This window comes from Tauraco erythrolophus, chromosome 25 (genome assembly GCF_009769465.1).
Source record: "Tauraco erythrolophus isolate bTauEry1 chromosome 25, bTauEry1.pri, whole genome shotgun sequence".
In the NCBI taxonomy this organism is placed as follows: Eukaryota; Metazoa; Chordata; class Aves; order Musophagiformes; family Musophagidae; genus Tauraco; species Tauraco erythrolophus.
The window spans coordinates 1,011,538-1,146,772 of NC_141489.1; the positions used below are offsets into that span (position 1 = coordinate 1,011,538).

At 60.5% G+C, this 135,235-nt stretch overlaps 9 protein-coding genes across 12 annotated transcripts in view; 5 read left to right on the plus strand and 4 right to left on the minus strand.

Annotated features, from left to right (window-relative positions):
• Positions 1-6,677: 6,677 nt before the first annotated feature.
• Positions 6,678-16,202, plus strand: CCR7 (C-C motif chemokine receptor 7). The gene is made up of 3 exons (XM_009989236.2): positions 6,678-6,756; positions 12,906-12,955; positions 14,566-16,202. Exons 1-3 carry the CDS (start codon positions 6,747-6,749, stop codon positions 15,628-15,630), a joined length of 1,125 nt encoding a protein of 374 aa, XP_009987538.2. The 5' UTR covers positions 6,678-6,746; the 3' UTR covers positions 15,631-16,202.
• Positions 16,203-43,130: 26,928 nt separating this feature from the next.
• TNS4 (tensin 4) lies at positions 43,131-54,581 on the plus strand. The gene is made up of 12 exons (XM_086626621.1): positions 43,131-43,647; positions 47,669-48,113; positions 48,480-48,910; positions 49,732-49,818; positions 50,310-50,429; positions 50,689-50,781; positions 51,137-51,214; positions 51,676-51,747; positions 52,823-52,991; positions 53,533-53,601; positions 53,859-53,885; positions 54,452-54,581. Exons 1-12 carry the CDS (start codon positions 43,131-43,133, stop codon positions 54,579-54,581), a joined length of 2,238 nt encoding a protein of 745 aa, XP_086482747.1.
• A 5,834-nt stretch (positions 54,582-60,415) lies between these two features.
• Positions 60,416-73,688, minus strand: IGFBP4 (insulin like growth factor binding protein 4). 2 transcript variants are annotated; one of them, XM_086626367.1, is made up of 6 exons: positions 73,658-73,688; positions 69,685-69,702; positions 67,089-67,418; positions 61,145-61,299; positions 60,824-60,958; positions 60,416-60,544 (listed from the first exon to the last, which is right to left on the minus strand). In XM_086626367.1, the coding sequence occupies exons 1-6, from the start codon at positions 73,671-73,673 to the stop codon at positions 60,416-60,418; spliced, it is 783 nt and encodes a 260-aa protein (XP_086482493.1). In that variant the 5' UTR covers positions 73,674-73,688. The 2 variants fall into 2 exon arrangements, with proteins under 2 accessions (XP_086482493.1, XP_086482492.1); XM_086626366.1 differs by lacking the exons at positions 69,685-69,702; positions 73,658-73,688 and having other exon boundaries at positions 67,089-67,476.
• On the plus strand, positions 71,054-77,758 carry LOC147526912 (uncharacterized). The gene is made up of 23 exons (XM_086626364.1): positions 71,054-71,216; positions 71,505-71,641; positions 71,930-71,998; positions 72,148-72,198; positions 72,282-72,338; positions 72,607-72,822; positions 73,043-73,405; positions 73,642-73,761; positions 73,844-73,897; positions 74,115-74,141; positions 74,503-74,604; positions 74,865-74,909; positions 75,082-75,162; positions 75,269-75,310; positions 75,419-75,446; positions 75,687-75,736; positions 75,820-75,954; positions 76,119-76,181; positions 76,298-76,366; positions 76,554-76,622; positions 76,814-77,008; positions 77,244-77,356; positions 77,548-77,758. The coding sequence occupies exons 1-23, from the start codon at positions 71,054-71,056 to the stop codon at positions 77,756-77,758; spliced, it is 2,460 nt and encodes an 819-aa protein (XP_086482490.1).
• Positions 77,759-78,673: 915 nt separating this feature from the next.
• On the plus strand, positions 78,674-97,504 carry TOP2A (DNA topoisomerase II alpha). The gene is made up of 35 exons (XM_086626363.1): positions 78,674-78,706; positions 79,041-79,187; positions 79,352-79,442; positions 79,904-79,967; positions 80,465-80,610; positions 81,029-81,126; positions 81,446-81,658; positions 81,862-82,035; positions 82,243-82,344; positions 82,827-82,964; positions 83,124-83,262; positions 83,539-83,696; positions 84,109-84,234; positions 84,707-84,817; positions 84,911-85,016; positions 85,655-85,764; positions 86,515-86,607; positions 87,059-87,173; positions 87,476-87,597; positions 88,171-88,319; positions 88,545-88,776; positions 88,907-89,041; positions 89,145-89,345; positions 89,930-90,125; positions 91,434-91,525; positions 91,978-92,118; positions 92,223-92,306; positions 92,939-93,136; positions 94,064-94,169; positions 94,481-94,621; positions 95,048-95,198; positions 95,340-95,401; positions 95,710-95,835; positions 96,867-97,093; positions 97,367-97,504. The coding sequence occupies exons 1-35, from the start codon at positions 78,674-78,676 to the stop codon at positions 97,502-97,504; spliced, it is 4,665 nt and encodes a 1,554-aa protein (XP_086482489.1).
• A 3,110-nt stretch (positions 97,505-100,614) lies between these two features.
• Positions 100,615-101,343, plus strand: GJD3 (gap junction protein delta 3). Its single transcript, XM_086626657.1, has one exon. The coding sequence runs from the start codon at positions 100,615-100,617 to the stop codon at positions 101,341-101,343; it is 729 nt and encodes a 242-aa protein (XP_086482783.1).
• Positions 101,344-102,718: 1,375 nt separating this feature from the next.
• RARA (retinoic acid receptor alpha) lies at positions 102,719-116,110 on the minus strand. Of its 3 annotated transcripts, none has more exons than XM_086626728.1 (8): positions 115,933-116,110; positions 105,425-105,573; positions 105,183-105,324; positions 104,159-104,319; positions 103,899-104,075; positions 103,604-103,808; positions 103,229-103,387; positions 102,719-102,909 (listed from the first exon to the last, which is right to left on the minus strand). In XM_086626728.1, exons 1-8 carry the CDS (start codon positions 116,108-116,110, stop codon positions 102,719-102,721), a joined length of 1,362 nt encoding a protein of 453 aa, XP_086482854.1. The 3 variants fall into 3 exon arrangements, with proteins under 3 accessions (XP_086482854.1, XP_086482855.1, XP_086482856.1); XM_086626729.1 differs by lacking the exon at positions 115,933-116,110 and adding an exon at positions 110,208-110,242; XM_086626730.1 differs by lacking the exons at positions 105,183-105,324; positions 105,425-105,573.
• Positions 116,111-127,303: 11,193 nt separating this feature from the next.
• On the minus strand, positions 127,304-130,354 carry CDC6 (cell division cycle 6). Its single transcript, XM_086626540.1, is given in 14 exon segments — positions 127,304-127,393; positions 127,488-127,628; positions 127,735-127,937; positions 128,104-128,168; positions 128,280-128,380; positions 128,466-128,605; positions 128,732-128,838; positions 128,981-129,056; positions 129,059-129,143; positions 129,296-129,352; positions 129,354-129,496; positions 129,574-129,838; positions 130,089-130,235; positions 130,238-130,354. Coding segments are annotated over 14 exon segments (1,737 nt in total).
• A 1,615-nt stretch (positions 130,355-131,969) lies between these two features.
• WIPF2 (WAS/WASL interacting protein family member 2) overlaps positions 131,970-135,235 on the minus strand; it is a 4,989-nt gene continuing 1,723 nt past the window's right edge. Inside the window, 5 exon segments of the mRNA XM_086626635.1 lie at positions 131,970-132,453; positions 133,122-133,223; positions 133,360-133,569; positions 134,839-134,994; positions 134,997-135,235. The exon segment at positions 134,997-135,235 is cut by the window's right edge and continues 199 nt beyond it. Of these exon segments, the coding sequence (XP_086482761.1) occupies positions 132,413-132,453; positions 133,122-133,223; positions 133,360-133,569; positions 134,839-134,994; positions 134,997-135,235 (748 nt within the window). The 3' untranslated portion in view covers positions 131,970-132,412.

The following is a 135,235-nucleotide window of genomic DNA, read 5'->3' on the forward strand; positions in this document are numbered from 1 at the left end:
ATCCTGTGCAGAGGCACCGAGAAAGGCTCTTTCCAGATGGATACCTTGGGATGGGGAGAAGCCCTTCACTGGAGCGTGGGCGAAGCTTTAGGTGGTGTCTGCCCCGGGGAACGCTCAGGCTTCCAGCACTGCCTTCAGAAACGCCGGATGGTGGTTGGAGTCTCTCGGTGTCCCGTACCAGAACATGGAACCACTCTGAAGCTGCGTCCCTGCACAAATGGCAGAAATTCAAATATTAGCCCTAGATTTGATTTTTCAATTTCTCTTGGATAAACGTGACCGCAGAGAAGAGGGCGGACCCAGTTCTGCACCAGCGAAAGGTCTGTACGGGCTGATGGCAGGAAAAGCTCCGTTAGGAATCTCCCGGCCCGGCACGCGCTCTCTGCCGCCTGGACACGGAAAGAAGCCACGTCTGGCTCTGCACCTGGGACTTGTTTTCCCAGGGAAACCCATGGAATCTCCACTTTGCTCCTGGATAACTCGACCGACCCTGCTCAGCAATGCTGCCACAGCCATTCCGTCAGTCGATAAAGGTCATTAACAGTTACACTAATTTAACTGTCAGTGTGAATTAAGCGAAATTGAATTAAGATCACGTTAATTCTGAACAGGATTGTCTCTGTGTGGGCTTAATGCACTTCAACTCACCCACTTTAGTCTGTGCATGTAACTTTATCAGTACATCCTTGCACACTTGAGGAAAAAAAAATCAATCTGGAATGCAAAGTGTGTTAGTAACAATTTCTGGGATTTTTGAGTGCAAGGGTTAAATAACTTTCACTTACTGTCAATGTTTTGTACCACAAACTGTCTCCTCTGCTTAATCCAGCACCTGGAGCCCTGGATTTGAAGTCTCCTCTACGTAGGCAGAGTTACTGACAGCCATCCGTGCAAATCTCTTCCCAGTGGGATCTGGACTGACCAGCAGTGCTTGAAAGCAGGGATCCTGCTCCGGTCTGGGGCTGTGCCTCGCTGTTTTTGTTCTCAGTTCCCTTCTTTCGCTTTGACACATTTTTTCACAGTCTTCAAGGGGTTTTTTGAAGTGGTTTTGCAGTTATCGGGCTGATGTCTTATTTTGTTGTAAATTATCACGTACAGCTTCACTTGCGAGTTATAAAAGTCTGTAATTTCTGTAAACAGGTAGTTTCAATTTGCTTTTTTTCCACTCGATTCTATTAAAAAGGAAAAAAAAAAAAAAAGGCACTTTAATCCTGGCACCAACTCCCGAGTGTCAAAAAAAAAAAAAGCCAAACCAGGAGGAGTGACAGTAAAAACAGAAACCAAGTGAAAAATCACAATATGATTTTTTTTCATTATTATTTGTTAAGCCCAGGGATGAAGTATGTCAGCTCTGTGATGGAGAAGACTGGATGAGCTCTTCCTGGAGAACCCACTGATGGGATGATTCTCTGTTTCTCTCTCCAGTCTTGTTTCGAAGACCGCAGGGGACTGGTGTCCCATCTCACACCAGTAACACGGTACCACAGGCTTGCAGGAAGGACGTTTGCCGCACGGCCCGCGGGCACTTCAGCCCTCGAGCCTTTTAGGAGACACAACGCTCTCTCTTTTCCTCCCCAACCAACTCACTGCTCACTAATGTTTGACATCCTGTGGGACCTTCCCGGCAGTTGGCCCACCTGTGTGGGAACGGGGTACAGCGAAGGCTTCAAGACCCTCTCTAGACCCAACTGGTGGTTGTGCACCCTCCCCAGCGCAGTACCCATAGCATCCCAGGAGTTTTTCTTCCTATTTTGTCTCTCCTATCCTTTCCCCATGTGTCATTCTGCGGTGACCACAGTCTCTTTCACGCTAGTTCAGGCCAGAAAGATGCTTTTGTTCATCACAGGCCCCCCCGTATACGACCGGACCCGGTGGCGTGGGCAGCCAACCTGACCCCTCCCCACTGGCACCTCCGGGTCCGTGTCCCTCGGCACAGCTCAATTCCTGGACTGCAGGGGCAGGAAGTTGCTTTAGCGCAGAGCAGATGCCAATCTGGTAAAACTGGGGGTTTTTCTCTCCAAAAAAGAACTGGAGAGAAAGGCCACGGTCCATGCCATGACGCAGGCACGAAGCCGGTGAATTCCCAGTGATACCATGCGTGTGCCCTTCCCTCCTGTGGCTGACCAACAGCCAACACGGGCAACGGCACGTCCCCGACAGCAGCCTGCGGGCTGCGCGGAGCACATCCACTCTCGGGAGGATAAGGATCTTTTAATAACCTCATGGTGAGATCATAATCATGAGATTTTTATTTCAGGGCATCCCCTACAACCACTCTAAGAACTCCTCTCCCAGCTCGGTGCCGCTCTTAATGTCAGGAATTTACTCACAATTTCATTTCTGCATTTCGTTTGCTTGAGGAACGACTGTGTCAAAGCCCGTCCCGCACGAACCTACTGACTTCACGCCACGGCTGTCCCTGGGTGCCCCCCAAACCCAGCTCAGCAGCTCCAGAGCGGAGAGGGGTGCCAGAACCGGAGGTGGGAGATCCCGAGCGTCTCGGTGTGGCATTGCCCGGCAAAGCAAAACAGCAGAGGAGACGTCAGGGCCCCTCCCTGGCGTCAGAGAAGGGACGTTACTGGGAAGTGGGCAGGGGAGGAAGGCTCACCCTTAACTCACCAGTGCTTCTGTCGGGGTGACTCTGGCTTCCCACGGCCAAGGGGAGAACACCTTCCTGGTGGCTTCGGTCAGTGAGCTGAGAGCAGCGGGACGTGGTCGGTGTTTCCTCGGGTGCCCCACGCTGTCCTGCCCTGCGTGGGGTGCGGGGAAGGACAGGTCAGCAGCTTGCCAGGGACCCACGACAGCCGGGTTTGACCTGTGCTGGTGTTATTGCGTGCGAAATCGTCAGAGCTCGGCCCAAAGCCGGGCTGCAGCAGTGTCAGTGTGCTTACCTGAAACCGCTCGTGCCGCGCGAGCCAATGCCTGACGCGGTGCGGGGGGCTCCTGTGCAGCCACGGGCACAGCTGCCCGCAGCTGTGGCACTCTCCACCTGCTGAGAAACGGATATTTGAAAGTCTGTTTCCGTCTCAATTCACTTAAAGCAAAAATTAGTGGAAAATGCAGGAAGGCTGCGAATTCAGGATGTAAAAGCATCTTGCGCTGTGCTTTTCTCACCGCCAATTACGCCTTGCTCAAGTGTGGTGGAGCCTCACGAGTTCAGCTTCCTAAGATCACACCCCTGTTACCCCCTACAGCCTGTGCGTGCTGGCCAGCACCAGCCCCTGCCAGGCACTGGCACCCCCTCTGTCTTGGGATGCCCATGTCACTCGCTGGAAGGAGAGGCTGCAAGAATTCCAATTTTGCATAAAGGACATGGATGTGAAATGCAGGAACTGAATTCCTCTGAGCTATTTCATTGCTGAATGAGTTGCAATGTACTGTCAGATCAATTCAAGATCACACGTTTCAACTCAGTTCAGCAAATTCAATGTTTCAGTTGAAGTGGAACCCATCTGAACTGAAATCTTTCTTTCTGAGCAAACTTCCTGTGGAATTTATTAGGACCTGCATTTTCTTTTCAGAAGTCATATCGATGAACAACTGCCATCTCACTCTAGCACTGCGACCTGAGCAACAAATTTTAATCACTGGTTTCCACTCTTCTTGCAGCAGAGTAACCTAGGTTCTAACACGAGACTGAAAATACCTCGCAACTTCATTTATTTTTTTTTATAATTAATTTAACTTTAGGGTAACAACTGTGTTCTAGCGAGCAAACAGCACAGTTGGCATCGATCAGGCCTGGCACTGTTGAGAAGTGCGGAACGTTTGTTCATGTAGGACACATTTTTGTGAAAGATGGCTCAGGGAGCACGCACGTTACAGGGAACATGTCAAAGAGACTGAATCACTAAGGCATGAAATAGAATGCAAATACACACAGTCGAATTAAGCAAAGCTTTAATAAATGTTTGGGGAACTCCCCAGGTACAAAACATGACTGTACAAGAAGATTCGGTGTTGTAAAGACAGAGCAAACTGTTTGTTTTATAGTATTCCCATTCTTTTTTAAGGAAAACAATTTGTTTGAATCGGCTCCAACAACACAGGACTTGGCAAGTACCAAAACTTTGAAGTCAAAGCTTGGGAGTAAGTGCAGAAAACAAACCACAACCCATCTGCCTCCTTGCTCTCATCTTTGCCTTCAGCCACCACGGGTCCGGGGACGGACGTGCCGGGACGCTCCTCCAGCCCCTTCCCCGCTCCCTGGTCGCGGTGGGAGCGCAGAGCACACCGAGGCCATGGTGCCTGTCTCCGTACCCACCCCCCCCCAGGCAGCACCGTGACTGCGTTTAAAGGCTTTTTACACCCACCATTTCTCAGTACGCTGCCTGTACCTGAGAGAAGCCTTTCATCTCTAGTCCTCCCTAGCGGAAGCGGTTAAAAGATAAACCTCTCACAGGCAGCGTCCCTGCTTGGATAATGGATGAACAAAAGCAAAACAGAGCAATAAATAGAGTCGCAGAGATGCGAACTGCACCTGCCCGCCGAGCTCGGGCGCAAGCGAGCGCGCTGAGAGCCGGCGGTGTGCGCCTGGGGAGCCGCCGGGTGAGGACGGGGGGATCCCGCATCCCAAGTGCCCCGCTGCGGGGTGAGGGTCTCGGTGGCACTGGCCGACAGAGAGGGAAACACCCAGAAGGTCTTTAAGTGAGAGATGGGCTGGCAACACATCTAAGGAGGGTCTGAAACTGTGCACGGGTGTTCACGCAGGATGTGAGTCCATCCACAGGATCCTCGACTCCAGACACGTTTAATTGGGGCTCGCGAGGGCCGGGGGGTGACACATCCGGCTGCGCGTCGCCGCAGTCGGTGTTAACGGCAGGGCAGCAAGTGGTCAGTAGTTTTGGGATCAGACTCTTGCATGTGCTCAAACTCTACCGAAGTCTTGCTTTGGCTGTGGTTAACCACTACCTTACGTTACAATAATTTTAATAGAAACATCTCACCGTAACGTTCTTTTCTTTTTTTAACAACACAAAATCTTCAGATCTTCCAGTGCTAAACTACGCCGGAGGGAAACAAGTCAGCTCTCCCTGAGCAAAAGGTGTTTGTGTTTCCCAAGCGCCACGGGCTGTCGCACACTCAGCGGTGATGCTGCTTCAACGCTTCGGAAAGGCATCGCTCAGCACACGATTTCTGCCCCGCCGCTGGCTGCGGTGCTGGTGCTGACACAACTGATCAACCCACCGAACGCAGCTTCTCCGCTCCTGCAATTCCTGTCCCATGGAGTGGTCGGGTAACTGAGTGAGACACTGATCACCCTGAAAAGACAGTGATCCATGAGAGCCAGCGGCTGCCTGGCACGGCTGCCTTTTGTAGCAGCTCTTCAATTGGTTACTCATCGGGTGCAGAGCAAATGTATTGTCTCTAAATCAGCCTAAATGCAAGGCAGGTAGGATGGGCTTTCCTCGATTTCAATTTGCTGGAGCAGAATAGTGCCTTTTTCCATGTCTCCCAGCCACACCAACATTGCCTGAGTTGCATTCTCTCTCTCTTCCACGAGACGGGTCTTTCTGGCTGGTTTTGGAAGTTCCCTGATGGGTGAACTGGCTCGTGTGGGTCCATCCTGAGCTGCTTCACCCTCCTCCAGCACCGCACAGGTTACCTGCACGCAGAACTCCAGGGGAAGCCCCGAAGTGCCAGGTGCTTTAGAACCCGTGAGAGGCTGTGAGCTCTGTCGGGATCCATCCTGGGATGCTTCGCTCTCCCATCTGCCCTGGCTGCAGTAACAGCATCGACGTCTTGTAAGAAGATGCAGGGGACGATGCCAAAGTGAACACTTTGAGTCACCCTGGAAGGAAAGTGAGTTCATGAGGAGCTGGTGATGCTTCCACCTGTTAGAGGGGCCTGTTCCAAGAGCGGGGGTCTGTCTTGGAGAGCTGCAAAGCTAAAGCCTCTGATTTGTATTGAATCTGATCCATTTAGGAGCAGGGTCGGGTGAAGCGACTCCCCGAGAGGGCAGGGACCGGAGCTGACAGTGCTGCTGGTCCTCCCCGTCTGTGCCCTGAGGTCTGACACTTCTGCAGCAACGTGATGGTGGGGAAGGCGCGGGACCACAAAAGTGCAAAACCTTTTGAGGAAGATGGTGCACGCTGATATTCAGCAGATGGTAACACAAAAACACCCAAAAGCAGAAAGAGGGGGGGAAGTCCATTTACCCACTTGAGTTGCTGACAATCCAGAGGATGCTGCCAGCGTGTGGGAGGGCAAAGGGATGCCAGCTGCTGGCAGTCTTGCCTGCACACCGAGATTTTATTTCACATGGTAGCTGAACACCTTCCCCAGAAAGGATCTGGTGGAGGAGATGGGGATCCTCCCTGTTTCCTACAGCACTGGGTGCTGGTGGATGCTCCGGCAGACGAAGCAGGATCTGCTGTGCAGAGGAGAGGTGACAAGAAAGGAGACTGTCTCCTCTTGTCCCACCACCACAGACAATTTCTCATGTGTCAGTGCAAAAGCAGAACCCGCTTCACCTCACCGAGTCTCAGCAAAAAGCGCGGCACAGAGCACGGCTTTCCTGTACTGGTGAACGCGGGAGGAGGAGGAGGAGGAGGAGGAGGAGGAGGAGGGTCTACTAAATGTCAGTGACACCAGGGTGTGTCATGAGCTTCTTGCAGAGGTGCAGGAAGTATAAAAGCCAGTTTCCCAAAGAGGGTCTCTGGCAGGAGCCGCGGCGCGTTGAGGCTGCGCTGACCGGACGATGCTCTTGCTGACCTTGTGACTTCGGCTCTGTCTGAAACCAGACCATGGATGGTGGTGAGTACCTGTTGTGCAGCCGCTGGCTTTGTCTGCAGCTTCGTTAACAATGCCCAAGTTCATGCCCTGTGACACAGGGATGAAGCACTGTCTCCTTGGCAATATTTTAATTCAGAGAATAATCCAAGGAATTAGGAGCAAATGTATCTGAGTTTATTCTTGGCTAAGTCTGTCCAGCCTTATGCAAACTGTTTCTATTAACAAGTATCTTCACTGCAGCAACAGAACTTTGCTGCCAAAATTTTATGGGTTTGTGTTTGATGCTCAGAGCTGGAATAGCCCTGAGCCAGTGCACTTGTACAGCTCTGCGCCCCCAGGGATTACCCCACCACGAAGCACGCAGAGAAGAGCAAGTAACCGAGAGAAGCCTCTTCTCTTTGGCACATGACATCTCAGGAGGCACAAGACAGAGTTTGTTTCTATTTCTTGCCGAAAGTTTCCAACTTTCTTTCCCATTTGTTATTGTTCTTTCACACCCAGTGCTCTGTAGGCACCAGCTTTCAGGAGCTTGAGCAGGTGGGTGGCTGTAGGAGGGGAATGGCACTGTGGGTCAGAGATGCGGCAGATAAGATGCTCTTCTTTCCTCTAAGATCGTATGACTTATTCCTTTTCACTTGTTTTTATTTTTTTATTGCTCAAATATTTGCAAGCACTAATCCCAGTGTGACTGAGGGAGGTGCAGGGAAGAGGGACAAATGCAACAGCTCAAGTGGGTAAATTAGTTTATAACCAGATTAACGAGGCTGGGTTTACATCACAACCGCTCCCTCTGCGCCAGAGCGGGTGGTCAGAGCTGTAGGAAGGATGGTGAGAGGGATGGGACAGTTCATCCCAGTACAGCCTTGTTCCAGGTGTAAGGAATTAAGGTTTGTAACTGGATGAAATGGGAGGTGTCACTGCCTTTTCTCTGGGACACTCTCAAATCAGAGCTTTAATTTAAACTGGGACACGAGAGGCTTCGCTGGGCTGGGAGGCGCAGCCGTCCCGCGCGCGGTGCCGCGGGCAGAGCCAGCCCCTGCGAACGCACTGGGATTTCAGCGCCCAGTGCCCTCCACGTGCCTCAGACTGCAGCACAACAACGGGCACTATTGCCCTCTCCTTTCTGAAGAAGTTAAGATGCAAAAACTTAAAGTGATTCATGCAAAACCACACCGAGATCCAGCCCGGTACTGCTGGGAAAATAACTGCTTCTTCCTGCAGCCCCCGAACTAGTCCTCATTTTCCATTCCTGGGGAGGTCTGCAGTGATTTCTGGGTTAAGCAGAGGGGCATTCCACGTGCAGCTGTGTCCAGTGCAGCTGTGCTGAGCCCTGTGCTGAGTCGGGGGGGTGGGGGGGACCCAGGGTTTCCCAGCCTCGTCAGTGACACCGGGGAAAAGCAGCCGGGGGATGCAGAACGCTCCGGCGGTGCAAACTGGAGGTACTGGCTCCAGTGGGACCCCCCAGGCAGAAGCAGGGCTGGGGCAGAGGGAACGTTCTCACGGATGCATCCTCAGCTTCCAGCAATGGCTTCGGAAATCCCTGAGTTTTGGAATCCCTGCAAACCTGCATCATAACCCAGCTGGACCTGCTCACCACACAGCACGTATTTAAACTGTCAGCCCCCACAGCACCGTGCAGGTGCTTTGTAGGGTTCTGGTGTTAGGGGGTTCAGTATTTGGGGCAACAGAGTAACAGCCGTTACTCTGACTTCAGCTAATTGGTAAAGGTTGATTATAACAGGGAAAAGAAAGAACTAGTGAGAACCTGACGAGAACAGGATGACCATTTTCTTGCCTTGGGTTTTTTGTCCTACTATTGTAGTTCAGAGGAATGTTACAAAAGAAATATTTCACAGCACTGGAAGATGCACAGCATTACTGCCTTTTTTTTAAAAAAAAAAAAAAATATGTAGGAAGCACAATTGGCTCACTTAAGAATGAATTTTTTAACTTGCTTATCTCTGCTTATCTTGTCTTTTGATTCACAATTTCCTAAAAGGGGTGGAGGCAGACAATTATTAACTTTCTTCTGTAAGAGATCTATGAACACCAGATAAGAGCACGACTGCGTTTCACCGGGTCTGTTGGCTTCTGAAGCGGCGGTGCCTGCCCTCTGCCAGTTGTGAGAAGCAGAGGGGAAAGAGTGGGGGAGAGCAGGCACCGAGCTGTTAACGGCCAATAGTCATTGTATCTTTTAAGAATGATTAATTTTTCTCAGAAATACTCGGTTCTTTCCCCAAAAGCCTACTACACCGACGGGGAAGAGGCACCAGAAACCAATACCTGTTTAAAGCTATAAACAGTACGTTACTCACTGCCTACACACGTGCTGAGGTGCTCGAGACTGAAACTTTTGCTTTGCAGTTCTGGCCAACAGAAAAATACTTTTTCACCGCGGGGGTTTAGCCAGAGCAGGTTCGCTTCGGCTTTGCCAATACTCCCTCCAGCATTCCCAGCTCCTGCTTTCGCTCCGTGTGCTCCCCAGCAGCCGCAGGCGTGAGCAGCTGCCCCGCGCAGAGCCCGACCTGCACGGGCAGGAGCTGCCCTGGTCCTTCGTTCCGCAGGATTCTGTCCGTCCCGTCCGTTTTCACCACCCCACGTGGTGGTGGTTCTGCTCCTCTGGGGAGACTTTCTGCTGCCAAATATTTCTCGCTGTCAGAAGCTTCTCTGGGCACACCTGGGGGGTTCACTGCTACTACAGCTGCTGTTATCTGGCTCAAGATCGGATGCTGAGGGAGATTCAGATAAATTGGATGGGATTCACCCGTCCAAACTCACCAACCCTTCTGCCATAGCATGGCATGAGCCGTGCCCCAGATGCCATCCCACGGCAGATGTACCTCACCTTAAAAACACCCGTTTCTTTCCCTTTGCTATCGAGGGAGCACAAACAACTAACCAGATGTCAAGGGCGAGAGTTCAGCGGGATGCTGAGCAGAACCCTCCTCTCTTCCCTTCGTGTGGAGCAATTCTCCTTCCCACCTTTGCCCAGGCCCTGCAGGACCGGAGCGTGCTTTTGGGAAGCGCAGCGAAGGGGCACAGGGGCTGACACGGGGCTTTATAACACGTCTGACTCATTTGCTGTAATGAGTTTTTGGTGTCTTTTTGTAAATGAAGTTTCTAGCTCAACTGTTAGTGGGGACTTTTGAGAAGGGGGTTTTTCTTAATGTTTTGAGGAACAAAACTTTAGGAAAATACCCACAGCACAGAACCGCCAAAGGAAAAAAAAAAAAAAAAAAGAAAGAAAAAGTAAAGCAAGCTACCTAAAATTGCCTGTTAAGCTCCAGAGTATGTCTCATTTCCTCTCTGCAACTCATTTGCTTCTGCTCCCCCCGCCGCTGCCCCGGACCCCTAAGAGCGCCGCAGGGAGCCGTGAGTTCCGTGTGGTCCGTCTGAAACTGGTGGCACAGGGACTGGCTCAGCAAACTGGTGCCGGACGACCATGAGGCCTCCCCGGTGATTTCTTTGCAAATGCGTAAGCTGGGGGGGGGGGGACAGAAGGAGAGGAAGAAACAGGGCAAGCTCGTTCTGTATTGAAAAATCATTTGACATTTAAGACACTTGAAACAGCAACTGAGAGGGGGGAAAAAAAAAAAAAGCGTGAAGATCTTCAAAGGAATGACACCCAGCTGAACTGTTTCAGGATCATCAGTTGAGTCACCTCATCGGCCCTGTGCCGTTACACACCTCGCGGTGCGCTAAGAAAATAGAGAACAGCAGCTCCCCAGGGCTGCACTCCTGACTTCTCAGACCAAGCAAGGGCTGGGCTGGTCCAGGGGCTTGAAGGGGAGATGGTGCCATGCTTAGGGGGCAGGTGCCCGGGGCTGCCCACGCCGGTGTGCCAGCCTGGCACCCGGCAGCACGGCATCCTTCCCTGAGACCACCGAAAAGTGCCAACCAGGCAATGCTGAGAGCAACGTGCTGATGGAGGGGGGTTTAGGTTGGTGCCTTTCCTCTGCGGGAGGCTCTTCTCTGCCTCCCGACAGCCCTGGGAGGTTAATCGCCTTTGGGGCCGCAGCCCCTGCCCAGTGTGGCTGAGGTGGGGCAGCAGAGGGAATTATTACCCATCAACAGGCACAGGCAGACACAGCACCAACTCCAGGAGTCCCCTGTATTAAGAAGGTGGGAAAGAAAACTAATGGTTGGGGTTTTTTTTTCCGATGTCAAGGACTCTGTGCCTGTGCGCCAGGCAGGGAGGGCGATTGCAGCCTCGGCTTGCTTAAATTCACTAAGGAGGTTTAAGTGGTTTGGGCTTTCAGTGTATTTCCTGTGTGTGATATGCAAAAGTTCGATGAGCAGCCTGAGGGGAGAGATGGCTACACCAGATGCTCACCAAAGCTCACCAAACCTCTTCCTGCAGTCTGGGACTGGGCAGAGTGAAAGCCATCGGACACAGAAAATACAGGCAGAAGCATTTAGCCAAGTTTCCCCATTATGCCTCCAGCCCAACCCCACACACCCCATTTCCTGGCTGCGAACTGCCCTGACGATGCGCTCGGACACCCTTCAGACTCCCCCAGGAGGATTCAGAGGAGGTGAGGGGTGCACGAACGTAACTAAGCAGTCAGCTGCCTGAGGGTGAAAGATGGAAACAAGGGAGGAAGGAAAAGCACAAATCTCCACGTGATATGGGCTCTGGGGATGAGAAGTACGAGGGTTTCTTTTCACACGTGGCTGAGGATCTCTCTCCCACATGCCACCACTCACAGACAAACAAGTATCTCCAGTCACAGATACCAAAGTAGCTATTTCTGTTATTAATGATGCTATTGCATGTGCCAAAGTGGGGATACTGGCAGTGAAGTCCATCACCCTGGTCCAGTGCAACACCTGAACAGGAGACTGGCAGAGCAGGGAAGGGGACAAAGGAGCTCTGCAAAGAAAGAGAACTGAGCTGCGTACAACAGACTGCTAAGCACGGGAGGGGCAAAGGAATCAGACAAGTTTTTGAACAAACAGGCTTATCCACAGGGAGAAAGCCATACTCCCGAGAAGGAACAGGCAGCTGAAGCCAAAGGCATCTCCTGCCTCTGCCCTGGCCTCGCTCAGTGACCCTGGACCAGACAATCAGCAGGGAAGTGAGGGGCTGCGGCACGGGGAACTGGCCAGTGCCTGGAGAGACATCCCAGGATGAGCAGCACGACGCTCAGAACAGCTGGTGCCAGCTCTCCCTCGAGGCAGGACACATCTGCTGGTGCCAGAGCAGGGGTGAGGGCTTCCTCACAGCTGCCAGGTCACCCTCTGGCTCGAGCAACTTGCAGTCGTGACTGCCCGCGGTAGGTGCTGGTACGTGCTTTAAATAGAGCAAGGAGAAAGCTTTCACCAGCCTCGATGCTCTGCTAACCACAGCAGGAAGGACTGTTTGTCTGAGATTGCTCTCACCATTATCACAGCTGGCTCTGAACTTCATTTTTCCTCCCAGCTGTCAGGATCCTGTATCTCCACATCCAAAGGCAGCAGAAGCCAACTCTGACGTTTAGAGACAAGCAATAAATTTCAGCCAGCTCCAGTTATGTCTGTCCTACAGGGAGCAGAGCTTTCCTGTTCTGCAGTCCAGTCACCGCACTGCCAGCAAACAGCTGGGCCAAATTTACTGCGCTCACAGCTGTAAGTTTTCACATGGGTTGAGCGTGCTACACCCTCACTGCTCAGAACATGGCACAGAAGACACACTGCTGTCTGTAGGGAAAACAAATAATCACAGAACGGTTTGGGTTGGAAGGGATCTTCAGATCATCTAGTTCAACCCCCTGCCACGGGCAGGGACACCTTCCACTGGATCAGGTTGCCCAAAGCCTCATCCAACCTGGCCTTGAACACTTCCAGGGATGGGCTTCTCTGGGCAACATAACATAGAAACAAAAAATGAGTACAGTGTGCGGGATTTAACCGTCCTTAGCTTAAGTCTAAGGGATTAAACCTTAAGGGATTTAACCAGTCTTCAGAGGAAACCAAGGGGCCAGACTCCCGAGACAATCTGTGCTCTGACAGTAACTTTTTATGTGACCCGGGGTTATCCTATTAGTGTCTTCATTGGGTTTTCATTCACCCAGCTGTGGGGAGCTCTGCAGGGTTCAGAATGCCATGGTCACGTATCCTACCACTGCTTCTTCAAAGCGAGCATCGTGTCGAAGCTGCTCGCACTAACACAATGTCTCCTTCTTCTCCAGGCAAGCAGCTAAAGGTCACCCTTGTTTTCGGCCTTCCTCTAATTTTTCAGGTAAGACGTTAAAACCGACATTGTTGAAATCCAGCTGCGTTTGTGTTGCGGGTAAGGAGAGATCTCCAAAGCTTTGGGAGGCAGAAAGCCACCACCCACCGCCCCGCAGAGACACACGGGGACGCGGCTGCTCGCACCAAGGACCCAGCCTGGAGGTGGGGGGTGAGACAGGGGAGGGGGGCTGGAAGCCAGAGGGAAAACAAACCAGGGGAATGAAAACAAAGAGAGAACAGAAACAATGACACAGTGCGACTCTGAGATGGCCTGGACCGTTAGAACCAAGTCCCCTCCCAGCACCAAAACGAGCACGTTCAGGAAAGACGAGAGCACCCTGCGCCGAGTGCCTGCGGGAAACGCCTGGTCCCAGCGCCAGACCGGAGCTGAGGTCAGTGCTGAGGAGCTGGCATGTCCCAGGAGGAAGAGCTCAGCATCTTCCTCCGTCGGTTCCTGCTCAGAGTAAGCCTGATGCGGGAAGGAGAGCCCAAAGCACCGAGCCGTGCCCCGCTCCTGCGCCACGGCACGCACGCTCGCCCCCGCAGGAGCAGCCCCCAGCCCGGGCTCTCCGAGAGGCTCCGCGGAGCAGGAGAGTTTTGCAGCCTGCTGCTTTTCCCTTTCACTTCTGGCGGCATGGCTCCAGGCAGCAGGCAGGATGTGGTGAAAGCCAGGCCTGCTGCGATGGAGAGCGCGCTAAGATAGTCAGCGATAACCGGCAGAGGTATCCAGGGGAAACCTTTCATCTCTGCGCAATGGAGAGAAGGTACTGGAGAGTAATAAGTCACAAAAAAGCAGGGCACAGGTACCGCAAGCTCACTCTGCCCTGTAGGTTACAGCAACGTAGGAAGATGAAACAAGAATAATCAGAATTTAAATCAGGGCAGGGGCCTGAATGAGACACCGGCAACGTGCCCGCGCCAGAGCGGTAACAGTTTCCTGCTCTACGCGCTGCGTTTCCTCCCGCTCCCATTGACACCTCTGCGAATTCGGCAGAGCAAACAGCCCGGGGAGGCTCCGGCTCCGCGCTCCCACGGAGCCCTTTGCCCGCAGGCTCACCCTCGCCGGGGGACAGCAGCACTGGCACAAGCGAGATGGGACGTGAGCAACGGGACTATCTCAGAGGGGAGCAGGGAGGGAATGCTGACCTCAGAAAACGTCTAACGAGTAGAGTCAGTCCAGAGGAAACGTTGGCCCCTGCCGAGAGGAGGAGATGGCTGAAGGATGTGTTACTCTTCCCATTTTATCCGACAGCTGACTATACACATACAGCTGCACGCGGGTCCTGAAGCGTTCTGGAAAGCAGCCACACGATTGAGAGTTTGCAGGTGTTGCTTTGGCTGAGCACTGAACGTTTCTGGTGGAATTCCCACTTTGAGCCCCAGAAAACCCCCAAACCTCACACACTTATGAGAAACATTTTCAGCCATGAGGCCTTGCCAACTCTGCTCATGATGTTGGTGTGAGCCAACGCTTGGGAACTCCCTGGGACTTCTCTGCAGTCCATGGCTGGGCTCTCCTGCCTGCCTTACCGATGAGCGCCAGGCTCCCTGCCCAACACGGCCACGGAGGGGCACGGCGTCTGTCCCAACACACTCTTCTTTTCTTCTCTGTTCTAGTTCTGCGCTGGGAACAACGTCACCGATGACTATGACTCCAACACCACCATCGACTACACCCTGTTCGAGATCCTGTGCGAGAAGGAAGAAGTCCGCAACTTCCGCGCTGCCTTCCTCCCAGCCATGTACTCTCTCATCTGCTTCACGGGGCTGCTGGGGAACGGGCTGGTGATGCTCACCTACATCTACTTCAAGAGGCTCAAGACCATGACAGACATCTACTTGCTGAACCTGGCTCTGGCAGACATCCTCTTCCTGCTGACCCTCCCCTTTTGGGCCACCAGCGCAGCCATGCACTGGCTTTTTGGGGAGTTTGCCTGCAAAGCCGTCTACTGCATCTGCAAAATGAGTTTCTTCAGCGGGATGCTGCTCCTCCTCTCCATCAGCATCGACAGGTACTTTGCCATCGTTCAGGCTGCCTCAGCTCACCGCTTCCGTCCCCGGATGATGTTCATTAGCAAAGTCTCATGCCTCGTCATTTGGCTCCTGGCCTTCATCCTCTCAATCCCTGAGCTGGTTCACAGTGGTGTAAATAACTTGGACAACCATCCCCGCTGTTCCATCATCGCTAATGACTTGCAGACCTTCAACACTGGCATCAAAGTGTCCCAAATGATTTTTGGCTTCTTATTTCCCCTGCTGGTCATGTCTGTCTGCTACCTCATCATCATCAAAACATTACTCCAGGCCCGCAACTTTGAGAAGAATAAAGCCATCAAGGTCATCATCGCCGTGGTAATTGTCTTCATTGTCTTCCAGCTGCCCTACAACGGCGTCATGCTCGCCAAGACCATCTCAGCCTTCAACCACACCAGCTCGTGTGAGGAGAGCAAGCAGCTTGACGTGGCAGACGACGTGACCTACACTCTGGCCTGCTTCCGATGCTGCCTCAATCCTTTCCTCTACGCCTTCATCGGCGTCAAATTCCGCAACGACCTCTTCAAGCTTCTGAAGGAGCTGGGCTGCCTGAGCCAGGAGCGCCTCTGGCAGCTGTCCACCTGCCGCGAGAGCAAGAGGTTTTCCTTTGCCATGGAGACAGAGACAACCACCACCTTCTCCCCATGAGATGAACACCAGCCGGGCTTTGACCAAGCTGAAGGCTGGACTGGTTTTGTACACTTCCTCTATTCCGAGTTACTGGTAGAGTGAGACCTGCCACTACTGTAGGAACAGCGGCTGTAAGATGGAAACTCAGAAGCCCCTCATGTTTCAGGCAACAATCACGGCAAGCCAATACTCCCACGATGGAGAGACTTCAATAAAGCTGTGACTAACAGCAAAGCAAGGGAGAGGGAGCGCAGCCAGTCCAGCATTTATCATACCAGTTCACCATTATTTTAGTCTTTCCTAGTTAAAACAAGAAACGCTTAGAACAGGACGTTTTCCCTAAAAGTGACAAATAGCAAGAGAAACAGACATTTGTGCAACAGAACTGCTTGTTTTAGAGCTGAACTTCCAAGAGCATCATCCTTGCTTTTAACAAGACTGCCTACTGCTCTTCCCACCCACAAAACCAAGCCCTGCTGCACTGACTCGGTCCTCAAGACTAAACGGCACCAGCAGCCCCAGGCTCCAAGGTTAATCCAATACACGTTTCTCCAGGCAAAACGCTCAAATTCAGGATACAGTTGTGCCCACGGTCCCGTCTGCCAGCACCTGAAGCTCGCTGTGCCGGCTGCTGAGGACACAGCCCGCCGATGTCCACCTACGCGCGGGGGGCCTTCTGCGTTACTGCTTGCTGACCTCAAGAGATAAACAAGAACGTGGGTTTTCTTCTCCCTTCCCAATCAACGTGTCTTTCTAGGAGGACTTCAGCAGCTGGCTTTTGAGTCAGACACGTATTTCACTTATAAGCTATTGAAAATGTGGTTTGCAGCCACACTGCCAGCGCTCATAAAGATGCCACTCGCTGCGCTTGACTCAAAGGCGAAGGATGGTCACGTGTTGGAGGTTACTGCCAGGGTCACGTACTTGAAAGGAGCTGAACAACAGATTATTGTCGTGTAAAATGAGACCTTGAAAAGAAGCCCAGAACGTAATGCCAGTTGGAGCATTTACTCGAAGAGCGGAGATTCCTACCGACGGATGAATACCCTGGGAACGGCTGTCGTGGGACATCGGAATGTCAGCTGGGGAGGAGCTGCTCCAATTGTTTGTGCATCTGTTCCTGACTCGCACGCTCTGGTCCCCACAGCGCACAGCTCTCCCCAGAGCCAGGCATCGATGGAGAAAGGTCTCGGGCAGGAAGCGCTCCGGGCGCAGGGCAGGAGCGGAGGAGATGCGCAGCCTCACCTCCCGGACAGCAGCTGAACAGTTTCGTGGAAACTGTAAGGTGCATTCCAGTGGACACACAGAGCAAAACACACCAAAAAGACATTTATGCTTATTTCAGTACCACACACGGATCCATTGGGAGCGACACAGGGAACTCTCTGGATCGTAGGTCGAAAAACTTTGCTTTAGAGACATGAGAAATAAACTCAACCTTCCAAGGAAAGCATTCAATTAGCTGGTTTTGAGACAGTGTTGCCAGCTACATAGCTGGCTGCCATCATAATCAAATAAATTCTTCTTCACAAATCATTTGGCTCTGGGGTACGGGATTTTTCCAAGAGCTGGGATTGAGGGAGAAGGCACGGTGTGTTCTGCGTTCCCTGTCCCACCCAACCGTTTCCTTTTCTCGTGCCCACGTCACCTGTACAAAGTGCTGCTTCTGTCGTGTGAAACGGGGGTTACAACTGACACTGACAGTCGTTTGTTCCTATAGTCCTTACACTCGGTGAACCAGAACTCTGCCAGGGCAAGGAACACCCATATCCAGGGTCTTTTTAGTCTTCTCCATCAGTAGCAACATATTCGTAATGTATATTCATATATGTAAAGCTGCTTTACACAGAAAAAAAGTAAACATGTACATGAAAGTACCTCGAAAACACACTGCTTTCACTAAAACTTCTTATGCAAAATACATTCACCTAACTCATTCTAGCAGGGAAAATTGTTTCACCAAAACACACAATTGTACTTGTCTCCTGTCTGATAAAAGCCATTCCCCTTCTACAAACTGAGAAGTCTTCAGGTGTCTATCGACGAGAGGCGTTCTGAATAGGAAAACATGCAGCTGCTGCTGTACAAAGGAGATACTAAAAGCATCATCTGGGACAGCTGCATCTGGTGCCTCAACAAGACAGCAGTGACTTCAGATTGTATGGCTTTAAAAAAAAAAAAAAATCAATGTACTGAGTAAATCTGCTACTTACTTAGATGAATCATGTTAACATTGGCCTAAGATTCCAACTCGAGGTTCCCTACCGAGGTCTGAAAATGGACTGTATTTTGCCATTTGTGGAAAATAAATTATAACAATGTAAAAAAAAATACCTTTGTTTTTCCATTGCATTTCCTCCATAGGATGTATCTTGGATGTATCATAATAGTTCGTCTCATGTTCTTCTGGTCCTGCCAAGAGCTGTTTGTTGATCAGCGTAGCTGCGTGTAAGTACTGCCCTGCAGGAAAAACAGCATGGAAAAAAATGGAAAGAAATGGAAAAAAAAGCAGGTTTGGTGAATTATACAGTAAACAAGTCATTGACAGATTAAATAGCAGTCTTTATTTTAACTCTTAACCCACCGCCGCAGCACGGCTGGACTACTGGGTGTACCTGACGGCTCTTATCAATGTCAGTGTGAAAAGCCTTTCTGTCATCACACTTTATTGTGCACTTTTCACGTTAAAAAGTCAACAACAAAATACCATACTACTGTGCAAATTGCTCAAGGGAGAGGCAGTGACCACAGCTCCGGTGGCTCAAACACCTACAAGAAGGCAAGAGCAGTGACTGCCACGCCAGCTGAGCTGAGCTCTCTAATCCAGCTCTGCAACTCCAACGTGGCACGATCAACGTGCACAGAATGTCTCTTCCTGACCTCCTCACTGATTTATGCCTCAAGGCACACAGGGATGATCAACATCCTCTACAAAAAGCATCTTACAATCGCGACCATGGAATTCGAGAGGAAGGAACCTCAAAGAGAACCAGAGCACACGAAGCTTGACGTTTGAGCGCCAAAACCAAGGCCCGTTTCTGCTTTCACTAAAGGACGTGTCTGTCTCTCAGGGTTTCTCCCTGCAGAGAAAGTATTAGGCCAGTTTCAGCATCCGGCCCAGAGGTTGAAGCAACAATAAAGAGCATCTCAAAACCGCGGCGCCACAACACAACTCCAGATAACAACAGGCTGAACCCAAGGCTCCTTAAATAAACACCGGGTCTCGCTTACCACAACCAGGTCAGGAGCCTCCACTGCCCCACGTCCAGGGAGCTGAGCTGTGCAGGAGGAGCCCACCGCCACGGGGGCTCCGAACCGGAGCACAAAACACGCACCACGACTCGGGCTTTGCAGAAAGCTGCCGCGGTTCTAGCGATTCCCTACACTTCTCAGGGATGACTGCGAACCAAGCTTTGAAACAGGGAAGCTCCTGAGTTTTGAGAAAACAGATGATCCAACTTACAACCTTGATTTAAACCAGTAAAACTCAGCCCACCGAGCAAGCACCCAAGGTCACACCTCAGGCCATAAATGTCCCAGCCATATCACACAGCTTCTAGTACAGAAAAAAGGATGGATTAGAACCCATTTTAGTATCTTTCACCAGCAGGACAGAGAAACAAGTTTCCTTTTACAGCTCCCTGTGGGACTGGGACCAATCTCAGTTTGAAATCTTCTTTAAAAAGGCAATTAAAAGTCAATTAATAAAGCCTGGCTCTCATTACGGAAAGGGGCCACTGGTCTGCAACAAACTACACCAAAAGCAGGAGACATCCACCACCCAGTCACAGCCATGTGGGCTCCAGGTGTCTCCTCCAACCCCTTCTCCAAGTCATTGTGGGAAACCACCTCATCACTCAGCAGCCCTGGACCCCTCATTGCTCCAAATAAAGTATCGCTGCTAATTATTTCTCCTTCCCTGCCAGTTCTTTATCTACGCACGTGTGCTAGTGTGTATTTTTAAGTTACGGTTTAAAAGCCCTCAGTGCCAAACAGATCCAGGCTGGGTGGGAGGTAAACTGGAATTAGGGGGAGGTGAACTGGAATGAGGCCTCACTAACTGCAGTCGCTCCCATCCATCTCGGAGCAGGCACTGGTTTGTCCTCTCCCTTTTCGTGCTGTCCCGGGCACTGCCTCCCGTCACCTGCTGGTGAATGAACTGCTTAATACGACGGTGAAAGGGAAGGTTCTCCAGGCACAGCTGTGGTTTCTGACGTGCCACCCGGGTAGCTGCAGGAGGGAAGTCCTTGTCACCCTAAGAAAGAATGAGCTGAGTTAAGCGAAACAAACAAACCCTAAAAATAATGCACGGGGGTGATAAGGAAGGGTGGTGCCACACTGCAACAATCAGAATAGCTGAGAGTGGGCTATGGTTTCCTCTCCCCACATCTTCTTTTATATGGAAAAATAACCCAAACTCCTGCTCTGGGGGTGGAGGTGTCAGATCTTGGGGGAGAACTTCTTGCATGGCCAACGATCTTCCTCTTCAGCTCATCAGCAGAGCTGCCTTGCCAGGGGCCACCTCCCACAGGGGCATCGACCGACCCCAAAGGGGCCAGTGGTGGGTTTACTGTCCACACCAGGAGACTTCTGCCCTCCTACCTGAGCCACTGTAAGATGGATCTGGGGAAAATTAAATCTGGGGAAACTTCAGCCAGCTGAGACCTCAGCTGCCCCTTGTTCATACCGTCACAAGCAGCTTCGTGACCTCAAAGTGAGCAGATCACAGGGCATGGCCTGGACTGAAAAGCAGAAAATTTTGATGGATTAGAGGAAGGCAGGCCCGGCTCAGACCATACTGTTGGCACAGAGGAGGGGACAAGAACATGGAGTTGGAACATAAGGAAAAATAAGTAGATAAACAGCATCACGCTGCATTGAGTGACAGCAGCACAACCACTGCCAGAGCAGCTCCCCCTCCTTAGAGCCCCCGGAGCGGTGAGGGTATGGAAAAGAGACCGGACGTGTAACACAACGAGTAACTCTCCAGCTTTGGATGTAGCTGACCATAAAAACAGAAGATACACAAAGGGATGGGATCTCGGCACGGTTTTGCTGCGTTCTTCTGAAACACGCTTGCCAAAGCGGACAGGTCGTTCCCTGCGGTGGTCTGTATCAACAGCCGGATGCACAGTGCAAAAGGGTACGGATGGGAAAGATGGAGAAGATGTAAAAAAGAAGGTGGCTGACTAGAGAAAATAAAGGTGACCTAGCAATGTTCACTCGCCACCAAGCCTTCTCCTGCTTGAATGCCCCTTTGTGCTGGCATGAACCTCTGGGCTGGCACTGAGCGATGCCACCCAAGGGAGCTCCAACGTCTGCGTGTTTCCAGCAGCGGTGCAGTAAGGAGAAGGGAAGCTCAGTCTGACCCAACGGTTAAAGCTTTGGGCAAGACTCAGAGAACAGGGCTCGTATCCCTCGCTCTGCTCCTCAGCGACCCGAGTCAATCCTGCACTGCTTCCCCAGCACCAAACCAGGTACAAAATGTCACTGTGTGAAAGCAGCAACAGGAGCACCCGCTCTGCCACTAGCACCACGGGTGGGAGCCCTCCCGCTGAAACAAAAAAGGCCTCACGTCTGCAGCTTTTGCAGAAATTGCAAGTTCTGAAGCGCGCCCATGCCACGGCCGCAGCTCGTTACCAAAATCTTCTTCAGGTCTTAACAAGTCCGGAGACTGGCGGTTCGCCGTCGCCGCACGCGTGGCAGATGCAGGGCCGATCGAGGCATGAGCTCATCTATTTGCCATTGCTGAACCCATGCAAATCTTCAGCGTGCAGGAACCGAAACCAACTTCCCTTCCTGCTGCTTTGGTTTTTTTTAATTCTATTGTCTAAAATAAGATAGCAAGCAGATGTTTATTTTCCTTTCTTTGCTGATGAGTACTGTTGCACAAAACCCTAATTCTTGAGTGATTAAGTGCTTTACTGGGAGATTTCTGTGACTGAAGGTCAATTCTATTCTCTAGAATCACCATCCAGGAGAGGAAAAGACCAAATAATTTCCAGTGCAACAAGTAGTCCCAAAGGCCTTCCCGGATTCAGAGTCTGCCCTCACCACCCTGTACCAAAATCAGAACTTCTCCCATCAATTCTAGTTCCTTCTTCGTTAACGAGGAGCGTGGTCAAAAAGTCACTGAAAGCAACAGGAACTTTCACGAAAAGCCTCCGCGTTACATCGGGAGTTGGTGAGAACTTGTCACAGAGAGGAGAGGAGGTGAAACGCCAGCGGCGATACGCACACAACGAAGGGTACTTCTGACAAAACACAGGAAGGAGAAACCACTCGGTATGTTCTCGAGGTGCTGAGAGTTTTATTGACCTTGCAAGAAGAGCAGATGGATTTTGTGGAGGTGCCTGTTGAGGCTGGAAGAACCCCAAAACTGCGGCAGAAGCGCCGTGCAGTGGCAGGACGGTGACAAACGCCGCCGCTTCTCCGTCCCCACCGGTCCCGAAGGCGACGCAGCAGCACACGACTCCAAAGCTGCGCTCCTCTGGGACGATGTCCTGGTCCGTGCTCACATAACGACCAAACTCCAAGCGGCTGAATGCTCCAGAAAAGGAAGAAGGTGTTCTGAAAAGGCTCTTAACTACAGGTCATAAAAAATACAATCTTCGCAAGAAGAAGTGACGCAGGAGTCAAAGTGCCTTTTCCAAAGACTCCTTCAAACTTTCATTTCCAAGAGACGCTGGAGTTTTCACATTGCACACACCCAGCAAGGGCAGCCTATTTCCCACCCAACTGAAAAAGGAAGGCATTGAGTTGGACATCCAAAAAAACCTTTGTCTGACCCAGGTATCGCTGGTGCCTTCCTCAGATTCTGATCCCGGGGGCCGCCTTGTGCTCTAGAAATTTAGGCATTCTGGTTCACCCATTTTAATTACAAGAAAAGTAAAGTAATCGTTCCCCTCTGCAGCAGGAGCACACTGCCCCACCGCAGATAGTGCCTGGTGGGCACAAAGGCCTCGGCTCCCTCTGGTTTGTTGGTGTAACTGGCACAGGGAGTCAGTGCAACCCTGCAAGTTTCCGTAGTCCGCTCGCTGCTTTGCATCTTATTATCAGAGAATCACTTGTCTATACGTGAACGTTACTGCGGAAGGAGGTGTGAACACACACACACACACACACACACACGTGTTCACGTTTGCATACATCTCCCAGCAGAACTGGTTCCAGACTCCAGGGGCTATCGCAGCAAAATTCAACACCACCGGAGCAAAATGTCACCGCTGGAGCCGCACAAACAGAAGCTCAAGTTTTCAGGGGAGAGTTGACTGATTCCCTTGGAGATAACACATCTCTTCTTCTAAGTTTTGGTCACACCAAGCAGTGAGAAAGAATCTCTCCCCCTGTGCTGGGTGGGGAGGGGGAGAAGGAAAAACAAGTCTCTTTCTGGATGACTAACACAGCCAGCAGCAATCGCCACCCTGCAGCTCAGCCTTGCTCTTCAACCAGGAGTTGCACAATGCTCCTTTGAAGAGGTTAACACCTTCGCAGCCCATTCTCCTCCGCCGTGCCAGAGGGTCACAGGTAGCTACAACGCTTCTTCTCAAACTTCACGACCCGACCACACGCAGAGGGTGAGAGTCACTGAACGTCACAGAGCTGTGCCCAACTGACACGGCTCCTGCCAGGCTTTGGGTGGGATGCAGCAGACCTGGCAAGCAACCGGATCCTTACGAGACTCACCAAAACATCTTTGCTGCCAGCAGCTCCTGGCAGGCCTCCACACCCACCTACAAGCAAGCAACCCTCACGTGCCAGCGCTGCCTGCACAACCCAACTCACAGCCCAGAGGCGTGCAGCCGGAGACGTGGAGACTGTTTTGAAGCACGCTGCAGATAAACAACAGCGAAGGTCTTCACGCCATCACAGGCGAGACCTGAAATGCTGCCAGAGCCTGTCTCCTCAGCTGGGCATCCTGTTTGGGGCTTTGTTTGCAGCCGTTGGACGTGCACCCACCACACCAGCTTGCTCTGCACCCGAGAAGATGGTGGAGCATCGTCCTGCAGCACTGCAGCCGTGCCGCACAGCTCTCCTGGCACGCGTGACAGCTGCCCCAGCATCAGGGCCACTGCCGCTCCTGCTCGAGCGGGCACGGAGGTGATGCACTAGCGAGACATCAGTTCTGCAGCAGAGCTGCTCCCCTCTGGGGACTTCGGGTTGCTGGTACGTGCCCACCCCAGCGACGGGCTCCCAAGCTATGGCGGGGAGTGCGCAGGGCATCGCAACCCGGTCTGCACTGGCTCATCCCCAGCAGGCAGCTCCCTGCTCCACAACCCACTGGCTGACATCACGGTGGTAACGTCTCTCTGGGGAGGTTTAGTCTCTCTCCCTCAGGATCCCAGTCTAGCCAGCCCATTAGGAGCAGTCAGAACCCAGCCACGTCTCAGACGTGTTGCTCATGAGTAACTCCACACCATCCCTCCAGCCACGCAGAACCCACGCGGTGGGAGCGCGGCAGGAGGAGCGGAAGCAGAGGGGAGCCTGGATGTGTCTGAGACACTTCAAGGCCCTGACAACTGGCCATGCCTTACAGATCCTGTACGGCCCTCTGGGAAGGAGAGAGGTATTTCAATGCCAAGCAGTAACGGTGATCCTCAGCTTGGAAATGAACTCCCTTTGCAATCAGTGATACCAAAGGAGTCTCTCCTCACAAGGCATTTCCTCCTCCAGACACGCATCGGGTCTGTCGGTCATGGCACACGGCCTGAAACACTCTACAAGATGAAGCTTTGGTGACCAGTGACCAAGACGAACACACTTCCTTCTCCTTCCTGCAAAGGGAAGCTATCTGAAGACAAAAAAAATACAAATTACATGCAAAGACAGGTACCAGAAGGCACTGTCACAACACACTGGCAACCTCCCCAGGCCCTGGGGAATACCCTCTGGGAAGACACAACAGCCCGGCCGGGCTCCAGGTGGCCCACGGCGCATCCAGAACAGTCTGTGGTCACAGTCCCCATTTGGCTGCGGTCATCGCACAGCACCAGTAACCAGCGAAGAGTGGAGACAGAAAGCTGTGGTATCCTAAGAGAGCAGAGCCACGATCTCCTCCACATCCTTCCCTCCGAGCTGCTCTCCTCTCCTCTTGCCTTCAGTCACCGGGAGATGACAAAGCACCCTCTGCTCGGGAGAGGCTCCCAGCCCAAGCCCTGGTCTCTGGCCACAGCCCGGTGAAGCCTCCGGCGAGCGGGCCCCACGGCAGCCCTCGCCTTGAGAGATGCTGACACCGTGTGGGAACGGCTGCGAAATGCTCCACCGAGCCGCGGCTCCGGGGAAAACTCCGGAAAACACCCCTGAAATAAAGGCGTGGGTTCAAATAGTATTAGTTGAATAATATTCAAGTCCTCTGTGGGCAACCAGGCTAAAAAGTAGAGTCATTTCAGTTTGCTTTAATTTAAATATACTGGAAGTTATTCTAAAACGCCTTTGATTGACTTTGCTTTTACTTCCGAATCACCCATTTCCGTGTGATTTCAATAACCCACTTCAAATGCTGAATTTCACAGTGTTTCCCACATCTTCCCATAAAAATGACATGTTCTGCCTATCACCTTCCACTAGCTTGGTACACGAACGTCCCAGACAACTCCGAAAGACATCAACGGCCTTTTCCAGTCGCCTCCGGCCACTGCCGACCCCGCAGGAAATGGTGCTGCGGCACCCACGGGTGCAGCTGTGCCAGCGGCGCGCGGCAGCCGTGATTTTTCAGGCAGCTGAAGAAAGCAGCTTTCTCAAAGTGAACTTTACCCAGGCACGTTTTCCCCACGAGGCCTCGTTCCGATTTCTAATCGCTCCCCGATCGAACCCATGGAGAGCTCAATTTCTGCTGGCACGCGCGGCGCCGGACCCTGCCCCTCGGCAGCAGCCCCGTGTTGCCCCCCCAGGCTGCTTGAGCATCACCGCAGCTTCTACAAAACCCCACCAGGAGCCAAATTCCTCGAGCCCCGTGCTGCTCCCCGGTCGCTACGAAATGACGGACACTCTTCGCTCCCGAGCGGATGAACCAAGAAAAGCTCCTGTCACTGCAGCCACAGCCTCGCTCGGTGACTCAGAGACGTAGTCATCGTCACGCAGGTGAGAACGAACCCAGCAGAGGTGTAAATTCTGCACCGTAGGACTGGCAGAAGTGAGAACAGAAGTTTCCGCAGCAGACGGTACGTGCGCTAACTGCGAGAGCTGCTGTGCCCCTGGCACCCCACCGAACCCCCCCCCACTAACAAACTGGCCTTACGTTATGGAGCAATTCCTGCGTTTGTCAGCAAAAACGCACATGAAAACTTACAGAACCAGACTATTTCTCACATAGGTACCTGCTTACTTCAGCCACCTGTTTAAGGGGGGGTGACCAAACCCCTTAGATGCTCTTCCCATAAACCCTACGCTATTTGTGCTCCTCCAATACGCGTGAGACATGATTGATCGTTGTATGCTTTGGTTTTTTAATGGTGGCTAGCACTGGGGCAATTGCTGCTTTCAACGCATACTTCAAAACTCCTCCACCTGACACGCTTCCAGCGCTCGCTCCCAGATGAGGCCCTGCAATATGCCATCCTTCTCACCCATGGAGGGGCTCCATCAGCCAAACAATCCAGAGGGTGCATCGCAGGGCTCCGAAATGTCTGGCAGCAGAAGTCGCTGCCTCCATTTCACCTTCAAGCGTGCTTACTGCGAACTGAAACCTCCCGGGCTCCATGTGGGTTAGCTCTGGTAATGCCTCTTTCCCCTGTTTGCATAGAAAAGAAGTCCCTTCTTTGTGGCTTTCTGCAGAAGTTAAATGAACAAAAACAACAAAGATTGCTCCACCTATACAGATGGCTTCTACCTGAAAGGGATACAGCCCACAGCCCACACTCCACCCACCCAAACCTTAACGAAATAAACATACAGTGACATAAAATCTGTTATCAAGGAAAGTTTCCTCACACCTCTTTAACAAAAACATTTCAATATTTTGCTCTCCGAGATGCTGCCAACTCACTACTCCCCCGCAAACCAGAATGTGTGCAACAGATAAGGAATCAGACATCCCTTTCTGGCCTTAAAGATGTTTCACTAGATATTCTCCGAAGACCATTAAAACCAGGATAGGTGCAAGAGGCAAGGAAGTCCTGTTGTTTTCTGGAAAATGTCCAAGCAGACCTCCGAAAAATTAGTGATGCAATGACAAACAGAATGATAGCTTGTTTGTGCACCAGGCTCTGCTACGGTAGGACAGACCCGCGCCGTCCTCTGAGGGTTGCACTGGATCTACCCGGAGAGCAGCCAAGGTCACGTTCTGAGCGTGGGTCCTACCACGGCTCAGGAAACGTGGATTTTATCACCGACGTCAGCCGAGCACCCAGGTGCCGGCCCAGGTGCTGCAAGGTGAGACAACGGGACTGCAGCGGGGAGCGGCGTGACCCTGTTTGTCTCTGCTCTGCTCTGCCTCCAGCTGCAGAGGGACTCTCCCCTGCTCCCACAGCTTTCATTTCAGTAAGGGCAATCCTCACACAGCTCCTGACGCTGTCAGCAAGCGCAGAGACGCTGAAGGATTTGAGCACAAGGTCGTCCCGTCCCTTACCTGCCACGCTCCCCTTTTCTGGAGTCCCCTCTCCCTGGTGAAGGACTCTTCACTGCTGTGGTGCTTCTGGAGAACGTGCATCTGCCAGCTTTCTCTGCAAAGCAAACATTTAAAAGCACTGGTTTCAGGTTTGAGGCTCTGGATGGCAGCACAGAGCCAACCCGTGCCATGGCTTCTGTCAACCACCTCTGGCCTGCCACCAGCTTTCCAGTCACTTTGGTGCATTCCTACCCCGTGCTCTGCCTCCATCCTTGGCGCTCGCTCTCCTGAGCGGAGCACTTGTTATGGTGTGGCTCTGTGAACCGATTCCTCCCCATTTCAATGAGTCCTCATCACTTCTTCATCACAGGCTCTGAAGAAACAGCAGCCTGAATGCTTCAGCACAGAGACAAGCTCGGGATCTGGTTCCCTTCCCAGCTTCCCTACACGTTCCCCCCATGATCCTAGACCAAACCCTGAGGAACAGCAGGTCTCAATTCCCAAGCAGGGCCATTAGCACTTAATTTCTCTCATCCATTGTCTGCCCAGATTGTAAACTCAGTAGGAAAGACTGTGTGTTTGCACAGACCCTCGCAAGAAAGAGCCTCCAGACACAGATGAGACATAAAATAATAAAAATAATTTCAAATCCGCAGCAGGCAGTTGCAGAACCAGCAGGACAGAAGACAAAACACGTGCTTGTCTTTTAATGACCAAAATAAACACCCTCCAGGCAGCGAGGAGAGCGCTGCGCTCCGCGCTGCCAGGTTCTCACTGCTTTCCCGGGAAGGGCTCACAAAGCCACCGCTCGGGATGCCACCCCAAGCACCGCCGGGCAGGTCGAGATCCCGCCAACACCCCAGCAGCACCGGGGAACGGCCGCCGTGCCCGGGCCCCGCCGGTGCGGGCAGCGGGGCCACCGCCAGCCGCTGGAGGGCAACAGGAGACCGCGGCGGTTCTCGCCGCGCTCAGCCCGCGGTAGCCCAAAACGGGCACGAACGAGCCCCATCCGCTGCCGCAGAACGGTCCGCCGGGAAGCCGATCCCGGGAGGAAGATGAGGGAGCTGCAGCGTGCCGGGGAGAGCAAGCCCTAACCAGCCTTTTACGGATTTTATTCCCTGTATCATTTCCCAAAAAAGTTTCTAAATCTTTCTCCGAGCTGCGTGTGATATTATTCTGTTTGAGTGGAACAGCGTGGCGCCCTTCATTATTTTTGTAAAGGGTGTAAAAGCTCAGTTTGATGCTTGAATGCCCTCACGCCTGCCAAGCGGGCGCTGTCAGAGCCTCCCCTGTCGCTGCTGCTGCGGGGAGGCAGGCAATGCCCGAGAAACCCAGGAACAACACGTCCTGGCAGCAGCCGGTGTCTTCCCTTTCAAACACAGACTTGCACCGTGTAAATCCTGGCTCCCTGTGCCCTGCCCGTGGCCGCTGAGGCATGATTTCCATCCCCGCAAACGGTGAACGGCGCGGTGGGTGAGCCACGCTTCGCGTTCCTCTGATCCCTTCCGAGGATCTCAAGGCCCTCTGGAAAGGAGAGCCAAGCTCCAAGCGTGTGCTGCAGAGGGAGAGAAATGCGTCCAAGGTGATGCTTGGAAGTGTGAGCAGAGCCTGGAGCTGGGCACGTATTTCCCATGCCGTGAGCTCATTCTCGTGCCTGTTCTGCTGGCACAGAACTGCGGTGCAGAACCGTGGCGCTGGAGTTCGCAGGGCAGGAAGCAGCAATGCAGCACTTCTGCTATTGGAACGAATCAATAAATAGACCCTGACCTACGTGCAGCGCACTGGAAGGGCACTGCAGTTTGAGCCGCTCGTTTCTCGGCCGAGGTCAGGGAGCTGATCCGTTCCTCGTGCTGCGGCTGGGGAGCTGTAACGCCACGGGTCACCCGCAGTCAGGGGCAGGAGGCAGAGGGAGAACACAGCAAAGCACATGCTAATTCACAAGCATGCAGGGAAACAAAACCAAACCAGAGGCAAGCCGTCTTGTTCTTGTAAATGCCGAGCATCTCGTTTTGGTTTGTTCTGTTTTCCCATGGCACATTTTTGTCAGTGGCGTGAGAAAAGCATTGAAAAGTCCTAATGGCAAAACAAAAATTAAAGATGCCGGCGTGTCATGCCTGACGTGTGGGCCAGGCCCATCCCTGCTGCCAGGATCCATCTCCAGCAAAGCCTCTGGCCAACGAGCTGGTGTTATCTGGCAGAATTGGGCTACTGGAGAAGCAAAACGTGAGATACCCCAAGTCCTCCAAAGTGGTGGCACTGACACCCGGATTTCCCATCCTGCCTGCCGTGATGGTCATGCCCGGAGCTGCAAATCTTCCCCTGTTAGAATTTGTTGAAGCTGTGACCCCCAGGGAATGTCTGAGAGTGACAGCCAGACCAACCGTGGAAGTGCTACTGATCTCCTCGCCGCTTTTTCTCTCTTCAGGACAGCTTGTCTGCCTCCCAGGAGAATCACCTCAACTCCATTAGAGCCCATTAGCAGCTTCCTTCCCTTTAGCCTTGAAGTGAATTTAGCACTGGTGAAAGGCGTCGTGGTGGCAGTCCCAGGGGCTGGAGCCCGCTGGCAGAACAGCTCCGGCGTGGAGCGGAGCCGGGCACACGCAGAGCCGCCCCACCGTGCCTGCCCCATCCGCGGGCAGCCCCGGCCCCGTGCAGGAAGGAACCAGGGGGGCCTCTTCTCCTTCCTTTTCCTGCAGACTTCAACAATAGCAGAGGCACGGACTGGAAAGAGAAGGAGCGATGGGTTTCCCCACATCAAAACTAAAAGTTTTTTAATAAAGTGGTGTCTGACGGGCATTTGCTTGCCCTGCATAGGAGGTTTCAGGGGCACTAGTGCTTTGCTGTGAGCTGTCTGTGCTCTGGGTTGTTACTGCCATGGCTTGGCCATCCCAGTCGGAGCCCTTTGCATCCCTGAGCCAAGGGCAAAGCCTGAAAAATATTGCAGGACCGTGTGGGACAGGAATGGACAGGACTTGTGCTGAGGGCTTTGTCCAGGACAAAGAGATGCCTCTTTCACTGAGAAACGGCCCAGCCTGGAGCCCCTGGTGGGACCATGGGCAGAGCGGGGCAGGTGCCAGTGCAGTCCGGGAGCCCTGCCGCCCCGGGCAGCCCGGGCCACTGCAGGCCAGGGCTGGGGCATGCAGAAAGCACGCAGAGCATTTGGCCCTGCCGTACCCTGCGCTGCGGATGCAAACAGCCTTCCATAAATATCAAAATGCTTTCAGCGTGACAAGTGTCAGCAGCTGTGAGTCAGCCCTTTGCAATGCTCCCAGTCGGACAAACCATGGCTTCATTGTCTCCGGGTCCCCTGGAATGTGAGCCGCACAGAAGCCCACCCGGCAGCCCGGCTGCTTCCCTGGGCTGCTGACAAAGGCGAAGCAAGCACCTTGGGGAGTTCTGACACAGTGATGCATGCCCAGGCTACAAGGGATCCGAGGGCAAGCATCCAGGTAGCACTGGAGCACTTTGTGCGTGGCCAGTGTGTGGCTCAGTGTGGAAAACAGTTCCCGAGAGCACATCCCGACTTTTCTGCCAGGGGAGAGCTGGAGATCTGGGAACAGCTGCAGAGGGAGTGTTTGATCCTCAGCCCCTCAAATGCTGCTGCAGGTTTTGGTGGATTTTAGCCATTGTGAGATGGAAACGTACATCTGCCTCTCGCTGCACAGCTGCAGAGAGGTGGCTGCACACCCTCAGCACAGCCCTGGCCCCTCTCACAGCCCTGGCAGCCCTCCAGCAGCAAATGATTCTCACCTATGTTGCCATCCTTGCCCACTTTATCCCAGTAAACCCACAATAATCAGCCTATTCTTCTCCAACCCTTTGCTGCTGCACCCATCCGGAGGCCCTCAATACCCTTTGGCTCTACCTTTCCCCTTCCTGTGCCGTCCCTTCTTTCATCCCTGCTCGCCCCTGCTATTAGCAACGAGAGCTGTAATTAACCTCGCTGGCGGTGCCCGCAATCCTCCCCCTGCCCCCGTTGCAGTGGGGTTTGCAGGTTTTTCCGTTGAACAAATACGGGTGCAATTCACCTAAATTGCCAGTCCCTACCAGTGGCTGGCGCGGGGCACTGCGGCATGAGCAAACAGTGCTGATTACGGAGAGGAAAAGCAAGTGTGGAAACAATTGTTCTCGTTGACTTCACCTTGATAACAAAGACGCCAGCTCCAAGACAAAAGCTGTTTCACAGTTCCGCGCCCTGGGGTTGCAGGAGTCTCATTCCTGGAAACGGGAAACTTGGTGATACTGGTTTAAAATGCAGCTCTGAGGTGGGAAGGATACTCCACTGGTCGGGCAGAGTGGCGAGAGCTGGGTGTCATGTCCTTTTCTTCTTCCACCCACCATGAAACCTCAGGCATCTCTCTTACCCTGGAGAAGAAAACTCCAGGCAAGTGATTATTTAGTCGAAAGCTGTCAACAGCTACAGCTCAGAGGTTCATGTCTCTCCCCTTGCAGTGCTGTCAGTGGGTGCAGAAATGCATCCTCTGAGAGGCCGCTGGAGCGCAAACAAGCGTGCACGCAGACAGGTGTGATGCCTTCATCTCAGCTCCGTGCATCGTCTGCAGGCTTTGTGCACAGCGCACGCGTGCCGCGGGCTCAGCTGCCGCCTGGGTTATGGGGACCATGTGAGGTTTCCTCACTAAAATGGTCAGTTAAAAGCTGCCTCAGGAAGAGGGCTTGCTGTTGAGACAGGAAGAATCCAGTCTCTAAGTCTTTGCAATTTTAAGAGCAAAACGCAAGCCGCGGATGCGTGCTGCAGAGAGCTGTGCTCTTTGGCTGGCTTTGATGTCCCCAACCCCTGAGAAAACACCCCAAAGATGTGTGTCCCGGGTGGCAGCGGCTTGGGAGACTCCGTTACATGCTGAGCAACATCTGTACAACATCCTCGGTGCCCTTTGGGGCAGGGAGCCTCTAGATGCCAGTCATCTTCTGGGCTCGTCTGTAGCTCGTTTGCACATGGTAAACTGCCAGTGGCACGCAGGACTGGCCAAAAAAGGGTTTTTCTCCGTGCTCCACCTCCACAGCGAGGTAATTCCTTGGGGGAGGCTGTAGGAGCCACCCGGTGCTGCCACCTCAGCTTTGCCCACGCAGGGCAGCAGCAGGACCTCATCCTATTTCATTGACGTCAGTGGTTTTCCCCTCGCCGGCTGCCGAAGACCTCACACCACCTGGCATGTGCGGGCACGCACCGGGCGCTCTGCCGCAGCCCAGCCCGCGCCGCCGGCGTGCTCCGGGCCGCGGCAGTTGCTTTTCCATTCCCTCCTGCACAGACACATCTGTCGGCTCGGGGCACCCCGGCCAGCCCTCGCCGTGGCACGGAGGGAGCTGCTCCTTCCCTTGCCCAGCTCGTGGCCGGCCCTGACTCTCCCCGATGCCCCCGGGCACGGCGTGGCGGAGGCTTGTGCTTTCAGTCCACGAAAATCTTAACTGGAAGGTCTAGAAAACAAAAGGTCCTTTTTCAGTAAGAGGCTGATTAACGTTCCCTGGGGGAACCCAAGGGGCTCGTCACTCTTCTGAGTAAACGTGGTTTGTTGTTCCAAGAAGGGTGACTCACCTGGCCCAGGCTTCGGAAGCGGCGAGGTCCCAGCAGCACCCACGTGGCTGTTGAAGGGAGCCCTGCGGTGCCAGGGTTCGGTGGTGGTGCGGCGGGCTGCCTGCTGCCCCGGCACGTGCCCAGCGTCGCTCCATCGCCCCCTGCGCCGGGCAGCGCCCACCATCACGAGTGCTGCTGGGTGCTTCGGGCTCGGCGTTGCCCAGCAGCGCTGGACGCTGTGCCCGCGTGCTCCCACGCCCAAAGAAGGGGCTGGCTGGGCTCGGGGTGTCTCTGGGGGTGTTTGGAGGTGGCAGCAGGACCTAGTTCCAGACCTTGGTGGGTACTCGTGGTCCTCCCCGCTGCCCTGTGCCACTTGGCAGCCTGGTGAGGTCCAATCCAGCACAAGGCAGGTCAGGCATCCCTCCAAGGTTTCCCTGGGAGCTGCCTGGACTTGCTCTGTTCGCACCAGTTGTGCCGTCAATCCCAAGGAAGGTCATTGCCCTCGGTGGTGATTCCAGGTGTGTATTGCAGTGCCTGCCATGTTTTCTTCCTTTTTGAAGGCCCCAGAGGAGGGAGGAAGGCTGGAGGGGTGAGGAGGAGGAGGAGGGAGGAAGATAGCAGCAGGCTGCTTCCTGCCCAGATTTACTGCATGGCCGGCTGCCCGCATCACTCCTGGTGTGCCAGGCGTGCTGCCACCCTGCTTCTCCTGGGTCAGCCTCCTGCGAGGCTTTCTGGAGCCGGGGGTGGGAGGGAGGGGGTCTCAGCGCAGGACACGGGGCAGAACATTCCCAAAGAACGACCAGGCAGAGCAGCTGCTCGGGACAGCTCACGGGTTGTATTTGTTCGTTTTCAGCTGTCAAATGAATACTTTGTCTTTCATGAGCACATCCTGGGTAGGGCTGTGCTCGGAGAAGTTGGCTCTGCACAGACAGGTCCGTGTTAGTGAAGAAGAGGCAGAGGAGCCACCGGCAGAGGGTTCTGCCACCGACGCTGCCAAGGGCCATCCCAGGAGGAAGCAGGACCTGGGGGACAGTCCCTTGTTCCAGCCCTCCCATCACCTGAAGGTCTCAGCCCGAGGCCTCTCCCACCTCACCCCTGCCCCAGCGCCCGCAGAGACACTCTGCGCTTCCCTCAAGCAACAGATCTTCTGTTCCAAGCAGAGGTGACAAATAAGAGGGATTTTTTAACCTTTTCTCCTCGTTTGCACAGGTGCATTCCCGGGAAGCACTCCCAGGTCTTATTCATAACCAATATTTGTTCCTCCGAAAATGCTGTTTCATACTGGCTCAGCTCATCGATATCTCTGTGTTTATTTTGCTCAATTCCAGAAACAAGTAACCACGCATTTACGAAACCTACATCATCCTGACCACATGGCTATCTGCCTCTCTTGTTCTTGAAATAAATTTTCGTTCTCTATTTTTGCAGCCTGCTTCTGTTGGGAAGGTCCATTCTGTTCTGCAGGCAGCCGCTGCACCCCACCCCATCTCATCCCATCTCGTCCCATCCCATCCTATCCCATCCCATCCCATCCCATCCCATCCCATCCCACCCCATCCCACCCCATCCCATCCCATCCCACCCCATCCCATCCCATCCCATCCCATCCCACCTTGGAGGAGCTGCAGTACCACGGCTTCACCCACCTGCCCGACTGCGTACCTGTGTACGGTGCCCGGGGCCGTGCTGTTTGCTGGAGGACAGCGCTGTGTCGTCTGCGAATAACGTTTGGGGCCTTCAGGGTGGGACAATCAGGATGACTCAGAGGCTGGTTCGTGGGGGGATTTTTCACTTCGGTGTAAGAACACCCGCACGGCTGAGTGGCGCGTGGTTCCCACAGGTGTTGCTGCTTAAATACAAAACATCCTCAGTAAATTCGGCTTAACCCCGGTTGTAACTGGGATGACAGAGCCCTGATGCAAGGACATTTTTACACCTGTGCAGCGGGTTAGTGATCCCTCGGGGCCGTGCAAAGTGCCCTGCTCTGGTGACAAGCCCTCTGTCCACCTCATTAATTTTTTCCCGTTTCTCTTCCACGCATACGGAGAGCACAAAGAAGATGTAATGGCTCGGCCAAAGAGACACTGAACATCTTGGCTTCACTGCAAAACCAGCGAAGTCAAAGCCAAAGGAAAACGGTGTTTTTTTTCTGAGGGGTCTCGCAATATCTCTGCGCTCGTGTTCGCTTCAGCGTTCGGGGAGGAGTTTGACAGTGCTGCAACAAACAACCCTTTTTCTATAGCAACTGGCCCCTCCAGGACATCTCCGGGTGCCTCACACAATGCAAATGGAAAAGCACTGAGACGTGAACGTCTGTGCTGCAGATTGAAAGCGAAGTTCAAAAAGCAAGGCAGGGTTTCAGTTCGGCTTTGTAAGTGCCAATAGCAGCCACAACCCGATCCCCTCGAAAGCATCGCGTCTCCGTGGGCCAGGGAGGCCTCTGCGAGCCGGGGGCGAATGGGCCGGGACGTGAACACACAGCAAACAGCTTTGCATTTATTTATGTATTTATTTATTGCATTTATTTATGCATATATTTATTTATTTACTGCTGAGCGAGTTAACGCGGGTGCAAGGTGTCGGTGCGATGGAAGCACCTTCTTTTGCGGACACCAGCCCAGCGCTGCAGTCCCGTTTCGTCTGGCCACCACCTTTCAAACGAGGCACAAACCAGCAGTGGGCTGGGGCCGGGGCTGGGGCGGTGGGCCGGAGCTGTCTGGGACAGGGTCCCTCTTGGACGTGCGCGCCCGCCGCGTGCCGTTCACCCAAAGGAGATGCTGGGCCCTGACCAACGTGTTTAACCTGCTGACAAAGCGCCGAGCTTACAGGGCTGCAAACCCCGTAGAAGAACATCATCGGAGCTGGGTGTGCTCTGAGTCCAGGCTGCTCAGGAGGGGACCAGAGCGTAAAGGCACCTTTTCTACTGCCAAAACCCCCCCAGTCCTGGCGCTTCCCCCTCCTACGCCGTGTGTATCTGCAGTCCCCTATACCTGCCCGAGCATCCCGCCAGAGACGAGGTGCTCGGCTTGAGGGACCCCACGCGGATCGTGGTTCCCCAACACCACCCCCCCGTCTGCTCCCTCCAGCACTGGTGCTGTGTGCACAGTGACAGCGGCGCTGAGCATCCTCAGCTTACAGATGCCATCTGTCGGGTACCACGTCAGTGGTGAATTTTGCCAGCCAGGAAAGGGAAAAGTGCCGGAGATCAGTCCCCACCGCGATCCCGCAGCCGTTACAGCGGGAAAGGGGCTGTGCTGGCGGCGTGAAACGGGGGTGTGCGGGAAGGAAAGAACAACCGCCGGTAATAAATAAACCGTTGGAAAGATAGCAAAGTGAGATCAAGGAATTCAAAGGAAGGGAATTTATATGGTGTATTTCCTGATAAAATCGGACGTTTCAAAGGGTCCCTTAGCGGTGTGGCAATGCTGCGGTAAGCCGAAGGCGTTTATGGGCAGCAGAATAGGCAGTTCCCTTGAAAAAGGGCATTTCAGGTAGGGGATTGTAAAGGTTGCTGTGTGGCGCCGTGCCCACTGGAACTGGAAGAAACCCTTGAGCCAAAATGTACAGTGATACAAAAAGGTGTTTGAGGATTATTGATTATCACCCCTTCCCAAGGGGCAAAGCCAAACGCAGCAGTCAGCCCGGCCGCCCCGGGCTGGGCACCGTGCGAACACGGCTTAGAGGAGACACAGCTGCCTCTAAATAGATTTTTTACCCAGCTCCCTGTAACACACCAGTGGGATAATCGTGCTGAGGGTGTGGGCAGACCCGGGTCTTTCTTTAGATCAGGCCAGAGCAGCCTGGGAATTCTACAGCCGCCCTTTAGCCTGACGTGATGGGAGATGGTGCCTTTCCCCTTGCACCGAGTTGGACCCGTCTCACCCAGCCAGCACCTTTGCCACGAGGCAGTGCCAAAGGGCCGGGCTGCGACCTCTTAAACTGCTGCCTGGTGCAGAGGGCACCGACAGACCCAGTGCTGGGAGGAGCAGACAGAAACCACCGCTACGACGCTCCGGCTGGGGAGCGGTCCTGAGCTTTTGTTCCCTCTTCGTTTATTTTCACAGCCTTCAGCCGACGGTGGGAGAGCGAGGCCGAAGCACGGTCCCTGCCCGTTCTCCCTCCGCGAGGTGCAAGGGGGCCGGTGCCAGGGCTGAGCACGGGGTTTGGGCTCCTGCTGACCCACGTGGGACGGCCAGGGCAGAGCACGGTCCCATAGCATCAAATCCTCAGCTGCTCCAGGCAGAGTTACCTGCTCTGCACCAGCTAAAAGTCCTCCTGAGCAGCTTGGGCAGATCCCTGCCTTCGGCCATCCCGTGCCAGCGTGCTCTGCAGTCAGCCCAGCCTCCCACCAGCGCTGCTCCGGGTTGTATCCCTGTATCCCGGCGTCTGGGTCTCCCCTCTTGCATCACACCTGGCCTGAGGAGGGCTGCACCCAGCAAAGCTCAGCCCAGGTGGGAGGGACTGGGCTCCCGTTAAATCCAAGGCTCCCGGAGGACAGAGCTTTGCACAGACTCACCCTTGTGCTGATTTAAGAGCTGAGGTGCTGTCGGAGGCGTTGCAGCGGGACAGGGGACGAGCAGCCGCAGCGCAGGTACCTGCCCAGGGCTGATTCCAAGGGCCGTCTCTGCCTTTTCCCTGTCTCTCTCAAGTCCTCTCTTCCCTTCGATCCTCCACGCCACTGTTATCTGCAGTTTGTACCAGTTCCTCTCTTCCATCACTTCTTTTCCTTCTGCTGCTCCTCTGCATTGAGCTGGGAATTGTTCTTGTGCCTTGGGAGGAATCTGCTCAGAGATGCCGAATGAGCCCAGACACGGTTGCTCCTGCCCGCGCACCGCGGCCGGCTGGCAGGGACACCCGGCGCTGGTGAGCCGGGGTGGGGAGGCTGCTGCATGGCCTGGGAGAAATGGCACGGGATCACGCATATCGCTCAGGCTAAGTCAGTTCTGGGCTCTTCTTAGGAGCCCATGGGGCTTATTTCATCGGCAATTACCTTTGCTACTTACCCAGAGCCTGGAGCCTGCTTAAGATTTCCAGTGGTGTTGGGTGAGGGTGTCTGAGCAAGTGGTGTGAGATGCTTCGTTCCCTCTGCCTGGAGTGAACCCAGCCTGCAGAAACGAGGTCGCGATGGGGGGTGCGCACCCCGCTTTTCAGTGGGAGGCTGCGGTGCGGCCAAGTGTTGAGAGTTCACGGCAATAAAAATAACACGTGGTAGCACCAAGTGTGACGGGCTGGAGGCACTGGTTTGCGTAGGGCTGGGGAGGAAAACCAGCTGGCTGTGTGTTCGCCGGGGTTGTTTGGGACCCCTGCGCTCGCTGAAGCCGCTGACAGTCAGCCAGGTCCAAGCGTCGCGGCTCAGGTCAGCACCAAGAGATGCTGCAGAACCAAACCCCAGGTCCTGAGGATCCACCCTTGCGTCGGAGGGGAGCAGAGCCCATGTATTGGCAGGGGTATGGAGGTCTGAGGAGGGGAGGAAGGGTATCAAGGAGGGGAGGAAGAGTATCTAGTCCCACTTTGTGCTGTTTGTCCCTTGGACCCAAGAGAGGAGCACGGAGCACGGTCTGCGGCTTCGCAAGGTTTCAAGCCCTGGGGTGCAGTGCTGCACACTCAAGGGCACGTGGACCTGGCAGCGTGGATGTACAGTGTCCTTCTGAAATGCTCAGAGTCTGCAGAGCCCTCTGTGCAGCAGCTCCCACCCTCTGCCTTCCCTCGGTGCCCCTGAAATGCAGGGAAACAGCCTCCCTCATGCTGCAGCTTCCGTTGTAATAATACTGCCGAGCCCAGTTCCACCAGGAGATGGAGGTGAGACGTGCATGTGGTCTCAGAAAGGAAAAATCCTGGCTGGTGCTCCATGGAGCTTCTCAGTGTGTCTAGAAAGTCTCCCCTTCCTGTAATTTGTCTCAAACATTCCTAGGATTAGCCAATTTAGTCTATTTTTGGACAGATACCCTCTTACAAAGATGCTCTTCTTGCTGCCCCCTCCCCGAGCTTCCCATGCCCACGGCTCGTGCTACAAAGAGCTGGAGGGAAAACCCTCCTGGCTGCACTGGGACCTCTCCTGGGAATGGGGCACGAGGCTCTGCGGCTCCTCTTGTACCCAGAGAAGCTCTTGCCAAAGGGGAAAGAGCCATCCTGGGAGGGGGAAAGGGCACATGGCACTGGGAGAGGGAGTTATTTGAGCAGCAATTTGGACATTACTAATGGCCCTCCTGGTCCAAAACCCTGCAGAGCCCTGCAGAAATCTGGGATGTTGCTAAACAAGCGACATGACGCGTTGGGGCTGCTGGCAGGGGGTCGCTGCGGAGGATGGCTACTGCTGCCCCCTCCCCGGGCACCAGCTGCCTCCGGCTCCAGGAGCCAGACCCCCCCGGAGCTGGGGGTATATTCATATTTGCTATGTGATACCGCGGGGCTCCCTGCTCTGCAGGCAAAACACGGCACAACCATGGCAACTTTTTTCCTCAACCTCATCAGCACGCCCTGCTAATCTGGGCAGGTCACCCCGCAGCCCTCACGGTCATTAAACCGGGTGTAACGAGCTCGGTAAATCCCGGGTGTCCCAGTTCCGTCTGCTCTTCCCGGTGAGGGGATGTCTCACCGCCTTGTCAGCGGGAGGCTGCCCGGGCTCACGTTGCACGGAAAAACAACCCGGACTTGGCAGCTGGCTCGGCTGTTTTGGGGTGTCTGCGCGGGCGGCGGACGAGCCCGTGTCCCAGCTCGGGTGTCTCCGCTCCAAATAACCGCGCTGGGACAGCCGGGGCTGGGCAGCTGCCCGGCGAAGCTGAGACGCAGCGTTTTCGGCACCGCCGTGGCCTCCTCTGACCTGCCGGAGCCCGGGCGAGCACCGCGGAGGTGGAGCTGGGGGTCGGCGCTGAGCTCGCCGTGCTCCGGCGGACGGAGCCGGGACGGGGCCGAGCATGGAGGGACTTTGCTCCGTGCAGGATCCACGGGCTCGGTCCACGTGGCCGTTGCAGCCTGGCTGGGCTGCGCTGTGCCTGGCGGGTTCGGGCAGGGCGGTTATCCAACAGCTGGGTGTGCCTGGCACAGCCCTGGCCCACGGGCACCCCGCTTCTCCCGCCGCCGCCCAGGAGGCACCCCGTGGCCCCCCAGACCCAGCACCCTACCTCCTGCCGGGGCTCTCCCCATGGGTGCTCCGGCTCTGGCCCCCAGCCCCGACCCCCCCAGCCCGGCTCCTTTGCACGTCGTTGCTTTGTGTTTTCACGTCAAGGGGCCGCCCGCCGTGGGGCTGGAGGTGGGGGGCAGGACTGGGGCTACGGGGCTGAACTGCGACTCCTGCCTCACCGCGCCGGCTCTCTGAGTGCAGTGGCCTCACCAAGAGCCCTGCAAGTGTGTCCGTCTGCATCTGAAATCTGGGACTCGTCCCCGTCACCGCGGGGGGAATTCTGTTGCACAGTCTGTTGCCGGAAGCAGAAATTCTGTAATTTCCAGTCCTAGATGGGTTTGTGGCCAGTTTATTTCCATCCCTTCTGCGCTGGCCTTGCCTCAGCTGTAGGAGCAGTGCTCCTTCCCCCGGTGTTTCTGTGCGGCCAGGAAACCCTCCCGGGCTCGGCGGCAGCACCTGGGCTAGCCCTGCCAGGGCTGCCACGCTTCTGCCAACTCACTCCGCTGCCAACGCCGGAGCGAAGGGCATCGCACCCCGTGGCACGGCACGGATGTGCCATCAGCTTTGCTGCGCAATATGGGCTCCCTGCCTGCACATTGTGTTCCAGCCTCATCCCTCTTGTCCGGCCAGGGGCACAGCTGGACGCTGCCCAGCCCTCGCCGGGGCGGTACGCGAGGGCACTGCTCTTTCCCATGGCTCTTGGCAAGTCCTGATGTCTGTGGGCAGCATTTGCCTTTCTTGTGGCTGCACCATGCTGGTGGGTAACAGTCACCTGTGATTAGCCTCCTTCACCAGAACCCTCCTCCTCCTCTGCTGCTCCGGCAGGAGAGCCTCAGCCGAGGCTGGAGATCCTGGTGAGGAGCCTGGGACACCTCTCACTGGAAGCTGGAGAGAGGAAGGGAGGAGAAATGAGGTTTGGAGGCTGATTCTGGCAGCATCAGGCATGAGAAAGATCAAACACTCGGGGCAGGAGTACAAGAGGGGAGGGAAGCTGTTGCGTGCATGCTCCTGGAAGCCCCGGCAGTCCTGCTTCATGCAGACTGCACGTTATTTCTGTACCTACTTAAATTAAAACCAGCCTTGTCTTGCGGACGCTGGCTGGAGCCAGGCAGTTCTTCTCCCCAGGGGAGAATCCAATTTTCACTCCATCTAACTTGTGTTTTTGACCTGGAATGACTCTTCTTTTTATATTTAACAAATGCTCCCTCGGAGCCTTGTACCGTGCCGTGCTCCTCCCGGCGCTGCCCACGGCGTCACGGCACATACGTGCTCCGAGGCAGGAAACCAGTATCAGGCAGGTCGCTTACCTGGGACCTGACCGAGTGCACGGCAGAGCCGCGCTGCGACCGGATCAGAGGCGGCACAAGCTCCATGGGCAGAGCCCTGGCACAGCCAGCCCGGCTGCCCGGTGGGAAAGGGGAACTCGGGTCCCAGCCCACTTCTGCATCCTCTGGGCCTTGGCGTTTGCACCCAGGAGCACCAAGGAAGAGCAAGGCGCAGGTGCTGGCCCTGGCACGGCTGCTGGGCTGGCAGCACCTCACCCACCTGCCCCCCCAGCCTGGGGAGCACCTTCCCTTAGATCCAGCTCTTCCCACTCATTTTCGGATAGATCCCTTCACAACCAGCCCTCCGTAGGGACAATCTACTCTGGACTCGGTCTGTCTCCCACCAGCACCAGGACGAAGCTGCCTGGCCGAGCGCAGCCCCGATGCCCAGAGGTGCTGCTGGAGCTGCAAGTCTTTCCCTCCGGGGGGTCGGTCACAGCTCGGGGGTGCCACGTGCCTGTCCCGTTTCAACTCAAGGCACAACAGCTGCCTTGTCACGGTGCTTCCCCTTCCACGGCACAGGTCATGGTGCTGGACACGTCCTTTCCTGAGCCTTTCTTACGGACCAGCCTGTGAATAAAATCTGTCAGGGGCTCAGGAGGCACAGCGGGATCGGACTGGGAGGGCACTAAATGGGTTTGAAGTATCTATTCACTTCTGCAGTCCTTAAAAACCTCTCCTCGCTCTCTTGAGAGCGTTCACTGGTGTGACTCATGATCCGAAGCCGCCCCGCGTGCCGTACGCTGGGAGCAGCCGCGGGCAGCAGCGATGTTTGGCTTCTAACTGGCGAGCCTCCATCAGGCTGGGCGGTTCTGGGCACCGCTCTCCACGGCAGGAGGCTTCTTCAGGGTTCCCGAATTCGTGGAGGGCAAAGCCGCCCGTTCTGAGCCACCTCCGGAACCGCTCTCAGCACCCGGCGCGGCGATTAGTCACCGCTCGCCAGACGTGACGTACGGCGCCGGCCCGCGCTCCCGCCCTCGCCCACGGCGCGCTGCGGGCTCCCCTGCCCGGGAGCAACGGGTCTCGTTCCTAATCCCGTGACTCCGTGGTTAATCAATCCGAGACAGGGGAGGAAATAAGTCAGTAAATAAGACCGACGCAGGAAAGGACGAATGTTTTAATAAGTGTTTAATCAGCCCAGTGTTCGTGTGCGTTACGCACCGGAGCCACACCGGGTACGGAGCGGGGCGCCCCGAGCTGTAGGATTAGCTCCGGTCAGTGAGCCGTTGGCTCCCGACATCCCGTGGTCCCCACCAGAGCTGCCCGGAGAGGACAGGCCCGGGGAACTTGTGTGTGGCAGTACAGGCACGGGGAACGTGTGTGGCTTTTGTGCCCCTGGGCACGGAGACCTTGGGGTTTGGCTGCCACAGAGGGCACGGAGGGGTGGGCTTGTTCTCCTCCTCCCCAGACAACACAGCGAGGTGCCCTTGGCACATTTGGGGGCATCGAGTTTTGTGGAATGGCAGCTCCCATGGATGAGCACGTGGGAGGGCAGCAGCTGGGGGGTCCCCACACGTTCCTGGTGCAGTTGGATCCCACACAAAAGTTGTCCGGCCGACGCTTCGTTTCGGTCCTGCCCTGTGCAAACGAAGCGGGATGGAGTTTCTCGGCTTTTGAATCCCGAAAAGCTGTTGCAAATTAATCCTCCGCGCGCTTGCCCAGATGCGCTGTGGCACTGGGAGCAGAGGCTGGAGGGGGTGGAAAAGTGATACTGGGTGACTTGTTTCTTAGGAGCTGAATTCCAGCTTTGCACTCCAAATCCCCGTTTTTGCAGTCTTTTCCGCTGAAGTCTGCTCCTGCCCTGGGCACGCCTGTGTAACCGCTCCTCTCTCTGCATTCCTTAGATTCTTCTTCCGCCTGAGACGCTGGATTGAAGAAGGGTCCTGAGGTCCCCGGTGCAGAAAGAGAGGCGAGGAGGAGGAGGAGGAGGAGGAAGAGGAGGAGGAGGAGGAGGTGGTTTCCCTTGGACTCTGAGGCATCAAACCAGAAAACCAAACCATGTCACAGGTCATACAGAACCACGTGTTGCGCGTTGGACAGACCGTGTGTGTTTCCTCACCGGAGGAAGGCAAGAGCTTGCGCCCGGCGGGGTACCCGGGCTGCTCCGCGCTCCCGGTGCAGTACGCCTACTACTCCACGGAGGGCTGGGCTGACCCGTCGGCGATGGTGCACGCCAGCGCACGCCTGCGTCCCGGCGCGGGGCGGTACGGAGCCCACCCCGTGCTCGAGCACGTGGCTGCCCACGCGCAGGGGAAGGGGCAGCGGGAGACCTCTCTGGGGAGACCCACTGCCCCGTATCAGCCACGGGAGGAGGAGGAGGAGGACACCAGCCCGGATCCTGAGGCTCAGCTGGTGTCTCCTACCTTGGACATATCAATAGAGAGTCTCAACCAGCTGATCCTAGAAATCGATCCGACCTTTCAGCCGCTGGCGTGCAAGCCGGCGAAGGACGCAGTCCAACCTGCTTCTCAGGGCGACGCTGCCGCCACCAAGGAACACGATCCGGAGGCAATAGGTGAGGCGAAAGGTGCCGGCGGTGCGCTGGAGCCAGCGCGGCTCAGACCCAGCGAAAACCATCTGCAAGAGGCAGAGCGAGAGGCCGGGGCAGAGGGGTTGGCCCCGCGCAGCCCCGCCGGGCAGGATGAGGCCCTGGGCTCCTGCGGAGGGCTGGACACGGGCATCGGTGACATCCCCATGGTCCCAGCGGGATCAGCGTGGGATGCTGTCTCCCGACATGGGGGCTGCCTGTGAAGGAGCAGGAGAACAGAGCGTGTGTCCGGGCTCCCTGCCCGACTCGCGTGCGTGGTGACCTGGTCTGGGCGCTTCTGAAAGCTCCGTGTCCAGCCAGCTCAACGGGATCCCAAAGAAAACAGGGAGAACAGCCTTAATTCAACCTCATGTTTGTTTCCCTGTGTTTGGGGAAAACATTTCTGTTAGAAACGGGGCTTGTAGCTCCCAGAAAACGCCCGATCCAAGTTATCAGGGTGAGTGACGAGGGACAGGCGCTGACCTCTGGCGCGATGCCCGGAGCGCGCCGGCCCCACACAGCCCGGCTCTGCCAAAGGGCAGCGGAGCCGTTCCCAGGGTCGTACTTGACCTGTGGAAGCACAAGGATGCGAAGCCAAATTTCCAAAGCCCTGGGCTAAGGTACCGATGGTTACACAACCATCCCATTTAAATGTTCCCAATCATTTTGCCAGGGAAATTCTTCTTCCAGGGCTTGTGCGCTCCTCCAGCAGCATACCTGGCATACGCCAGGCAGCACATCAGCAGCACATACCACCCCCTCCGTCTGCTCTCATGCCCGGGTGCCTTACGTGAACCCTTTTGCAATGCTTCTCCGTCATCCCCGCGATCCAAAGCTGAGCTGTGTGTGCTGCTTCGGATCCAAGCCCTCTCGCCCGTGGCTCTTCCGTGGCATGTCAGCTGCCCAGCACGCTCTGCGCAGGGTGACACCCGCGGGCAGTGCGTTGCACGCTGCCGCAAGCGCTCTGCTGCGCCGGAGGACGCGTCTGGGGTGTGTTCAGGTGCCTCAAGATGCAGCCTGGCTGCTTCTGAGAGGCCTTATTGACTCTTTGTGTCTTTAGGCACGGAAATACCTTCAAAATCTCTCCCTGGGCCTCTTCCCAGAGGAAGGTCAATGGAGAGGATGTTCAAGGCATGAAAAAAATTCAGTTCTCCCTGAGCCCTCGTGCAAACGTCCGCATGGGGAGCGCGAGGCAGAGGAGGACGAGATGTGTGTCTGCAAGCGCGCGGAGCCACAGCCCCGGCAGGTGTGAGGGTCCTGATGCTCCAACAGGGAAGCAGCTAAGCCGGAGTCAGGGAGCGCAGGAGCCAGGGCAGCACGAGCATGCGGTGGGGCTTGGGCCTTTCTGGAGCAGACAGCATCCCTGCATCCCTGCTTACCCCGGCATCCCTGCATCCCTGCTTCCCCCGGCATCCCTGCATCCCTGCTTCCCCCCGGCATCCCTGCATCCCTGCTTCCCCCGGCATCCCTGCATCCCTGCTTCCCCAGCATCCCTGCATCCCTGCTTCCCCCCAGCATCCCTGCATCCCTGCTTCCCCTGGCATCCCTGCATCCCTGCTTCCCCCGGCATCCCTGCATCCCTGCTTCCCCCCAGCATCCCTGCATCACTCCTCCATCATTCCTCCATCATTCCTCCACCACTGGGATGGCAGGAGGTGGCCTTGGAGGTAGCGTTCTGTGACAAAGTGCAGGTTCAGCTCTTGGCTTCTCAGACCCTTCGGAGGCATTCCCATGCCTCTCCTCCAGCCGTGGCTCCCAGCTGGAGCCCTGCAGCTCAGCAGGTAGCACGCTGGTGGTTTGGAAAACCTGGCTCCAAGCATGGAACTGAATGTCTGGAAATCTGGCCCTGAATTCAGTGGCAAAAGCCTCACTTCAGCTTTCATTTTCTTTTAACAGCTCCTCTTTTTTGTGCTGCTGCACAGAACCCTTGTTCACCCACCACCTCCCAGGCCAGCCTGGTGGGACTGGTGCAGGGACTGCTGCTCCCATCCCATGCCAGCTGGCCCCGTGGAAAGGCTCTGGCCGGGCTCCCGCTGTTGTCCCTCCCCTGGCCGTGCCCACCACCCCACTGCCCTCTCTGAATAACTCCTTCAAGGCTGAAAAACTCAGCAAGGTTTTGAGCAAATACCTGAGGTTTAACCACACCTGATAAGCGGGAGCAAAGGCAGAAAAGCGGGAGGCAAAGGGCCCCCTTAGCGCAGGGCACGGATGCTTCCCAGTTGTTTCTTTAAAGGACAATTAAAATCCCCATTTCTTTTCCCCTTTTGAGGGAGACATTGACAAACAGCATCCGGCCAAGAGCTCGCTGTCAGGGTTTGCACGCCGATAGCAGCACCACGTGGCTCCGGAGCCTTCCCAAGGACGGGCTTCGGAGGAGCTGCCGCGGGGAGGGGGAAGGCTGCGGCTCTGGCTCCTTCCCGGAGCGAGTCCAGCTGCAGCCCCACTGGGACCAGCCCTTCGGGCTTACCCGGCGCCTCGGCGGCGGCTCTCCGCTGGCCGTGCCGATCCGATCCCGCACTGGGAGCGGCAGAGGGAAGGGGCTCAGAGAGCAGCTTTTGAACAGACGTGTGCTTTTCCTGCTCGTTGAGCTTTCCCTCCCAGAGCTCTGGTTGTTCCTTGCAGTACACAGGGTCCGCAGCGCTCGGCACTCTGGAGCCGGCGGCTCCACCGCGGCCGGCCGCCCTCCCCGGCAGCTCCCAGGGCAGGAACGCGGCACGTAACGTCAATGCCAGGGAGCTCAGGGCTGTTAAGAGCAGTTTTTCATCGCTGCAGCAAAAAGGCTTTCCTCTCTCCAAGAAACACCTTCAAGAAGGGGAACTTTCCTGAACCACATGGCGGGGCAAGAACCAGGAGCTGCAAACAAAAACCTGGGCACGTTCAGACTAGCAGGGAGGTGCACGCCGCTGGCAGCGGAGGTGATTAACCACCGGAACAGCTTCCCTGGGGAGGTGATGAATTCGCCATCGCTGCAAGCCTTTAAATCAAGTCTGAGTGTCTCTTGCTAAAAGGCACCTTCTGGCTCAGCCAGAAATTATGGCTTTGTTCACGGAGCCCGGCGACTGCCGCGCATCGGGTGCCAGGGAGCCGGGCACCCCTGTCCTGGCTCTGAGGCTCCACTGAAGGTCTTGGAGCAAGTGGTGCTCCAGCAAGTGTTACCGTATGAACGGTGGCACGCAGAGGGGGTAGGAGATACCCTGTCTGCCCCGAGCATGAGTGGGAGAGCAGGAAAAAACCCCGCAGTGGGGCACAGGCACGGGAACGGCCTTGGAAACTGCCTTGGAAACCACTTCTTTAAAGAGGCTTGTGCAGGATGGGAGGAGGGAAGGGAGCGCAGCCAGCCCCTGCCCTGGGCTCCGCGCGTGCTGCTGGCACGGCCGGTCCCACAGCTGGCACCGAGAGCCTTGTAACCACCCGCATCTCGCACGGCTTCCCGCTGCCTCCCGCTCCGCAGCCACGGTGTGGACGGTGCCAACGTCCAGCCGTGCCTGGGGGCCAAGCGTCATCCCTGGTGCTCCTCCGCCCCGCCAGCTCAGAGGGTGCGCAGGGCCACGCGCCTGCTGCCGTGGGCACCCTCCGAACCTGGCGTCATCCCTGGGGGAGCAGCCAGATGTTTTTCTCTTGAGTCAGGTACAAACAGAGCGGCTGCTGGAGGAAACACCCGCCTCTGGCTGCAGGTCTCGGCACGCTCCGGCTGTGCAACGCTGGCGAGGGGGGTCTGTGCCATCAGACATGACCGCCTGTAACCCCTCCTGCCGGGGCGCCCGCCAGCACTGGGGTGGGTCACTGTGACTTTGCATCCGGCGTGGGGCCGTGGGGGTCTCCCCGCAGTGCCCGGGGGTCCCCGCAGCGCGTGGTGCTGGAGGTGGAGCAGCACCTCCCACCCTGCAGAGCTCGTGAACTGGAGCCAAAATTAACAGCAAGAAGAAGAGACGCGTGTTCTCCCCTGAGCTCAGCTAACGAACCTGACTCGAACGCGGAATCGGTAACGACCTCCTCTTTCTTCCTCCAGACATTAAGTACATAGAGATGACGCCGGGCAGAGCCGCGTGTCCCGAGCTGCTGCAGGGCTCCCCCAGCCCTTCGGGCACCCCCTTCTCCAGGTCCCCCCAGGACAACAGCTTCCTGCCCCAAAAAGGGGCACTCAGAGGCACCTACAGCACCGGTGGCAGCGTGGTTTTCTCCAGCCCCCCTGGGCACATGAGCCCCCGCTTGGGCACCCCGCGCTGCGCTGCCTCCCCGACCCGCAGCAAAGCGTCCGAGTGCGTCGCCGTGCCCCGGCACTGTGCGGCGGGACAGGCGGACAGCATCTCCTACGGCCCCGGGGCTCTCGGCACCTCCCCGGGCTTCGACAGTTTGCTGAAGCCCATGCCCGTGGTGAGGGCCCAGCAGAGCAGCAGCTGGGTCTCCCTGCTCTCCACCAGTCCCGGCTCGGACACCAGTTACATCCTCGGAAGGTAAATGCCGCCTTGTGTCCCAGTCTGGGGCTGGGCATCATGGAATCATGGAATCATAGAATGGTTTGGGTTGGAATTCCAATTAAATTAGATTAAAGATCATCTAGTTCCGACTCCCCTGCCGTGAGCAGAGACACCTTCCCTGAGGTCAGGTCACTCAAAGCCTCATCCAGCCTGGCCATGGGCACTGACCGATGTCTTGGGGACGGAAGGGGTGCGGGGTGGTTGCCCCAAGTCCCGTTGTCCAGGGGACAGGCTGGGGGCCGCTGGCCCGTGGGGCTGGCGTGGTCTCTGGGGTGTGCTGTGTGTCCCATCCTGGCTGAATGACCCCACTGATCCCCTCTGCTCTCTGTCTCCCTCTTCCAGCAGCACCCACTCGCTCCACAACGACCACTCGGACACTCACTCGGCTGCCAGCCGCACCGCTGACTGCCCGTCCCCTGGCAGCTCCCTGGGCAGCCCCTACCTGCCCTCCCCAAGCCTCAGATCCCACTCTGGAGAAGCTTTTGCCCTGAGTGCCCACCAGCCTGGGGCAGCCTGCCACACTGAAGCCAGCAACCCCCCATCCCAGAAGGGCCAGGCCAGCAGCTGCCCTCCCTCCATCCTCAACTCCGCTGCCGACATCCCGGTGCTGCTGGTGAACGGGTGCCTGGAACAAGGAGATACATCTCCCAGGCTGCCCAAAGCCCCCCCAGCCTCTGCCAAGCAGACCCCCCCTCCCAGCCGTGGCCCAGCCGCGGGGCTCGGTGGCCTGAACAACGCGCTGTCGGCACCAGCGCTCTCCTGCGTCTCGGACAGTGAGTACCTCTGCCGCGGGGCAGGTTTTGGGGGAAGGGGCTGCGCAGCCCAAGAGCTGCCAGGGAAGGGGGCAAACACTCTTTTGCACTCCGGTTTATAGCCATGAAGGACAGGAGGTCCTTGCTGGAGATGGAGATCCTGCAGGGTTGCAGGGCTCTGCGGTGACCTTCGGCTCTCTGCTGCTGGCCCTGCTCTAGCCGGGGCGGCACGTTGCCAGCAGGGTCCTGGTCCCCTTGAGGAAATGCAGACACACATCTTTATTGCACCTGAGAATGAGGAAATTAATTCTGTCATTTCATCCTTTTTTGGGCCCAGAGCAGGTTGGGAGGAGGAGTTGGGGTTCCAGTTTGCTCTGGAGAACATCTAAAGATACCCGTGTCTGTAAGGTAGCCCACCCCGGGGTGAACACTGGGGCTATTGTTCTCTGGAGGAGATGAGTGGAGGCAGCTCTCAGGGCAGAGGGTTTTAATTGGGATTCTCATGGGAAAAGCAGGAGAGCTTTGTGGGTCAGATCCTCAGCTGGCGTAAATCCCCACGGTCCAGTGGACTGGGGCAGGGCTGGGCACACGAGCGCTGCTGTGCCATCCCATGTGCTCCTCTCTGTGCTCCGTCACTGCCTGCCAAGAGAGATAATTACGTGGAGAATGAATTATTCTGAGGAGCAGGGAGGAAGCTCTGATCAAAAGGATTGGAAAAAAACTTCAACCTTGGCCAGCTTGAAAGAAAAATGTCTTTGCTAAGGCTCCATCCTGCTCCCTGGTGTCTGCTGTGGTCTTTCAGGTCCCCACCACTGGCCGTGACACCGTAAGGTCTCTTGCAGGTCCCCTCAGGGCTGGGCAGCCGACCATGAAGTTTGTGATGGACACATCGAAATACTGGTTCAAGCCGAGCATCAGCAGGGACCAAGGTAAGGCAGGAAGTGTCTCCGCTGGGATAACCCCCTCTCGGACGCTCCGCAGGGCCCCTGCCCTTTTCCCAGGCTGGAATTTGCCACCTAAGTCCAGCTCTTGCCCACACTGGGGTCCTGTAGGGACTCAGCGATGGCAAATCAAAGTATAGTCAGGGCCGCCGGGCACGGAGGGACCCCCTGGCAGGTCATGGGCTGTGCCACGGACCCTCTGTGCCCCCTCAAGTCCAGCGAAGCTTCTCCTGCTGCTACTCAGCACAGCCGGGGCAGGGGCTGGCTCAGTGCCGGGGACCGCAGGGACCCCCGGGACCGCGCCGGTGCCCTGCGGTGCCCGCACGAGGGATGTGCGCGTCCTCAGCAAACGCTCCGGAGTGTCCCTCGCCGCTGCCAGGGAACGACTCCCCCCGTGAGAGCATCGGCCGGACACTGGGGGCAAAGGGGGGAGGTTCCACCTGTTTTGCTTGGCTGAGCCCCCGCCTGTGCTCTGACAGCAATCCAGCTGCTGACGGACACCGCGCCGGGCACGTTCGTGGTGCGGGACAGCACGTCGTACCGGGGGTCCTTCGGACTGGCGATGAAGGTTCCCGTCTCTCCATCCGGCAGCCAGACAGGTACAGGGAGTCGCTCGGAACGGTGATATTAGTCGAAACCAGTTGACCTAAAGCGAGCTGAGAAGCGCAGGACTCTGGCTGTGCGAGTGGCGCTGGCAGCGGGGTCTGTGCGTGCCCGTCCCCACGCACAGGGGGCTGGCACCGTGCTCGCCACGCAGAGCAGAAGCTCTGCGGGATGCCCTGGGATGGGCAGGGGTGGGCAGGGGGAAAACAACAGTGCTCGTGCCGGTGCTGACGCTGCCTTGGATCCCGCTCGCAGGCGATGAGAGCAGTGACCTCGTCCGGCACTTCCTCATCGAGTCGTCCGCCAAAGGGGTGCAGCTGAAGGGGGCCAGCGAGGAGCCGTACTTCGGTAAGGACGGTGCCACCACCCGCAGCCACCCCGGCAGCCCTGGCAACTGTTCCCAAAAGCCCCTCGAAGCACCGGCCAGGACCGGGGCTGCTCCACAGCCCTGCAGTGAGGGTGTTGGCATGGGGGCCCTCCAGCCCCCACTCCTCTGCCAGCAAGGCTGTGGCAGTGGGGACCGAAACAGGAACGTGGGCTGCGGGTTGGAAAACCCACACTTGTCACTGTGATGCCCCAAATAGTCCAGCTTAGCCCCCTGCACTCCTTCCGAGCTCCCTGGGACGCTGTTGTGGGGCCAGAGGCGTGTGGGTAGGAGGTTTCGGGGACCAGGACCCCCCCAACTCGCAGCTCTGTGTTGCAGGGAGCCTCTCTGCCTTCGTGTACCAGCATGCCATCACGCCGCTGGCACTGCCCTGCGCGCTCAGCATCCCCACCCGCGGTAGGTGTCGGGCAGGGGGTGCGATGCTCCGAGCGGTCTCACCTGCCGGTCCGGGGGGGTGGGCAGGGTCCTGCAGCGGGGAGGGGGCCGAAACACCCGGGTGCCCCTGCAGTGGGGCTGATTGCCCTGGCTGACGGTGGAGCAGGGACCTGCGAGAGCAGACCGGGTAGGGGACGGTGGTGACTCGCTTCTGCCAGGGACGGCGGGCGGTCAGCAGAGCAGCGGGAGCAGGGGACCACGGAGGGTGGGCAGGGAAAGGAGGAGCGGGGAGGTCAGAGATGAACGGAGCCAGGAGAGGGAGATGGAGGACAGTTAAATCAATTATTGCTCTAACCCCCTGCAATTTAAGCAGTCCTGGGTCTTTGGGCATCTTGTGGGATAAGGAATCTCACCGGATGCGAAGTGGTGACCCAGCGCAGCCGGACCCGCCACGTCAGGGCTCCTGCTTGTCGTTTGTGCAGATCTCGCTGATGGAGAGGCTGGTTCTGACTGCGCCCCGGAGCGTGTGCCATCCCCGCTGGAGAGAACTGCCGGTGAGGAGCGGGCAGGCTGCCGTCACCAGGGCCAGCCAAGCCCCAACAGCTGCCTTTGGACCTGTGCAAAGCAGCAGGTTACCCCGGCACGTCCGCGGGTGCTGGTGCGATGTCCCCCCCTGCCATTGTCACCAGGCTGGAGGCACCTGCGGGTTTTCTTCCCATCCTCAGATCACGGGCTGGCAAAGGGAACCTGATGTTTTTAAAAAAGGGAGACTTTGGTCCTCACGTAAAGCTTGGAAAGACAGTTCTGAATGTCCCAAGGCTGAGAAAAGACCTTCAGTTCCCAAGATTTCAAATAGCCCCTGATTTTTAAGCCTCTCTCCTGCTTGGCCTCAAGCAGGGTATCAAACCAATGGGCATCGAACTGATGGGCATTGAACACAGGGAGTTTCTACGAGAGGGATGGGGCACTCGGGGGCTGAGGGCCCTTATGGGAGACGCACGGAACTCGCACAGCGGGACGGGGATGGGTCTTTGCTTCTCCTCCGTGCCCAGGTGCCCCCAGCCCGGGTGCAGTGGTGGGTGGGCTCCCAGTGAGAGCAGAGGGCGACAAGCAGGATGCTGCATGAATGGGTCATGGCGCAGTCAGGGGAGTCAGGAACTGCTTTGTTTTGCTGGAAATTCTGAAAAATAAGTTGGCGAGCTGAAAGGTTTAGTTTGACCCAGAACAGCCCTTTAAACAGCTCAATCAGCCTGAAATGTCATGTTTCAGGTTGGCCTTCAGCCGTCAGTTGGCTTGGGCTATTTCTGCTTTTCATTAAAGGAAATATGCAAAAAAAACAGAAAAAAAAATCCGAATGTGACATTTAGAAACCGGAAGTTAAATACTTTGACTTTTAAAACAATTAGTGCAAAGAATGAAAGTAAACCAAAGCAAATTTGTGAAGAATTTCTGAGTCACCAAACCTTTAATTTTCATCAAAACAAATCCGACCCACGTGCGTGTGCCTGGTTGTGCAGGATGGTGCTGGGACCCGGCCCCGCTGTGCTCGGCGCTGCACAGGCGCAGCACAGCGAGATGCCGGCGCGCGGCGGGCCCCGTGCTGAGCCTGGCTCCGCGCTGTCCTTGCAGTGTGCAACGTCTTGTACCTCAACTCGGTGAACGTGGAGACGCTGACGGGAGCCCCGGCCGTGCAGAAAGCCATCTCCTCCACCTTCGAGCTGGAGACGCTGCCCACACCCACCCTCGTGCACTTCAGAGCGACCGAGCAGGGAGTCACGCTGACCGACATCCAGAGGAAGTAAGAGGTGCCCGGGAAGGGTTGGGATGGGGCTGCCAGGCTGCTGCCGCGGCCGAGGGCTCGCCGGTGGCGAGGTGCAGGGCAGAGCCAAGCAGCTCGTGGGAATGCAGCTCGTCCTTGGCCGCCCAGTGCTCTCCTTGCCTCCCAGCCGGCCAGCGTGCCCATGTGCAGCGCCCTGCTGGGACAAAACCGTGCTGCAACCCAGGGATGGGCTGGACCCCTCTGCACAGCACAGGGCATGATGCTGCTGCACGTGAAGCGACATCTCGAGAGCGGGAGGCAGGAGCCGGCCGAACCCCGCAGCTGCCTGCGCTTTGCCAGCTGCCAGCTTGGAGGCAGCACTGGGGAGTGGGACCCCCACATCCCCTGTCCCCTGGCACCCGCTGTCCCCCGCACCCCCTGTGCCCCACACCCCCTGTGCCCCGCACCCCCTCTCCCCCAGCAGCCACAACAGTCCGGGCAGGGCTCGAATTTGCAAATGCCCATTTCTGCCCCCAGCTCCGCTGGGCACCTTCCCCCCTAACGCTGCGCTCCCCCCCAGGGTGTTTTTCAGGCGACACTACCCCTTGGCTGCCATCAGGTTTTGCGGGATGGATCCTGAGAACAGAAAGTGAGTTATCGGCTGCTCTGCGGGCTGAGGGTGTCCGTGCCGGTTGGCACTGCCGCGTGGTGCCCACTTCCCTGCAGTTCCCCACTCACTCCGCTGCTCCCATCTCTGCATCTCTTAAAATCCCAAATCCCGACCACCCAGCCCCTGCCCCGGGGCTTAACGCACTGGGTTGAGCTAAATATAAACCTCGCCTTTGCGGCTGACGGAATGGGTTAAATCTCAGCCTCTGAGCAAATCCAATTCTGTTCCTCCCTCAGGTGGCAGAAATACTGCAAGTCCTCGAGGTAAGGGGTGCCAGGAGCTGCCGCAGCCCGGGCGGGCGCGTGGAAACCCGGGGAGGGGGGGGGCTGCTGCCTGGGGCCAGCCTCGCCTGTCCAGCGGGCGCGTTGCAAAGCTTTGCAGAGCAGCAGAGAATCGGAGCTTGGAACCGAAGGGGGGATGCGGTGAAGGTCAAGGCGGTGGCAGGATGAGACGGGGGCAGACGGGTGAAGCTTTGTGGGGAGTTTTGCTCTGTAGGTCTCGAGGAGAGACTTGGCGAAGCCCAATTCCCCCACATCCCCCCCTGCAGAAAGCCCCATCCAAGTTCATCCGCCTTCCCAGGGACTCGCTCTGGGCTCGGGAAGTGAGGTTCTCTCTGGCTCTACCTTGTGCTCCAGAAACCCTTCACAGCGGGGGAAGCTTTGCCAGAAACGCTCCTCCCGGCTGCTTTGCTTCCAAGTAAACGTGACTGGGGAGCGGGCCAGGTGGAGTTGCTGGGACCGGGATCTTGCTCTGTGGCTGGGGCTGGTTTTAAGCGTATTCCTTCGGAGTCCCGGATGCAAACTGAATAAGTTTCTCTCCTTTTTCAAAGAATCTTTGGGTTCGTGGCCAAAAGCCAGACGGATTCAGAGAACCTCTGTCACCTGTTTGCGGAGTACGACGCGGTGCAGCCAGCGTCACTTGTCATTGACCTTCTCTGCAGGCTGCTGCCAGGCCCGTAGAGGCCAGGAGCCCCAGGACAGCTCAGGGCTGGCAGCTGCCCACGCGCTGCCGAGATTTTACCGCTTGCCTTTTCCTGCTTCGGGGTTGCATTTTGGCAACAGCTCGTATTTATAGTTTCTTGTTACGTACCGTCACGTCAAGAGTCTCAGTTAAAGATTTTACACTCTGGTGGGATGAGATGTTCCTCTGAGACCCTCCACCGGGCATCACGGGGCATCACTCGCCACGGTGACCGGGGCAGGACGGCTGCCCATGGGGAGCTGCACTGGGCTGCGAGCGGAGTTGCAGGACGGGAGCTGTGCTCACCGGACGGAACCGCTGCCTCCCTCCCCCAGCACCCACCGTTCATGTTGCTCTGGAGGACTGAGATACTCGGGCTGAGATCTCTGCGGGGCACAGGGGATGCCAGCGCTCGGGGCAGCCAAGCTGAGGCATGTTCGGTGGAGCTGAGCTCCTGCCTTCACGGTCTGAGCCTGAACCCAACGAGTGCTGCGGTCTGGTGCAGGCGAGGGGGGACTCACCTCCCTGACGACAGACCAGCATCAGGAGGCAGTTTTGCAAATCAAAGCATGTAAAATCACTAGGCCCTGCTGAAAAATCCCGCTTCCCTCAAAGAGCAAGACACACCGAAAGGCAGAAATGTCAGAGCAGCGTATCTTTGCCTGGTGCTGGTAAATTCTGCCCTTTTTTGCAGAGCGGGGTTACAGCCCAGCTCACCCTCCAGGCATCGCGGCGAGCTGAGAAATAAACATTGACATTTTGATGACAGTAAAACGTTGGGTTTTTGGAAATGACTTGCGATGAATTTGGGCCAGATCCTCAGATGACGTAAATTGGCGCAGCCCCATGGAAGCCAGCGCTGCCGTGATTTACACCAGCTGAAGGTTCAGCTCTTGCGGTAATGCCGGAGCGGAGCGGAGCGGCTCTGAGCCCACGGCACAGCCGCCCCCCTCAGACCTGGTGCCCCTCCACGGCTCTGACTGCGGAGCCGGTGCCGACAAACCCCGCGGAGGGGTGTCTGCGATAGCGCCGCGTATCGCGCCGAACAACGCGGCGTGTTGCGTGTCGCACCGGGAACGCCGCGGAGATGTCGGCGACTGAAACGCGTCGCTCCGCTCTCTTGAGCTGCCAAGCGGACGCGTGCGTGGCACATGCAGAAAAACTCGCCCTCCTCCCGCCCCGCCGCGAAACGGCTGCAACGGCGCTTTGCCGACGAGAAAACCCGATATTGGCGTTACCGCGGGGCGAGGGGGGCACCCGGCTCCAGGACGAGAAACTAAACCGCTTCATCCCCCCGCAGCCTGTTTGCCCCCAGCTCTGCCCAGTCGAAACTCAGCACCCAGCCTGGGCCGGGCTGGGCGAGCTGACACCCCGCGGCCTCGAGTGCTTGTGCCACCCCCGTCGTGCTGCAAAGGCCCCGCGGAACGCGGCGCCCCAAGGTCACGGGCAGCTCGGGGGGACGCGGCTCAGCCCCGGTGCCCCGGGTTAGTGCGGCCTCGGCCCCGCGGGGACCCCCAGGCCCCAGCGGGCGGGGTGCAGGATGCGACCCGCTGCAGTGCGGGCTGCGGCCGGCAAGGGGCCCCCGCGCGACACCGTCCGGCCCTGCGCGCTCCCTGCGCGCTCCCTGCCTGCGCCCTGCGCGCTCCCTGCGCGCTCCCTGCCTGCGCTCTGCCTGCGCGCTCCCTGCCTGCGCTCTGCCTGCGCCCAGCCTGCGCCCTGCTTGCGCTTTTCCCGCTCCCTGCCCGCTCCCTGCGCGCGCCCTGCCCATCTGCTGGAGCCGTAACGACGGGCAGAGCCGCCGGTGCGCGCGGAGCTGTTCTCATTAACCAACACTTAATTAGCGCCACGGCCCCGGCGGGTTCTGCCGCGCTGCTCCGGTCCGGCGCGTCTGTCGCGACGCTGTTCACACGCTGCGATAAGCGCGAGGGGAATAGGGAATTCCAAGGCTTTGGCTCCAAACAGCGCCGTGCGCCGTGTTCCACACGTGGAATTTTGAGTTCATTGAAAACCCTTTTCCAGCGCAGCGTAGCTGGAGCGTGGGCCCAGGCACCGCGGCGACAGGTCAGCCAAACCACCTGGATTCAGGAAAAAAAACAAACAATTCTCCGAGCTCCTCGTGGCTTCCAAAGTTTGCCCCAGGCTTCCTGGAAGTGCGGCTCTTGGTTTTGGTTCCCGGGTCCAGTTCCAGCCATTTTGTAACAAACCCAGCCCTGGCCTGCCCGGGCCTGCGGGTCTGTTCCCGACAGCCTCTGCCACCAGCGCGTGATGCCCCATGTCCCCAACCACAGCAAGACCCCGAAAGCCACCGATGCTGTGACATGTGGCCAAGCTGTCCCTGGTGACAGGGACAGAGATCGCACCGGTGACTCCCCACCATGCATGTGGGTGCACAGACACGTGTAGGTGACACACAAAGCCTTGGTGACAGCAGGGCGGGCAGCAGCGCGGTGGCCACAGGGGTTTCTGCACAGAAATGTCTTTGCCCTGCATGGGGGACGGGGAGCCGCTGGCTGCTGCAGGCACAGAGTGTGCAGAGCTTCCGTCCCAATGAGACGTGGACCAGTTCAGCTGGGACCCAGACCCGCCACCGGACGCTGCCAGGCTCAGCATCACCACCTGCCTCCCTCCCCATCCCGACACAACGGGGTCCTGCCACCGCTGCCCAGCGCAGCCCTGCCCAGGGGTCCCAGTTGCAGCACTTTTGACACATGGAGGGCGCGGGAGGAGGCGGGTGCCCCCGATCTGCAAGTGTTACGGGAAGGGGCGAACGACCCCCTGGACCCCGTGGCACCAGCCCCCACAGTCCTGGCAGCCCAGCAGCAGCTCTGCTAAATGGACACACATGCACATGTTTCTCCAGCCAAAGCTTCCTGAGCCCAGCCTGGTGCACAACCCCGAGCACCACCGGCCCCGCAGCTCCGGTAACCGGAGCATCGTGCTAGCGCTGGCCCCGGACGACACCTCCGGCCCCTGCGTAGCTCTCGCTGAGGCTTTGTGGGTGCCGGGTTTTTTTAGAGGTGTCAGGATGGTGCCAAGGTCATGGCCAGTCTCGGGTTTAATTTGGCTGGGGAAGGAGAAGCGTTTCCATACAGCACATGCCGTCACGGCAGGAACGCAGCGCGCAGCAGGGTGGGATCCCGCAGACCCCGCGCTCCTCCTCGCTTTGCTCCCCCCTCTCCTTTTCTTTAAAGCACCGCAAAGACAAAACGCGCTTGATGGAAACACGTTAAAGAACAGGAAAAATTAAATACAGTAATTACCTTTTTTTTTTCTTTTTGATGATACAAAGGTTCAAGTTTACTGTAAAAGAGTCGGTGCTACACGGGAATCCGAAGGGACGGGCTTGGCCCAGGAGGAACTGACAGAAACCACATCGGCACGGGAAAATGCCGCTGGGGTCGGGAGCCTTACGCTGGTATATGATCGTGTGTAAATACAGCCTTAAACTACAGGAGAGGCGATATAAAACGCTGGAGCCCTCTGTGCTGGACACAAAATGCACCCTGGCAAGTGCCAGCACCCCCGGCCCCTGCCCGGCTGCCCCACGGCCACCCCAAAACCAGGGGAGGCTCTGCCAGATCTGCCAGTGCTGCCCTGGCTGCGTGAGGGGAGGGTCCGGGCGGCTGAGCCCACCGGGCTGGGGCTGCCACTGTGCCCTGCACCCCGCCGTGGTGCTGCCGGTGCAGCCGCATGGGACCGGCACTGTGACCGGCCACGGTCCCCAGAGGCACCTCCCCACACTGGGAGACTGGGGGGCCTGGCAGGGGCAGGGACCCCCATCCCCACCAAGGACCATCCTGGCAAATTGGCTCAGTTTAGAAGTCGCGTGCAGCCTCCTCCGAGCGGAGCCACAACAGCCAGGTGGGCACCAGGACAGGCAGGGGATCCAGCAGGATGCCAGGGCAGGCAGGGGGTCTGGCAGGAGCCCAGCGAGGCGCTGGGACACGTGCACCTGGGGACGTGGGACATGACATGGGGACCCTGCCACCGGACGAGAAGCCAGGCAAAGCTGTGCCAATGAGCCACAGTGCTGAGCCCGCTGCCACCCCCTGTCCTGGCTCACACCATCCTCACCGTCCAGCCAGCCCTGGCCAGTGGGACAGTGGCACTTGCCAGTCCCTGTCCCCACTTGTGCCCTCACTGAGACACGCAGGGACGTCCCTGCCGGCGCTGTGCTGGGGAGCTGCCGTGCTGCACCATGCCGTGCCATGCTGCGCCGTGCCGTGCCATGCCAGGGAGCTGCTGGGGTCTGGGCAGAAGGGTGTTTCACTAAAACTGAAACATTTTGTTCCCATCAGGGGCCTTGGCACTCGCGGTGTGGCCGGGGTGAAACCACACAGAAAACCAAAACTGCGGCCACGGAGCAGGGGGGCGGGTCGGGGGGAAACGGCAAAATCCCCTCCGTCTTTGGCACACTTGCCATGGCAGCCAGCACGGCCGTTGCTCACCTAAAAGACATTTAGGTGAAAAACGTCCAGAACTGGCTCCCACAGAAGAGCTTCAAAGAAAAAGAAGAAAAAAATAGCTACAAAAATAGTGACAATTTCTCAGCTGAGAACTTTGTGCTGGCGAAATCCGCAAATCCCGTCACTGAGACGTTCCAGAAATTCATCCCGGTTTTGTCACGTTGGCCAAGTTGGAAGAAGAGAAGACAGAAACCACAGCGGGCGCTGCCCCGCGCCACCGACAGGAGGATTTCAGCCCCGGGGGCCACACGCCGCTTCCAGGATCCCACCAACAACATTTTTTAAATATTAAAATCTTTGGGGAAGGAAAAAAAAAACCAAACAGCCCCTGCTGCCGGGAGGCGTTTCCTGGGCATCCCTCGTGCCCCAACCCTCTCCATGGGCGCTGGGTCCCACACAATGCACGGGGGGTGCCCGGGGATGGGGCAGGGGGAGCCGGGATGGATGGGGGGAAAATGCTGCGGCCACCGGCTTTGTCCCTGCGCAGGGAGCGGGATGGGGCTGGGGGCAGGCGGGTCCCGGGCCGGGGGGCTGGGGGGCTGCAGCGGGGAGGGGGACAGTCTCTTACTGCTCGGTGCAGCTGTGGTGCCCATCGTGCACACGCTTTGGGTGAGATGGAGGCAGGGAGGGCCCGGGCAGGCGGTGGCAGGGGGTGTCTCTCTGGGCCCCCCCAGTTGCAGGGGCCCCCCCAGTTGCAGGGGCTCCCCCAGTTGCAGGGGCTCCCCCAGTCCTCGCCCGGGCAGCTGCAGCACGGCCTCCCACTGCCGGGGAGGGCAGGATGAGGCACTTCTGCCACCACAAGCAGAGGGCTGGCGCGGCCGGCAAGGCACTGCGGGCACGGGTGCCACTGCGACACCCACGGGCGCTGGCACGGCTGCGGCTGCCTGCAGGGCCAGGCTGGGCCAGGGCAGCGGCCGAGCCTCCGCCACAGCCGCTGGGCTCCGGGTCCCCCGGCCACGCTGCAACACAGAGGGGCTGGGGCAAAGCTGGGGGGCACTGTGGAGTGGGAGGGCAGCGGCGGCTGCAGGAGCAGCACCCAGGGGCAGCGGCGCATCGTGGGTGCTCTCCACCCGCTGCACCCAGGCAGCCTGACACCATCCCCTGGCAGCATCTGTCCACGCAAGTGTCCGTGCGGGATGGAGGTGCCGCCGGTGCGTGCCAGGGATCCCTCAGCAGTGGCAGCTTGTGGTCATGACACAGGTCCCAGAGCCGTGGGCAGCCCGTGGCGCAGAGCATGCCGGCGATCCAGCGTACATGCCGGGGTCCCCCAGCACCGGGGAGCTGCTCGGCAGTTGTGTCCCCTCTCTTCGTCTCCTACGCGGCCCCGGCAGGAGTCCTGGCCGCGGTGCGGGCCGCTGCGGTGGCAGTCACATGCTGTCTGCCAGCTGGTGACAGTCCAAGTCCCCCTTCAGCTCCAGGACGCCCGGCAGCTTCACCCCCGTCTTGCGGTCAACACACCAGCACTTGCCCCGCTGCCCGTCCAGCGCTGGGTGACACTGGGGGGACGGGTTTGGTGAGGGGTGCCCAGCCTGGCCCCACGGCCCCGCTCCCATGGGCTGCCCAGCTGGGGCAACCAGGAGCTCCCGTGGGGCCTTTGCCACCCCCACCCCACCCCAGGGCTTTTGCGAAGGGCCCCACAACACCCAGCGGTTGATTCCCACCAGAGCCAGGAGCCACGGGTGGGCTCGGCCGTTCCCTGGCATTGGCCCATCCATCTGTGTCCCCCTCCCAGCCTCACCAAAATGCCCCCCATGATGGGCGAGAGCCGGTCCTACCTGCTTGGGGTGGAAGTTGCCATTGCGGTCGCAGTTGGGGATGGGGATGACGTACAGGTCGTCGTGCGTGCGGGTCTGCGAGGCCGCCAGCCGCTCCAGTGCCCGGTGCAGCTCGCTCTGGCACGAGCCCTGCGCCTGCAGGGAGGGGGTGCTGAGCCGGCAGCAGGGCTGCTGTGTGCCCCTGCCCAGCATCCCGGGACCCCCACCCTGGAGAACAGCCATGGGGTGCTCAGCACCCATCCCGCCCTCCCCAGCCCAGCGTCGCCCCAGTGCCCAGTGCCGCCCGCCCGCCCGCCCGCCGCGGTGCCACGTGGTGCTCACTATGGGCCGCGTCTCCTCGCGGTGGTACGGGCTCCCGCTGTTGCGCATCTTGTTGCCGTTGTTGACCCGCTTCGCCTGCTGCTTCTGCAGGCACTTGCGGTCGTGGATGCTGCAGGGGCTGAAGCTGTTGTTGGGGTGGTCGATCTCCTCCTTCTCTGCAAGGGCACAGACCGGGGGGAGCTCAGCGCCGCGGGGCAGCCCCAGGGATGGCAGTGCCCCCACGGCGCCCCAGCTCCCGCAGAGCCACTCGCACCCCCAGGCATGTGGTGCAGCTGGTGCTGCCAGATCCCCCACTGCCCTCCTCAGTCCCCACAGGCATCACCCCCAGCCCCGGGAACCTTCCTGCCCCTGCCTCGGTGCTGGGCTCAGCTCTCCCTGCAGCACTGGGATCCTCAGGGCTGGATGGTTACCCCGGACGCAGAGCCAGGGAGGCCCAGGAAGACCCCAGTGCCCCCCAAAAGCTGCCTCCGAGGAGCTGCGGCAGGAGCGGAGGCACCGGGGCTGCACCAGGGCGGTGCTGAGCGCTCGCCAAGCACGGAGCCGCACCGGGCGCCACGGTGGGGAGCAGAGCCGAGCTCTGCCACGGGGCACAGCCCCCGCGAAGACATGAAAGAAGAAATTCCTGGAATAAGAAAGTTAATCTCCCGTGGGACCAATCCCGAAAGGCGGCGCTTGGCATCCTCGCCTGCGCCAGGAGAGCAGCCAAACTGCAATCCCAGATGTTGGCAGCTGGAGGGAGCGTCATGAGACCCGAGCTCTGGGCACGACTTGCTGTTTTAAAAAGCTGCCGGTTCCTCCGGTTTGGGGCCCGTTCACACTCTGCGGAGCGGGGACACCCCGGGGAACCGGGGTCCCACCCGCGCACGGAGCCGTGTCAGGCACAGCCCAAGCAGCGGTTTGGCTCCCAGCCCGCCCAGGCTCTCAGAGGAGAGCAGCCAGTGTGCCCGTTCCGAGCATGTGCCAAGGTCAGGCTTATACCAACCGATATTGCAGCTGGCAACGGGAAAAACCTTCCCAAACCAGGCGGGGGGTGGTGACGGTGCCGCATGGCTGGAAGCACCCAGGGGCTCACAGCACCGGGGTCGGAGGCTGCCGCGGTGCTGCCTGGCACTGGCCCTTCCCGCAGGCAGGCAGTGAGCGGGCAGCAGGCAGGCAGCGGGTGGGCAGCGAGCGGGCAGCGGGGTCACAGCTGCAGCCTCCTGCCCACGCATCCCCACGGGATCCCGGCTCTGCTCTCCGACTGGCACCTCCCGCGGTGGCTCCCCTGCAGCGAAGGGCTCCTGGACCGGCTCCCAGTGGCCCGGGTAAAGTTCGTGGCGAAGCCCCGATCAAAGCCTTCTCCTTCGTTCCTGTTATTTGCTTTTTGTTTAATCTGTCGATTTTTTTTCCAGGAAACGGCTCATGCCCTTGAAATTTGAAACACAAACCCAAAGTCTCCAGGACCTCGCGCAGAGCGATGCCAGCCCCGGCGGCACCAACCACGGGCCGTGGCGCAACATGGGCGCTGGCGGCAGAGCCCAGCCAGGGGCTCGGGGGGGGGGTCGGGCAGGGATGACCCTTCCCTCCCCTGCCTCCCCCTGCACCTCCTCAGGGACAGAGGCAGGGAAGAGCCAGGCAGGAGGTTTGGCACCGACGGGGACCAAAGTCCTGGCATCTCCCTGCGCTGCTCCCACACCGTGGAAAGGCTGCGCCGGGAGGCACCGGCCACCACCCGCTCTGCCCAGGGGAAGCCCTCACCCAGCCCTGGCATGGACAAACACCCCTCCTCCCCCCACCAGCCGCCTTCAGAGCGTCAACTCTCTCGACTTAAACAAAACCAGATGCCAATAACGTTTTCATAAGGTCACATGAAACGCCGGTGCCTCCAGGCAGCACCCAGCTCTGGGGGCAAAGCTCTGGGACTCGTGGTGCCTTGACACGGGGGGCTGAGCTGCCCCCTGACTCCTGCCCCAGCCCCTCCCTGCTGCGGGCATCGCTGCAGTCCTTGGGGTGATTTCCCACCCGCTACACGACGTGTGGCAGCTCAAGGAGCCTCTCACCTCCCTTGGCGACCTCCTGCACCCGCTGGACGAGGGAATGCGCCACACTTGCACACAAACACATGGAAAAAGCAATGTCTGTGGAGCCCAGAGGCCCCCGACCCACCAGCCCCCCGCACTGCTGCTGGTGCTGCCCATGCATTGGCCACCAGCACCCCAGTGCTGCCAGTCACGGTTGGGGCTGTGCCAGCAGAGGGGTCTCTGAGTGGCAGGGGAGGACAGGCAGAGTGGAGAGGGAGGTGCCCGCTCGGCCAAGGGCTGGGGAAGCCCCTCTGCCTGGTTTGGGATGGAAGCAGGTGCCAAGGGGATGGGCACAGGTGCTGCCCTCGCCAGCCGCACAGACCGGCTGCTCAGGCCTGGTAGAAGGAGGATTTCTGCCCACGGACAGGAGACAAAAACGAGTCATTCAGCGTCGCCTTCAATTAACGGGAGCTGCAAATGAGGTTGGTCACGTGCTGAACTCCTGATTGACCGCCCTGAGCCCAAGGGAGCAGCGAAGGGCTCCGGGATCCACCGCGTGGCTTCGGTGGGAGGAGAGCCCAGGGCAGCGGGCGAAGCCCTGGGACCGCCTGTGTGTCCACGAGAGAGGGACAAGTGCCAGGGCCCCCCAGCTCCAGCCCCGCTCCCCCCTACCCCAGCAGCCCAGGCACAAAGGACCCCACGTGCCCCATGGGCCAGAGGGGACACGTCCACGTGTCTGTGGCCGACACAGCACACGAGCCGCAGTGAGTCCCAGCACACAACCCTCCACGTCCCCGTCTGGCACCACTGCTGTCGCCTGCGGGTGGTCCTGGCAGGGTCGCGATGCCGCACCAGCTCTCTTGGCTGCTGGGGCCCTCGGCTTGGCAGGTGCCAGCACAGGGAAGTCTGTGCTCATCCTCCTGCCAAGCGCTGACCCCAGTGGAGCGCAGTGAGCCAGGGCATGGGGCTGACTGGGGCCTGGGCATCGGGCACCTACTGCCCCTTGGCCAGGGGCACTGACCGGGGAGCCTGTCCCCTTCCCATCGCGTGGGGACCCACTGCTGAGCCCTGCAATGCTCAAACGTGGCCGAGTGTTTCTGCACCTCCCGGCTCAGCGCCCAACGTGATTCTGATGGAGGAGAGGTGGGATGCAGGAGAGGGTGCCAGGGATGCAGATGCAGATGACTCTGCGTAGGGACTGGAGCCTTGCTGGGAACAGTGCCCGGCCCGAAGAAACCCCAGCATGGGCAAAGGCCAGAGCCCATCCCAAGGGAGAGCTGGAACAGGGCAACAGCCTCGCCTGGCCGGGCAGAAAGGGGCACTGACGGACACATGCGGGGTGGACGCTGCCAGGGGCTGAGCCCAGCCTGCCCTCGCTGCCCGTGTGCCATCCAGCCACCGCTGTCCCTCCCGGTCGCTGCACATGGGGAGGGAATAGGATCTGTTCCAGCTTACGGCAACCACACGGGATGCACACAACTCCCATGGGGTCAGGTTTTTCCAGACATAATTATTTACCCAGCATTAAATCACTCATCATGTGCTGGGGAAAATGTCCTCACCTCTTCCCGGCTGCTACACACGAGTTCAGCCATCGCCTCCCCCGGGCACCCGCTGGCTGTGCCAAAAAGCCGCAGCTGGAACCTCCCTGGTCCGGCGCCATCGCAGGGTCCGGCTGAGCAGCGGGGACGCCCCAGGAGCCAGCCCGGAGCTGGCAGGGCTGGGAGTTGGCAGGGAGCAGGGTATGGTACAAGGTGCCCAGACCCGTGGCCACGGGAGAGGGTCTCAGGGAAGGAGAGTGGCCGCTCGCTCCCTTGCGTCCTAGAAAAGTCCCATCCCGCAGTGGGTCCCAGGCAAGGAGGCTCTTTCCTGGCGATGGAGCCGGGAGCCGGCGGAAAGCGCAGCCTCAGCCCAGCCCCCCCGCCGATCCCAGCCTCTTCCCTGGAATGCGGAGCCCCCCGGGCCGAGCCCCCAGACACAGTGTTTACTGTACGGGCTGCACGTTAACCGCTTCCCAGCCGCCTGCCCGCTGCCGCCTCCGCTCACCCGGCACCGCGCAGCCCCGGGACGCGGGCGCAGCCAAGGGCCACCTGCTCCGTGCGCCCCTGCCCCTAAACAGGCATTTAAGTCCCTTTGGCTGACTCAGAGGGGACCCGCCAGATGCACCGGCTGTGCCAGGGTGCCCTGGCTGTGCCAGGCAGGGCTGTGCTGGGAGCGATGGAGTCCGCAGCCCCCAGCCCCACGTTCCCGCTGGCTCCCCGGGACAGGGACCCACAGCTCGGACATCCCACTAGGACCTTCCCACTGGGGCCACACCAAGCAATGTGCTGCGGGGTGTCCCACCGCATCCTGCCCAGCTGTCCCAGGCAAAGGGGCTCACCGCTGCCCGCTCCCCTGTCCTGCCACCTGCGATGTCGCAGGCACGCACGGTGCCCAGCGCAAGTCCGGCTCTCATGGCCACACACCCGTCGCCAGCAAGGCCAAACACGGCAGGAAGGAAGGGAAAAAACTGCAACTCTGTTTCCTAAAGGCTCTGGGAAAAAATGCTGCGTTACACGGGGCACGGCCAAAACCAACAGGCCTTGGCAGCCTGGCGCAGCCCCGGGGCCAGGGAGCCCAGACAGCTCCTGCAGGATGTGGGATGAGGACAGACAGGCAGGGCAGGGCAGGGGGTCTCCGCAGCAGACCCCATGCCAAGCACTCGCAGCCAACTCCTGTGCCTGGAGAGAGGCAGCCAGAGGGGCCCATCCATGAAGGGCTCTCCTCACCACGGGAACACTGGCGGAGCTGCCATGGACCAGGCGTGCGAGGAGGGAACGGAGCTGGGATCTGGCTCTCAGGGCGGACAGGGACAGACACTGCTCCAGCCCCTTCTGCCCCTCGGGGAGCTCCGGGTGACCCCGTGCAGGGATGCAGCGCCAGGTCAGCTCGTGGACTGTTGTCCCGTGGCGGGATGCTGCTCCCCAGCTCCAGGGGACATGGTCCCCATCACAGCCCGCAGGACAGGGAAGGGGAAGCATGGCGTCCAGACCCACTGACCAGCCAGTCCCATGGGCCAGGTCTGCACGCTCAGCGCCCAGGAGCTGCTCCATTCCTGCTGTCAGCCATGGCGAGACCCATGCAGCTCTGGGGCCGGGCTCCCACTGCCACCTCTGCTCTTGGCCCCCAGACCCTGCTGGGCACTATGGGGTGGCAGGGGGCAGCAATTAACACCTGTGAGAGGGTTCTGGGGCTGACAGGCACAGGCAGAGCCCACAGGCAGTGGGTTTCTCCAGCCTGGCCTTGCCTGCTGCCCACTCTTCCTTACCCTGCCTGGCCACGGGAAGGACAGAGCTCCTGGCAGAGGCCGGGCGCAGAGCCCAGCCTGACCTGCCCTTGAGGGAAGCAGGTGCCCCGAGGCCTCTTTCCTGTTTCCTCCTGACTGTGCAGGCAGAGCTGCGGGCAGCATCCCAGGGAAGGGGCAGCACGGAGGTCACCATGCACCTGGAGCTCCCCCAGCAGCCGGAACCTGTCGCCAGGGCCCATGGGCGCCTGCGGGACCCCGGGCTGCTCCACCACCCAGGGCCACTCTGCAGCCAGGGCTCGGCAGGCGATGGGTGTCAGTGAAGCATCACTACTCCAGCACGTGCCCGCTGCCCATGGCACTGCTGTGCCCACGGTGGATAAGGATGGCATGAATGTGACCCATCAGTACCCAGCTCTGTGAGCTCACGCAGCTCAGCACCGCTCCCTCCCTGGGACACACTCTGCACACACCCATCCCTGAGCTGTCCCGTCCCACCGCAGGGTCCCTGCTGAGCCCCCCGTCCCGCTCCCAGCCCTGCAGCCCCAACTCTTGCCAAGCGAGCTGACAGCAGCTTGGCACAAACCAGGGCTCCTCGGGGGCACCTCTGGCAACCGGACACCCACCCTTCACCCCTCGGCCGCCCCGGACCAGCCCTTACCTGGGTGCTGGAAGCTCTCCTGGATGGCCTCGACGTCGGCCAGGTCGGTGCAGACGCCCTGGCCGTGCATGAGGGTGTGCAGGGGCCGGGGCACGCCGGGGGGCGGGTAGCAGCGCAGCCCCGCGCCGCAGCGGGCGGTGTAGACGCCGCAGGCGGTGCCGCGGCCGAGGGCGCAGGTCGCGCAGCAGCCGCAGCCCGGCTCCCGCACCAGCTCCGCGCAGCCCTGCGGAGCCTTGCAGCGCGCCAGCCGCTCCTCCGAGCACGGCGGGCACTGGATCGCCTCCTCGCCGCCGCCCGGAGCCGCCGCCGCCGCCAGCAGCGCCAGCAGCAGCAGCGGCACCGGCACCGGCGGCGGCAGCGGCCGAGCGCGCCCGGCGGTTCCGCGCATGGCGGCCCCGCGCTCCGCGCTCCGGCCCGCTGCTGGCGGCGCTCGGCTGGCGGCGGGCGGCGGGGCGGCGGCGGCTTTATGCGGCCCCTGGCCACACCTCCCGCCGCCGGCACCGGGGCCACCGGCGGGGCCGCCCCCGCCGCCACCGGGAAGCCACCGGGGACAGCCGTTCCCCGCCGGCGGGGGCGGCGGCGGCGGCGGCTTCAGCACTGGGGAGGGGGGGTTCAGCACCGAGGCCACCGGCAGAGCAGCTCCGGCGCCGGGCAGCCCGGAGACCCCCGGCCCTTCCGCGCCCCGAGCCCCCCCCGGAGGCCACCGCAGCACCCCCTGGCAGCCCCGCTGCCCCCGGCCGCCGCCCCGCCGCCCTGCCCGCCGACACCCGCCCGGTCCTGCGAGCGACTGGGATGAACCGGGAGGGGTGGGAAGCATAAGGGGTTGCATCGCCGGAGCTGTGGCCGAGACCCCCAGCGTGGGGCAGCCCGGGGTGGGCTCCGGACACCGGGCGCGGAGGTCTCCGGCGGGAGCAAAAGCGCTGCCGGTTAAAACAGCACCGGGGGCAGCTCAGCCCCGGTCTGCCCGGGACGGCCCGGGGCGGCACCGCCGGCTCCCCGCGCCCCCTCGGCCCCGCAACCGCCGGCTCCCCGCGCCCCCCGGGGGCCCGTGATAAGTTGAAAGCTGCCGGCACCTAGTGGCTATTTAGGAAAATGGGGAGCGAGCGGGCGGGCGGGGCGCCCGAGCATCCCTCCCCGCGCCTCCGGCCCCGCCGGTCCCCGCAGCGCCCGGGCAGTACCGCGGGAGGGCGGAGGCCCGGGAGACGGCAGCGACCAGCCGCTGTCCCCGGGGACACGGGTCCCCGAGCATCTCCCAGGGATCTGGTGACCCGCGAGCTGCGCCAAGGGGTATCTGAGCCAGCACCGGGCATGGGGCAGCCGGGGGGACATGGCTGGACGCAGCAGAGGGGTCTTGGGCACAGCCCGGGGCAGGATGAGCCCCGGCACAAGCACAGCCTCGCTGCCCCTGCCCTGCGGGATGCGCTGCCGAGCCCGGGCAGGCTGCGCACGGGCTGTGCCCCGCTCGCCCAGCTCGCTGCGGAGCGGCAAGGGGACAGAGAGCCCCTGTCCCTGTGCCAGGGACACGATCGGCTGTGGCCCGGGGTGAGGCAGAGACTGGCTGAACTCATGCCATGGGACGAGGAGCGGCTGCGTGCTGCAGGGAGCTTCGTCACACGTGCACAGGGACACACGGGTGACACAGCGGCATCGGGGTGCTGGCCGTGTCACCGCGCTGGGCCTGATCAACACCGCCAAAACCACCACCCTGTGCTGCACAAAGACTGGCAAGATGACCACAACCATCCCCACCACCAACACCAACAGGGAGATGGTGCAGTACATCAGGAAGGTGACCTTCACCCTGGGGGACACGGGGAGCCAGCCTGGCCCTGCATGGCATTGCAGGGTGAGCACAACGTGCCAGGAACAACCACATCCCAGTAGGGCTGCACTGGCCCTGCCTAGGGCTTGGCTGAGCAGTGGGAGCCACTGGGGTTCGTGGCTGCGCTCTGCACAGCTTCCAAGGGAAGTAATAATCTGGAAACGCTCAGACATCAGGTCTCGCTGCAGGGCCCTGGAGGGGGCTCAGTGCAGAGGGTGGAATATGGGGCTGCTTCCCGGGGGTGGGCAAAGCTTCAAAGGAGCCCTGGAAGGGGGGGCTACCCCACAGTGAGGTACAAGGGGATGCACCTGGCCTGCCCCAGAGGGATGCTGCCCCAGCTCCTGCAGCTCCTGCGGCTCCTGCAGCTCCTGCCCCTGCTCTGCACACTGGTGGCAGGGCTCAGCAGGCTGCTCTGTGACAGAGGTGTGAGGGAGGTCGTGCCAGGGCACGGCTCTGGTTGTGCCCGGGCATGGAATGCAGCACAGAGGGTCAGGAGCAGGCGCAGGGCCCTGTGCAGGTGCGATACTGAACATCACTTGTTTCATTTGCCCTGATTAAACAGGCGAGAAGGAGGGAGGTGGGAAGTGGACAAAAAGCCACCTCCCCAGGGTGCCTCGGCCTGGCCACATGCTGAAAGGGCTCAGCACATCGCAGCCCCCTCGAGAGGAGCAGAGCCAGCCTGTACCGCAGGGCCTGGGCTGAGAATCCCAAACTCATCTCATGGGCAAGCACGTCTAGCGCTCAAACTGGCATTTTGAGGCTTGAGTGCCAGCACTGGTAGCACTGGCAGCGCTGGCTGCAGGAGCTCCCAGGACCATCTTCTCCCTCCTGTGCAGGTGAGCTGGGAAGCACTGAGTGTGCAGGCAGGACACGGGCAGGTGGGCAGGACTTGGGGCAGGCAGGCAGAGTCTGTGTGCCCCCCACTCCCCGGCCCCCCTTCTCCCGTCCCAGCCAGTGCAGGGCCTCTGCAGGGCATCAGCACCTGGTGCTGCCCCAGAGCCCCTGCCCTGCCTGGCACTGCTGCCAGGCTGGGGCACATGGTGGCCATGACTCGGGGCAGAGGCGCCAGCCTTGATACGGTGTCCAGGCTGGGGCTGAAAACCCAAACAGGTGCCCAGCCCCGCTCGGGCTGCGGCGCCTTATCAGGCCCTGGCAGCACTGAGCGTCTGCTGGGGAGACTGTTGTGTCTGCGGGCACAGGCAGCGGGGCAGTGCCAGCAGCCGGTGGAGCATGCAGGGGACAGGGACGCCCTCACTGCACAGTCCCGGGGGCCGTCCCCACCTCCAGCCAGACACAGCTGCTCCGGGTCCCCATCCCAGCACCATCCTGTGAGATGGGGAAGGGGCCAGGGCTGGTGCGCCCCACAGCCGAGATCTCAGCCCCGCAGCCGAGGAGGGTGCTCGTTGCAGCCCAGCTGCCCTGCCTGTGACCAGGCAGCCCGTGCTCCCAGCCCCAAGGGTCTTTGAGCTCCCAGCATGGCTTTCCCAGCCTCGGTGGCTCTTTGGGGTTCCTGAGGCTGTGAGGAACACCAGTGGAGTCCGGAGCTGCCCCAGCACTGGGGAGAGGCAGAAAAGGGGCTGGGGGTCAGAGATGGCTGGAGACTCCCAGCCAAAGGTGGCCCTGACAGAGCCCCAGGGCTGTTTGCACCGGCAGTGGGCTGCGGTGGCCACACACAGCGCAGGGCACAGGTATGGCACGCGCGGCAGGGCCCCGACACCTCCCAGGCTCCGGCAGCCCCATCCCCAGGGCTCAGCCCCGCCGGCCCGTGACCTGCTCCCGTCCCCTCCCAGCACCACGCTCCGGCAGCCAGGCAAACCCCATGGAGCACCCGGCTGCTCCTCCGCTCCCCTCCTCGCTGGTTCTGCTCCCCATTTCCAGGCAGCAGCTCCTCCCCAGCCCTCCCTCACCTCGCTTCCAGCAGCTCCCTTCCCCACGGTTCCCGCGGGGCAGAGGGTGACCCAGCCGTGTGGGTGCTCAGTCCCCGCCGGATGCGGCCCGTGGGGCGTGGGTGCCGGGGCGGGCGAGGGGCGTGTCGGGCGGCATGAGGGCTGCCGTGATAACGGTGCCGCCGGAGCAGACGGTGCGGGTGAGCGGGATGAGCCGAGCCCCCCCGTCGCGGGCAGCCTGGCCCCGTGGCAGCGCCATGGGGTCCGGCAGCCCCCAGCGCCTCCTCCGCCTCCTCTGCGTCCTCTCGGTGCTGGCCGGGCACTTGCCTCCCACCTCAGCCCAGTGGTTTTACCCCCTGGGCTCGGACACCACCCCGGACCCGGGCACCAGCCCCACAGCCTCCACGGACAGGGAGGAAGGTAGGCACAGCGAGGTGAGGGCACAGCAAGGTGGGGGCACAGCAAGGTGGGGGCATGGCGAGGCGGGGGCACTGCTCCCCCACAGCCTCAGCTCCTGCACCCCAGCAAGGAGGGGGCACCTCCGCCGTAAGACTGGAGGGTGACATGTGGGGTGCTGAGCTCCGGGGCTGCTGGTGGCACCATGGTGGCCACGGCAAGTGCCGGGAACTGGGAGTGCTGTGCCACCCTGGTACCCTTCCAGCCCCACCTCTTCCCCCCACCATTGCCCCTTTGCTCCTGCAGACGGAGATGCCAGCACCGTGGAGCCCACGCAGAAGCTGCCGCTGAGCAAACCCCCACTGGCGATGGCCCCCAGGCACCGGGAGCCCCTTGCCAGGGGAGCAGCGAAGGGTCCGGGTCGTGCGCTGCAGCGCACGCGAGGCCAGGTGCCTTTCCCCGGGCAGCATCCCCCCCCCGCGCCCCCAGCCCTCCCGAAACTCCCCAGCCGCTGCTGGGCCCCTCGCTGCGTCCTTGCCCTTATCTGTGCCCAGCCCGGGCAGGGCAGCGTGCCCTGCTCTGGCCCCGAGCACGGCTCAGCCACTCTGCCCCCCCTGGAAAGGAGCCGGGGCTTGGCCCCCACCCCAGTTGTGGGCAGCGATGGCTGTGGGAGGGTTCCGTGTGTCCCCTGGGATACCCCCAGCCCCACACCGAGCTCTCCCCATCTGTCCCAGCAGCACCGACCCACGGCCGCCCCACAGATCTTTGAGGGGAGTGCAGAGGAAGAGGAGTTCCTGCAGATCAAGGTGGTGGAGGGGTCCTGGTCCATGGGGGAGGCTGCGAGGGGCAGCCTAGGGTGGGCACCCAGGAGAGGGGCTCTGGGGGATGTGGGCTGGCAGGGTGGGACGAGGACAGTGCTCGGGGGTCTCACGCTCAGCCCCTCTCCTCCGCACAGACGACGGCGAAAGGGCTGCCCCTGGCCCCGGAGACGGACCCTGCTCTCCAGGTGAGGGGGGGCGCAGGGCACCCATGGCAGTCCCTGGCAGCCGGGGCCCCCCTCCCGCCGCTCATCACTGTCTCCCTCTCCAGATGCACAACGGCTCCGGCTGCGTCTGCCCCGCGCGCCCCGGCCCTCCCGGCCCAAAGGTGCGGTGGTCTTCCCTGGGGAGACACGCGGGGTCCTGCTGGGAGAAACTCCTCGGCTCTTGGCAGTGCAAAACCTTTTCTGCTCGGGATTGGGGTCTCGCTTCGGGGTCCGGGTTGGGGGGACAACTCAGGTGTCCCCTGCCAGGGGGGCAGCATGTCCCTGCGGCGGGTGTTGGCAGAGGATGGTGCCGGGATCGGGGAGCCAGGCGCCAGGCACCAGGAGCCAGGAGCCAGGAGCCAGGAGCCAGGCTCTGTCTTTCTCCGACAGGGAGAGAGAGGTGACCGAGGGTTCCCAGGAGAGAGGGGCCAGCCCGGATTTTCTGGGGAGAGAGGGAAGACCGGCAGCCCAGGGCAGCCGGGTCACCAGGGTCCCCGGGGCCCCCCGGGTCCCCCAGGACCGCCGGGGCCCCCGGGACCACCAGGCACCTGGGGAGTCAGGAGCCCACCCGTGCCCGCCGCCCTCCCCGAGGGATTGGAGAACGAGGTGAGCGCCAGGGAGGGGGGCACGAGTGGGTGATGGTGGGGCTGGTGGTTGATGCCAGTGCCAGCTGCGGTGTCCATCCCCAGCTGGACTGGCAGGAACGGGGAGGGCTGGGGCACGGGGCCATGGGAATGAGCAGCCCAGGGGAGGGGTCCAGGGGATGGGACGTGGCCGTTCATCGATCTGCTCTCTCTTTCCTTTCTCCCTCCACCCTGATGTGCAGCTGGGAGCATCCAGCCCTGCAGGGAACCCAGGACCCCCAGGGCCCCCGGGGCTGCCCGGGCTGCCCGGCCCCCCTGGCTACCCAGGCCATGAAGGTGCCCCAGGGGTCCCCGGACGGGAGGGGCAGCCGGGACCCCCTGGCCCACCAGGAGCTGTGGGACCACCCGGTTTCCCTGGGGCTGAAGGACCTCCAGGGTCTCCAGGCTCATCTGGGCCAGATGGACCCCCGGGGGCACCAGGGCTCCCAGGGCCACAAGGTCCCCCTGGAATACCCGGGCATGAAGGACCCCCCGGTCCCGCAGGACCTGTGTCGCTCCCTGGCAAACCGGGGCTCCGAGGGGAGCCGGGATTCCCCGGAATAAAGGTAAGGGGGTCCCAGCCCAGCCTGTCCGTGGCCCTGGGGCCAGAGCAGAGCCCGCGGGGTGGAGACGGAGCAGCCGGGGATGCACCAGCCCCTCGCTCTGCCCCAGCGAGGAGCAGTGCCCGGCACAGAGCCCGTCAGAGGGCTCCGGGGCTGCCCCAGCCCTGCCACTGTGGGGCCCAGGAGGACACGGGGTGCTGAGCCCCCAGCTCACCGCCCCACGCACCGTGTGCTGGCAGGGCGAGAAGGGTGAACACGGGCTGCCGGGCATGCCGGGGAGCCCCGGCCGCACTGGAGAGACAGGCTCCCCGGGCATGCCTGGCCCCATGGGGCCACCGGGGCCACCAGGGGACTACAGGGTGAGTAGGGGGTCCTGGGCTGCGGGTGGTCGGGAGCGGGGAGCAGCCCCCGTGCTCACACCAGCATGTCCTCTCCTTCCAGTGCGACTCGCACCACGCAGCGCACCGGGCATGGGCCGGACCACCAGGCCCCAAGGTGAGCTGGGGAGCGGGCACCGTGGGCAGTGGGTGTCAGCAGCGAGGGCACGGGGGCGGCGTCGGCTGTGACCGCTCCCCAGTGCCAGCACCGAGACCAAACAGCTCCGTGGCGGGTGTTACCCCCGGAGCGAGGCACAGCGCTGTGCCAGGGGGCCGGGAATGCCCGGGGACCCCAGAGCCGGGGCGCTGACGTGACCCCCCTGCTTTCCTTCCAGGGAGAAAAGGGCGACCCTGGAGAGCGGGTTTGTAGCCATGGGCACTGGTGCGGGGGGAGCTGGCTGGGGGGGCCCCGTCCCCACATCCCAAGTGTGAACCCTTGAGCCCTGTGTGCTGCCTCTGCTTCCCCCCACCCCTCCGTGCCAGCGCCAGCCTTCACCTCGCCCCGGCAGCACCACCGGAATCCCCAAATGGGCTGGGGCACGACGGGGGGCGAGTCACACCATCCCCTGGGGCACACACAAATGCACACACCCACGCACGCACGGAGCATGCACACGCACAGCCGTGCACGCACACAGCACGAGCACGCACACCCGTCCCCAGCACCCAGCACCCAGCACCCAGCACTGGCTCTAATCGTGCCTCTCTCTGCGGTTCACCCAGGGGTGCTGCTACGGCGAACACGGGTGCAAACCGGGCCACCTGCCCTTCCCCAGCACCGGCAGCCAGTCCGGCTCCTGGGTGCCAATCAGCGGGTACCAAACGGTGAGTCCTCAGGGCGCTTAGGGTGAGGGGTGCCCGGGGACCCCAGACTGGCCATGGGGACCCTGCTGCCGGAGCCCAGGCAGCTCCGTGGTCTCCATGCTGCGGCTCACCCCACCAGCAGCCCCACACGGCTCCGCCTGGGATGAATGATGGAGGATGGAGGGATGAAGGATGGAGGATGGAGGGATGAAGGATGGGGATGAGGAGGATGGGGAGGGGGAGGATGAAGTTCAGCCTTAATCTTCTCTCTTTCTCTGCAGGGTGGCAAAGAGGAGCCGGAGATTTATGGAGCAATCATCCCCCATGTGAGATGCTGCCTGGCTCCCGGCCCCGCACGGCCCCGGCCCAGGGAGCGCCGGCCCCGGGAGGGGACCGGAGCGGGAGGGATGAGGGGTGGCACTGGGGTGTCTTAGAGCTGCCCCCCCGCAAGGCAGCACCGAAACAGCCCAGTCCAACCTCTGCACGGCTCTGCCACAGGGTCCTCGAGGTCCCCCTGGGAACCCCGGCCCCCCCGGGCCCCCCGGCCCCCCCGGAGCACCAGGTCTCCTCTACCTCAACGTAAGGCCCAGCACGGGCTGTGCACACGCCTGCACCGGAGCGCACACGCGTGTGAGCATGCACAGCATGCAGGGCTCCCCGCAAACCCTCATGTCTTTGCTTCCAGAGGGTGTACCCGCTCCGTGCCCAGCTGCCCTGCAAGCAGCCGGTAAGCCACAGCCTCGCTGACCCCAAGAGGGACCCTGTCCCCTCCCCGTGTGCCGGGAAGGGCATCCCTGTGCCCAGCAGCACTAACGGGCCCCACTTGCCTCCACAGGCAGCCGCCGACACAGGCTGTGCCACAGGTAAGGGCGTTTCTCGGGCATTTTGGGGGCTCCAGCCTCCTCAGAAACCACCTTTTGCCAAGTCTCACCTCCCTTCCCGGGTGCCAGGGCTGTGCCACTGCACACAGCTCCCCGGCACCACAGCCGGCTCTCCCAGCTGGCTCCTGCCACCACCGCATCCGTGCGGGGCCGGCTCCTGCGGGAACACATAGCCCCTGTGCCAGGGCTCCTCATGACCCCCACCCTCTCCGGGCTCTCCAGATGGTGACATCCCTCGGACGGAGGCACCAGATCCCCGTGCCCATCTCCAGGTGCGTCCTGGCTGCGGCTGCGGGTGAGCCCCCCAGGCTGCCCCACGCACCGAGCTGGGCCGTGAACCCTCCATCCCCCCCAGCGCCAGACGTGGGTGTTCCGGACCAAGGAGCTGATGCTGAAGTCGGGCAGCGCCGTGCCCGAGGGGAGCCTGGTCTACGTGCGGGAAGGGAGCAGCGCCTTCCTCCGGACCCCCTCCGGCTGGAGCCGCCTCCTGGTACCGTGCGCTGAGGACGCCCCTTGGGGTCCCTCGCAGGGAGGATGGGGGCCAGGCTGCAGCCCTGGCAGCCAGCACCAGGCTGGATTTGGCCCTGGAGCTGCAGAGCCCAGGGAAGGAGCTGGTTCCCCCTAACCCCTCTCTCTGCTCGTTGCATTGAGCAGCTGGAGGATTCGGAGTCGCTCTTCGCCGGTGACGACCCCTCCGCCTCCACCCCACGGTACCAGGTGAGGGGTGCAGGCAGCCGCCGGGTCCACTCACGTCCCAGCACCGGGACGGAGCCTTCCTTTGCCTGCGGGGCAGGGGACAGGCCCCCACGGACTGGCCTCTCCTCTCCATCCAGGAGCCAAAGCGGGCACAGACGAGAGGTCCCAACACGGGGCCGCCCACACTGGCCCCGACGGACCTGCTGGTGAGCGCTGCTGCCCGTCCGGCTGCACTGGGAGGGACGTGCCATGGAGATGGGCTGTCGGCAGGGCAGCGCCAGCCTGGCACACGCAGAGCCTGGTGTCCTGTTGGGATGGGGAGGGTGCTGCACCCAGGGCACCCATGGCACTGGGTTGGGTGTCTCCCAGCTGACCTGAGCTGCATTGTTCCAGGTCCAGAAGGAGGAGGGACAAGGGCTGCCCCACGTCCTGCCAACCACTATTGCCCCACGGATCCCCTCGGTAAGCAATGCCCAACCCGGGGGTGGGAGATGGGTGGCTCAGCCGCAGGAGAGTGGGGAAAGGTGCCCAGGGGATCTCTCTGTGCCCGGCTGGCGCTGCCAGAGGCCTGCACCCTCCCGGGAAGGAGAGAGCAAAGACCTCGATGCCTGGCCGTGCCCGAGCCTCCCCCCCACCATGCCTGCCCCCCCCAGCTCCGCCTGGCCGCCCTGAACGTGCCCCTCGCCGGTGACATGAGCGGGATCCGGGGCGCCGACCTGCAGTGCTACCGCCAGTCCCAGGAGGCTCAGCTCTACGGCACTTTCCGGGCATTCCTGTCGGCCCCCACCCAGGACCTGGTCTCCATCGTCAAGAGGACAGACAGGACCCTCCCTGTTGTCAACCTGAAGGCAGGTACCCCCGTCTCCCGTGGGGGCTGCCGGTGGCAAAGCCCTGCAGACCCCGGTGAGCCTCGGCGGCGGGAGCCTTGCCCAGTCCCGTGCTGGGGCTGCCACAGCCCGGCCGTGCTCCGCACTTGTGTTTTGGGGAGCCAGGAGGAACCGAGACCAAGCTACTGCCCACATATGGTTGGGACAAGGGCATCGCTCCCGGCCCCTGGCTCAGTACCGCCGCTTGTGCCCGCAGGGCCAGCTGCTGGCCAAGTCCTGGAGCTCCCTCTTCGAGAGCCGAGCCAGTGCCGCCCCGCGGGGCCCCATCTACTCCTTCAACGGGCGCAACGTCCTGATGGATCCCCTCTGGTGAGTCCAGCCTCGGGGCAAGAGCCAGCAAGGTGTCCCCAAACCAACACCTGTGCTGGGAGCCAGGGTGGGAGGGCTGCAGCCGGTCCTCCCCCACCTCTGGCACTTGTGCGGATCCAGGAGCTGGTGCGAAGAGCTGGAGGTGCCCCAGAGGGTGTCCCCCAGCCCCTCACCTCCATCCCCATCTGCAGGCCCCGCCAGCTGGCCTGGCATGGATCCACACCACGGGGCGGCCAAGCCCGCAGGCGGGATTGCCAGGGCTGGCGCAGCGCTGGGCCCGGGGAGGGTCTGGCCGCCCCACTGGGCGAGGGCAGGCTGCTGGCCGGGCAGCGGCACAACTGCTCCGAGGCGCTGGTGGTGCTCTGCGTGGAAGTGGCCTTTCCCTACCGGCACATGTGGTGACTACGACACTGTGGCACCGGTGACCACCAGCCGCGCGCCCCAGGGCATCCCACAGGGGCAGGGAAGCAGCCGTGGGCATCCCATGGGCAGCGCCAGGGGAGAACCGCAGCGTGAGAGCCATGTGGGAGCACCAAGAGGACACCAACCTCGCAGCCGGGCTGTGCCGCGCTCGTCCCTGGCTGCGCCGTCCCCGCGGATCCCCGTGCCGCGGGGCAGCAGGGTGATGCCAGGGCGATGCCAGGGCGATGCCAGGCTGTGCCCGGCCGCCTCCCCACGCCTCCAGGGAAGCGAACGCTGTCACTGCCCCAGAAATAAAACCACGAAAAGCTGGTGTTTTGACTGGCACCCAGCGCTGTTACCGGGCCGGGGGGGCCCTGCCCAGGACACCGCCTGCTGCAGCGGGGGCACGGGGAGAGGGACGGAGAACACGTGGGCTTCGTGCGGAACCAGCACGAACGGGAGAGCGGGGCGGGGGGGGCCCCGCAGAGAACGATGGAGTCACGGGGCCCCGTTCCCAGCGATGACGCTGTCCGGGTGCTGCGGCAGCCGAGCGGCCCCCCCCCGGGCCGCGGGCAGCGGCACCGACCGCCCCGGAGCGCCGCGGCGGGAGGCGGAACGTGGAAGCGCACGGGCCCCGCCGCACGGCCCGCTGCGCTCCGCTATTGGGCGGTTCCACTGCCCGTTCCGCAGCCGCGCCTTCTGAGTGGCTGGTTTGAATGCGCGGAGCGCCTTCTGACTGGCGAGAGGGAGGGGAGGGGCGCGCCCCGTGTCCCCGCCTTCCCGCTGCGATTGGCTGCGCGTGGGGCGCCGGCGGGCGGGGATTGGCGGAGGGTTTCGGCGGGCTGAGCGGAGGTTTGAAAGGCGCCGGGGCGGTTGCGGCCGCCATCGCCCCGCTCAGCAGCGCCCGCCGCCGCCATGGAGCTCCCGGAGTCCCCGTCGCCGCTGCGGGTACGCGCGCCGCTCCGCCGCCCTCTTCCCCCACCCCGCGGCCTCCCGTCCCCGCCGGGCTCCGGGCTGCCCTACCGCCCCGGCCGCTCGGCGCCTTGGGCCTCCCGCCGCGCTCCCTCAGGGCCTCCCGCGGCCGCTTCCCCCGCTCTCCTCACACCCCGCCTTCCTCCGGGATTTCCCCAACCGCGTCCTCCGGGGCCCCCCACCCCGGGATCCGCCTCCTCTCCCCGCGTACCGCTCTCCCGCCGCCCGGGCCCGCTCCAGCCCCCCCGCCCCGCCGTTGGCGCCGCGGGTCCCGCCGCCCCTCACCGCCGCTGTCTCTCCCCCCGCGCAGCCCGCGGACGCCAACCCCCGGCTGCCCAAGGGCGATGGCGCCAAGAAGCAGATCTCGGTGGAGCACATCTACCAGAAGAAGACGCAGCTGGAGCACATCCTGCTCCGGCCCGACACCTACATCGGCTCCGTGGAGCTGGTCACCCAGGTGCGGGGGGGCGGGAGGGCGTGGGGGACTGAGCCACCGAACCCCTCGGTGCCGTCCAGAGGTTACTAACATCTGGGTATAAAAGGCAAGATGCCTCCTTTACAAGCTGGTGGTGCAGAAGAGCAGGTGAGCTGGGACTTAAGTGTTTCTTGCCTTTTTTTCAGCAAATGTGGGTTTTTGACGAGGGCGTGGGCCTCAACTGCAGAGACGTGACCTTCGTGCCTGGCTTGTACAAAATCTTTGATGAGATTCTAGGTAAGGCGACCTGCCTGTTGGGTCAGCGATTGGCGAGTTATTAACGGGTGCTGAGTATCTAAGAAACGAGAATGAGTGTGAGAACTTATCAAGTGTACTTTTAGCTGGTCGTGTTGTTGGCCAAGTAATGTCTGTTGCATAATGTGATGGATGCTGTTTGGAGAGTACACTGTTTGTTGATCGTGCTTGGAAATATTGGACACTGATGTCCTTCCGTCAGTGCCGTTATTGGGATGATGGCACACTCCATTACAAAACCAATTTCATTCAGCCCCAAATTCTCCCTTTTATGTTAAACGTGAAGTGCTCCTCTTTGTAACTTGCAAAATATTTGCCTACTAAGATGATTATTAGTAACGTTGTATTGAAGTTTTGCATTCATTCTCCTGAAGACACGTTATAGTTAATAGTTTTGTCTTGATTGAGAATGTAATATAACAACAATAATCTTTCTCTTCCAGTCAATGCTGCAGACAACAAGCAGAGGGATAAAAGCATGTCATGCATTAAGGTTACCATTGATGTGTAAGTTTTATTTCACTTTTGTTCATTGTCTTCCCAACTCAAGTGCGTTAAACATCGCTGGGGTGCTGTTCTGCGGAGCTGGTGCAGCGCTGGAGGGCTCCGTGATGGGGCCAGTCCAAGTTAAACCAGATGTAATTCACCAGCTGTGAAAGCCTTTTTCTGTGCTTAGCCCCTTGGTCTCTTACAGAGTGCCAACTTGTGGAACGACTGCGTTTTTGTTGTTTTCCGTTGTGACCGTTTTCCTCTTTTCTTCCTCTCAACCTTTCTATTCTGCCATTGAGACAGGATTTTTACGTGTGGCGGTCCATTTCACAGCATCTGGAGATGTGAGGATTTTTCGGTTGACTTGTCCTCCCTCTGCTGGCTGCTTCTGCAATCGCTGAACAGAGATCTGCTCTTGATGAAATGGTGGCCTTTCCCCAGAGCTTTTGTGTTGTTTCATTGTTCAGTCATTTGCAGCCTCAAAAACACACGTGGTTGTTTTTTTTTCCCCCTAGAGAGAATAACACAATCAGTGTATGGAACAATGGGAAAGGTATTCCAGTCGTTGAACACAAAGTGGAGAAGGTCTATGTGCCTGCTCTTATCTTTGGGCAGCTACTAACGTCCAGCAACTACGACGACAATGAAAAGAAAGTCACAGGTGGGGAAGACTCTCAAATGTGCACTGGTATTTTTGGGCACCCTGACTGGTTTAAACGTGTAAACTGAACTAAAGGTGAGGGAAGGGGGTCCTTGATGCGACATGAAAACAGTGTCTGAGTCCCTTGGAGAGAAATCTCCATGTTCCATAAATTTTATTTACTTTTTTATTAATACATTTTATTACTATAAAACAAGTAATAACAGTACAAACGTGGAAAACAGGAAAAATTCTCTTTGAACACTAATCCCAGTTAAATATGGGTTTATAGTTGCCCGCTGAGTTTGTTGGATATTGTTGCTTATTGACAGTTGTAATTTGATTGTGCAGAAGTGGCTGAACTCCTGTTAGTCTGGAATTCTTCTAGATGATTTTGAACAAGGGTAATACCATAAGTCTGTTTTCCTTCTAATTCCAGGTGGGCGAAATGGTTATGGAGCCAAACTGTGCAACATATTTAGCACAAAATTTACTGTGGAAACTGCATGTCGCGAATACAAGAAGTTATTCAAGCAGGTTTGAACACTTCTCATTTCAGTAAAGCTATGCCTGAGATTTTTCAAATAGGGCCCGCAGTTTTTGTTCCAAAAATCTGAGTGTGACTTGCATTCAGTGTACCATGATTAGAATAAATTTGGCCCACAGTTACTGTGCCACTGGGTATAATTCAAATGAATAATGATATGAGCAGACATAATCAGAATCTAGTTTTTAACCAGTGTTTTTTTTAATTTTGAAAGTATTTAAAACTCGTAAATCAGCTTACTGCTTTTAAAAACTAAGCTAGTTGCTCATGTGTGTTAGACTTGCAACTGACAAAAGCTCGTTTTCTCAGACTTGGACAGACAACATGGGCAAGGCTGGTGAAATGAAACTGAAATATTTTGATGGAGAAGATTACACGTGTGTCACTTTCCAACCTGATCTGTCAAAATTCAAAATGAAAACTCTTGATAAAGACATTGTAGCACTAATGTCTCGAAGAGCGTATGATATCGCTGGATCCACAAAGGATGTCAAAGTTTTCCTAAATGGACAGAGGCTGCCTGTAAGTGAGCGTTTAAAAGCAACAAGAATATCTATTTCCCGTGCCGTTTAAGCAGTGAGATTTTGTTGAAGCAAATGATGTCATTACACATACTAAAGGGAAAATTTGCATGCATGGTTTCTCTCCCCGCTTTTCAGGAAGATTTGAATTAAGTATTTACAGGAGCTGTTCCAAACGAGTGCTCTCCTTTCATCCGTGTGCAGGTGAAGGGATTCCGCAGTTATGTGGACCTCTATCTGAAGGACAAAGTCGACGAAACTGGAAACACGCTTAAGGTCATCCATGAGGAAGTCAATTCTCGGTGGGAAGTGTGTTTGACTTTAAGCGAAAGGGGCTTCCAGCAAGTGAGCTTTGTCAACAGCATTGCCACTACAAAGGTAACCCTTCCTCAGAGTATTTAGTCAGGCTGATGCCATATTCTTCATCATTAATATTCTTAGCTGTTTTCAAATGTGTGTATGTTAGTGAAAAATACTTAGTTGCTTCATGTTGCAGAGACAGTATTTAAAGTTTTAAATAGATATATGTACAGGTTTTTTTTCCAATGGAATCACCACCAGGTCTTTGGTCCCGTTTTCCCTCAGGGTGGCAGGCACGTTGATTATGTAGCTGACCAGCTTGTGACTAAACTCATTGATATCGTGAAAAAGAAGAACAAAAACGGAGTTGGAGTGAAGCCCTTTCAGGTACAATGTCAGAATTTCCCCGGCGGCAAACACAACTCTAGCATTGTTTGAGATTGAAACTACAGCTTAATGCATCACTACTTTAATTGGGAACACATATTTCCATTGTGCAGACAATATATATATCAAATTGCCAATTATAGAAGTCGTCATATTGTCCAGTTTAAGCCAACTAACAAACTTCTCTTTGTTTGGCTGGTGTATTTTGTAACCACAACACTACAAGTGAGAGTAGGTGTACTAACACTCAGTATCTGTTAGGCAATACCTATTCAGGCTGAGTGCTGCTGATTCCTTGACATCCCAAGTCACGTAACATTGTTCATTAGCTGTCCTAAATTCTTTCAAGACATCTAGGAAAAATCCAAACCCTACGGTGGCAGAGTTTTTCCTCACTCTGCGAGTGAGAGGCAGGTGTTGGAGCGCGTCGCCGTTGCTGAGATGAGCCTGTGTAACGTGGTGCTTGTTGTGTTTAACTGTAGGTAAAGAACCACATGTGGATTTTCGTGAATGCCTTAATTGAAAACCCAACCTTTGACTCTCAGACTAAGGAGAACATGACTCTCCAGGCAAAGAACTTCGGCTCGACCTGTAAACTGAGTGAAAAATTCATTAAGGGTGTAAGTATTGGTATACACAGATAATCGAGAGATATAATAATATATCAAATATGTACTTTTGAAGTAATGTCATGAACAAAATTAAAAATGTGCAACTTAAAATTCTGTCGTTGTTAAGGCTTTTCCCACAATTATTTGGGATTATTTTTTGCATTGCAGGCAGTTGGCTGTGGCATTGTTGAAAGTATCCTAAACTGGGTAAAATTCAAAGCTCAGAGCCAGCTGAATAAGAAATGTTCTGCTGTGAAACACACCAAGATTAAGGGTGTTCCTAAGCTGGATGATGCCAACGATGCTGGTAAGTGGTTTACATCCTTTGTAACCAATTCATTCAAAAACAGTTACAACTCGTTCTTTAGACAAATGAAAGAATTGTCTCCTAAAGATAATGAGAAAACCTGTAATTATATTTTATCCCCATTTTACAGTCCCATTTACTATGTTTATCCCCATTTACTATGTGCAGTGCAACAAAACTTGTATGTCAGAAGATACTCTCATTCAATTTGTGAGTATGCAGGCTTTGATTTCACTTCTTAATTAGAAAATGGACTACTTTTTTTTTTTTTTTTAGGCAGCAAGAATTCTTTAGATTGTACACTTATCCTGACCGAGGGAGACTCAGCCAAAACACTGGCTGTCTCTGGTCTAGGAGTGGTTGGGAGAGACAAATATGGAGTATTTCCCCTTCGTGGGAAAATGCTCAACGTCAGAGAAGCTTCTCATAAGCAGGTGAGCTGGAAAACCTTTACGGTCTACACGTCGGAAGGTGTGTCGCGCTTTGTGTTTTAACTGAGTCAGTTCAGCTGAGCTCCTGGAACGCTGTAACTCGCAGGAGCAGTGCCTTAAATGCCCGAGTCCAGCCTCATCCTCAGCCTGCCTTGCTGATTAAGTGGGAATATTGATTGAGTCCCGTTCAGTGTTTTGCCTGAAGGGATAGTGTTTGTGTTGTGGACTAGACAAGGTTTGGAATGATCTAGATTAATTTAAGCATTAAGACTTCAGTTTAGAAAAGTTTTGAAACACCAAAAAACCACTGACAAGACAAAGCTCAGTCAACGATATATTTGTGGATAGTTTTAGACATTTTGAGCTACGTTTTAAGTCTGAAAGACAAGTTTTTGTTCCGTGCAATCTTTTCCAGATTATGGAAAACACTGAAATCAACAACATCATCAAGATTGTGGGTTTGCAATATAAGAAGAACTATGAAGATCAAGAATCTTTAAAGACTCTTCGCTATGGAAAGATTATGATTATGACAGATCAGGTTAGGTTCACTAAAATTGAAAACTGGGAGAAGAAAAAGAACAACCCTTGAACGCAGAGGAAAGGAGAAAATACCACCTTTCTCCCACTGCCATTGTTGTACCTAATTCTCTGTGTTTGTTTCTTTTTATCATTCTATATTTTAGTGGGTCATAATGTCTTTTCAGCCACAAAACACACCAGATAAAAGTAGGGAAGGGAGTAGCATCACCAAAGAGCTAAGTAGTCTTTCCAGTCTGCCGATTCAAGGTCCTTGACCAGTCCTAGATACCTTTTTTCCACGAAGAACGTGCCTTTTCTGTTTCTCTTAATTTTCAGTAGTTAAGCAGTGCATGGTCACCTTTTTGGAAGTGAAAGTTAATTGGGTCAGTTAGCTGGAATTACAGAATCATTTGCTATTAAGCTAACAATTGTCAGCTCCACCATGCCCCTGATTAAATGTCTTTTTTCTTTTTTTAAAATCTTTAAATCAGGACCAAGATGGATCGCACATCAAAGGTTTGCTGATTAACTTCATCCATCACAACTGGCCATCTCTTCTAAGACACAACTTTTTGGAGGAATTTATTACTCCCATCATAAAGGTAAGGGTTGGGTAGATGGCAAGGTGGGTAAGTAAGGATCCATTGGTCCAAATCTGCCTCTCGTTTCACAGTTAAAATATTTGTTCGTTGTAGGCCTCTAAAAACAAAGAAGAAATTGCATTCTACAGCATTCCCGAATTTGAAGAATGGAAAAACAGTACACAGAACTACAATTCATGGAAAATCAAGTACTATAAAGGTTTGTAGAAAACTTAATATGGTGAAATGAAATGATCCAAGTAAGAGCATCCATGAATAAATTCAGAGTTAGCCCTGCTTTTGCAGGAAGGGTTTGGACCAGGTGACCTCCAAGTCTCTTCCCTCCTAAGATATTACAAATACATGCGACATAAAGTATAAAAGGAAGGAAACGATAACCTCTAACTGGATAAAAGCTCAATAAAGTCTCTCAAAATGGAACTACAATGTTGTATTTAACCATTCTTTCAGCCTTCTTAGGCAATCGTGCTCCGTTTTATGTGCTATTTTCCACAGCGCAGTCCTTTTGTACCGTTAGCACTGTAAGCTAAGGACTGACTCCAGAATTGCCTAATACCAATAAGAAAGTTGCCAACTGCAGAACAATGGCTGAAGGATGAGGAATCATTTCCAGTTTGTAGTTAATCATGTCAGATATCTACAGATAAAATCCGAAAGTACAACGTGCAGCTGCTCAGTTGTCTGTAATTCTTGTGATTTTCGTGATACCTTACATCTCATTTTAAAGTAACGTCAGTTTTCAGTAAGTCATCAAACTAGGCATAGCAAAATATTTCTTGGAATGCCAACTTGATTTAAGCAAGAAGTTATCAGGAGTAACCAGTGCTGTCTCTGCAGGTTTGGGTACCAGCACATCGAAGGAGGCTAAAGAATACTTTGCAGATATGGCTAAACATCGAATTGGCTTCAAATATTCTGGGCCTGAAGATGATGCTGCGATCACCCTGGTAACTAACACTTGATTTAATTGCTGACTTACTACCTTTGGTATTCTGAGGCTTAGAGTGCTGTGTATTTTCTCTTAAAATGCTCTTAGAGGCCTTTGGGCTTGAGACAATCTCTTTGTTACCAAGGCTACGGCTTTAGTCTAACCAGTAGAAGCAAATCTGTCCACGGACCTCAGGCCAGGAGTACCCTTTTAATGATGCTTTTTAAATATAGCTCAGAACAAATTAATCACTACAAACCAATTGACATTTTTCAGACACAATAGTAAATATTCCTTTAACATTTTTCTGCACATTCTGCAGCAAATTTTCTCCAAGCCAGACCTCCTCTTTCTCCCCCAGATTTTCTTCTTGCAAAATGGTTCACCAGTGGATGATTAAAACAGTCCTCGCTTCTGTGAACTTCGGCACCTTCAGTAGACATTGAGTCTTCAGAATTCTGAGCTGCTAGGCAATGCCAAAGAACCAAGTTATTCCCCAAAATATTAATTAATAGGGAAATCTGCTTTGTTTTTCTGTTATGTTAAAAATCCATACATTTAAACCTAACTACCGTGTCCGCTAAGGACTATTGGAAGTTATGCTCTTGATATATTTAGCTACAAGAACCTTTTCTTGCACTTCTTGGGCTATTAAGTCGGCCTGTTTAGTGTGTTATTCTCCTGGGCAAACTTCCTGTGTGCTTTCTTTTGCTCAGGTGATCCACAGAACGCCCTAGAATTGAGTCACTTTTCATTTTGTAATACACAGGCCTTTAGCAAGAAGAAGGTAGAGGAGCGAAAGGAGTGGCTGACTAATTTCATGGAGGATAGAAGACAACGGAAGCTGCATGGTCTGCCAGAGGTAAAAGGTTTACGTGTGTGAAGGAAACTGGTTTCCTGTCTCTCCCTGGGGCTGTTCTCAGCTTTGTTCTGCACCCAGCTCAGAGTCAGTGAGTCAGTCACCGGATTACGGGACAGTTAAAATGTTTCAGGATTTTGCAGAGCAGCTTCACTCATCATTGTAGCCTCGATGTCAATTATCCAACGCTTAATTCCATTTTTAACTCTTATCTTTCAAATTATTTTATCCACGGGGAAATGGGAGCAGGCCTGTATGAAGACTATCTCTCAAAAATACGGGCCTACATCAGGGGAAGCGACGTTTCACGTTGCCATGCTAAGAATGTCAGCACTTGGGCTTGTTTAGCTAGTCTGACAAGGAGCCTCCATTGTAGTGAAACTAGCCAAGTGTGAGTGAAGAAACAGATCAAACCTTGTTATAATCGAGGCAATCTCACACCTCTCTTTCTTAGGAATACCTATATGGGAAAAATACGAATTACCTGACGTACAACGACTTCATCAACAAGGAGTTAGTGCTGTTCTCAAATTCAGATAATGAAAGATCAATCCCGTCACTGGTTGATGGTAAGTTATGTCAACAGGGTGATTCTGCATAGTGCATTCCCCAAAACTTATTAGTGGGTGTTTGTATGTCATGCCACCAGAATCAGGGTAACCTGCTGACATTTCAGGGTCAGTGTTCTGCTGTCCAAGCTCTTCATCTTCAGATTAAAGGTCTTGTCCATTTTGTAGTATATTGTTGCAAGTGCCTTACTCTCCTGGTGCAGAATCTTTAGGTGTAGAAGTAGTTCTTAATCTCTAGAGAGCAGAAGTGAAGTGAAACACATCGTGCATCCTAATCACAAGGTCTTTTCTTTTTCATACAGGTCTGAAGCCAGGTCAAAGAAAAGTTCTTTTCACATGTTTCAAACGAAATGATAAGCGGGAGGTGAAGGTTGCTCAGCTGGCTGGTTCTGTAGCTGAGATGTCCTCATACCATCATGGTGAAGTAAGAACCTGGCCTGTTTGTGCAAAAAGCTTTTTAAATGAAAGGCAAAAAAGCCCTTCTGTCAACTCGATAGTTAAGATGCCTCTAAAGCAGGACTAGATGTTTGAGTATAAAAGCCAAAGCAAAGTGGCTGTATATCTGCTGTTACTACTTCCATATTAACTGACACTGAGACTGATTAGTCTACCTGTCCTACCTAGACTTGATGTGAGTACATTTCCTTCAAAAAGTAGAACATGAAAAACCCACTCTATTTGTGATCAATTTGGACAGATATTAATAGCCTTTCTGCCTTGGCAAGGAGAAGTTAAGCATTAAACAAGCTTCCCTTGGGAGACTGCTAGACTCTTTCATTAGAGGTTTCAAGCACAGGCGGACAGCAATACATCGTGGGTCATTGGAACATATCTAGTCACCCAGACTAGATGGTCTTGAGATGCACTTTCAGTGAGAGTTTCCTCCAGTATCTTATTAGTTGAGTTTATCCTCTATCTCAGTTCTGTTCTTGCCTCTAACTTTGTCCGTTCAGTGAAGAGTTCCGCATTTTTAGCTTTAAACCTTCCTCTATTGCAGGCATCGCTGATGATGACGATTATTAACTTGGCTCAGAACTTTGTGGGCAGTAACAACCTCAACTTGCTACAGCCCATTGGTCAGTTTGGCACAAGGCTGCACGGTGGGAAAGACTCTGCCAGCCCTCGATACATCTTTACAATGCTCAGGTCAGCATTAAAGATTTCTTCCTGTTTCAAATATTTTTGCCATGTTACAGGACTCCATTTGACAGCATTTAAAATGAAAAATGAAGTTACTTTTTCCCTTTAAAACTAGCATTGTCTGATGGGAATGAAGCTGATGTGTGTGTGTTGTTTTCTGAGGGTTCTTTTTGCACGGTGGTCACTGTTCTGTAACGAGCATTCGGGCTTAAATTCTTTCTTCCATTCTAGCCCGCTGGCACGGTTGCTGTTCCCACCCATGGATGACAACATCCTGAGGTTCCTATATGATGACAATCAACGTGTGGAGCCAGAGTGGTATATGCCCATCATTCCAATGGTGCTGATAAATGGGGCAGAAGGGATCGGTACTGGCTGGTCCTGTAAGATTCCCAACTTTGACATCAGGGAAGTTGTGAATAACATTCGTCGTCTGATGGATGGAGAAGAGCTATTGCCAATGGTAAATAAAGTATTTAATCAAACAATGTCTCTCTTGGTAGTTTTTTCAGCACATATTGGAGCATTTCATGCAAGTGCTTAAAAGCAGAAGCATCAATGCCAAGCTGAATCCAGCGTTCTTTTCTGTTTAGCTTCCTAGCTACAAGAATTTCAAAGGCACGATAGATGAGCTGGGACCCAACCAGTACGTGATAAGTGGCGAAGTGTCCATCCTGGATTCTACAACCATTGAGATCACCGAGCTGCCCATCAGAACATGGACACAGGTAATAACCAGCGAGTTCACCCTGTAAAGCAAAAAGTGATTAGCTGGTTTTGGAGCATTTTTCTCTGGGGAAAACATGGGTCTGACTTTGATTCTTTTCTCAGACTTACAAAGAGCAAGTTCTGGAGCCGATGTTAAATGGGACCGAGAAGACACCCCCACTAATCACAGACTACAAAGAATATCACACAGACACAACAGTGAAGTTTATAGTGAAGATGACTGAAGAAAAACTCGCTGAAGCTAAAGCAGTGGGGCTGCATAAGGTCTTCAAACTCCAAACAAATTTAACATGCAACTCCATGGTATGTAACAGATTTTGCCGAAGCTCCTTCTTGGTTTAACTCAAAGGCTGCCTGGACGGCTGCAGCTGCTACGAGTAACAAAAACACTTTTGCAGTAACTTATTCACTTCGATTTTTCTGCTGTTACTGGTTTTAAATTAGCTTTCTAAATACACATTCAAAAGGTCAAGGGACTGGCTTGGGATGGGCCCTGAGTGCTACGGTTTTGCCTGAAGGAGCCCAAGTGATCTGAAACCACCCAGTTCCGGGAGACCTTTGTTGTGATAACACCACCAACATTGAGTGTCTGGATTGGACAATGCGGGAAGCTTGATGCCCGGTGTTTATCCTACAGATAGCTTTAAGGTTCAAGTCACCTTGACCCTACTATGTGTTTTCAAGAACTTCTAAATTCTAAAACTTCAAAATTCTAAAACTGACTCTGCTGCTGTGCTTGCAAACTGAAGTAATTTCTAGAACAACGCTAAGATGTTCTGATTTGTTGGCTAACAATTCAATTGTACCATCATGCCTGTGTTACGGGTAATTTCCAGTGGGTTTGGAAATTAGTTGTATCATCATAACACCTGTGTTCTTTCATCCAGGTTCTTTTTGACCATGTCGGCTTTCTCAAGAAATACGACTCTCCCCAGGACATTCTTAAAGAGTTCTTTGAGCTCAGGCTCCGGTACTACAATTTGAGAAAGGAATGGCTCCTTGGAATGCTGGGTGCCGAGTCGGCAAAGCTGAGCAACCAGGCTCGTTTCATCCTGGAGAAAATAGACGGCAAAATTGTGATCGGTATGCGTTGTTCTTGGCTGCTCAATTTGTGAAACTGGGGGGAGAACTAGGGGCTCCCTGGAGGTCTGTCAGCACCTCTTCAGCCCTGAGCTGGCTCTTAACAAACTACACCAGAGCTTATCTTTCCATTCCAGTAACATACAAGAGGAAAATGCTTCACGGAGTATCCGTGGTCTACAGAGCATTAAGCACACATTAACTAAAACAGGATACTCGTACAGCTTTCCTACTGTTAGGACACTATTTCGAGAACAGAAATATTCTTTAATAGTTTAGTGATAATTCCCATCTGTTTCTGACTCAGTAGGAATAAGAGTTCAGAACTGGTGGGGCTAGAAAGGGGCAGTGATTTCAGTTCAAATGCGTACTTCTTAAGAACCCATATCTCTCTGTTATCTCGTGAACCTCTGCAAACATATTCCAAATTGTGTTCTCAGTGGATTGGGGTTTCAAACTTAGAAGATACTCAAGTTAGCAGCATCTGAGAATCATGAGCTGGAAAAAGAAACAGATCTTTGTTCCCTGCATTCAAATTTTTCAATCGACTTTTCCACCTCGGTCTAAAAGGCAGTCTGTATTTCCCTTGCGTTCACGGAGGATGCAGCTAGCCCAAGTGTCATAAGATGCTTTGTGGTTTGTGGCTGAAGGCAGCCCAGTAAATCCCCACAGCCTGTGTCTGTTGGACTCGGGAAGAGAAATAATTCCCTTGAAATGCATTTTCTTGGGTTTTTGTAATAAGCGGTTCCAAGGCTGACAGAGCTGATTTCATTTGTATTTGTGTCTCATGGTTGATTGCTTCTGATATCTTAAAAAGGAACAAATTCCAACAGAAGCATTTCCATTGGTTGGAATGCTTGCAGGATAAACTTCTCAGGTGAAGTCTAATGAGGTGTGAGCTACACCAAAGCCTTTGAGTGCTACTGGAGGGGTTTCCTCCACCTGCCTGCTTGTTATTGTGAAACCTTTTTGATACCATCACACCTTTTTTTCCAAGCTCAAAAGCTACTTAGGGCAGAGGAAAGGCCTCTGCCATATATATGGAAATGAAGAACAATATTTACAGTGCTCTGGCAGGTGTTCCTGACAGTGCATTGCTGACCTGACAAATCATCTGCTAAGTAGGAACTTTTTTGGTGTTATTTCAGGCTCTTCCACACGTCCCACCTCTGATGAGAAAAGGCTGTTTTAGAGCCCGATAGGATGCTGAGCTGCTAGAAGCATAGGATCCAAAATTTAATGCTCATCTGTCTTTCCTACCAGTGATTGGTAGCGGTCACTAACCGACACTCCCGAAATGTCTGTTTACAGAAAACAAACCCAAGAAAGAGTTGATTCAAGTTCTTGTCCAGAGAGGGTACGAATCTGATCCAGTGAAGGCTTGGAAGGAATCTCAAAACAAGGTAAAGCTTCAGGCATCCTCTAAATAGATCCAAACTGGTCCCTGCCTCTGAAGCTTCATAATTCTTAGGAAGAAGCCTCAATTTGTAGGATTCAAGAGCATTGTGTATCTGGGATGAGAAACATAAAACAAGTAAAAATTCAGGTTGTGGAAGGGCTGTAAGGAAGATGGCAGTTTTAAGTAGCCTCAGGAGAGAAGCTGGACTATCAAGACAGAGAGGCCACATAGAGTCGAGCAAAAGAGATTTGGAGAATTGTTTTTGCCGATGGATTCTCTGTGCGCAGCAGCTGAGGCTTAGAGAGGCGTAACTTTGTCTATCCACTTCTGAATTGTTCTAGAAGAGTCTGGACTAAGCATGTGGCTTACCTGTGAAGCAGTCCAAATTTGATCAATAGCCCTGCCCTTGCATGTCAATATATTTGTTGACAATGTTTGTTTTATATCCGCATGCAGGAAGAAGAGGAGGAGGAGGAGGAGAGCGAGAAAGAATCGACTGCGGCTACCGGACCAGACTTCAACTATCTGCTGAACATGCCCCTTTGGTACCTGACTAAAGAGAAGAAAGATGAGCTCTGTAAGCAGAGGGATAACAAAGTATGTTCCCTCCTTTTCTTATAAAAGCATTATTATATAATATAAATGTTTCAATGGTGGTTTAAAATATGTGACTAATGATTATCAACTGTGATTCCCTTTAGGAAAAGGAGCTGGAAAACCTTAAGTGCAAGAGTGCCTCTGATCTGTGGAAGGAAGACCTCGCTGCCTTCATTGAAGAACTTGACGTATGTTCAGTGCAGATGACTGACACCCTCGTAGTCTTATCCACCAGCTCTTTATTGACTTTTTTGTCATAACAAGGAAACTAAAAATGTTGACTCCTACATCTTGCACTCATTGAGGAGAGTGAAAGCTTTCTTCACCTTCCCAGCTTGGACAGGAGTAGCTCTGCTCTGGGCCAGGCATTCATACCACCAAGGTAGCCCTTGGAAGGAGGTCAACTACCAGGCTGAATAGTGAAGAGGAGTTTTAGGAGGGCTTGAGAGAAAACTGGTACTAGGATATCTTCTGGGGAGATGTAGATCAAAGGGCTTTTTTGACACTGAAGAGCTGAAGGGAAGAGCTGGACGTTACTGAGCAGAGCCCAGATTGTGGGCAGGTGTCTGTGTGCCAGCATGCCTGGTCACTATGTCTCTTCTTACTCCTCAAGCAACCAAACTGTAGCTCTGGCTTAAACCATTGCTTGAAAATGTGAAAATCTGTAGCAGAGAGGGAATTGTCATTGAAACCGATGGTGGGAAATCTGTCAGCCAGTACAGAGTGCTTTTCTGCGAGGGCTGCGACGATGGGTTTTTGCAGTAGTACATTATTTCTTCGGTATTCTCATGGATGTATTATTTTATTTTCACCTCTGCAGGCAGTGGAAGCCAAGCAAATTCAGGATGAGATGGCAGGGATTGTTGGTAAACCTTTAAAGGGGAAAGGAGGGAAAATGAAGGTGAAGAAGGCTCAACTGCCAGAAGTAATGCCATCACCTCGTGGCATAAGGGTTGTTCCTCAGATAACTGCAGAGATGAAGGCAGAGGCAGAGAAGAGAACAAAAAAGAAAATAAAGGTAAAAAGGAACATTCTAAATGCCTAATCTTTCTTTGCATCCTCTTCAATACAGTCCTAAGGAAATGCAGGTTCTTGTTAGCTGAACTTGTCCTGGGGAAGCAGCTGTTCAGGGAGAAAGACAGAATCTTGGGACATGGGGAACACTGGAAGTGGATGTTTCTCAGTCTAAGGGAGGACAGATTCACTAACGCATCAGGAGATGGCTTAGAGGGAAATCTTTTGGCAAGAGCCTGTATCGCGATGGGTTGGGAGCTTAGAAATTAAAAGGCAGATGCAAGTAAGGTTGTTCTAGGTGTCTTGGAGATCTTATAAATCCTCTAGCAGGCAGGAAGTACAGCTAGTAAATGCACTTCTCTAGAACAGGCTCTGCATTTCCAGTTATCCTTTCAGCCACTTCATGCCATTATTGTTCTTGGTATCAAGGAGATAAAGAAGATTTAACTCTTTGTATAGGGCCAGTTGAAATTATTCCATTCAGCCATTTGCAACACAGAAAATTAAAATACCCCCTCTCCTGTTTTGACCTGTAAGCCATCACATCGCTCCTCTCCTACAGATGGTTCCATAGAGCAGTTTTTCCAAATAACTTGCACTGTTGTTTTTAACCCACCCTGCCCAATTCTGCATCCTCAGCACGCCCTGGGGCTGTACCAGCAGCACCAGGGCGGCTCAGGAGTGGGGACAAAGTTCCTGTTTTTGTTACTGTTGGCTTTTGCGTTTCAAGTCACCTGATGTGGGGACAGGTCATGTCTGATTTACTTGGCTGTGATCAATTTTGCACGCAGTTTGTTTCACGAGCTCAGATTTCTTGTACCGCTGCCTTTCCTACGTGTAAAATAATCAGCTCCTTCCTACACTACCCTGTGTGCCTCTTCTAATGGTGTGACTGACTCGCTCTCCATTTGGTGTCTGCTTGTGTCTTCAGAGTGAAAAAAATGAATCTGATGAGAATCAAGAAGAAAACACATCAGGAGACAAAGAGCCTTCAGGCCTTAAGCAGAGATTAGCGCAGAAGCTTAACGTTGAGCGAGGTAAATGCTTTTATGTGTTATTCCATCAATGGAAAGTGAGGGGAAGGGTTGTGAAGTTGGTTATCTGACCTTTTCCTGAAAGTGAGGAGTAACACCTAGGATCAGTATCTTTGGAAAAACTACGTGAGAGAGAGAGAGTGATCCTGGATAACAGTCAAGTGTTACCAGGATAGACAGATTACTGTTTCTCTTCGATGTTTAAGCCAGAATCCTCTGAATTCAGTGATGTGTTTCTAAGTTGAGTTCGAGCTGCTGAGCCTGAAGTACACATGGAGGTTTGCTGGTTCATCCTGCCTCCCAATGTTTTTCAGGTGCTAAGAGACAGGCCACTCTGCCATTCAAGCCATTAAAGAAAATGAAGAAACGAAACCCTTGGTCTGACTCGGGGTCTGGTTCAGAGTCTGATTTCGAAGCGCCGCCTCAAAGAGAGAGAGTGGTTCGCCAAGCCGCAGGTGAGTGGCGACGCAAACGCAGAAGAGGGGTGGTGTGTGCAGGAGAAAACTGAACAGACAATTTAGAGAGCTCCCAGTGTCTGGGATCTGGGTCAGAAATAATTTTTAAGAGGCTTATTTATTTTACTGTATATACCAACTAAATATTTCCGCTATTCGAGCTGATTTTCACAACACTTTTCGAGGAAAAGCAGAAATGGGTAACTAGAGAAATAAGGTTATTGGGTTTAATGACATGATTGTCTTGGCAAATCAAATGTGGTGTTGGTAAGCAAGCCCAGAATACAGTCTTCTCACTGGCAGCCTCAATATCTGCTTGTTTTTATTCAGATCTTTATTTTTTAATGACTGTAGCTAAAATATTGAAAAAAACTGAGCTGCATATTGCCAAATGTGTAAAATAATACATCTGTGTCGTTTCATCAGCCAAAGTCAAGACCATAATCAGTTCGGACTCGGATTCAAATCCCTCCAGCTCAGATGAGGAGTCTGAATTTCAGGGTGACAGTGAAGGCAACGCTGAATCAGATACAAACTCAAAAGAAAAACCTGTTCCCAAGCCCAGAGCTGCTCCAAAGTGAGTATTTCTCCACACAGGCGTTGGAAATTAGTTGTGCTTCTAGTGTTAATGATATATAGAAATGAATTGCTCTTTTTCTTCAATGCACCTACTTAGTGCATCAGAAGTTGAAAAAATACTTGGGGTTTTGTATTCCAGGGAAACCACTGGAAAAGCAGCTAAAGCTCCCAAGCAGAAGCCAGTGCGAAGCGCCGTCCCCGGTGAGTACAAGACCTTCAAAACCTGTTGATTTTCCTAAAAGCCCACGAGAGTGCACTGGGCGTCCTGACCAGTGCTCACCACTGGCAAAGGCAGACATCAGTCACAGGATCTTGCAGAGAAACTTTGATGCTTTGGCACAAGGTGGTTTCAGTGCACCAGGCTTCTTGCCTAACATGAATTTGTGATTAATCCAGTTGTAGGAGTTGTTCATTTCATAAAGCGGATCGAGATGATTTCCTTCTGCTTTAACCTTTATGGCCAGAGCAGATAATTGCACTATTTCAGACTCACTTTCTGCTTTATTCAGTTCAAGTCCAAGATGCTGCTAAGGAAAATGTGATTCAAGCCCCTGAAGCTCCTTCTGTCTCTGCGCCTCACAGTAAGGCTGTACCTAAAAAACCTGCTGCAGCGAAGAAGGCCAGTGCCACTAAGGGTAAGGCGACGTTAAGCGAGATCATTTTAGATAACAATTATTAATGCTGTGGGAAACGAGTCTGAGTGATTTTGCTAGACATTGAGAGGCCTGAAGAGCTTGAGTTTTCATTTCAGAAAAGATCTGAGGTTTGTGGCAAAGGTTGCCTCGTTGTTGCCATTTTTAAAGAAGTTTGTTTCCAAACATATCATGTTCTAGTTCATCTCAGACAGGCTCGAAGGGAGTGAGTTTTAGTTTGAGAACAGGAAAAGTGAATGCTTCCTACAGTGCTATGTAATACTTGGCAGAAATGGTCCGAGTGGAATTTGTGTCTTGCAGTCAATGTTCTACTTCGTGTCTTTTTGGGAAGAAAGCTACTTGGTAGCTCACTTCCCAGGAAGAAGAAAAGCTTCTTTGGGGTAACTTGATCTATTTAGTGCTACCTCGACCTCATAAATCTATGGCGTTTGACACAGGGTTTTTTTCAACTTTACTGCCCAGAGTCTTTGTCAAACTTGGAAAGCTGTTTTGCATATTCCATCACTAGCTGGTTTTGATCCCAGCACTGAAGTGCTGTGTTCCTGCACAGCAAAATAGCTGGTTCTTCCCCTCTGAATTCAGGAATGACCTGCTAGTTTCAGCTTCACTTGCAGACATGCTTCAAGAAGCTGTTAAAAAAATGTCAAAATATGGGTAAGAAAAAACTCCACAAGATGGTAAATTCATTCCTTCCCTGGGCAAAAATTTGGAAGGTATGATTGGTTACACAGCCTTGAGGGTTGAGGACTTTTCAATTGGAAATAGTCTGTAAATTGCTTTGGGAACGTTTTAATTGGATCCTCTACACGTAGTGGAACCAGGCAGATAACCAGCCTCGTTTCTCCTCGCCTGGGTAAGGAGCCATCTCTAGAAAACCTCACATGGGCACAAGGTGGCCTGAGTGCCAACCTCGCAGGAGAGCACGGAGGCGTGTTTGTGCCGGAATCGTTCCCGAGCCGCCAACGGGGAGAGCGGCAGCGACTCGGGGGGCTAAAGGCAGAGCTCTGTTTCAGATAACCAGCCGTCCATCATGGATGTTCTGGCCAAGAAAAAGGCTGCACCCAAATCCAGCAAGGCGGCGCCGAAGGAGGGACCCCTGGATCCCGAGGCTGGAGCAGCGGGTGACAAGAAGCCTGGCCAGACCAAGGAGCGGAAAGTGATGAAAAGGCAGCCAAGCTCCTTGGATTCGGATTCAGATCTGGATTTCGGCTTGAAGCCTTCCAAATCCGTCGCAGCGAAGGTTTGTACTCGTCAGGCGTTCGAGCCGAGGGGGCAGCACGGGGCCGGTTATTCCGGCAGGAAAAGCGCGATGGAGGTGGCACCTCCTGTGTGACACCCGTCTTTATGGCTGGGTGAGGAGGAGGGGTCGGGCACACGGACGTGTCCCGATTGCTGGTTCCATCTCAGCCCCAACCACCGCCTCACCCGTGGCACGGCGGGTGTGTTTGGTGCCGGGTGTTCCCTGTTGGCGCTCGGACTCGCGATTCACTTCCCGACTGTGCTTCCCCTCCAGAAATCCAAGCTGGAAGACGATGACAGCTTTTCTATTGATTCGGGCAGCCCCGTAGCAGCCGTGCCCCGTGCCAGGCCTGGACGTCTGAAGAAGCCTGTCCAGTACTTGGAGGAGTCCGACGAGGACGATATGTTTTGAATTTTTAATGAAGATTTTAAACTGATCCAAACGGAGCTGCAAACCCAGCCTTCGGCAGAGCTCTCGACAAGGAACACCGTCAGGCTGGGAAATCCTCTCTCTGACTTCAAGCTAAGCCAAAAATGTTTGTTGGAGTGAACACGGCTCTTTTTCTTGGTTTTAAATCACTTTGATTTGTTTAAACGGGACCACCCCCACACCACCCCCCCTTCCTCCTGAACGCTGGAACCACGTGCCCGGCTCGCGCTGGTGCGCTTCCCTCGCATCCTTTAGCTCTGGAATCTTTTGACACTTTGTGGTCGTTTTAATGTTGAAGTAGGCTTTAGAACATCTCACATCCTCTCACATAGGTACTTTCCTTTTTAGATATCTTAAAAATAAAATATTTAAGCTTTTAACTCCGCAGCCGTAGAGGCAGAAGGTGTGCAGGCACTTGGAGCCCCATGCTGGCGTTTTGCCCTCTCCTGGGCAGCGCCTTGTGCCCGTGCAAGCCCCCGTTGCTCAACCTCTGCCACGCCAAGTTTTAGCCGTTGGTTTTCTGAATTGGGACGTAGTCACGGAGGGTTGTGCAGGCTTGTCTCCACGCCCGCCTCAGTGTTGGCAGTTGTACCTTCTGTCCGGCTGCCAAGAAACCCCACGTTCAGCCCAGGGGTCATCTTCAGGTAAGAGCTGCGTGCCACTCGCCAACGCCGTGTGCCATCAGAGCTGAGCGGGTGCCAGCGGAGTGAGACGGGTGCTCGGAGGGAAGGACAGAGGCAGGACAGGCTTTCGCCATCCCAGGATCTTTGATCTGTTGGTTATTCCAAGGCACGCGTTGGAAAGCAGCGGGTTCCCCCATGCTGTTTCACGGAGCGGTGGCACGAAGCTGCTCCTGGAGATGAAGAACATCCCTTTAGCTCCTGCACAAGGCGTGCAGTCCGCTGCGAGGTGAGGCCTCCTTGTCACCTCGGTGCCACCTGGGTGCTCAGACCTTCCAGCACTCCCGTTCCTCGGCAGGAGCAGGGAAGCACCATCTTCCCCTTCCCCTCGGAAGTACTTCACTGGAGTATTTCTCTAGTAGCGTTTCGCTTTTCCTGGAGCCATTTCTGTAGCACCCAGGGATGTTTCTTAACTATGTAAATATTTTCTGTGTTTTTCTTGTCCTGAGTTTCTGTCCTTTTTAATATTTATGGAATAAAACTGTTTTTACTCAAGCTTTCTTAGATAAAAAAGATCGGTGTCTTCCCTCCCGCCGGCTCTGCTCCTCTTTGTTCACGGTGAGTCCTTGAAGCTCGGACTTTCTCCGGAGCGAGAAGCCATCGGCTCCCTCCCTCTGCTGCCAAGCCCTGTCTAAATGGGTCATCTCCATTGTTGAACCACGCTCATTATTTCTCAAGTGCTGATTTAGCCAATTTTGGTGTTGTTACGGAAATGACCACGGCAGAGCTTGCGCTGAGCCCTCTGCTCCGCCATCGCTCCGCGATGGCGGAGCAGAGGGCTCAACGCAAGCTCTGCACTGTGTGTAGGACCAGTGTAGGACTGGTGTAGGACCTGCTTTGGTGTCTTGTAGCTTGGCAAAAACCACTGGCTCCACAGCCCATGTGGCACCCAGCCGTGTGTCTGCAGGACCGGCCAGCAAAATTTGGGGCCCACCTCCATCCCCCACCGGCCGCCGCGGCGGTCAGGCGTGGGCACTATCAGTGCCACCGAGGTGCTTTGCTGGCACCCAGTCAAGTGTGGAGAGCGCTGTCAGATTTTCCACTGCCGGGCTCTGGAGAGCGTCTCCGGCGCGTCCCCGCCGAGGGGCCGTGCTATTTACGGCTCTCCTCGCCGCGAGCGTGCCCGGAGAATCGGTTGTCACGACTCGCAGAGCCACCGGCAAGGCCACGGTCGTGCCGCGTGGGCTGCTCCGGGCTGGCTGTGGAGCTGCTCCCGTAGCCCCAGCATCACCCCAGTTTATGCTGAGCGCACCCACAGTGCACCCCGATGCCTGCAGCAGGATTTTCTCCGTCACTCAGTGTCCCTGACCAGGCACTGGGGACACCAAGCGCTGCTGGAGGGGGAGCGGGGGACTGGGGGACACTGGGCACCAAACCACCGTTACCAGAAAGGGAATCTGAGCCACAGTTGGGCTGTTGGTGCTTGCCCTGGCTGGGCAGGAGCTGGCAGGAGGCCCAGCCGTGCCACGGAGGGTTTCTTGCAGCACTCCGAAAAGCGGCAGCACAGCCACTGCACAGCTCTGTCTGCCAGCGCACACCGGAGCCAGGGGCAGCCCAGGACGGTCCATGGGACCCTCCATGGCCCTGACACAGTCACATGGAGCAGGGAGGGCTGGTGCCAGTCTTGAGCATCCCCTGGGCACAGCCCTCAGCCCTGGGAGGGACCGGGGGGCAGGAGCTGGCACTGCATGAATGCGGCTGATGCACCCGGGCTCTGCCGGGACCAGGGAGGCGATGCCAGCTCTGGGGGAGCTTTTCATGGGGTGGGTGCTGTGGCTTGGTACCCCCAGGCCCTAGAGATTTGGGGTGGCCAAGGCACGGAGGTATCTCTGCATGGTGGGGGTGCTGCCCCCTGCACCCACCTGCTCCTGGGCAGCTGCTGGCCCCAGGGCAGTGGCACCCTTTGTCCTTGAGGCCCCCCCTGGCAGAGCCGAGCCCTTCCCTCCCCTCCAGGCGCCCCCGCGGCTGCTCTGTCTCTTTAAAAGGACTCCAGGCGTGGCTGCGGGACCGTCATCCCATCCCGGCCGGACGAGGCACCGGACAGTCCCGGACAGCCCTGGACAGCCGGCGCCGGCCGCGCTGGCACACCGTGGACCGCGGCCTCCGCAGGTACCGGAGCTGTGAGGGGCTCGGGGGGTCTGCGGGCACAAGGGATGGGGAGGGACCCTGCTAGTCCTGCCCCAGCTGGTGCCCTTGGACCCATCTCCAGGGAAGCAAGTCCTGGGGCACGGCAGATGCCTGGGGACACCCATGACACGTAGCTGACACTGCCCAAGCACCCTCTTGCAAGCGGGGATGGTGCGATGTGTTTGGGGCAGTGTGGTGGGTTGGCGGGGCCGTGGTGCCCGCTGGGGTCCATCTTCGTGGGCACGGCGTCCCCCCCAGAGCTGACCCCGTTCTCGCAGCGCGGCCATGGGCGAGTGGGGCTTCCTGAGCTCGCTGCTGGACGCGGTGCAGGAGCACTCGCCCATGGTGGGGCGGTTCTGGCTGGTGGTGATGCTCCTCTTCCGCATCCTGGTCCTGGCCACCGTGGGCAGCGACGTCTTCGAGGACGAGCAGGAGGAATTCGTCTGCAACACGCAGCAGCCAGGCTGCAAACCCGTCTGCTACGACGCCGCCTTCCCCATCTCCCACTACCGCTTCCTCGTCTTCCACGTCGTCGTGCTCTCGGCCCCCGCCGCCCTCTTCGTCATCTTCGCCGTGCACCAGGCGGCCAAGCCGGGGCATGGGGGAGCCCCCGGTCAGCGCGCCCGTCGCCTCCAGCCCTTCTACGTGGGCAGCGTGGTGGCACGCATCGTGGCCGAGCTGGGCTTCCTGCTGGGGCAGGCGCTGCTCTACGGCTTCAGGGTGCAGCCGCTCTTCGTGTGCCGCCGGCGGCCCTGCCCGCACCGCGTCGACTGCTTCGTCTCCCGCCCCACCGAGAAAACCGTCTTCATCCACTTCTACTTCGTGGTGGGGCTGGTCTCGGCGCTGCTCAGCCTGGCCGAGCTCGCCCACCTCCTGCGCAAGGGCCCCCCGCCCCGCGCTGGGTGCTGCCGCCGGCCGCAGGAGCGGGCACCGGCCCCCGGGCAGCCGGCGGGGGCCATGGAGGAGCCGTGTCGTCCCCATGGCTCCCCATTGCGGGGGGACCTGACCGTTTAGCTGGCCCCAGGCTGCCATCGCTGGCACGAGCTGTGGCTGTTCTCAGCCTGGCTGGTGCCCAGCAGGCAGCTGCAGCGCCCCTGCCCTTGTCGTGCCGGCGGAGCAGGGCTGTGCTGTGCCGTGCCCCGGTGCCCCTGGTTCCTGTTGTGGGCGGCAGACAGGCCTCACCCGGCAGCTGCTGGAAAAAAACATGGACAAAAGGAAAACAAACAGGTCCCATCCCTGCGTGGTGGCAGGGACACCCCTGACTACCCCCAGCCCCCCCCGCCGGGCACGTAGGGCCCATGGCTGCCCCCAGACCCTGTGCCAGGGGTGTGACGAGTGCATGGGGGCTCTGCGGGCCAGGGCTGGCCCTGGCGTAGGGGGGGACGCAGCCGCAGCATCTGAGATGAGAAGGGCAGAGCTTTGGGGGGGGGCTCTGCCCCAGCCCAGCCTTTGGGGACAACCAGAGCCAGGGAGGGCAGACGGGGGGGGTGTCCCAGGGTGCTTCCCCCCCCCCCACGGAACCCCCCAGCCCTGACCATGCACCCTTCCCACTTCCCCCCCCCCCCCGATGCCCCCCCGCAGCAAGAACGAGCCAGGCACTAGAATAAATAAACTTTATTCTGGAGCCAGCCCCCCCACCCCACCCCCCCATCCTCCCCGTGCCGGCAGGGCCGGGCCCCGCTTCCTGCGAGGCTGGGCTGGCACCGCCGCGCGCCCCCGCAGCCCCCACCCCATCTGGGGGGGCCGGGGCAGGGCCCGCCCGGCACCCCCCGACTCTAAAACCACTAAAATCTCAACAACAACCAAAAAAAAAAAAAAAAAAAATTTAATAATAATAAATTGTGTGCCCCCCCCCCCCCACCCCCAACCCCCTGGCAGCGCCCACCGTGCCCCCTCCACCTGCACAGGCCTAAAAACCCCTTCAAACTTTTACAAAGGTTTTAAAACGTATTTATAGATATTTATAGATATTTATATATATATACTTTGCTTTCTTTCTCTTTTAAATGACTCTGCTTCCTCGGCGTGCGGGGTCTGGCCGCGTCCTCCCCGCTGGACGGCCAGGACGGGGGGGGGGGTGGCTCGGTGGTCGCGATCCCGTGGGTGCTGGTGCTGGTGGGGCCGGGGCGTCCCCGGGGACGCGGCCGAGGGCCCCCGCGCCCCTGAAATGTGACTCAACCAACACGCTTCGCCCGGGGCTGGGGGGGGCCGGGGGCTGCGGGGCTCCCCGCGGGGTCCGCTCCGGCGGGATGGGGGGTCCCGGGGCTGCGCCGGCGGGGGGGCTGCTGAGGAGTCCGCCCCAGCGGGGGCTGCAGCCAGGGCCGAGGCGCGGGGTCCCCCACCGCGTGCTGGCGTGCCGGGCTCTGTCCTGGTGCGCACCGGGCGCGGGTCACGGCGAGTGCGTGGCCGGGCTGCTGCGGTTGGAGCTGGGCGAAAGGCTGGGGCTGCAGCTGCCCGCGCGGGGGCCGCCCGGCTGCCCCCCCAGCGTGTCCATGCCCTCCGAGTTCTCCAGCATCTCCTGGATGAGCGGCGGCATCGACCCCGGGATCTCCATCTTCAGCGTGATCACCCGCTCAGCGCCTGCGGGAAGGGTTGGGTTCAGCAGGGCACGGCACTGCTGGCACCCCAAACCTGCACCCCAAACCCGCACCCCAAACCCGCACCCCCAAACCCGTCACCCCTGGCACTACTCCTCCTTGGGTGCTGAGAACAAGGGCCCCGGCCGTGTCCCCGGGGACGCGGTGCTCTGGGCATCCCCTCCCTCGTCGCCTCCAGAGGCTGAGGTGCCCGGGGAAGGATGAGCACCCAGGACCTCCCGCCTCGATGCCAAGCCCAAGGGATGCTCCCCGGGACACGGAGCCATGGGGGGGGTGCAGTCACCCCCCTCCCCAGCGCTCACCTTTGGCGCTGATGCTGCGCAGATCCGTGATCTTCATGAGCATCTTGGGGAACATGTGGGGCTTGTTGGGCCTCCTCTTCCTCACGTAGACCTTCAGCGCCTCCAGCAGCGGCTCCTGCAGCTTATCCACTTTGTCGGGCTGCTCCAGATCCTGGCGGTCTGGGGAGGGGGGGACAGCGGTTATGGGGGGCAGCGCAGGTGCCAGTGTCACCCTTCAGCCCCCTGCCCCATGGGCATGGATACGGCCCCGCTCTGCGCCAGGGTGGCTGTGCCACGGCCAACGGCACTATCTGGAGGGGGGGAACGACACACAGGTGCGTAGGTCCACCAGGGTGCTAAGCAGGGTGCCCATCCCTGCGCCCCCTCTGTCCCCACCTCCGCAGATGAGGCAGATGGCACTGAGCAGCCCCGTCTCGGCGTCGTCCATCTCCAGCGGCAGCAGCTGGTTGGCGAAGGCGAAGACCAGGTCGGTGAGCGGGCCGAAGCCGGCGTTGTGCATCTGCGTGCGGTTCAGCGTCAGCCCGTCCGAGAAGGTCATGGTGTCCTGCTCCGGCGTGTAGCGCGTGCAGATCCGCAGGATCTGGGGGGACGAGGTGTGTGTGGGGGGGGGCTCAGCCTGGCGTCCCCTCCCCACCCTTGTCCCCATCCCTGTCCCCATCCCCGCTCTCACCAGGATGTCGAGGCAGGCGGCTTTGAGGAGGGTGATCTGGTCAGCGATGGTGAGCGTGGTGAAGCCGGGGAGCTGCTTGGCAAACTCCACCGTCTTGATGATGCACTTGGTGGACAATTCGCTGAACTTGTCCCACAGGTCGATGTCCAGGGAGACCCGCTGCTCCGAGCTGTTGTTCTGCGGCGGGATGCAGATGGGGGTGAGGGCATGGCAGGGGGCTGCGGCCCTCCCCGGCGCCCCCCGCGCCCCCCAACACTCACCGTAGTGTATTTGCCGAGCTGGCAGAGGGCGGGGAAGGTCTCCTGGTGAGCTTTGCGCACCTTCTCGATGAGCTCCTCCACCTCGGGCGTGACGATGTAGCTCTCCGAGCACTCCGCCTTGGGCACGTCCTTCTTCTTCTTGTTCCGATCGTTGCGGACGGCTGCGGGGACAGCAGGGTCAGTGTCACCCAGCGCCGCTGCCACCCAGCGCCGCTGCCACCCAGCCCCTGCTGCCACCCAGCGCCGCTGCCACCCAGCGCCGCTGCCACCCAGCCCCTGCTGCCACCCAGCCCCTGCCGCGGGTTAGGGGGGGGCTCGACCCCACCACGCTCTGTCCCCCCGGCGCAGGACAAGGACCCTGCCACCAGCCATGGATCGGCCGCAGGGACACATGGCTGGTGGAGCCGCCGGTCCTGCAGTTTTCCTTTAAATAAGCCCTCGAGTCACTAGGAGGTGATTAGAGGTGACACCGCACCCGTGGGGGGCACACCCCCCCCGGTGATGGGGACAGTGCTGCGCGGCACGCAGCAAAGCCGATACAGCGGAGAGAAACACCACGGTGAGAAAATGGCAGCTGAGCCACCGCGGAGCCACCACGGAGTCACTGTGCTCGTCGCGGGGGGGTGGGATCAGCCTCTGTGGGCTGGGGGGGGCCAGGATCCCCCTTAGGTGCAGGGTGAGCTGCAGCCTCAGGGATGCTGAACAGCCCCCTGCATCCGCCAGCTCCTCTCAGGGGGGTCCTGGGCCCCGGGGGGCAGGACTCGGGGAGGCAGGTGCACCCCAGCAGCCATCACCCCCCCATCACCCATCCCAGTGATGCTGTGCCGTGTGGGGGGGTACAGCCGGGCACCATGACAACTGGCACACAGGCGCCAGGAGGCCTCGAAAGCATCATTTATCTCTGACATTATCAATCACGCGTTGCCTGGGCAATGGCTGGGCTGTGACACAAACCAGGGGGGAGACCCCCCCATCCCCCGTCCCCCCTGCCAGGGCCATCCCATCCCATCCCATCCGCACTCACACTCCTTGGACATGCCAACTTCGAAGCACTTCTGCAGGCGGCAGTACTGGCACCGGTTGCGCGTCACCTTGTTGATGATGCAGTTCTTGTCCCGGTGGCACGTGTACACCATGTTCTTCTGGATGCTGCGGCGGAAGAAGCCCTGGGGACCCCGCACACCCCAGTCAGCACCCAGCCCGGGGACCCCAGGGGGACCCGCGGGGATGGTGCTCGCCCTGGCGCAGGGCGCTGGCAGCTCTCACCTTGCAGCCCTCGCAGGCGCTCACCCCGTAGTGGTACCCCGAGGACTTGTCCTGGCAGACGAAACAGGGCTTGTAGATGCGGGGCAGGGGGGGCGGCGAGGGCGGGCTGGGCACAATCTCCTCCGAGCTGGTGCTCTGCGTCTCGACAGCTGCGGGGAAGATGGGGACACTCAGGGCACGGAGACCCCCGGGCAGGGCTGGCCACACAGGGACACCCCCCCCCACCCTGCACCCCCCCAACAGTGCCAGGGCCGGCCCCTGGGTGTGGGGATCCCAGCAGCACCCCCCTGCTCTGCCCGCCCCGGCCGGGTCGCACGGGGCCGGCGGGGAGAGGACGTGAGCGGGGAAGATGCAACTTGACATTTCCAGGCCACGGAGACGACGTGGAATTCAGGCAGACAAAAAAAAAATGGGAAAAAAAAAAAAAACAGAACAGAACGAAGGCGGAATCCCAGGAGCCCCCCGCGCTGGCGGCCGGCACGGTGCAGCCCCGGCCTGGCACGGGGCGGGGGGGGCCGGTGCCACATACTCACTCGCACGTGCGGGCACACACACACGCACATGGGCTGGGGGCCACCCACCACCCCAGAGCTGAGGGTGAGGGCATGGGCACAGTGGCACCCAGCTGGCACCCCTGGGACCCTGGCGAGGGACATCCCCAGGGGCAGCGCTGTCCTCGGCCCCAGGACGGCCGCCCCAGCCAACATGTGCTGCAGCAGCCCCGCCAGTACAGGGTGCCCCCCGCACCCCACGAGGTGCCCGCGCCCCCAGGACGAGCCCCGTCCGCCCGCCCCGGTGCAGCGCCAGGCGCGGAGGGGACATGGCACAGCCGGGGTGCTGGCGCCCGGCGCGGGGTGCAGCCAGGCAGGGGTTAAGCGCTCCCCAGCTCCTCTGGGATGTTGGCGAATGTTTTTCTGCAGCGGAGCCAAGCGAACCAGTCAAACAGGATATGAAAGGCCGGGCCCCGCGGGGGAGCCTGGCTGCCCCCCACCCCGCTGGCCCCCACGCCGCAAAAGGGCCCCCGAAACGGCCCTGGCACCCCCCGCTTCCCTCCAGGGCCGGGGTGCTGCACGGAGAAGCCAGGGGTGCCCACCCAGCACCCACCCAGGGCTGAGCCGAAGAGGGGTCCCACCGGGGGCGGTGAGGGATGAGGGGTGGGGGGGCCACCCTCGACACTCGTGCCCCAGCACAAGGGGGACGGGGGAGCGTGCGGGGCACGATGTGCGCGTGCGGGGCGGGATGGGAGCACGTGGGGCATGACATGCGCGTGCGGGGTGCGGTGTGAGCACACGGGGCACGACGGGAGCACGCGGGGCGCGATGTGCACGTGCGGGGGGCGTGACGTGCATGTGCAAGGCGTGATGTGAACACGCGGGACGGGATGCACGCGTGCCGGGTGCGAGGGGTGATGCGCGCGTGCGAGGGGTGATGCGAGCACGCGGGGCACCGCGGGGGCGAGGGAGCCGGGCAGCGCTTCCCGGGCGGCACTGAATAAATCACCGCTGCCACTCGAGGGAGCGGAGCCATTAAAGCGACTGAGCGAGCGTCGTCTATAATTTATCGCCTCTTTTATATAATTTAAGAACTTCCTCGTGGAGAGCTGCACTCGCAAAATGCAGATTTGACAAGATTTTGATGTGCTGGGTGCGGAGGGGGGGAGGGGACCCGGCGCACGCCGGTGTCCCCAGGCAGGCCCGGCTGTGCCAGCACCGCGGGAATCCCCCGCCACCGGAGAACGGACCGCGGTGCCACCAGGGAGGGGACAGGGCCACGGGCACAGCTGCCTGCTCCGCCAGCTCCCCAGGAGCCCCTCATGGTGGCATCAGGCCCGGGTGCCCCTCGCACCCCCGCGGGGCGAGGGGAGGGCGCAGAGCTGCACCCAAAGGTGCTGAGCGGGCAGGATGGGTGCAAACCCCCCCCCCCACCACCCCCGGTCCCCTGGTCCCACAGGGCAGGAGGGGCCGGCTGGGGACACGGGGGACCCAGGCGTCCTGCCCCCCCCGCCCCGCTCGGGGGACGCGGGGCACAGCTGCACGCCAGATGCTGCGGCTCCGCCAGCATCCCCGGGCGAACGTGCCGCCCCCGCCCGCGGCCCCGCCGGCCGCTTCCTGCTCGCGCCGAGGGACCCCGGGGCACCTCGACACCCCGCAAGCCGCCCCGGCGTGGGAAAGCGCCCGCGGAGCCGCGCCGCGTGCCAGGGCCCCAGGGGGGACCCAGGAGCCCAGGCTGCCGCCACCCTCACCAACAACCGGCCATCGCTCCCGCGCCAGAGCTGGGATGAGGCCCCGGATTCCGGAGCGGGGGACAGGAGTGAAGCCCCGCCAAGGGGCTCCGCCGGTGCTTGCCGCAGAGCCCGATGCAGCAGGCGGTGCTGTGCCAGCCCCGTGCCTGCGCCGCGGGGCCCAGCACACCTGGCAGGAGGGTGGGTGCCCACCCAGGGCCTTCCTGTGGATGGGGATCCCACGTGTCCCGAATTCCTGCACCTCTGTGGAAGTAAGGATGGGGCGGGGGAAAGGAGGGTCCTGGGGCTGGGAACCCCAAACCGTGGGGTGCCCTGGGCTGTGGGGTGCCTGGTCCTGCCCACATGGCACTGGGCACAGTGCTCAGCCTGCCAGGCACCACCACCATGCCCGGTCCTCACCGGGCATCCTGCCCAGAGGATCCAGGGGTCCTGCCCCCTGCCAGCGGCGGGGTCCCCAGCACCCCGACTCACCCATCTGCCGCGCTGCCGTCGCCACCCCGTGCCGCAGCGCTGCACTGGCTGCACGCCACCGGCCGGCCCGGGGTGACGGAGTGCGGCTAACGCGAGGCAATGGTGGGGCCACCCCATGCCCGGTGGGGCAGTGCCCGTGCACAACTCAACCCCGCGTACCCCCCCGAGAACCCCGCAGCACCTCTCAACACCCCTGGTAAGATGTGGACCCACGCGGGCAAGGGACACCTCAGTGGGCTCCTGCGAGCATCACCATTGGGAACCATCTCCTGCCTCAGTTTCCCCAGCTGCGGCACGGCAGCGTCCCTGGGCCCCGCTGCAGCAGCGGGCAGCCTACCCGCACGCCGAGGAGCAGCTTATCCCACCCCCCCACCCTCGTGCCAGTGAGACGGCGTACCGCCAGGCAGGGCAGCGCCAGAGCCGGGCCAGCAGCCAGCACCTCGGGGCCAGCCCTGTCGGGCACAGTCCAGCCACAGCACAGCTGTCTCCAGGGAAACTGAGGCACAGCCTCTCTAACACCAGTACCACCAAGCCGTGTCGCAGGCTGGCACCCTGGGCCAGGGAGACACGGCACCTCGGCGTGACGTAGGAAGCGGGGCACCCTGCCAGGGATCCCCGCCAGCACCCGCTGCCCACACACTCGCCAGGTCACGGTCACTGTGACCAGAGCCTGGAGGTGCCCTGGCCCAGGCAGGGGCCCCACACGGCACCAGGGCCACGTGTCCACCCACAGCCGCCTGTGCCATCCCTCTCCGGCAGGACTAGGGGTACGGGGGGTATGATGGCCCCCAGTCACCCCACTCACGACAGCACGGCCCCACAGTGGGATCTAGGGGGGCCCCGCACTAAGAGGACAGCACCAGAGCCTGGCACACACAGCCCCTGCCAGGCCCTGCCTGCACCCTGCCTGCTTCGGGGCGTCGAAGGCAGCACCCAGGCACAGAGGTGGCAGGAGCCCCCCCCGAAGCCCCCCGCCATCCCCCGCCGCAAACAAAGGCCCCTCGCGCCGCGCTCGCGCCCGATGCCAGCGGAAAGGTCGAGCGGCCCCGAAACAATGGGGGGAGTGAGACCGCAGTGGCCGTGGCACCACGGGCACCGCACCACGGGAAGGGTGAAGCGGTGGCAAGGAGAGGGGCCCCCCCGGCCTCGTCGCACCCCGCGGGAGGGCCCCGCAGCCCTTATCGGGATGAAAGTCCTACGGAGCCAGGCAGGACTTTCCCCGGAGCCGTTATCGCTGCCCACAGCCCGCGGGTGCCAGGCCAGGCCAGCCAGCTGCCCCATGGGGGGGGCGTGGGACGACATCCCCTAGCCCAGCCAGGCCCCACTCGCCCCACAGCGGGGTCGCACATCCCCCGTGGGGTGGTGGTCTCTGGGCTGGCCGCAGTTCGGGGTGCGCTGCCCCTGCCCCCGCCTGCTGCCCACCCTGGCACCGAGGTGCCCCCGCACCCTCCGAGACCCCCATCTGCCCAGACCCGTCCCCAAGGACGGACCCACGGGGGACTCCGGGCTGCGACCCCCCCACCCCAGGGGCACAGGGCACGATCCCGCCAGCAGGAGCGGGACTGGCCGGGCCCCACCGCAGCACCCCGGCCCGCCCCGGCCCAGGGGGACCCCCACCGACCCCCGGCGGGGCCGTGGCGGGGGGGGGCCCCCCCGGCGCCCGTGCGGCTGCAGCAGCCGCAGCGGTTCCGCCGTTAATGGGATTTGTCGGAGCCCTTATCGGGGGGGAGGGAAATTCCCGGCGGAGCCGGCGCTGCCGCGGCCCCCGCTCGCGGGAAGGGGGGGGGCGCGGGGTGCCCGGGGTGCCCCGCCGGGCTCAGCCCCCGCCCGGCTCTCGCCCAAACGGGCCGGGGGCTGTTTCTGGCCGGGCCCGGCGCTGGGCCGGGGGCCGAGCCCGGCACCCCCTCGGGAGCAGCCCCCCCGCCCCCATCGCTCCGCACCCATCCCCGCAGCCCCCCCCAGCCGCGATCAGCGCCGGGTTCGAGGCCGCTCTTCCCGCCCGGGCGGGCTCCAGCACCGGCCCGAGGCGGCGGTGAGGGGCCCGGCCGCCCCCGGGGCGCAGGTACCTACAGCGGCCGGAGCTGCTCCAGGGCGGGGGGCGGCGGGGCGCGGGGGGGGCCGCGCTCTGGCAGCAGGCAGCCCCGGCTCGGCCCGTAGAAATCCATCCGGAGGAAGGGGCCGGGGGGCAGCCCCGCCACCGCCGCGCCCTCGTACATGGCCCGGGGCCGCGGGGGCGGCTCCCCCCCGGGCCGGCGGCGGGGGCGGCCCCGGGCGGTCAGCGGCCCCCCCCGCGGCAGCCGGGCCCCGGGGGCGCCCCGCGCCGCGCTGCCATGGCCCCGCCGCGGCTCAGCCGGGGAGCGGGGCCCCGCCGCTCCGCTCCGCGCCCGGCCGGGAGGCGGAGGAGGAGGAGGAGGAGTGGGAGGGGGAGGGGAGGAAGGCGCAGCCCCGCCGGCTCTGCGGCTCCGGCAGCCCCGGTCCCTCCCGACACCAGCCGCCTCCCCACAGCCTTAACCCCCTCCGCGCCGCGGGGCTGGCCCCGTTCTCCCCCGCCGCCGCCTCCTCCTCCTCCTCTTCCTCCTCCCCTCCCCGGGACGGCCGGCACCGGCCACGGCCGCGCGGGGGGACGCGGCCGCGCGGGGTCAGCGCCACGCGGCAGCGGGCCCGGGGGGGCACACGGCGGGGCCGGGGGCTGCCCGGGCCCGGGGGCGCACGGCGGGGCCGGGGGCCGCGGTTCATTTGCCTAATGGGATGCGGGTGAACTGCGGCTGAACCCGGCGGGGAAGGGTTCACCTCGCCCTGACCCCCGGCCGCCCCCCCGGGGGTGCGGGTGCCACCGCCCGGAGTGGGGGACACACACAGACGTGCGTGTGTTCGTGCGTGTCCCCACCGCAGGACGAGCTCTGGGCTTGTTCGCATCCCCGCTGCGGAGGGGCCCACGCGTGCTCCCGCTGCACCCTTGCACGGGGTGGGGGGGATGTGGGGGGGGTGTGAGGCTGTGTGTGTGTGTGCGCGCACACGGCAGCCCGTGTGCACATACACCCGTGTGCACATACACGCGTGTGTTTTCCTTCTGCACACACGTACATGCGTGTTGCACCACGTCCCCACCGAACGCAGAAGCAGCTGAGCAGGTGAACACGTATATGTGTGCATGTCCACACGTGCACTGCACACGTGTGTGCTTGCGTGTGACCCACACCCCTCCCCACTGCGCTGCCCGTGCACACAGGCCCCCACTGGAGGTGACACCCCAAACCCGCGGCCCGTCCCGGGGCTGCCCAAGTGGTGACGGCACTGCCCACGCAGACCAGCATCACCTCCCGTGCCACGGCCGGCTCAGCCCCAGCACCCAGACAGGACGGACTCACGCCAAGGACAGCGGCCACAGGCTGGGCTGGCAGGACGGGCAGTGGCGGTGCCACTTCTCCGCTGCACTGGTGCCACTTCCCTGGCGCACTGGTATCCTCCCCGCCGCACCGTCTCACCCACCCACCCTCGCTTCCTGCAGCTGCGCTCCGCAGCGGGCACACGGCCTCTGCCACGCCATGGGAGTCCGCTCTGTCCCAGCCCCACGCTGCCCACAGCAGGGGTGCCCTTCCAGGGAGAGCCCAGGGTGCTGCACGGCCCTTCCGAACCCTCGCCTGGGTCCTGCCACGGGCAGGAGGAGCACACGCGTGTGCAGGGCGGGACACTGGTGTGAAGATGCGGGTGCTGCTGCACACACCGGCCCTGCACGGCCACACGCAGTGAGTGTGCGTGAGCCGACGTGCGTGTGCATGCGTGTGCGCACACGGCAGTGTGCGCACACGCACCCCGATGCCGAGGGCACCCTCCTGCCGGCGTGGCCGCACTCTGCTCGCCCCGCACACGCCGGCGGCTCCCCCAAAGTGAGCAGCCAGGGCCGCCCCGCTTTTATTTCCAACCTGCCCCCCCAAAGGGGAGAAAAACAAGAAAGAAAGAGGCCGGGAGGCGTGTGCGCACGCATGTGTGTGTGCATGCGTGTGCGTGTGTGTGCGCCGAGCAGATCAGCAGCGCCTGTTTAAATAATAATAGAAAGTCAAAGGCTTTGCTTAGCCAGCAGGTTTCCGAACAAAAGCCCAGCGCTCCTCCAACTTCCTGCAGCGAACATGACAAATGTCTGCTTGGACTCATTTACCAGCCCTGGAAAGAATGTGGCTGCGACGGAGGGGACGGAGGGGCCGCGGGCACCGCACGGCTCGGCCATGGCACGGCCCTGCCGTGCACGCGCACCGGACACCGCTTCCCCCGCACCGGGCACCGCTTCCTGGCCCGCGACGGCGGCAATGGGAAGAAACGGAGATTAAAAAAACCCCAAAGCTTTAAGGCAGAAGCCAAGAGGAACTGGGCGAGGGGAGCGCCCCGCACGCAGCCCCGTGGCACAAGGGGGACGGGGATGCCCCACTACACGCCCCGGCCCACCGCCCCATCCCACCGCCCCCCAGCAGCCTGGAGACACCAGAGTGGGATGTCCCCCAGCAGCACTCCCCAACCCCGCTCACGGAGGCAGCGGGTGCTCCAGGGAGGACAGGACATCCCCGTGGGCACGATGGAGACCCGGCCCCAAAGCCCCCGGGGACACCGCGGGGGATCCTGCTGTCCCCGCAGCGGGCAGCTTCGGGATCACCGGGTTGCAGCCCTGGCAGACAGCGGGACGTGGGCAGGGACCCCTGGGACCCCCACGCAAACCCACCCAGCTCAGCGCGGGGTACAGGGCGCCCAGCCCTGGCCCCTTCCCCCCATCCTCACGCCAACACCTCGGGGCCCCGCAGCCCCCCTGCCGCCCGCCCACTTCAAAAGGCCCCATTTATCCCCTTCAGCGGCTTTTGAGCGCCGCGAATTCCCGGCCGGCGCAGGCGGCTCCCCCCGGCCCCCCTGACAGTGATAGAGAACCTCCGCCGTAATGGGCTTTCCCAGGCGCGGGGGCCCAGCGCCCGGCACGGCCTCATCAATCTTCCCCGGGCGGCGATGGCATGGGGGGGGGCCGGGGGGGTCCCCAGCCCCGCACCCCGCAGGCACTCCCCAGCCCCTGCCCTGAGTGGGGCCCCCCAGCCCCGCTGCTCCCCCCCGACCCGCGGCCCCCGGCCTGCAGGGAGCACGTTTTGCTCATTAATTTTTAAAAATTAATTAATTACGGGGCGCTGCGGGGGAGCGGCTGTGGCGCGGAGGAAACCGGAGCCAGCGGGTAGGGTGACACGTCCAGCCCGGCCGCGGGGCCCCCCAGTCCGGCAGCCGAGAGTGGGGCCGGGGGGGGGGGGTCCGGCTGCAGGGGGAGGGGGCTGCACTGGGGTCCCGTGTCCCGCAGCCTGGGAACTGGGGCGGAAGGGGGGGCCAGTGCTCACGGACACGTGTGCTCACGCCTGGCACGGGGACACGGGTGGCCCCGCACCACGTACTGCGCAGCCCCGCACCGCGGGGTGGGCGCTGAGCATCCCCATGCACAGCTCCAGCTGCACACACATGGGCACACACACGCACACACACACGCGTGAGCAGGCACAGCTGGCAGCGCACACGCACAGCGCCACGGACACGCGCACACACGCAGCCCACTCCATGGCTGCGCACACCCCCTCGCACGGGGGGCACACACGGGCACACATCTGCCGTGCGAGTGCACGCGCACCCATAGGCAGCTGTGAGCGCGGAGAGGCCCCGCACCCACCCTGGGGACCCCTGCCCACCCGGGGGTGCCCCACATCGGGGCCCAGCATGGGGCAGGGGTTCCCACCCCCACCCCGCAGGGGAAGCCACGGCACTTGTGGGGGGCTGTGCCGGGGTCCCCAGGGCTGTGCCGGGGGGGGGCCGTGTCTCACGCCTCCACTCACTTCCCCTTTGCCGGGCACCCGACTCATGGCACGAAAAGGCCCCAGCACGTGGGTCTGGCCCCAGCCGGGACAGTGGCTCCCCCCACCTCAGTGCCAGGGGGTGCAGAGCGCCCCCCTGCACCGACAGCCGGGGAGGGGGTGAGCGGTGCAGCCCCCAGCCCCACGCACGGGATCCGGCCGATGCCGTTGGCCAGGTCAGGGGTACAGCACGCAGCACCTCGAGGGGCCGGATCCGGCACCGGCAGCTCCCCTGCAGCCCCAACGCCACCGGATCCCCGTCACAGCACCCACGGCCCCGGTGGGGTGCCCGGCCAAACCCCGGGGGGGGCATCTGCACCCCCAGGAGGGCCCGGCCGGATCGGCCCCGGGGCCGCACAGCTGCAGCACATCTGGCGAGGGTGGGCCGGTGGCGGGGCTGGATGCGTGTGAGCAGGGGGGTCTGCACCGGACCCCTCCGTGTGCCCCCAGCCCTGAGTCCCCCCCAGCCGAGACACGGACCCTGGCGTTTCCCTGCCGGCCCCACTGCCAGGAGGGAGAGCAGTGACATCCCACCCGGGCACACACCAAATACTGTAGGACCTATACAAACAGGGACCCCCTCAGGCTCTACGGGTGCTATGGGAGGGGGGGGGGACACAGATATGGTGTCCCCAGACCTGCACCCCCCCGATCCCTGGGCACCCCAGCAGGGAAGGCCAAGGGGAAACTGAGGCACGGTTCAGCTGGCCACCACCAGCCCCAGGGCACCCTCTGGCCCTGCCCAGCCCCCTCCCCATTGCCCCCATCCTCATCCTCCTCCCCAGTGTCAGGGAAGGGGGGGTAGGGGGGTAACAAGGGCCCCCCCCCCGCCCGTTCCCACAATGCCGTGCGGCGGGAATGGCCCCAGAGCCAGCGCGGGGGAGGGGCCCCACCCACCGCCACCCAGTCGCTGAACTGGTCCCACTGGGTCCCACCGCCGCCGGGGCGGCTCCGGCGGGGGACAGCGCCCGGGGCTGGCCCTGCCCGGGCCTGCACCGTCCCCCGGGGCCAGACCCAGGACGGGGGGGGGCCCCACCACACCCCGACCCACGGGGGCCTCCCCGACAGCGGGTGCCGCAGGGCACCCATGCCGGCATGGCGCGGGAACGGGCAAGGGTGCCCATCCGCAGCGGTGCCAGGGATGGGAAGGGGGTCTGGCAGCTGTCCCACGGCACCCAGTGAGGGTCTGGGGAAACTGAGGCACGCAGCGAGTGCAGGGCTGGGGTCGCGGTACGGGGAGGACCCCGGCCGGGAGCCCACCTCCCACCGCTCCCAGCTGCCGGCGCGGCGGGGCGGTGATTACCGGGGCCGTGATGGACGACCCTGTCAGGGGGAAATTGAATCAGGAGCAGACGCGATGATTGCCTTCATCGCCTCCCCCACGGGCGGCCCCCGCGCCTCCGGCGAACAAAGAGCCGCCGCGGGGACGCAGCGCCGCAACGGCCCCCCGCCACCGCCGAGCGCCCGGCGTCGCGGTGGGTGCCAGGGACAGTGCCAGCCGAGGGCCCCTGACCAGGCCCAGCCACGCCGTTAGCCGGGGTACGAACACGGCCATTAACGAAGGCGGCCACGCAGCAGCAATTAACTCGCACCCGCCCCGCCGGGTGCCACTGCCCACTGCGTGCCTCAGTTTCCCCAGCGGCAGCACTAACGGGGAGAAGCGCCCAGCACACGCCTCCCACCAGGCAAGGAGCTGGTGCCCCCCCAGCGCAGCTCCCCAAGGGTGGGTGACGCTGTGGCTGGGAGCAGGGACACCCTCCCCATCACCAGTGCCACTACCCCGATGTGGGTTACGGACCAGTGCCGGAGCAGCAGCCTGGAGTCAGCACCCACGTCCCACGCTTGGGACGGACTCCAGCATGGAGAGTCCCCGCACACACACCCCCAGCACCGGGGGTCCCAGCACCCCCTCGCGGGGCCGCGGTACTCACTGGCAGGGGACGGGGTGCTGTATCCGCTGACGGGCAGCTGGTGCTGGATGCCAGCCAGCGTGCTGGGCGGCGAGAGCCCCCCCAGCATGTGGGGGAAGAAGAAGGCGTAGGGGGGCACGGGGTAGCCGTTGAGGTGCCCCCCTCCAGGCGTGGGGCAGGAGCTGCTGTTGCTGGCCATGGCGGGGGTCTCCGGCGCGGGGGGGGCTCTCAGGCGTGGGGCGCGGGGGCCGAGCAGAGCATGGGGCCCGCGGGCGACCCGCTGCCCGGTGGCGGTCCTCACTGGTTCCTGCGACGCTGCGGGGGGAGCAGAGAGGGGGGGTTAGCAGAGGGGCTGGGACACCCGGCCCCCATCCCCATGTGGTGCCCACCAGCTGTGCCTCAGTTTCCCCAAACCCACCCAGGGGCCACATCCCCTGCCAGCCCCAGGAGGGCGCAGCCGGCCGGGCACAACGCTCCCCACGGGATTAACGACAATCCCCCGGATTAGCGACACGGCGACCGGCGGGGCCGGCAGGCACAGGTCGCTAATCCCGGCTTAGCGGGCGAGGGGGCAGGGGACAGCGTGGGGACACTGCAGCCCCCCCGGGCACCCCCTCGGGCCGGGGGCCGTGTGATGGCCCCAAACTCGCTCCCCCAGGCCTGGCCCAGGAGTGGAGCAGCACGAGGGGTCTCGGGGCAGCGGCACCCCCCGCCCCAGCCCGGGGGGGTGCAAGGCAGCCGGGGGCGTGGGGCGGGCACACCGGGGTCCCCTGAGGACAGCGGCTCTGCTCCAGCCTGGCTCTGCCATCACGGCCACGCGTCCGCGCCGGCTCTGCCACCCCCCCACGCCTGCGCCAAGCGCGAGGGGGCTCAGCCGCCTGGCACAGGGGGAGGCTCACCACCCCCCCCCCAGGACCAGCACCCAGGGGCTCCGCCTGGCCGCCCGCCGCAGGGCTGGGCTCTGCCCGTCGCGGCGCAGCCCCCGCCCTGTGCCATGTGCCAGGCCGTGCCGTGTGCCGGATTGTGCCGGCAGCTCCCACGCCAGCCCGACGGGGCACGGACCCCACGGCCCAGGCCAGGCCGGGGGGCGGCGGTGGGAAGGGGGGGGCACCCGGGGCTTTCACAATCCCAGGCTGGCTGTTTATTTAAGCGCTGGCGCGGGGCCCGGCGGGGGCTGTTTATTTGCCGAGAGTGTTGGCTCCCGGCCCCGCGGAGGCGGAAAAGGATCCAGAGGAACAAGGCTGGGCCGCCCGGCGAGGCGCTGGGGAAGGGCCGGGATGGGCACGGCCCTGCCCGCCCCCCCTCCAGCACCCAGCTGGGTGCACCCACTGGAGGCAGGACCCCCATCCTCCCAGTTCACACCAGCACCCACAACCCCAGTGCTGCCCCCCATCCACAGGGACATGCCGGAGCACCCATGGAGAGATCCATGGTCCAGCTGACCCCGGGGTGGGCACCCAGGGGTGGCAGTCACACACCCCCCTGGCACAGGGCACCCCGCCAGACGCTGCGGCACGTGCAGGATTCCCCTGGGCACCCGCCGGGGCACGGTGCCGGCCGTTGGGTCAGCGTCCGCCCAGGCACAGGGGTCGCAGCTCAGCCCCGGGCATGGGCCAGCCCTCACTTGGGGTCCCTGTGTGGCACCGCAGGGACCCCGGCCCTTCGGAGCGGGGGCTGCCCACGGCCCCCCAGCCAGGCCATGGCCCCCTGAGCCTACGTTGGCCAGGGGGAGTGGGGGGGGGGGGGGGGAGGGAGGCAGGGGAAGAACTGTTTATGTTTGCCAGTGCCAAGCGCTTGCCGGGCACCGCGCCAGCCACGCCAGGGCCCAATTACTCAACCCGCTCCTGCCCCCCGTCCCCTCCGCCCCGGTCTGGGACCGAATGAGGCCAGCACCGCCGGCCTGGCCACCGCACATCCTGATCCCAGCGGGGGGCTGCCAGACCCCCGGCCTCTTCCCAACGCCGCACGGGGTTGGCAGGGGGCAGGGGGATCAACAGAGCTGTGACCCGGAGGAGCCCCCATGGGCCCTTGTGCCAGCACAGACCCTGGCACACAGCCGCTCTCCAACCGCAGGGTCCAGGCATCCCAAATGCTCCCGGAGCATCCTGGGCTGGGGGGGTCCAGCGGCCGTGCAGCCCCTCGCCGGGGGCCCACGCTCGCCCTCCGCGGCGCCTTTTCCTCCAGTCCCCGGCAGGAGCTGGACGGGGTCCGGAGCTTCCTGGAATCCAGCGCCTCGTTCCAGCCCCGCGGAAAACAGGGCGGCAGCGCCCGGGCCAGCTCCCAGCCGCGAGGAATCTCCCGCCCAGGCCAGGGGCGGCCCCCGGGAGTGGACGGACGCACGGACACGCAGACCGGAGCTGTTCCCAGGGCCGGTGGCAGCGCGGCTGGGGGGCCTGTGGGTGCCCGAGCCACCCGTGACCCCAATGCGGGGCACGAAGCCCACCCCACGCATCCGGATGGGCCGGGCAGTGTCAGCACAACCCCCTCATGGGACCCCTTCCGAAAACGCAGCCCTCAGCTGTGAGTCCTGCCTGGATTCACTGACTGCACCCTGGGCACTGCCACATCCCTCTGCCCTGCGCCCGGCACTGGCAGCACAGCTAACCGCAGAGCAGCGGGGATCGCACCCGGGCAGCAGCACCGCGGCACCCACCGCCCCGGCGGCCACCCCCAGCCCTGCCCACCGAGGGGGCCAGGCAGCACCCCCCCTCCCACTCCATGGGCACTTCAAGCCTGCCAGCGCAGGCAGCACCCCCAGCCCCGGTGCCCATGTCACACCAGCAAACCCAGCCGCGCTTCCTGCCGTGGCACACAGCAATGGCAGCACCAGCGCCCGGATGTGAGACGCCGGTGAGTGGGGGCACCGCCCTGTCCCCCCCTCCGGCACCACACGGGCAAGTGGGGCCGGGGCCACTCTGGGGTGCCTGGTGGGGCAGCGGGCAGCAACCGAGCCCTTCCTGTCATGCCTGCGGGCACCGCGCTCCTGCCCGCAGCTTCCTCTCGCCGCTCTCGATTCCCGGGCGGCCAGGTTTCAGTTCAGCCCCGGCCCTGCTGCCACCCCAGAGCCCCCTGCCACCCTACTGCCACCCCAGAGTCCCCTGCCACCCTGCTGCCCTGCTGCCACCCCAGAGCCCCCTGCCAGCCCACTCTGCTCCCCAAATCTGGCAGGGTTGGCTGCTGCCCACATCCCCCATCCTCACCGGGACAGGTCCCAGGGACACCCCGGTGCCTGGCCGCCGCCGTGGCACGCGGGAAGAGGGAAGGGGTGCCGTGCCCCCCAGCGCGGGGGGAGCAGGGTGGCCTCGCTCCCCTGGGCAGGGCAGGAAGTGCCCGCGGAGCCGCTGTGCGGTCGCAGCCTGCGGTTTCCTCGCTGCTGTCAGCGCCAGGCGCGGGGCGGCCTCACACGCGAGGTCGGGGCCGCGGCCACCCCCGGCTCCCCCCGGGCCAGCCAGCGCAGCACAGGGGGTGCGAGGTGCCCCCCAGCTGGGCACCCGGCGAGACCCCCTCCCCGTATCCCCGCAGCATCTCGGCCGTGAGTCACCGTCACGTTTCTCACGTCCCCGGGCAGACGTGAATCATGCCCCAGCCCGGCAGCGGGGCCAGAGCCGGCGGCACACGCTCGGCACAGGCAACGTGTGCCGGAGCCACGGCTGCCTGCAGCCCCTGTGCAAGGGGATCTGGGGGTGCTGGGGCGGGTGCGGACCCCAAGACCCACAGGACGCTCCCAAAAGCCAGCAGTGCACCCAGGTGAGCCCCACTGCGGGTCCCTGGGCAGTGCCCCCACGCCCTGGCACCCTGAGGGCCAGCAGCAACCCACGCCAGGCCACCCCGGCTTCCACCGGCACGGACACAGGGCCAGGGACACCACGCAGACCGGTGGGGATGGTGTCTGTGCTGACCTCTCCGCGGGGACACACGGGCACCCCAGGGAGTGGCCATTGGCCCCTCGGTGTGGGTCCTCACCCTGGCACCCCCACGTCCCGCTGCCGGGTGGGGGCCACAAACTGAAATTCCACCTGTCGCGGCCAGGCTGGCTCCGGTTACGCGGGGAACGCGCCGCTCCGGTTACACCTCCTGCACCCACCACCAGACGCGCCATTCTTCTGCGGGAACAGGTGCCCCAGCCCCCGGCACAGCCACGGCTGTGCCACACCACCGCCAGCGCTGCCCCGGCCTGGCCACCCCGGCGGTGCCGGCTCACCAGACCCTGGAAGGAGCCGGCCGGCCCGGTGGTGCCCAGGCTAGCCGTACCCACCAGCCCCTCGCACCGCAGGACGGCCCCACAGCACCCTGGGGACCCCCACCCACACCCTGGCACTGCTTGCCCACGGAGGGGGATCACTCAGCCCCATCCAGGCCCCCACCCCGCGGTGCAGCCCCGACCCTCAGGATGAGCCCAAGGAACCGCGTGTCCCGCAGCCGGGGGGTCGCGGTGCCAGGGTGCCCCATCCCGGTTCCCCACGGGCTCCCGGCGAGCGGCGGGATTGCGCCACGGCAGCCGCTCGCAGCAGCCCCCGGTTGTTTTTAGCCCTGGATGCGGCACAGCCGGCGCCCTGGGAACGGCGTGCCGGGAACAGCGCGGCCCCAGACAGCCTTTTCTGGCTCGGCGACAGCCGGCAGACAAGTGCAGCTGGCTGCGCCGCCGGCCCGCGCCACGGGGCCGCTCGGGACACGGCGCCCACGGCCGCTGTGGGTGGACCCAGCGGGCAGGCAGCTGCGCGACATCCGCGGACACCGCGATTCGGTGCCACCGTGCCCTGGCCCGGGCAGGCTCCTGGGGGCTGGGATCGGGCCAGGCAGGGCTGGGACCTGGCATACCTGGGGGAGGCCAAACCATCGCGGGCTGCGGGCACCGCGACCCACCGCGCCATGAGTGCGCCAGCTGCAGGAGGGCGTGTGGACGTGTGGCAGTGCCATGTCCCCTGTCACGGCCCAGCAGCTGTGGCACAGCCAGGGACGGCGGAGGCCGAGGCGGGCGCACGCGGCCCCTCGCCGGGCCCTGCCACGAGCCACCCCCCGCTAAGCCGCCCGCAGCCGCAGGGAGATTAACCCATTTTCCGTAATCAGCACATGTGTCACCACAGATATGATCGCAGCCCCCCCCGCCCCCCCGCGCCTGCCGGCACCGCAGCCCTTCCCCCCGAGCCCCACGGCTGGCACTGCCACGGGGGGCCCTGCAGCACAGGGGTACCCCATGCATGGCATGTCTGTCGGTGCCAGGGTCCCAGGGCATGCGCTGCCAGGGCTCCACAGCTCCGCTGGCAAAGGGCCCCCCCTGAAGCACCACTGCAGCACCCCAAAATGGGCCAGGGGTCCCCAGAGCCCAGTCGCCCCCCAGGCTGGCAGTGGCGTGGGCCATGCCCGGGACTGGTGGCTCAGGGCACGCTGTGCCCACAGCCAGTGCAGCCGAGTGTGGCACGTCAACACGCCAGAGCCTCTTGGTTATAAATAGAGCCGGAGCCGCGGAGCTGGTGAATCCCAGCGCCACAGGGCAGGCGGCGGCACAGGCCCTCCCCAGGCTCGGCGGCCGCGACGCCGCTCCCGGCACGGGCACCGGGGACACGGCAGGTGTGCGAGGACAGCCGGGCGAAGCCGGGCATCCTGGCTGGGACGTGGCATCCACAGGCGCCAGGCAGCGCGGGATGGGGCACAGGGCTCTGCCCTCCTCCCCACCATCCCGGTGCCCGCTGGCACTGGCCGTGTCACCTCGAGGGACCGCGAGCAGTGGACGAAGGTGCCACGCACCCACCGGCGCCCCGGGGAGCCGCGGTGCCAGCAGCCGCGGGGCCGCCCGTGTCGCCGCGCCGCAGCAAGGTCACCCCCAAGGGCAGGGCGCGGGGCCCACGGGTGGCATATGGCGCGGGCGCGGCGGCCGTGGGGCCGCTAAGCCACCGGCCCGTCACCCGCTAATCCCGGCCGGCGCGCGGGGCGCCGCACCCAGCACCGCCGGCTGGCGCCAGCCTGGCACCCCAAAGCGGGACGGCCGTCCCGGTGGCAGTGGGGACCGGCGTGGGCACCGCGGGGACCCCCACCCGTGCCCCCCCCGCCCCAGCACATGCAGGGCTGCGGGACGGTGCCCACCGCCCAACGAGGTCAAAGGTCAGAGGCGCAGATTTGGGGGACAGCCCGGCTCGGGCGGGCGGGGGGGGGGGTCTGCCCCGGCCCCCCCCTGCTGGGGGGCTGCTGCGCGGTCCCGGGGGGCTCCCCCCGCCCCCGGGGCGCACCCGCCGGGGCACCCCCCACCACCACCACCCCGCCGCCGCTGCCAGGAGCCCGCCGAGCCTCCGCCGCCCCCGGGCATCTGCTGCGGCGGGGGAGGCGGCGGCCGGCGCCCCCGCCCGGCCCCCCCGGCCCCGCCAGCGCCCTGTCAGCCGCCGAGAGCGATGGCTTCCTCCGCCCGCCGGCCAGGAAACGGCGCAGACGCCGCTCCCGCCCCCCGGACCCCGGCCCCGGCCCCGGCCGCCCCCCGCGCTCCCGGCCCCACTCACCCTCCGGGCCCCGCCGGCTGCTCCGCGGCCCCCCCGCACCCCGAAAAGGGGAAGTGGGCCCGGCCCCCCCCTCGCCCGCCCCCGCCGTGCGTGCGGGGTTGGGGCGGGAGGGTCGTGGCTGCGCGCACCGGCGGCCCGGGGGGGGGCCCGGTTCTCCCGCGGGGGCACCCCCAGCACCGCGCTCCGTGGCGGTGTCCCCCCCCCCCGGGCGGTGGGGAACCGCAGCCCCCCGCACCGGGGGTACCCCGAGCCCTCACCGGGGCGGGGGGGGTGGGCAGCGCTGCCGCTCGGGAGCGTCCAGCCAGCCGGTGCCGGGAAGGGGGGCCCCAGCACCGGTAACCGGGGGGGGGGGGGGGGGGGGGGGGGCCGCACCGCCGAGCCCCGGTGGGGGGCAAAGCCACGCTGTGGGGCGGGAGCGGGGGGCAACGCTGCCCCTCCGGGGCTCGCGGCAGACCCCATCACCGAGACGGAGCGAGGGGGATCCCCAGGATTCCCCCGTTACTGGAGGGGGATCCCCAGCGCCGCCTCCCAGTTGGGGGGAGGGGGACACCCCGCCGCCCTGCGACCCTCGAGACACCCCCCCTCCCAGGGCAGGACCCGCGGGACACCCCACCACCGACGGGGACAGATCGCGGGGACGCGGCCCCCACCACCCTCGCCCGGTCTCAACACCGCTGCGAACGCCGCGACCCACCCCCCCTCCCCGGTTACAACGCGCCCGGTCCCGCCTCACCGGAACCCCCTCCCCAAAAAAAAAAAAAAAAAAAAACCAAACAGCACCGCGGAGGCGCCGCGGGGGTGCGCAGCGCCCCTTTCCCCCCCCCCCCCCTTCCTTCTCCTTACCTGCTCGCGGCGATTCCCCCCCCCCCGAGCTCCTCAAAACCGGGAAGCTCCCGGCGGCGGCTGCATGGCGGCGGCGGTGGCGGGGAGCCCCGGCCTAAAGGGTTAGGGAGGTGGGGGGGGGACACCGGGGGGGGCTTAACGAGCGGCGGCCGCGGCCATTGCGAGTCATGTGCTCGCGGGGAAACTTTACCCGGGGCTGGGCCGGGCCGGGCGGGGCAGCGGCGGCGGCGGCGGCGGTGGCGGAGGGCGGGGGGGGGGGGAGCGAGGGAGGAGGCTCCGCCCACCGCGCCGGCCACGCCCACGCCCCGCCCCGCCCGCCAATGGGGCGCCGCCAGAGGCGGCGCCCCATTGGCGGGCGGGGCGGGGCGTGGGCGTGGCCGGCGCGCCATTGTAACTCTTTGAAGTCGCCAGAAGGCGGAAGGGGAGAGCGCGGGTGCGCGCGCCGCGCGAAGAGGCGGGAGGGGGAGTCGACGCTCTTAAAGGGGCCGCAGCCTCGTTACTTTCGCACCGCGCCGCCCACCCGCAGCCCGGCGAAAGGTTCCGGCAAATTTTGCTGGGGGAGGAAAAGGAGAAGCGAAGGGTTGAAGGGGGCAGGAGCCCCCACACCCCTTGGGTGGGATGGGCTTGGGGGAGGTCTGGGATCCCCCCAGCGCCAGGGCGAGCACTGGGTAGAGCTGAGCAGACACAGCTCTGCCCTTCCTCACCCACTGCTTGGGGAAACTGAGGCAGGAGGGGAGCCAGGCGCTGCCGACCCCTCTGGGGGGGAGCCCAGAAGCAGCACCCGGGAGCCCCGCACCCGCTGGCACAGCCGGGCACTGCGGTGCGAGGGCTGAGGGGCAGCGAGGTGGGAGGTGCCCTGGGAAGACACGTGTGAGGAGTCTGGGCAGCCTCAGCACACGCCTTGTGGGGGTCCTGCTGCCCCCCGCACTGCCCAGGGTCCTGGGTGCCTGTCAGGCCCCGTGGTGCCCATGCCAGGAGGGCTGGGTGCCCATCAGCCCGCTCCAAGCAGCGCTCCCATGCCTCAGTTTCCCCTGTGTGCTCAGCAGAGCGAGGCGGGACACCCTGGGCCAGGCACGGGCAGCAAGGCCAGGGCACCCACTGACTGGTGCGGCCACCAGCCCTCTCCCTGGCACACCGGGGCTGCCGGCCACGGCGAGGCCCAGCCGCCCGCCGGCATGTGCTCAGCCCAGAGGAATGTGCCAAATCACTCCCAGATGTGCGCCGCAGCCAGCCCACCGCCCCCGCCGCGGCCCACCGGGACGGCCGCCGGGCACCGGGGACCCCGCACCGCCCCACCACGGGGCTGCCGATGGGGACAAACCCGCTGCTGGCCAGATCCTGCCCAGCCACAGGGCCCAGCCCCGGCATGGCATCGGGGCGCCGAGGGCTGGCAGGGCACGGGCAGTGGAGCAGGCGGGAGAGCGGGGTGCCAGGGCACAGACGGGAGGTGCCAGCAGGGCAGGGCTCCATCCCTGGTGTCGCCATCCCACCGAGGCCCCACAGCCCTTGCCCAGCACGGGGCCCGGTGCCGGCGTGGCGGGGTCGTGTAGGGTCCTGCCCCGCACCCCCGACCCTGGTGCCCGGCAGGAGCGCAGCCGAGCGGAAAGGGGCTGTCAGATGGAATCTGGGTGCCGGCGGTGATGGCGCGGCGGGAGGGGGCCGTGCCCGCCACGTGGCCGCTTATGTAAGGAGAGTGCAAGGGAGGACAGGGAGGCAGCCGGGGCGCTGGGGACACCGCCGAGGGGACACCGGGCCCCCGCCGCGCACACGCGGCTGGGCGCGCGGACGGACACGCACACCGGTGGCTGCCCGCGGCGCGGTCGGGCACTGCCCAGCCCCGTGGGCACAGCACGTGTGTGTCGGAGTGAGGGGACACGGGCGCACGTGTGCCGGAGCAGAGGGGACGGGCACTGCCAGCCCCTCGGCCTCCCCACGCCACCGCTGCCCCGGCGGCGGTGCAGGGTCTGGGGTGTCCTGGCAGAGCCATCCCCGAGCTGCGGTGCTCCCGCCGCGGCGCTGGCAGCCCCTCGCCGAGCGGTGATGAACGGCTCCGGCGGGAGCTCCGGCACCCGCGTGGCTGGATCCATCTGCGCTATCGATTTTTCATCCACTGCGGCAGAGAGCGGAGCCGGGGCTGGCGTGGCCACGGGCACCCCGGCGGGCTGGCACGGCGAGGGAAGCCACGTTCCCACGCCACGGTGCCACGTCTCCCACGCTGCCCCGGTCCCCACACGCAGATTCGGGCAACCCTGGGGTCTGTGCCAGGACTGGGGACCCTCCAGCCTTGCCGTGGGGTGCCCAGCATGGCCGGTTGGGCCTGGGAGCAGGGCTGCCCCCTGTGCCCTACCCACACCTGCCCGTGCCCGCCTGCAGTGGCCACCTTGCCCAGCACCACAGTGGGCACAGGGCGGTGGCAGACAGGGAGGGAGCAGCCAGTGAGATGTGGGGCGCAGGGGCACCGCGGCGCTCGCCTGCATCACCGCTGCGTCACTGCGGTCACCCACGCTGCCAGGCACTTCCTTCCGGCCACCGTCACCGTGTGCCGTGGGGCTGCATCACAGCCACGGGGCTGGCACAGGGCAGGATGCAGCCGCTGCAGCCTGTGGGCTGGGGGGAGCGGGAGCCCCTGTGCCGGGCCCAGCTCTGCCCCGGCTGTGGCGATGCCGGTACCCGCTCAGCCCCACGGCCCGGTGACGGGTGGCACAGCCACGGTCCCGGCATAGCCCCGCGGTGGGTCCCCCTTGGCCTCTGGGCCGTGGAGCAAAGCGGGCACAGCCCGGCCTGAACCCGCTGCCTCCCGTGCCGCCGCACACGTCCGACACATGGCAGCTCCGGCTATAAATAGCCCCGCGGCGGAGATCGGCTGAGCCGCGCGCGGGGCCCGGCTGGGGCTGCCAGCCGCCCCCGCTCCTGCTGGGCTGCCTCAGTTTCCCCACCGATGGGAAAGGACCCGGCTGCTGGAACCCAGCCTGTCCCCAGGGTGTCCCCTGGTACAGCGGGGACAGGCAGTGCCACAACGTGCCAGAACAAGGGTGGGAAGCGGGGGCTGCACCACAACACCTGGTTCAACGCTGGTACCCAGCGGCCTCGCCAGGCTCCGCTGCGGCACTGGGTGTCCAGGGCAAAGACCCGGCCGATGTCCCCACGTCCTGCACCCACGGGGACCCCGCAGGCCATGGGGCTGGGCAAGGATGGAGCTGGCACACACCAAGGCGGCACCACAGAGCCAGGGGAAACTGAGGCACATCAGGGACCCAGGCACCCTGCCCTGCCCCCACCCCCAGCACGCCATCCCCAGCCGGGAGCTGCCGAGGGGGCAGCCGGGGGCCCTGGGGACGGGATGGCATGGCCAGAGGTGGGTGCGACGGTTGGACGTGGGGGACCGAGAGCGCCCCAGCCTCTCCCCCCCGCCTGCCTGGGCCCCCCCACCCCTGGAAGCTGCAAAATTAGGTCAAAGCGTCTTTTATTTAACATAAGCAGAGGAGCCGGGGCCAGGAGCTGGTGGGGGCACCGGGGGGGCTGCAGCCCAGGAGGAGAGGGGCTGGGGGGTGCAGGGCTGAGCCCTGCAGCCCTGGGCGGGGAGGGAAGGGGGGGTGCAGAGGCAGGAGCCAGCGCTGAACCAGAACATCTTTATTAATGCCAGGAGATAAAGGGGCCCCCCTGCCCCCCCCATGGGCACAGCCTGGAGTTGAGGGCACCGCACACCCCCTCTGCCACTGCTGGTACCACGTCCCAGAGCGGGGTTGGCACCGGGACCCTCCATCCTGCAGACGGGGGCTGGAGGGGGGCCCCGGAAAGCTCCGAAGGAGCCGGGAGCAAACGCATCCATGGCTCATGGCAGGGAGCGACGCGGGGCCAGGAGCACCCACCGGCCGCGGGGGCAGAGGGGCTGTGGCGGGTGCCAGCCCCCCAGCCTGGCTCCAGCCCCACAAAAATAACACCAACAACATCAAAAATATTAATAAACAGCCGAGGCCTCTGGGAGCCGTTTCCCTGCCGCCGCCATGGCCCGGCCGAACCACGCGCACACCGAAACCCCCCGGCCAGGAGGGGGGGGGGGGTCAGTGCAGCCCCTGTGCCAGGATGCTGCCCACCAGCACCGCGTCCTGCAGCGCGTGCTCCACCGCCGCCTCCTCCAGCTTCAGGGAGACCTGGGGAGGGAGAATCGGAGAGCAGAGCCGCTCAGCGCCGTGCTGCCAGACCCCTGCCCTGCTGCCAGACCCCTGCCCTGTGCCCCCGCGGTACCTTGGCCAGCCGGGGCTCTTTAGCCCTCTTGAGCTCGAGGACACCACGGGACTCCAGGAGGGTGACGAGGGACAGACACTCGGCCTGGTCGACGGCAGGGAGCTGCTGCCGCCGGCAGACCTGGCTGTAGGCGTCGTGGAGCTGGGGAAGGCAGGGTGGGTGTCACACTGCAGCGCCGCACCCAAGGGAGATGCCAGAGACACCCACCCTCTCCCCAAATCCAGCCCCGAGAGGGTCCCGCCGCCACTCACCTTCCCAGCGTCACCTCCCGGGTGCGCAGGCGCCGGACGAGCAGCAGCAGGGAGCAGAGCAGCACCTTCTGCTGCAGCGGGAAGGTGTCCGGGGCGCCCCGGCCGCCCGCTGCCAGCCGGTCCCCGAACACCTCCGAGATGACACGGGAGACGTGCAGGAGCCCCACGCGCCGGGGGACGGGGGATGCTGGGGAGTCACCTGTAGGACAGACAGGGCTCAGGGACCACGGGGGGGGACGGGTGGCACCACAGAGCAGGTGCCCCAGGAAAGGACCTTAGACCCCCCATTGAGGCCAGTCTGGAGGTGCCCGTGTGCCCCGCACAGGGTTTTGGCTCTGGCACAGCATCCGGCAGCAGCGACTCACCACCGGGCAGCGGCTTGAGCAGCGTCTGGCTCCGCACCTCCAGCTCCACCACCTCCACAGCGCGCCTGGGGAGGGACAGCCCTGAGCACCGGGTAGAGCGGCTGCCCCAGCACGGGCACCGCCGGCACGGGCACCATGCTGCCCCCGGCACTGCCGGATTCGGAGCAGGCACTGACCTGCAGACATCCAGCGCCTTGCGAGCGTCACCGGAGACCGCGGAGACCTTGCGGGCGCAGAACTGGAGCGCGGCGGCGTCCAGGACAGGGTCACCAGCCACCTGTCGAGGCACCGCACGCTGTCGGCACTGCCGCCTGCGCGGGCAGAGGGGCCCCACCGCCCCCGCACGTCCCCCATGTCCCCACCTGCCCCAGTCGCTCTTGCAGGATGGTGCTGAGCTGCTCACGGGTGTAGGGCGGGAAGTGCAGCAGCCGGGGGCTGCCGGCCGGGCGGGCACCGAGCCTGGCCAGGCCGCGGTCCGTCAAGTCCAGCGCGTTGGCCAAGCCTGCGGGCACAGCGGGGTGAGGAGGGAGCGGGTGGGCAGGAGGGGGTGCAAAGCCAAACCCCCCCTCAGCCCCCCAAAACAGGGAGGATCCCCAGGGTGGGCAGTGCCACGCTGCCGCGCACTCACCCACGAGGACGAGCCGGGAGCCGGGCAGCCGAGGCCACTCGAAGAGGGTGTAGAGCACGTCCTGCCCTTTGCTCTCCAGCTGGTCCAGCTCGTCTAGCACCAGCAGACTGGGAGGGGGGGGAGCCCAGGTCAGCCCCAGCTCTGCCCACCACCCCCACAGCCCCTTCGCAGCACCCTGAGCAGGGAGAGCCACGCTCAGAGTGCCGAGGGGGAACCCTGTGCCACCACCCCCCCAGGCAGGGAACTCACACCATGGGCCCCTGGGCTGTCAGCTGCTTCTCCAGCCTCCGCACGCCCTCCCGGCCGGGGGCCGCGGGCAGCCCAGCTGCTGCGCCACGGCGGGGAAGACGCCCTGCGGGCTGCTCAGCGACATGCAGTTCAGGACGATGGTTCTGCTCCCGGCGAGCTCGTCCTGCCGGGGACGGGAGCGTTACACCGCCGGCCGCCCGCTGGCCACGCTTGGCCCTTCCTCCTCCTGCTGGTGCCCCCACCTTTCCCCACCAGCCTGCTTCACCAGCACCCCCAAACAGGACAGACACCCCTCCTCCCCCGGCTGTGGCACACCTGGCAGTCGAGCAGGACGCGGCTCACACAGGCCGTTTTCCCTGTCCCGGGGGCTCCGGGAGATGTAGAGGCTGCCGGGCTGGTGCCCGCAGACATGCTCCCGCAGGAATTGCCGGATGATGTCCGTCTCCTTCTCCCTGGCATGGAGATGGTCGGGCACTGCCGCGTGCAGCACCCGCTTCGCCTGCTGGTAGCAGGTGCCTGCGCCGGGGAGGGAGAGGGCTCAGGGGGGTCCGTGGCACCACCGGGACCCTGTCCCCCTCTCCGACCGCGCTCACCTTCCTGCCTGAAGAGCCGGGTGCGGACAGGCTGCCCGCCGAGCCCCGAGCTACGGGGGGTCTCCTGCCCCCTGCGCCGTGGGGACGGCCCCGGGCTGCTGGGCTTCTCGGGGGAGGCCGGGGGGTCCCCGAAGAGCAAGCGGCGCCCCTGGTTCTCCTTGCTGCGCTTGGCCGGGGAGCAGGGCAGGGCACGGGGGACGTTGCAGAGGTTGTCGTCACCTGCGGAGCAGACGGGTCAGCGGAGCGGCCAAGCGCGGGCCGGACCCTGGCACACCTGCGGCGCTTGTGTGCGAGCAAGAGGGTGTTGGTGACGCGGCATCGCTCTCCCTGGGGGGGAGGCTTCGTGTTTCAGCCCCCCCAGGCCCGGCAGGAGCAGCTTTTCCTCCTGAAACCGGAGGAAGCCGCAAACGCAGCTGGGCGAGGGACGGGTCCGTCCGCCCAGGACGAGCCCCCAGCCCCACGGAAACCTTCGGGAAAGGGATGCCCCGGCCCACCTTCCCGGGGGGGTCCTAAGCGAGGGGGCAGCAAGAGGCGGGGGGCTCACCCAGGCGCTTGCGGGGGCTCAGGGGCAGCGCTTTGGTCCGGGCTGAGCGTGTGCCTGGAGCCGCCTGGCCGGGCTCCGCCGGGCCCGAGGCCCCGGGCCAGGGCGAGAGCCGCAGGGCGCCGGGGTCGGGGCCGGCGGGGCCGGGGCCGCTCTTGTCCGGGGGGCGGCGAGGCGGCGGGCGCTCCTCCTGCGGGGGAAGTCGATGGTGGGCTGGTGCTGCGGGCTGCTGCCGGCCATGGCGGGTGGCTGCAAGGGAAGGGGGACGCCGGTCACGGGGGGAGACCCCGAGCCCCGCGGCTGCCGCCCTCTCCCTCTCCCCTCCCGCCCGCCCCGACCCCTGCCCGTACCCCCCACCCACCTCGGCCCGCTCTGCCCCCGCAGCCCCGGTCCCACATCGCCGCTGCCGGTGCTCCCCCCTCCACCGGCACAGCCCCCCCGTTATCCCCCCCCATCCCATCCCATCCCATCCCATCCCGTCCCGTCCCGTCCTCACGTGCCCCCCGCGCCGCCGCCACCGACCTTCTCGCGCCAACTCAGCTCCAGCTCCGCACTTCCCGCCACCAAGGCGAGCCGGCCCCGCCCCCGCCGCCCCATTGGCTGCGCCGCCCGCCGCCTCCGCCAATCGCGCGGTCCCGCGCCAAGCGCCGCCGCCGAGCAGCCAATCGGCGCGGGCGCGCGGTGCTTGCCGGGAGTTGTAGTGCGCGGCGCGCGGCGCACGCTGGGGGCTGTAGTCCGCCCGCGCCCCCCCTGCCCCCGCGCTCCCACTCCGGCCGTCCCAGTGCCCCCACTGCTCCCAGCACCCCCACGCTGCCTTCCCAGCGCTCCCAGTACCGCCGCAGGCAGAGCGCCGGCCCCCATCACCGCCCAAACGAGAGGAGGGGTCCCGGGGAGCGCCCCCCCCCCCCCCCCCGGCAGTGCCCGTGCAGAGACGTCGTGTCTTTATTTCTTTTATTTAAACGCAATTTCGAGCTCTCCGGCTTCCCTCGGTCCCCTCACCACAGCCCCTCGCTCCCGCGGGGGGCAGCCCGCGCTCGGGGAGAGCCTTTTTTCACCTTTAATTGAGCCAACCGGCAGCGCTGGGGGGGGCTCATCCTCCGGAGAACCCCCCCAAAGCCGCCCTGGCCCGGAGCGCTGCCTCGCTCCAGCCTGAACAGGGAAAGTTTCCATCTCGGTAGAAAAAAAAAAACGAACCAAAACAAAAAACCACCAACCCAAACCCCGTAACAGCTGGGGGGGGGGTCCAGCACAGCCGCAGCACCCCCCCCCCCTCCCACAGCGCAGCTTTTCCAACGTACAAAACAGATCAGGAACTACGGATAGTGTCCAGCCGTCCCGGTACCGCAAGTAAATACAGCAAACGGCCCGGCACCGACAGCCGGACAGGGTAGTGTGTAAGGCAAAACGTCAGCCGGACCCCCCCCCGGCACAGGGGCCACGGCCCCGGGTCCCTCCCCACGCAAGAAACAGAACAAACAACACCCCCCCCCGCCCCAGTAACAGCACCCCCAGCGTCCTCCCAGGACAATCGGTGTCTTCCCGTTAAAACGCTCCAGTTTGGTAATTCAGCGTTAAAACCCGGCGGTAGGAAAAGCCGGTGGTGCGGCGGTTTTGGGGCGTGACGCTGCCGGGTGGCATCGGGGACATGCCCCCCATGGGAGCAGAGGGGGGGGGGCTCCTCCCAGCCTCCGCCCAGGGCTGGCAGGGTCTCCCCGGCTGGTTCCCGCTTGCCCCCCGCTCCTCCACTGGCTCCTGTGCAAAAAAGCAATCGGCTGTGCCAGGGTGACAAGGCTGCGCCGGCCCGGCCCGGTCTCCCCGCTTCGCCGCCGGCACAGCCGGTGATCACACAGCGTGTCCGTCTCCTGCCCTACCCCAGCTCCTCTCCAAGCCCTCGCTCTGCCCTGGCCCCGGGGAATCAGGCACTGAGCCACCTCTGGTCCTGGCCACCGGCCGCACACGGCTCGGTGTCCGCCCCGAGTCCTCATGCCTGGCTCCGGCGCTGCGGCTGGATGCGTGGTCCTGGCCCGAACCAGGATCTGCGACGAGGGAGCGGAGGAAAGGACCCACCCGGGCTTGCCAAGGTCACCGAGTCCCGCGGGAGATGCATAGATGAGGGTGGGCTGGCAGAGAGCGCTGGGCTGGGGGGATCAGCTCGTCCTGGCGCAGCTGGGAGAACCAAAGATGCTGGGAGTTTCTCATGCAGGATCCCGGGGGGCAGGGAGTGGGGAGGGTCCGTCTGAGGAAGGGGAAGGAGATCCGTCTCTCTGCTCAGGAACAGTCCGCCCGTGCAGCCCGCTTTCACCTGGGGATGGGGGGCAGAGGGGGGGCCCCACGCGTAGCTGCAAGACAAGAAAGTCCGTTGAAACCAGAACCCGCATGGAGATGGCTGGCACAGTGTGCCCCACGCTGGACCGGAGGATCACCGCCCTGGTGCTCCGCAGAGCGGGATCCGGCACGTCCGCTTTCCCTCCTCCACGCTCCCGCGCCAGCTGCCCCCCCCCCAACTCCCCGCAGCGATCCGGAGCCTGGGATTTGCGACTCGCAGCAGCCGCTGCAGCACGCACGGAAAGCTCAGGGCTTTTCAAATCCACATTAAACATTCATTGCGCTAAAAATAAACGAGCATCCCATTCTCCCCGGAGTCTCCTCCGGGATCCGCAGGGCTGACGCGCAGCAGCGGCGCAGCAAGGGCACTTTGTGCTGCGCCGGCAGCGCCGGGTCCCAGCGCCGCCACTCAGGACCGCGGGACCTGGGATGCGGAGGGGCTCCTGCCCCCCTCATCCTCCTGCCCAACACCAGCTCCGGCTGTGGGGCTGGCTGCCGGGGTCCGTTTGTAACCGCTCCGGTGCCCAGGGCCCTCAGCACGGGCAGGAATGAGCCCTGTGGAGTTCCAGGTTCCGTGGGCAAAATGGGGTGGGAGGGATGGGACATGCCCCCTCGGGAAAGCAGGAGGGGAGCCGGGCCACGCCGGGCAGCGGGACACGTCCTCCTCCTCCTCCTCCCTTACCTCTGTTTGTTTTGCTGGGGTAGATTCTCTGGAAGTATTTATATTCTTCTGGGGCTGGGAAGTCTTCGACAGGATGAAAAGAGTATTTGGATTCAAAGTCATCTGCAGAGAAGGGGAAAACACGGGCAGGTGAGGGAGGGCGGCTCGGGATGGGCACAGCTAAAGCTGAAGGGCTCCAGCTCCCAGCCCCCCGGGAAAGCAGCAGCCCCCGCGGACGCCCGCCCGGGGCCCCACTCACCCAGGAACGCTCTGACCGTGGAGATGGAGTCCCGGTGCCCGTTCCGCACCGGCGGAGGCGGCGGCGGCGGCCCGGCCGGCGTCCTCGTGGGCGGCGGCGGTGGCTTCCCTCGGCTCGGGGGCTCGGCGGAGCCGTGCAGTCTGTAGGGGGGTGGCGGTGGGGGGGCGTCGCGCCCCCCGTTCCGCAGCATCGGCGGAGGGGGCGGTGGGGCTGCAAGGAGAGCTGGGTCAGCACCGGCGCGGCCCACCGCAGCCTGCCAAGGCGCGGCGTCCCCAGGGCAAACCCTCCCTCCGGCAGCGGGGCCAAGGACATCCTCCGAGGGAGCTTTCCAGGCCAGCTGCTGAGCCAGACCGCACCAGCGGCCAGCACGGCCGGCCCAGGGATGCTCCTGCGTGGGGAGATTTCCTGCTCGCTCCCAACATCTGCATTCCTCCTTGTCAGCTGCAGCGGAGGGGACCGGCCAAGCCCACTCCCACCCCCGGGGGGATGCTCCAGCAGCAAGGGTTTGAGGGCAGCAGCTCCACACGGAGCCAAGACGCTGCCTGTCGGCGCTGGGAAGCCGTGTCCGCACCGTCACCGAGGCAGCGGCGGGAGACACGGTCCTGCCGACTCACCTCTGGCTCCTGCCCAACCTCCCAGGGATGCAGTTCATGCTGGCCATGAGGCTAATTACAGCCAGACCGACAGCAGATCCCCAGCCGTAACTCAAGGAGGGATTCTGGCACGGCCAGAAGGACAGAGCGACTTGGCGAGCGACCAGGCGGGAGCTGCGGTCCGGACGCAGAACCCAGGAGCACGCAAGGGGGGCACCGTGGTGAAGCCATCACCGCTCCTGGCACCGCGGACATGGTCCCACCCAGCTCCGTGTGCATGGGGGGAGCACGGAGTTTTCCCTGAGCCACCCCTCCGAAGGGTGACGCACCAAAACCCCCGCACCAGCACCGACAGAGCCTGCACCGCCAGCTGTGCCCTGACCCACACAGCGCCAAAAACCCGCCCAGAGACGGGCAGCACGGCTCCCGGGGGCTGAGCGAGGGTGTCCGGCTGCACCCCCAGGGAAAGGCCTCAGCTTTTTGTCACCGGCCCAGTGACACTCAGAAAGCTCAGGGCAGCAGCTGCAGCACATGCAGCTCTAGCACCCCCGTGTTCTCACCTCCCTGCCCAGGACACACCGACCTCATGGGCAGGAGATGCCCAGACACAACCCACCGCCAACACCAGGCGCAAAAGGAGCTGGATAACCAGAGGACAGGACCAGGGATGTGTATTAAACACGGACAGTTCAGTGACCGGCCCTGGCTCAACCCCTATGCTGACTGCCATGCACAGGAGAAGCCTCGCTGCGCCCCAGTGCCAGCTCTTCCCCCAGCATCTCCTACCAGCCCCCAAACACACCATGGACAGGCAGCTGCAGCCTGACCCACCATGTCTGCCCCCGGGCACGAAGGAGCCGGGCCCTGCAGAGCAAACGGTTCTTACCTGCTCCACGGCTGGGGGGGTCTCTGGCCGGCGGAGGGGGGCGACTGCTCTGGAGAGACGGGGAGGCTGAAGCGGGTGGCGGCGGCGCCAGACCCCGCAAAGGGCCCGGCGTCTTCCTGTGCAAGGAGTTGTGTCTCTGCGGCAGCTCCGGGCAGACTCGTTGATGGGGCTGGAAGGGCCGTTGGGGACACCGGGGGGTTGCCGATAAGGGGGTGGTGGTGGGGCGAGAGACTGGCCCTGAGCCCCCGATCCTGTTCGGATACTGACTGGGGAGGGAGGGGGCTTGATGGGTGGTGGGGCAGGGGGTCCGTCCCTGCTCACGGGCAATCGCTGTCCCGGGGTGGGTGGCAGGGGCTTCTCCCGGTGTAGGACGAGACCTTGGCGCCATGTGCCGGAG

Excerpts from the sequence above, each read along its gene's own strand:
- CCR7 (XM_009989236.2), top strand. Across the intron at positions 12,956-14,565 it reads GCCTTCCTCTAATTTTTCAG|TTCTGCGCTGGGAACAACGT; the intron begins GTAAGACGTTAA and ends TCTCTGTTCTAG.
- TNS4 (XM_086626621.1), top strand. The coding sequence starts at position 43,131 with ATGTCACAGGTCATACAGAACCACGTGTTGCGCGTTGGACAGACCGTG. Across the intron at positions 48,114-48,479 it reads ACCAGTTACATCCTCGGAAG|CAGCACCCACTCGCTCCACA; the intron begins GTAAATGCCGCC and ends TCCCTCTTCCAG. Across the intron at positions 52,992-53,532 it reads CTGACCGACATCCAGAGGAA|GGTGTTTTTCAGGCGACACT; the intron begins GTAAGAGGTGCC and ends GCTCCCCCCCAG.
- IGFBP4 (XM_086626366.1), bottom strand. The coding sequence starts at position 67,476 with ATGCGCGGAACCGCCGGGCGCGCTCGGCCGCTGCCGCCGCCGGTGCCG. Across the intron at positions 60,959-61,144 it reads GCGAGGAGACGCGGCCCATA|GCGCAGGGCTCGTGCCAGAG; the intron begins GTGAGCACCACG and ends CCCTCCCTGCAG. Across the intron at positions 60,545-60,823 it reads GCAACTTCCACCCCAAGCAG|TGTCACCCAGCGCTGGACGG; the intron begins GTAGGACCGGCT and ends CCGTCCCCCCAG.
- LOC147526912 (XM_086626364.1), top strand. The coding sequence starts at position 71,054 with ATGGGGTCCGGCAGCCCCCAGCGCCTCCTCCGCCTCCTCTGCGTCCTC. Across the intron at positions 72,199-72,281 it reads AGACGGACCCTGCTCTCCAG|ATGCACAACGGCTCCGGCTG; the intron begins GTGAGGGGGGGC and ends CTCCCTCTCCAG. Across the intron at positions 75,447-75,686 it reads CGACACAGGCTGTGCCACAG|ATGGTGACATCCCTCGGACG; the intron begins GTAAGGGCGTTT and ends CGGGCTCTCCAG.
- TOP2A (XM_086626363.1), top strand. The coding sequence starts at position 78,674 with ATGGAGCTCCCGGAGTCCCCGTCGCCGCTGCGG. Across the intron at positions 82,036-82,242 it reads ACAGCATTGCCACTACAAAG|GGTGGCAGGCACGTTGATTA; the intron begins GTAACCCTTCCT and ends GTTTTCCCTCAG. Across the intron at positions 85,017-85,654 it reads GAAAATCAAGTACTATAAAG|GTTTGGGTACCAGCACATCG; the intron begins GTTTGTAGAAAA and ends CTGTCTCTGCAG.
- GJD3 (XM_086626657.1), top strand. The coding sequence starts at position 100,615 with ATGGGCGAGTGGGGCTTCCTGAGCTCGCTGCTGGACGCGGTGCAGGAG.
- RARA (XM_086626728.1), bottom strand. The coding sequence starts at position 116,110 with ATGGCCAGCAACAGCAGCTCCTGCCCCACGCCTGGAGGGGGGCACCTC. Across the intron at positions 105,574-115,932 it reads CAGCACCCCGTCCCCTGCCA|CTGTCGAGACGCAGAGCACC; the intron begins GTGAGTACCGCG and ends TCTTCCCCGCAG. Across the intron at positions 104,320-105,182 it reads AGTTGGCATGTCCAAGGAGT|CCGTCCGCAACGATCGGAAC; the intron begins GTGAGTGCGGAT and ends CTGTCCCCGCAG.